General features: G+C 35.0%; 1 protein-coding gene across 2 annotated transcripts; it reads left to right on the forward strand.

The window, feature by feature from the left end:
• The first annotated feature begins 5,090 nt into the window (after positions 1 to 5,090).
• On the forward strand, positions 5,091 to 110,724 carry EPSTI1 (epithelial stromal interaction 1). Of its 2 annotated transcripts, none has more exons than XM_051983861.1 (12): positions 5,091 to 5,565; positions 35,034 to 35,092; positions 38,877 to 38,960; positions 42,242 to 42,315; positions 42,849 to 42,932; positions 55,173 to 55,246; positions 74,198 to 74,270; positions 76,858 to 76,890; positions 77,531 to 77,674; positions 96,661 to 96,734; positions 103,840 to 103,939; positions 110,177 to 110,724. In XM_051983861.1, exons 1-12 carry the CDS (start codon positions 5,390 to 5,392, stop codon positions 110,183 to 110,185), a joined length of 984 nt encoding a protein of 327 aa, XP_051839821.1. In that variant the 5' UTR covers positions 5,091 to 5,389; the 3' UTR covers positions 110,186 to 110,724. The 2 variants fall into 2 exon arrangements, with proteins under 2 accessions (XP_051839821.1, XP_051839822.1); XM_051983862.1 differs by lacking the exon at positions 5,091 to 5,565 and adding an exon at positions 29,597 to 29,906.
• Positions 110,725 to 144,179: the final 33,455 nt, after the last annotated feature.

The raw sequence follows: 144,179 nt of genomic DNA on the forward strand, positions 1-144,179 counted from the left end.
CTTTTGCAAGATTTTCCCAGTTCTCCTTAAAGCTATTGCTTTCCCTCTAATTTGTTGAATCATGTCTGACTCCTCATGACCCCATTTAGGGTTTTCTTGAAGAAGATACTGGAGTGGTTTGCCAATTCCTCGTCCAGCTTATTTGATAGTTGAGGGAACTGAGGCAAACAGGGTTAAGTGACACAGTAAGTAAAGTATTAGAAGCTAGCACTCTAGAACAAAATGAAATAACAGGTTGGGTTTTAAAAAAAGAAGAATACTTTTGATATTGATACAATCAATCAATCAACAAGCATTTAAGTGCTTATTGTGTTCCAGGGACTAATCTAAGTGCTAGAGATAAAATTAAAAGCCAAACCACTACAATGACAAGTTGCATAAGACATTTTTACAACAGAGACAATTGATCTTAGTGATATGTCACAATATCAAGTTAGTGTTTTCTCTTTTTGTCAAAACAGAAAAGACAATTTTAGAATCTTTTTCTTATTTCTTTTTTCCTGGACCCTTGATTTCATCTCTAAAGGGAATGTCAGGGAAGAAACTCCCTTTTCCCATGCAGAGATGCTCCTTTGCTCCATTTATAGGCTTAGAGAGGTTCCCCCCACTTTGCCCCAGGCTTAAGGGATTTAGCAAAGTCATTTGGCTGTTACATAGCCCAGCATACCCAATTCTGCCTTTCCAGCTGTTTACTGTGCCACACAAAATTTAGGTAGAGGAAGTAAGATTTAGCACTTTATTAGGAAATAGTGATATATTGAAAAATTCTAAATGCATCTCTTAAATATATTCTTGCCATCTTTCAAACAAAGAAGCTTGAACTATTTATAGAAAATGCTTAGGAAATTACAAAATGTTAACATGCTTATATTGGCAGCTTGGTGACTCAAATAGGCCTCAAGAAGACCTGAGTTCAAATCTAACCTCAGACACTTACTAGCTGTGTGATTCTGGGCAAGTCATTTCACTCTGTTTGCCTCAGTTTCCTCATGTATACTGGAGAATGAGCTGGAAAAGGAAATGGCAAACCACACCAGTATCTTTGCCAAGAAAACCCCAAATGGGCTTACAAAGAGGTAAAAATAACTGAACAACAGCAATCTTTTAATATATGAAACATCTAAAAACACAGCAAACACAAGAATGGGGCTTTACATAACTTTTAAAGATTAAAAAAATAGATTTCAAAAAAATTGTTATTTATTTTAATTAATTTCTATTATTCCTTTTTCTACTAGAGAATCAACTCATACAGGCATCTGATTAATCTAATAAAGTCAATTCACACTAAGATGTAGATAATAGTTTGCCCAAGTTATATGCCCTTTCTCCCCAAATCCATAATTAGTCTAATCTCAGGCAAAGGGAAATGAGGGTTGTTGATCTTTTAAATCAAATACTTAGCCTGCTGGCTGTAACACTCCTGAGTGTGTGTGTGTGTGTGTGTGTGTGTGTGTGTGTGTGTGTGTGTGTGTAATAAGGAGGGAGGAACCAGATTAAAATGTATTTGGGAAATGTTTACTATATATTTATCTCTATCTATGTATATACATATATATTATACATATAAATGAAAAAGAACACAAATAATGCATGTTTTTTTTCTAAGCAGCTTTTAAGGATTTTTATATATAGTTCAGATTCTTATATGTAATTCATTTTCTATTTGAGTTTGACACATTAAGATAGTAGTGTCAAACTATCTTAAATCTCTAATGACCCGATTATAAATTGGATCATATATGTGTATATCCATACAAACATTTGAGACATTTATTGTTTATTGGGGCTGATTCTACTTTTGACAAATTGAAAATCTATTTGGTATTATAAAGAAGAGTGAAATAGGTGATAGCCCTTGTCATTTGAATAGAATTTTTATCTTGGAAGCTCTGGAAATGAGCATTCAAATGGAGGTTGGATGAGCCCTTGACTAAGCATATTGTTGAGGGGTTTCTGCATTGGCTGCAATTTTGTGAACTCAAAGGTCTCTTCTCCCTCTTAAGATTCCACAATGTGAGTTGATTGCAATCATCCTCTATAGTAAGTCAAATTTATTAAATGTCAACCATGTGCCAAACAATGGACCAAGCACTGAGGGGATAAACAAAGGCCAAAGATAGTACCTGTTCTCAAGGAGATCATAGTCCAATGGAGTTCAGAGGCTAATGATGCATTTGTAGCCAAATCAGAATAGATGGATCCAGATCAATCATGAGAACTACAGATTTTTTTTTTGAATTGCTGATTTAGTTCCTTTTATTTATTTTATAGGATGAAGTGCTACTAAAACTAAATTCAGGAACATTTATGGAATATTTACTATATTCAAGACATTATTTACATTGTAAACTGTTTGTTCCTGAAAAATGCTTTTAGACTTTTAACTACCTGAAGTGAAGTGGTTTTTCCCTAACTTTCTCTGAGAATCTTAGGCTGTGACTCATCACTAAAATCAATGTTTTCCCCTTGGAAACAAAAATCCCATTTATATATTTTTGGGGCTTTTCCAAATAAAGAAGGTATTGAATAGGTTGGTCCCAGAGAAAGATTTGTGATACCATGTATAGTTAACTAATTGAGAAGGACTGCTTTCTTCCTCTTAGAATAAGCTTAAAAATAAATCAAAGTTATTGAAAGGCCATGTGATAGGATTGAAATAGAACATAATGCAACTTCTCCAGTTCTGTAAAAGGATTGTCCCAAACAGGAGAGAGATTGCATGCTTAGATGAACTCCAAATCCACCTTCCTTAAGGCTTTATTTTCCAATAAACTGAAAGTGTGGTCTGGCTCTGAGACTTAACTCCATCTGCCAATAACCCTTACACAGATCGAAGGTTAAAATAACCTCGAGGACTTGGATGGATTTGTCTGGTCTTTCAAAATACTGTCACTAAGCCTGTCCAGTGTCTCCAATAGACAAACTCAGAGAGAGAGGATCTCAGTATTACAGATTGTTAGATTTGGTAGGGATCTTGGAAGTCAGCTAATTCAGCTGGACTTCTAAAGGTCACCCCTGCACACACAAGAAGTCATGCAGCCTTTGTTTCAAGACCTTCAGTGAAAAGAAATTTAGTAATTCCCAAAGAAGCCCACTTTAGGGTAGTGATAATTGTTCATTCATTTTACTTAATCCGTGTGCTAAAGAGTTATGCTAAAGCAAAAAGAAATGCAATCCCTGCCCACAAGGAGCTTACATTCTAATGGGGAGAAGACAACGTAGAAGATGTAAAACTGGATGAGTGAAAAAGATACCTGCATTCAGCTTTCAAGAAAACTTGGGTGAAATTAAAATACAAATGCTGTGGGTGAATCCAAAAGTGGACCCAAAATAAGACCTGGATGGGGTTCAGGTATGTGTCTCAGATATCCCCAGGTTTCTTAGAAGATCCTTAAGGTCCAAATGACCCATATCTCACAAGGTGGGTCAAACTATATACAAAACTAGGTCCAAATCCTTTCAACAAATAATAAAGTATTTTCCTCTAGTTCAGAGTCACACAGGAGGCTCTAAGTAAACGTCAAAGCCTGTATTCTAATCCAGGTCAGCTAATTTCAAATCTAGTTCTCCAATAACTTGAGAATGATATCCCTCAAGCTCTGCAGTGGCAAATGCCTCATGAAGATCTTTAGCTCTTAACTTATCCCTTATTTTTTTTCTAGCTTTACAGATTTAACAGACTTGAATTTACACACACACACACACACACACACACACACACTTACACACACACACACACACACACACACACACACATCCTAATCTTCAACTCAGATTTTTTTCATTATATTATTTAATTGACACTTATTAAACCCTACTTGGCTGAAATGGGACTAGTTTCTGCCTTCAAAACACTTATAGCATGTTAATCATTTCCAGTTCCATCTTCTAAATGGGTGAATTAGAGGAGATGACAGAGATTGCTTCTAGAAAAGTCTAAATCGTCAAAAAAAAGAGCACAGAATTATTAGTAGATAATAATAAACTAACATTTACAAAGCTCTTTAAACTCTACTAAACACTTTACATATTATCTTCCTTTATCCTTGTTATAATCTAGGAACTAGGGGCGTAGTTATCTCCATTTTTGAGTTGAGAAATTCAGATGAGATTGTGATTTTAGTTCTGAGACAAATCAGACTGATTTCCTTGACTTCAAGTCTAGGACTCTAGAGGGACTGAAACTCTCATAATGAAATTGAAAAAAAACAAAAACAAAGTATTTTAAGGATTGTGAGTCCTTAAGAATGAAGTGTTTTTTTTTTTTTTTTCCTTTCTCTTGGTTTTTCCCCTTTGTTCTGATTCTTTTTTTTTTACAATAAGACTAGGGTGAAAATATATTTAATATGATTGAACATACATAACTTATATCAGGTTGCCATTTTGGGAAGGGGTAAAGGGAAGGAGAGTGGGAGAAAAAAATGAAAGTCAAAATCTTATTAATGTTGAAACCTAATAAATAAATAAAGCTTAAAAAAAAGGAAAGAAACCCCCTCATTCCTAATCTTATTGGGGGAATTTCTTTGCCTGCTCTGTCTCTTCTTGATTTAAAAAAAAAATATAATTTCCTTCTGTTTTTGTCCAAAAAGAGAGCTCTATGAAATAAGCAGGCACTTAAAAAAATGCGGGATTTGAATGATTGTGATTGCGGGTCTAGAATCCTTTCTCTTAAAGGTTTATTTTATTTTATTTTATTTTTCTGTGCCCTATGGTTCAGTATGTTTCTAGGTAGCTTGGACTTCTAAAATTAGGGTTGAGTCGTCGAACTAATTACCTAACACCCGCCTTCTCTCTCTCTTCCCCTTCTAGCTTCCCATCCAAGAGGATTCTCTTCCTACCCTTCATAACTATGGTGTGCCCACATGGGGATGTAGGAAGGGGGTTGTCAACCAATGTGAATCCTGTAACTCCGACCTACTACAGGTGAATGGCTTTGACAATAACAACGACCCTTTGCGAAACTGATCTCTGTAGCGAGGCTCTTTTTAGAGAAGGCCTTAAGAGTCCGCGGCCACTTAAGGCAGGTGGAATTGATCTTGTCCGAGGTTAGTTAGGTTGTTGCCACAGGCAGCCCTCAAAAGAAGCTCGGGTAGGTTGGTTGACACCTGGAACGTCAGGGCCGGAGGAAGCTGTTGCCGGGAGAGGGTACAGAGTCGGGGGGTGGGGGACAGCGCCTCTGCTAAGGAGTGAGGAAGGAAATCAGGAAAGCAGAATAAGCCTTTCTGGGGTGTGGGGGAACAGTGGAGAAATCGAAACCTAAGAGCGGGCTTTCCCTGGCCGCTTTCGTTTTCCCCTCGAGACCAGAGTCCCTCGAGAGCCAGCCGCCAGCTGCCTTTGAACTTTGCTCCCAGAGCCTGGAGCATTGCTTCCCTGAGACCCACTGACCATGTACAGCCGAAGCAGGGTTTCGTTCTCGCAGCCTTCTTTCTCTTCTGCTGCTTGGCATACAGTTAAAAGGCGGCCTGAACAGGGCTTGCTCCAAGGCCGGAGAATGAGTGCTGGAGCTTCCTATGAAGACCAGTTGCTGGAGAGCTCCGGATCTGGACCCCAGAATCAAAAGCCGTAAGTCTAAAGTGAGCTGCATCCGCTGGAGGAGGCATCTCCTTTCATAGGTGGTTTGTCCACATCTGGGAAGTCTAATCTTTTAAAAACACCAGCGTGGATCCTAATGAGCTACAAATGCATTTCATTGGTGGTCAGTTTCTTCTTTTGTAAATTGAGAGAATTGGACTGGGTGGTCTCTGTGATTCCAAAAGCTCTTAATCTAGGGTGCTGCTGGATCATAAAACTTCACAGAATCCTCTTCCTTTACATCCTCTCCACCTTTTTTTTCTTTTTTTTTTTCTCCCACTTGAGGTAGTATTTTTTTTCTCCCTAACTCTGTTTTCTATAAAGTCATTGAACCTGATCTCAGGTGAAGTCAGTCGTCAACAATGAAAAAGGAGGAATGCAAATCCATAGCATCTTTAGAAGGGATTTTATGAATATATAGAGGCGATATGTCATAACCAAAGCTGAAACCTAAATTGACAGGTAAATACAGTGAAACTTTTTTTTTTAAAGCAACAACTCAAAGTACTTTATAGTATTTTAGTTGGGACTTCATAGTATTATAGTTGGGACTTCATAGTATTTTAGTTGAGGCTTTGTAGTATTATAGTTGGGACTTTATAATATTATAGTTGGGACTTTATAGTATTATAGTTGGGACTTTATAGTATTATAGTTGGGACTTTATGAGTTTGACTCTCAGGGACAGATTGGAGAATGGGGGTAAAGGAGAGAAGAAAGAAATAGCATTTGAGGGAATAAGACTACAAAGTTTGATGAGAGTAATTCCTCCCTCAAAAATTTTTTATAGCTCCTGCCCTTATCTTTCCTTCATATTTATGCAGCTGTCCTCCTTCTAAAAGTGGACTTTAGATAGTATTTACCTGCATCTACTTGAATTGAAAAACTGAATTGAAAGCTTTGCTCCAGAAATCTTTTACCACCCAGATAAACTTCTAAGAAATAGGCTAGAAGGGCCAGTGTAGAAGAGTTTACCTTCTTTTGGGTGGCCCTAGAGGGCGAAACCAGGACCAACCCTTGGACATTATTAAAAAATCATCCAGTCTTCATCAGAATACAAAGATCTGCCTACAATTAGAATGAGTTTTCTGAACTTAGAGGTGTTCAATGAGAGTTTCAGAACTAGCTAATTTCTTAGAAATAAAAGTAAGGTAACCAGGATAGAGAAAACTGGAAAATTATTTTTAAAATTTCAGATTCTGTTTGCTCAATCTTGTCCTTCCCCCTTCCTCCCCCTCCTCTCCTCCTCACTTCCCTCCCCTCCCCCCCATTTTAGAAACAGCAGTGTGAAGTATTGGGTAGAGAGTTAGCCTTGGAGCAGGAAGACCCGGATTTAAGTCCTTCCTGACACATATTAGCTATGTGATACTGGAGAAGTCACTTCCTTGTGCTATAGGCAATTCTCTCACTCTATAAAATGCAAGAAGGTGTTTACCTGTATGGGTACCAGGAATTTCCTCAGTGGGGAGTTCCCTATCCACTGAAATCACAATTCTGTCCCTATTTCTTTTAAGGGATAAATGGACTCATTTGAGTGAGGTGGTATGCAATTTAATCAAAAGCAGAAACCTGAGCAGAGTTAACTGCTAATGCTTATTAGGTGTTCTTGAATGAAAGGCTGTGAGCTTTTTTTAGAAAAAAAATTACATGTAATATGTGTGTATGTATAATGAATATTCAGCCATAGGGTCTGGTGACTTGTTAGGAATAAGTGCTCAGGATTCTAGATTTTTGGGTTACTGAAAATTAATGAGGTCTTACTGTTGCATGACTTCTATTATCCTGAGGACAAGAGAAATGTAGCAATCCTTATTTGAAATTACCCAGATCATCCTTCTTATTCAAAGGGAATCCTAAACTGAATATTTTTCAAAGTTCGGGTATGCGTGAATTCCCTCAAAAAGCACAGGATGAAATCAAACGGACTGTTTACTGGCCACCAGGTAATGTGTGTTTCTTAGCAACCTGTCTCCAGCTTTCAACTGTCTAGAAATTTCTGATGAGAGGGGAAAATGAAAGTGATACTATTTGTAAGGATCTTTAATTACAACCACCATTTGAAAAGCAAGGAGAGCTGTACATCCATACTATTGTCATTTAAAACCCATTCCAACTGGTGAGAGGGAAGGATTAATGTCATTTCCCCGTGGTGTAAGCTATACTACTGTGTAATATATGCCCAATATATCCAACCCTAAACAGCCAATGTTTGTGAACACTCCACCCTTTTAGCTTCCTCCCCTCTTCTGGTCCTGATCTTAAAGTACCAAAATGTGTGCATGTCATGTCAACATTAAGTCGTTCATTTGATTTCCACTAGTAAATACGGAGTAAGATTGGTTGATCAGAAGTTTCAGAGTCAATGATTTTTGTCATCACTTGCTTTATTGCATGATCTTCTGTGCCTCTATGAATCAGATCAAGTCTGACAATATTGTGGCACTAGCTTCATTGTTCACTTGGGATATCTAGAGAAGAAGTAGGACCCACCTGAAATCCTGCAGAGAAGGCTCCGACCATGCTTTATCAATGAAACCCTAGAATTGTATTTTGTACTGTGGAATTTGGCCTTTTTCTTTGTGGTTGCTCTAAAAATGCAAATTTTGACAAATTGTTAGTTAGTAGAGGAAACTATGCCCTTTGGTTCTTTTTCATACTCCCATCCATAGAATTTAATCAAAATTGAAGATTCAAGAGAGAGGACACTATATTTCCAGGCTTTCTGGAGGGGAAAGTTGACACCAGCATTTTCCTCATGGATTTATTATCAGTTTACCACACAAGATTTCAAGGAATTTCCCCTTGAGTAAGATTGGGGACTTACATTCTTCTGACTAAGCTGAGATATTTTCTTCCCTGTGGAAGATTGTATATTATCTGTTGTGTTCTAATTATATTTTTGATTTCTGTTTGCTGTCGGTTTGGATCATTTTTAAAAAAAGAATTCCAATAAATTGATCTCTGATGGGCTCATACTAAACAAGTAGAGGATGCTGTTTTTCTTTCATAGAATATATGCGTGTTCCAGCTACTATATGGTACCTGAATCAGGAAGATTCATTTCCCTGACTCTCAAACATATAACTGTGTGACCCTGTGTAAGTCACTTAACCCTATTTGCCTCAATTTTCCTCATCTGTAAAATAAACTTGATAAGGAAATGGCAAACCACTCCATTATTTTTGCCAAGAAAACCCCAAATGGTGTCTCAAAGATCCAGACATAAGTGAAAAATGACTTAATGACAACAATAAATGTATGCTACATGCCATCCCTGAAGGAAGATAAGTTTCTTTCACTTGTCTCTATATTCTAACATCTGGCACATAGTGCTTAATAATAAATGCTTGTTTATTAAAATCAATAATTTTAATTAATTGGATTTGGGTCAAGTGGAATCTCCATTCCTTTTAAAGATCTTTTTCTTATTAAGTTTGTTTGTTTATTTGTTTTTTACATGCTAGTTTTTTAACCTTTCAAGAATTGCCTCTTTTGGGCAAGATGGCAGAGAAAAGCCAAGAAGTTACCTGAGCTTTCCCCAATTTCCCTTAGAAACAACTTGAAATTAAGCCTCTGAACTGATTCTGAAGTGACAGAACTTACAAAGAGATAAAAAAGAAACAATTTTTCAGTTCAAGATAGCATGGAAGACCTTGAGAAAAGATCAGTCTCATTTGCGTGAAAGGAGAGTGCAATCCAGTGCAAAAGGTGTTTGCGCAAGCCATTGGGAGGATCTCGGCCACAGCACAGATCAACAATCTAGACTCCTCTGTCTTGTAACGACAATTGGCACAGCAGAGCACTGGTGGAGCCTCCAGTCCCAGTGCAGATGCAAATTGCCAATCTCAAAAACTAGGCAACAGTAGGTGAGATTAAGTCAGGCAAATCCAGTGCTGTGAGCAAGTTACTAAACACCAGAAACTCCAGCTCTGAAAGCCAAAGCTAAAAGCCATAAAGAAGCTTGAAACAGTCACCCTTGTGTTCCAGAAGCAGATCTCAACTTTAAAAGCCATAAAATTCGGGGGAGGGGAAGAAAGGGAAAAAAAAAAAGTAAAATGAGCAAGAAAAATAAAAAACTTTGACCACAGAAAATTACTATGGTGATAGGGAAGCTCAAAATACCAAATCCAGAAGTGGACAAAATGCCCACATTTGAAACCTCAAAGAGATATAAATTGGTCTCAAGCCCAAAGAGCCTTCTTGGAAGAACTCAAAAAGAATTTTTAAAGTTAAATAAGAGTCAGAAGAAAAATTGAGAAAAGAAATAAGAGGTATGGAAAAGACAATCAACAGCTTGGAAAAGGAAGGACAAAAACTGACCCAAGAAAATAATTCCTTAAAATTGACTACCCTTTAAACGATGATTCATTGAGTAATTGTTCTTATTCTGGAATTTGTGTCAGTTCCTTATATTCTTTAGATATCAACCTTTTATTTGATAAATAGAATCCACTTCAATTTTTTTTCTGATTCTGGATGCATTTTTTGTGTACTATATTTATCTCCTACAATTTCTTCTGGTCAAAAGATTAATTCTTAAAGCTATGATTTGGAGGAAATCCTTCCTCATTTCATTTTGTCATATATGCTTTTAGTAATCTAGATTGTTTATCTTTTGCAATTTATTTTGATTGGTTTTCATTATTTTGCCAAGGTGTTATGTAGCCTGTAAACAATAATTTTGGAATAATGAGTGTTTTATAATTCTAGATTTAGTAAACACCATATTACTATGCAGTGTTTCCCTTTCCATCTTTTTCTTAATTTCCTTTGATATTCTTGACCTTTTGTTGTTTTGTATGAATTTTATTTTTCTACTTCTGTAGAATAAATCATTGACTTATGATCTGTGTAAACAAACCCAGAATTATTTGGGAAGTATTATTATCTTTACTTGCTGCAGCTGGTGAGCCTCCATAACAGTTATCCTAAGTTCAAGATACTGAGTTAGCATCCATTCCCCCTTCCCCCCTTCCCCTCTTTACTTTTACCTGTCAGTCAGAGGAGCAATTAATTTACACACTAGACAGAATAGACAATAAAATGACAAAAGACTTAACACATATGTGGATTACTCACAGGTTACCCTACCATCACTGAGAAAGGTGCACCTCTGCACAGAGCACATGTAACCAGGAGACATTATAGGAAGAGGGGGCTTGTGTAATGAATAATGATGATAGCTAGCATTTAGAATGTGCTTTAAGATTTACACAATCCTTGAAATATCTCACTAAATTCTCACTGCAACCTTGGGAGATCAAACTGAGGCAGATAGAGGTTATATGATTTGCCCAGGGTTATACAGCAAGTATCTGATATTGGATTCAAATTTGGATTTATCTGACTCTGTCCAGCACTCCTTCCCCTGTGTTACCTGGTTACCTATATGAAAAGATTTACATCACAAGCCCATGTAGAAAGGATACAAATGTAGAAGGAAATATGGTCAGGACAAAGCTGAAATTCTAATCTTGCCCTTTGGTGACTTATCAGTTGGAGAATGACTCTGATGAATTCATATCAGTTCCTTTCATATTCTAGAAATCTAGTTTTATCCATGTTTAAAAACTGTTTAAGTGGGAAGGATCTCAGTGCTTTCATCATTCACAATGTTGGCTCTTCCATTTAAGTAAATTACTTTATATCATGTTAAAGAAAATTCTTTTCCATTCTTTGTTTTTTAATAACACATTTTTTAAAATGTGTTTTTACTATTTTAAATCATTCTTTTTTTTTTTTTTTTTGCATCTTTTATGCAAGATAAGTGACTTGCCCAGAATCACATAGCTAGTAAGTGTTTGAGGTCAGGTTTGTACTCTGTTCCTCCTGACTCCAGAGCTAGTATTCTATTTACTTTATCAACTAGTTCCTCCCTAACTTTCTTAAACTCAAATTTTGTTCCCCCTCCTATAGAAAGTCTATCTTGATTTACTGTCCTCTCCTCAAAAATACATTATTTAGATTTATTTTCTATTTTCTAGGTTTTTTTAAAATTTACTTTTCTAGGTTTTCTTTTTCTATTGGAATATTGAAATAGCAACTTTTGTTTTTGAATTTCTATTTCCAGCAGCCTAAAACAAGGTCTGGCATATAGTAGGTACTTAATAAATGCTTATTTTTTAAATTGAATTATCTCTCTTGGTAGTTTAGTCAAAGTTTACGTTGACATTAATCTTATCTAGTATCATGATTCTATCTCTTGTTTTTCTGGAGTCAGGCAAAGCATACTTTTCTTCTCTTAATTTCTGATTTTAACCCTATAAATCTTTCTTATTCTTATTTCCTTTAAGCAAAATATTACTGGGCCTAAATACTATGCATTTTGTAACATTTATATTTGAGGGTAAACTCAACCATTAATATTCAAAGTTGCTAGTTTTTAATTTCTTTTGTTGATCTTATTGGATGCTTTGTCAAATCTTTTGATCCAATTTTGCTACTGAAACTTCCCTTCCCATCTTTTATATCTGTAATATAAATTTATTACCATATATACTTATTGTTTGTATTTTAGGTTTTTTATTAACAACTACTTATTCCTTTTTCTGCATGTTTTTCTTGTGAATGTTTTGTTCTCGATTTTTAAATTTTTGACACACTTGCTGCAATTTTTGAAGGAATTTAGTAGTGCTTGGGTCATTCATTTCCATTCTAACATCTTCTAGAAAGTCCCACTTAGTCCTCCTTTCTCCAGCCAGGCTTATATTTGTGTGTGTTTTTTTTTTTTTTTTTTTTTTTTTTTTGGTATGTGTTCTCAATTCTTTTTTTTTTTTTAACTAGTAATTGGTAAAATACATCTTCATCCATTTTTAAATTTTAATCTTTGTTTTTTAAACATCACCCATTGGTTTTTTAAAAACATGACATAATTTCTATATTTAAATCAAAATGGAACTCATTGTAATAAGTGTAAGCAATGGGTCTAAAGCTATTTGCTACTTTCTAAGTTTCCTTATTGTCTTTGTTAAATAGCACTTCTCCAAATAGTTCTTGGGTATATTGAACACTAAAGCTACTTAGTTTGTTTCTGATTTTAGCTTATCTAGTTGGTTCCACTGTCATTTTTGTTTTTAACAAGTACTGAAAATTTTTCACCATTACTAATTCATAATTTGAGGTCTAACAATTTTATTTTATTTTTTTTCTATCTTTCCCATAATTTTCTTCAAAATTCTAGGCCATTAACTCTCCCAAACAAATTAGTTATTATTTTGGCTAGCTCTATAAAGCAGAAATAAAGCTGACCCCAGAGTTGGGATGGTTTGGATTCAAAGTTTACCTGTGACATAAATTGGTCATATGACTCTTAGCAAATCACAAAATCTTTGAGTGCATCAGACATTTCTCTAAGTATCAGAGAAGGTGACCTGCATTAGAGAGTTTTTTCATCTGGGAGTTCCCAATATTAATGAAGTCACAAAATCAGCCATCATCCTGACAAATAAATTCCTCCGTTGATAAATTTGGTTGGCATTAAATTCACAAAATAAATTAGGTAACTACTTTATTTTTGGGACCCAGCTAGAAACATCATGAACAATAATAATTCTCTATTTGTCTTGCTTTAATTACTTAAAGATTGTTTTTTTTAAATAGGATTTTATTTTTCTAAATACATACAAAGATTGTTTTCAACATTCAGTTTTTCAAAACCTTGTGTTCTAGATATTTTTCTCTATCTTCTCACCTATCTCCCCTGGATAATAATCAATCCAATATAGTTTAAACACATATAATTCTTCTAAACATATTTCCATGTTTGTCATGTTGCACAAGAAAAATCAGATCAAAAGGAGAAAAAACATGAGAGTGGGGAAAAACAAGGAAATGAATAACAACAAAGATGAAAAATTATGCTTTGATCCACATTCAGTCTCCATGGTTCTGTCTCTGATTTTGGATGGCACTTTCAAGTCTATTGGAATTTCCTTGAATCTCCTCTTTTTGAAAAGAACCAGATCCAGCATAATGAATACAGAGAGGCTTGGAGAGACTTATATGAACTGATGCTAAGTGAAATAAGCAGAACCAGGAGATCATTATACACTTCAACCACAATACTATATGAGGATCAGTTCTGATGGAAGTGGCTCTCTTAGGCAATGAGAAGATGCAATTCTGTTCTAATTATCAGTGATGAACAGAACCAGCTATTCCCAGAGAATGAACACTGGGAAATGAATGTGGACTTCTTGCATTTTTGTTTTTCTTCCCAATTTATTTTTACCTTTCTAAATCCGATTTTTCTTGTGCAACAAGAGAACTGTACAGATCTGTACACATATATTGTATCTAAGATATACTTTAATATGTTTAACATGTATAGTATTGCCTGCCATCTAGGGGAAGGAGTGGAGGGAAGGAAGGGAAAAGTTGGAACAGAAGTGATCACAAGGGACAATGTTGAAAAATTACCCATGCATATGTTTTGTCAATAAAAAACTATATATATATATCTATAAAAAGAACCAGGTCCATGACAGTTGACCATCACATAAACTTGTTGTTAATGTGTATAATTTTCTTGGTTCTTCTTAATTTCTATCAGTTCATGTAAGTCTTTCCAGGCTTTTCTGAAATAATTTCTTATAGAATAATAATATTCCATTATATTCCTATATCATAATTTATTCATCCATTCTCCAACTGATGGACTTCCATTCAGTTTTCAGTTCCTTGTTACTACAAAAAGGGCTGCCACAAACATTTTTGCACATGTGGGTCCTTTTCCCTTCTTACAATGCAATTGTAATTGTATTCCTCTAAGTTATAAGCTTGTCTTAGTGGGATGGTTTCAAAATGGTTTATGCGTTTTGTGGTCATCTTGAATGTGCTATTTTTTTGGATAATTTCTTTCTGATTTTTGATAATGTTATCTAGAAATGCTGATGGTTTGTATATTTTTATATCCTGCTACCTCTACTTTGTGTTGAGTCATTTTAGCTGTTCTATGACCCTAATTGGGATTTTTCTTGGTGAAGATACTGGAGTATTTTCTATTTCCTTCTCCAGCTCATTTTACAGATGAGGACACTGAGGCAAATAGGGTTAAATGACTTGTCCAGGGTCACACAGCTAATAAATGTCTGAATCTGGATTTAAACTCAGGAAGATGAGTCTTCCTGACTTTTAGGAATGTATTCTTTGTGCATGATCAGGGTTAAAAGTACTGACAAAGATAAGTGAATATGATTTGGAGTCAGCCAGGGTTTCCAGCAAAGCACGTGTGCCTATAACCTGAAGGACAAAATCCATCTTATCCTTCTTTTCCTTTCAATTTATTTCCAACCTAGGAGTACCCCAGACCTTAAATCTGAGGAAGATTCCTACACATAGGCAAAAATTGCTCAATATAATTTAACTACAATCTAATTTATGAATTTTAACCTTGAAATATATTTGTAGTTTTGGGATAGACATTACTGAATATGGGAAATCTTGTGGCAACATCTGAGAAATTAAGTCTATTTTTAAAACTGAAAATTCACTATCATTTTATATACACATATTTATAAATTTTGTACCAATAATTTTGCATTATATATCCAGAGGAGAAAATATAAGCATTAACATTTTCTCACCAAACTTCTGTTCAAATCCAATTAGTGTGCTAAATTTTTAGAGAGAGATTATTTTAGGTATTCCCAATCAAAATATAGAAGATTTTGCCTCTTGGCTTAAAAGATCCTAGCATTCCATGGCAACGTCTATTGGGTAGGGGGGAAGGTGACTATGACAACTTCTATACTGCCCCACCCCTTCTCCTGTGTCCTCACAGAAGTGAATAAATGAAGATGTGGTTCAACATTTACGAAAGATTACCAGTCCTTAATATGTGACAAAGGTACTTCAGGAAAAATTAATTCTGGGAAAACACTGTGCTCTGGGGGTAGAATTTAGTACCCCAAATGATAGACTGGTTATTAAGTTTTATAACTGATTTCCGGTTTAAATCTTAGAACTTCTTAAATGCAATTGAGGAGTAGTGAAATATCTTCTAATAGATAGAAGGAAAAGTAGGAAATTTAAAAAAAAATTATTCCTGACTTATCCTACAGGTACTGAATGGTGTGAAGGACTAGTTATATGTCTGCTGGTGGATGTGGGGGAATTGGGCTATTCTGAAGTCCTTGTCAATTATGTGAAATAGTATCTCAATGGCCTGAAAGAATCAAGATTTTTTTTTTCTTTTTGTGTGTGGAAAGAAGTGTTTCTAGAGTACATGATTTATTGTGAAAACCCTAATTCTTTTGCTGACTCTTATTCCATTTCATGGGGGAAAAATACCTTAGACTTCCTTTCTAAAGGATAGGTAAAAAGGTACTTTACATTTAACAACTAAATTGTGTGATTCAATGAATTAAAAGGACTCAGAGTATTGGCTAGGTGGCAGAGTTCATAGAGTTCTGGGATTGGAATCGGGAAGCCCTGAATATTGCCTTTGACACCTATTAGTTACATGAATGCTGAAGAAGTCACTTAACACTTCCCCACTTTTTTTATGGTCTTAAGTTTTTTTTAATATGTAAAATAGGGATTATAATAGGATCTACCTCCTAGAATTAGGATGAGGATCAAAGGAAATAACATGGGAAACATTTTGTAAACCTTAAAATGCCTTATAATTGCTAGCTGCTATTATTATTGTTATTATATTTTTTGTTGTTATATGAATGAAGGCTCTTTACCTTTTTATTCTCTACATGGGAACATTGATGAAATGAACTAATGAGATAAAGGCAAATGAGAGGGACTATATTTGGTTAAATAGATTACTTAATACGGTGGTTCTTAGGGGGCAGCAAGTAACTTGGAATGAGGAGTGGATTTGGACTCAGAGGATACCACTACCCAATCTTAGGTCTACCTTGTACAGTCACTTAACTTTATCTGAAAGAGATGGGACTGGACTAAGTGACCTTCGAGTTTCTTTCCAGCTTACATCTGTGATCCTAAGTCATATCCCTTAGAGACTAAAACTAGTGATTTGGCTGATTTTTGGATCACTTGAGAAAGTAGAAATACCTACAGTATAATGAAATGTGATACTGAAAAGAAAAATATTACTGGTATTGATGCATATAAAAATACCTATTCACATTATATGTGATACGTATTTATGTGACTTAATTTAGGAAAAAACACCTGGGGAATTATTACCCAAATTATTTTTCTACAACAATATGGCTAAGTTCTATTGTTGGAAATCCATTTATGAATATGGTATACATTCTTATTGTCATTAGTTCTGAATAGCCTTAATAGCCAAGGCTATGGACAGAATTGTTATATTTTATTAAATCAATAAGCTCTAAATTGGGTTAGGGTCAGATTTCATTCCTATTTGCACTAAAGTTTCAACATTTCCTGATATTTTCGTTCCTTAGTGGAGCTTACAATTGTACTCTGCCAAGACTCCAGGAGCAATCATTTCAATTCAAATACAATATTAAAGAAAATGAGTGGGCATTTTATTTTTGAGAAGTCAGTGACAGCTGAAACAGTAAAACAATAAATCAACGGGATGATGAAAGCTTGAAAAACACTTAATACCTATAATAATCATTTGAGACCTACCAGAACTGAGAGGGGGAAGAAACTTAGTTCAATTACACAGTGAGGTTACTTACAGCAAAGTCTGTAGAGTGCTGTAAGGTTATATGCATTGTTAAGGTTAATTACATCTATTCAGAATGTATTTGAATCTGAAACTAGCTTAAAGTAGGAAAAAAAAATCAAAGAGAGCAGGCTGAGAGTGGAGACACAGATGATCTGGGAATCAGGCCGATGGATGCTTTGTTCAGGCTGGGGCTCTTGTTTTTTATTTTAATTCGAGATGGATTAAAAGACTTTTTAATAGAAAGTCCTGTGATATGACTGTAGAAACTTATAATCATAAAAATTCAAGGGCAAACTTACTTTATACCATATTTCAGATGAACTTAAGTCCCAGGCTACTTAATTTAGAAAGGCAATGTCTCAGCAGGCTTCATTCAGAAGTCTTATTATTATTTTTGTTTGTACATCTTACTCTGTCTCTTCCGAAAAAATAAAAAAGCTTCAGAACCATAATAATCTTCAGTCTGTCCATAAAATGTTAGTTGTACAAATGAGTCACATTCTACTTCTAATCTTTGATTTTTAAAGGAAAAAGAAAGGATTAAATAAAGAAACCTTAACTGATTCCTGTGTAACCAAATTTGATTTGCGAAAAATAATAAATACATTGAGGGAGGTGATCATTGTTCCTCCAAAATGGATTTTAGAAAGTTGAGAGATTTTTTTTGAGTGGGGAGTGGGAAGTTGGTGGAAAAGGGGAGAGGGAAGGAAGAATTGGAGGACAATGTATCTTGTCTTTATGTTGCTTTAAAGTTTGCAAAGTATTTTTACATATGTTACATCATTTCATTTTCACAATGACCCTGCAATTTATTATTGTTCTCATTTAACAGATACAGGAAACTGTTACGGTAAGCCTCAATCATATCTGGGATTTTAACCTAAGTCCTCTGGCTCTAAACCCACATATTCTAACATAACTAGATAACCCTCAACATGATTCCCCCCACCTTAAATTTTTTGATGAGAGAATTTTTTAACAGATTTCAACTTCATTAAGCAACATTTTTATTCTGCATGTCTTTTTTCCCCTACTCATTCTCAAAATATATCTTTGTTTTGATGATGTGACCAACTGTATCCCCATTTAAAAAAAAATCTCACCTCTAAATATAATTGAATTCCTGTCCCCTTCATTTATTTTCTCCAAGTTCTTCTTCTCTCTGCTTCAATAATATGCCCTCTAATTCCAGATTCTGTCTGTGAGGTTGTGAGTTAACCAAGATTACATAGTTTGTAAGTGTGTATGTAACTGGATTTGAACTCTGTCTTTCTGACTGAAAATGTAGTCTTTTATCAAGTCACTATTCTAGTTAATTGCCTCTAAGAAGAATACACTCAAAAAAGCATTATTGTTTCTAGAGAGGAAAATGTAGGCTTGGTTTTTATTAGCAAAACCCCATAAGGGGTCTTATCACATATACATTAAGAGACAGAATCTGGAATTAGAGGGCATATTATTGTAGCAGAGAGAAGAAGAACTTGGAGAAAATAAATGAAGGGGACAGGAATTCAGTTATATTTAGAGGTGAGATTTTTTTTTTAAATGGGGATACAGTTGGTCACATCATCAAAACAAAGATGTATTTTGAGAATGAGTAGGGGAAAAAAGACATGCAGAATAAAAATGTTGCTTAATGAAGTTGAAATCTGTTAAAAAATTCTCTCGTCAAAAAATTTAAGGTGGGGGGAGTCATGTTGAGGGTTATCTAGTTATGTTAGAATATGTGGGTTTAGAGCCAGAGGACTTAGGTTAAAATCCCAGATATGATTGAGGCTTACCATCTCTGTATGATCTTGGGTAAATAAATGCCTTCTTTTCCCCCTCTATAAATGAGAGTGTTGGACTTGGAGGTACAATTCTGGATTTATATTCCGTCATCAGTTTTGCTGTAAGAAGTATATTAAGTGTCAGTTGCTTTCCCCCTCCCTCCCACCAAATCCTTCCCCCAAAAGTTGGTTGAGTGCTAGAATGGCTGCTTCTATCACAGCATTGAAAGTTTAGACCTGGGGTCTTCTAGTCCATTCATTAACCCCTACCAATGAAGAAATTGAAAGTTCAGAGTGCTAAAAGTGGCCCAAGGTCATACAGTAAGGAAAGGAGTCAGGGAATAAACCCATTGTCTCTGGACACCAAATCTAGTCCTGTTTACATTGCACCATATTATAAATGACACAGTGGAGGGTATTTAGGAGTATTTGTGTCTCAGTTTGTATATTCTTAAAGGTAGAAATTAAGGAATGATATGATATGGATTTACTTGAGGTCATTAAAATGTTCAGGTAAAAACTCATTTTTTAGTTTCATATGTATTATATTTACTGAGAGGCAGAATGACAATGATCAAGGAACTTAAATGTTTCAGCTGTGAATTTCTTTTATGGAAATGGAATTATTAATACTTTTTCAGAGTTGCTTCAAGGAAATTGTATATGAATTTTAAATGGTTCCATAAAGATGAAGATTATAATTATATTGTTTTCTTTTTAATTTAAAAACCATCCTTGAGAAGGATGTCAATTCGAATGTTGACCACATTCTAACTAAAAAAAAAAAAAATAGTTTACAAACTTCTTGAAATGGTTTATTGTAGTTGGATGACCTGCTTGTTCGAGATTTATACTTTCAAAAAAGATTTAAAGTAGCAAACAACCTGATAGTTTTAAACTTTTGCCAAGCCTTCACACATCCTTTTGTTATTGTTCAGTGGTTTCTAATTTTTCATGACCTCATTTGGGTTTTCTTGGCAAAGATACTAGGGTGGTCTGGCATTTTCTCCTCCAGATCATTTTACAGATGAGAAAACTGAGGCAAACAGGGTGCAATGATTTATTTAGAGTAATATAACTAGTGTCTGAGGCTGGATTTGAGTTCAGGGACATGAGTCTTCCTCACTAGAGACTTTATACTCTATATAGGGTGCTCCTTCACCCATTCTAATTCCTTGTAACTTAAGCCCACTTGTGATCTGCCTTCATTGTCTACCTCTGAAAATTGCTATAAATTTTACTTAATATGAATGTATACTGTGATAGGATGATTATTCTTTTTTTTTTCCCCCTTCGGCCAGTGAGTATTTTTATGGGCCAGTATATGAAAATAAGGAGTGAAATTAGTTATTATTCTTGGGGCATTTATAGTTTACTTATATATAGATGTACATTTAGAGGTACATACAAAATGATTTTTGAGGGAGGGATCAAGAAAGTCTTCATGTACCAAGAGACATAAATTGAGCCCTCAAGAAAAGCAAGTATTTTAAGATGAGGAGGGGGTATGTACCAAGCATGGGGAAGAACTGGTATGGAGAATCAGGAGTAGGGGAGGGAATAATGTACTATATTATAAATATATATTATATACACATATACACACATATATGTATATATATATAATATACACATATACACACACACAACATATATATATATAGACAAACAGACTGGAAAGCTAGTTTGGAGTCAGATTGTCAAGGGCTTTAAATGCCAAATAGAGGATTTTATTTTTTATCCTACAGGCACAGTAGGGAGTTACTGGAGTTTTGTTTTGTAGCAAAATGACCTAGTTAGATTTGTACTTTAGGAACATCAATCTGACAGTTGTATATGGAATCAGGATTGGAAAAGAGAGAAACCTGAGGTAGGGAGATCGTTTTGGGGGGAGGGCTAATTGAATAGTTAAAGTGAGAGGAGATGAAGGCCTGAACTGAGGTGATGGTTATGTACTTGGGGGGGGGTGGGAGGACATGTGAGAATGTTATTGCAGTTGAGTGACCATGTGGGGTGAGATTAAGGACTGGAGAATGATGCTGAAGATGAATCTTAAGTACTGGAATGACAAAACTAAAGAAATTCAGAAGAGGGTTTTGCTGTACAGTCAACAATGATTTATTGAGCATCTACTTTGTGCCAGGTACTGTGCTAATTGTGGATTCAAAGAAGGTCATGGGATCTGTCAGGAAAATCACTTTAGAAAATAATGATTCAAATTGGACAATGACTTGGTAGAGACTGAAATTCAACCTGGCATGTGGCATGATCAAGTAATATATAATGGGGCATTTCAAAGATCTACACATCTGTGAAAATTCATTACCTATTAGAATTCTTTCTTTGGGAAAAAAAGAAAAAATTGTACTCCTGACCTCCCTAAATAATCATTTAATTTTTTAGTGGGTAGAGAAGAGGAAAGCCAGTATCTTAGATGTGATTGAGAACAGTAAAGAGAACTAGTTGTTAAAGTAGAAATGATTAAAACTTGGGAGACAGTGAACATAGCATTTAAAATACCTTTTTATTTTCAAAATACATGCAAAAATTGTTTTTAACATTCACCCTTGAAAAACTTTATGTTCCATTTTTTCTCCCATCCTCCTCCTCCTCTCTCTCTCCCTAGACAGCAAGTAATCCAATATAAGATTAAATATGTGCAATTCTTCCAAACATATTTCTACATTTATCTTACTGTGCAAGAAAAATCAGATCAAAAGGGGAAAAATGAAAGAAGAAAAAACAAGCAAACAAATGAGAACAACAAAATGATGACAATGCTTTGATCCACATTCAATCTCCATAGATCTCTCTCTGGATGTGGATGGCATTTTCCAACACAAGTCTATTGGAATTGCCTTGAATCGCCTCATTGTTGGAAAGTGGGATTGATGGAAAGTGTCCATCATAGTTAGTCACATAATCTTTTTGTTGCTGTCTACATAACATTTTATTTTTATTTTTTATTAAAGCTTTTTATTTACAAAGCCTATACATGGGTAATTTTTCAATACTGACCCTTGCAAAACCTTCTGTTTCAAATTTTCTCTTCCTTCCCCTCTATTCCATCCCCTAGATGCCAGGCAGTCCAATATATGTTAAATATGTACATTACATTCTAGACAAATGATGGCGAGAACCTTACTCTTGGGGCAGATAAATGGTCAGAGATCAAAAAGAAAAGAAATCAGTAGAGATAAGGCAGAGTTACTTACCTCTTGTTTATTTCTGGACAAAGATCTTCACACTGGGAAGGAAAGGACAAAGATGGTTAATGGTGTCAGGGTTTGTTACAAGAGAGCAAACCTTGATAAGCCCAGTCACATGCTATCCTAGAGCAGTGGAAGGATTTAATTGTAGGTTTGCTATGTGATCAATGATTTTGATAAATTGTAGAAAATAGGAGAAACTCTATAGAAATGAAGACAAGCAAATGTACTGATTTTTAAATAAGAGGCAGATTCTATAAAACATAGACTTGTGGGCCTAATCTTGACCCTAAGAAAATACTAGGACATACTATTAAATGATGATTTGTCAGTCACCTTTTATGTATGCTTTTGGATTTGTGAAGCACTTTACTTACTATCCTCCATTGACAGTATGGAGTACATTTATGACCTCGATTCCACAGAAAACTATAAACTCAACTTGAAGCTCATTCATGAGAAATCCAAGTGGAAAAATCTTGCCTTTGCAAGTGCTAAGTATATAACTATGGGTCACTGAACTTCTAAGTCAGAAAGGTTTTTGCTATACCACACTATCTTACTAGGCTAAGAGCTGACTTGTTTCAAGAATTTCAAGTGAGAAGACCTCTATTTCCTCTCTTGTCAAGGTTAATGGATTGGTAATTCAATGGAATGCTCTAGTCAGAGGATGTCTGGACAGCAGAAGGCATTTGACAAAAAGACTCTCAAGATATTAGTTGGAGAGACATGGCCTAGATCAGGGCTTCTTAAACTTTTCCCACTTGTAACCTCTTTTCACCTGAGAAATTGTTATGTGGTAAATAGGTATATGAACTAGATATACAAATCAAGCCTTTTCTGATAATAAATCATAATTTTGCAATCCCTACATTCAGTGACAAGACCCTATGTGGGGTTACAAAACACAATTTGAGAAGTTGGGTTCTAGATTTAGTAGATTTACGTAGAATCAGAACTAGAAAAATGATCAGACACGATAGATATTCATAGATTACTCTCAGCCTAAAGGGAGGTTTCCCAGGAGCTTCCCTTTGGCCGTATTCTTTTTAATATTTTTATTAAGGGTCTAAGTGGTTGAAGGCATGCTTGTTAAATCGACAAATAAAACAAAGTTGGGAGAGCTAGTTAACCTGTTGAATGATTATAGAATTATGGTCTATTAAGATATCATCAGCTTGAATGATGAGACAAATTCATTATAGGGATAAGGCTTTAAACTTGCAGTTCAAAAATTCAAAAATTAAATACAAGATGGGGAAACTCTGGAAGGGATTTGGGTTGGGGAAAAGGGATAGTATTTGTGGACTGAATACTCATTAGGATGCAATAGTGTGGCTAACATGTGTGGTCATGGGCTTTATTAAGAATAGAAAAGGATCTAAAATACTCTGTCCTGGCCAAAGTATTTCTTCAAGGCTGTGTTCAGTTTTGGGTACGACATTTTACAAAAAAAAAAAAAAAAAAAAAAAAAGCCAGTTAGGTGGACAATATGCAAAAGAGAGGAGTATATATGATAAAGTACTTTAAGATTATGCTATGTGATCTTCTATAGGTTAAAAGTGCTAGAGGTATTTGGCCTGGAAGGACTTAGAAAGGAGATATAATAGCTATCTTCAAGCATTTGAAGTGCTTTTATGTATGAGAAAGGTTAGATTTTTCTTTTTCTTTTCTTTTCTTTTTTTAGTTTGGAGGCCAGAAGAACCAGGAGTAATGGCTACAAATTGTTGAGATAGGTTTTGATTTACCTAAGGAAAATGTTACAATAGAGCTTTCTAAAGAAAGAATGGCCCTTTCAAGGAGTAGTAAGTCATACATCAGTGGTTTTCAAGTGAAGTTTGGATGGACATATGTCAAGAATGTTTTGGGGATGATTACTATTTTAGAGCGGTTGGTTTAGATTGTATCTCATATACCTATCTGAAATACTGAAATTCTAGGAACTAAATTCTCACCCAAGTGGAGAATTTTTTTTAATTCAAAATTTAATGAATGTTAAAAAAGGAGAATTTCCATGTAGAAAGTAAAACAGAAAAGGAAGATTATGTGAACTGAATCTTTATGTACAGCTTGATTTTTAATAGCACATAATAAATTCAACATGTTATTTTCAAAGGTGTCCTGCTTGTCTTGTTTCCCTCTGAACTTTTTCCTGTTCCCTTCTGTGCATTTTTAAGATGCTTCAGTTATTTTTAGTCATGTCCAACTTTTTATGACCCAATTTGGGGTTTTCTTGGCAAAGATACTATAGTGATTTGCCATTTCCTTTTCCAGCTTGATTTACAGATGAGGAAAGTGAACCAATTAATTGACTTGCCCAGGGTAATACAACTAGTAACTGTAAGAGGCCACACTTGAATTCTGGAATTTAGCTATTCTAGTAACAAGATGCTCCAGTAATCCTCTTATTTATATTATTTTTGTAACATTGTAAATACTTCTCTCTCACCTTTTCCCCACAAAAGGGGAAGACACAATCTTCGTAACAAATAAGTAGTCAAGTAACACAAATTTATATGTTTGCTATGTCCAAAATGTATGTGTCTTTCTTCACCTAAGGTTCCTAAATATTTTAGATGAAATTTATTTTGAATGTATAATACCTATTCTTTTGAAATTTTTCTTTCCTACAGATGAATATTTAATCCTTCCTCTCTCTTATTTTGTTTGGATATTTGCTTTTTGATAGACCAGTGTTTTTTTCCTAATTAGGAGTTTAAATAGCATCTGGTACAGCATGTTCTCACAGGAGAATATGTTTATATAATGCTTGGAATCTATCAAGATATTTTTCACTACTGCCAGAGAAAATTTTTCCTATTGATGACAAGTTCTGAAAATCATACACAGATTTCTCTGAAGAAAACTAATCTCTATGGTCTTGGGGAGTCCTCAGAATAATATATTTAAAAAAAATCTTTATTTTGGGGTAGGGAAGGTGGTATTCTTTTGGGGGGAGAGAAACTTTGAACAACAGAAAACTTGTCTCCTTTCATAAACTCTCCCTTAGTCATCTCATTGATGTGTGCTATTGGGAAGTTAAAATAATCTTCCAAATTGGGATATTTCATTAAATTTCAATGAGGTAATTAAGGAAACTCATTTTCAAAGATACACATTTATTTCGGTAGCTTAGATTTTGCTTAATCAGGAAACTGACTGGAATGCTAAGTGTAGTCAGATCAGGCTTTTGGGGATCAGAAGCTTTGTGAGAGGCTGTTGAAATGGATGATATGTGGGTTAAAACAACAGAGGCCACTTAACTGTGGGTAAGAACTAATTGGCTGAAAAGCATGAATAAGTAACATTGGTATTCATGTCAAGAGAAAGCCAGGATAGAAGAGGTGGATATTCAAGTATATGGAGACATTATGCTGTACACTGCACGATATTGTTACAGTGGAAGGCAGCTCCTTAGATTTAAATTATTCTCTTAGAACAAGCTGGAAGAATAGAAACTGAATTACTTAGGAGCATGTTTTCTTCCAGATCATATGGAATATTTTAGATTTGGTTCTTAACGATGCTAAAATATCACTAATGATTGTTCCATGAATTTCCAATATGATATTGCTGATGATTGATCTTCCCCCACTTCCCCATTCCTGAATCTAGAGGTTAACAATGCTTGCAATTGAGCCTGCAGAGATGATTATTTCATTTTAAAAAGACCCTAGGACTGATTTGCCACCTCCTTTTCTTCTCTTCCATTTTATAGTATTTTCATACTATCTACCCCATCACATTGGTTATAAGTTTGAATCCAGTTTCTAAGATAAAAATATTTCTATTTTGATAGACTTCAAATTTTTATTAGATGAGTAATAACTTCTTAAATTTTTTTTTGGTTATATTTTAAATTTTGAGTTGTCTCTCTTTATCCCTTCCAACCCATGTTAGAGAAGGCTAACATTTGATATAGAGACAAGGAACCACACAATACACACTTCCCTATACCAGTTCTTTCCCTGGAGGTGGATGGCGTTTTCCTTCTTAAATCCTTTGTATTTGATTTGAATGATCATGTCACTTAAAATAGTTTGGCTCTTCACAATTGCTCTTCGAACAATATTGCTTTTTTTGTATGTAATGTTCTCTTAGTTCTCTTGATTTTTACTTGGTATTATTTCACAAAAGTCTTCCCATAGTTTTCTAAAACTAACCTGCTTGTCATTTCCCAAAAGAAAATGATAATTTTATTACAGTTAATTACTACAACTTATTCAGCCATTCCTCAATTGATGGACATTCTTTTTCTAGTTTTTTGCCCCCACAAAGAGAGCTGCTATAAATATTTTAAAACAAACATATAGGTTCTTTTCCTTTTTGCTGATTACCTTGAGAAACAGACTTAATACTGGTATTGTTGGGGCAAAGGGTATACACAGTTTTATAATTCTTTGGGCATAATTTAAGCAATAGCTTTCCAAAATATTAAATGTAATCATAGTTGTTTAAAAGTATCAATCATGAACTTGAGAGCTAGAAGAAACATTAGAAATCAATTAGAAATTAGAAATAGTCAATTTGCTCCTTTGACAGATGAAGAAATTGAGATCTGAAGTGGTTAAATGACTTACATAAGATCACAAAGGCAGTGAGGATTTAAGCCCAGATGCTGATTTCCAATCCAAGGATCTTTTCACTATACCAGGCTATCAAACTGCTGCTAAATCAGAGGCTCACAATGAAATTGAATTACAAGTGCATTCCTATCCTAGAATCTGAGTCCAAATGCATCTGTGCAGCTGAAAATTCATGAATAGCAACTCCACTGTATAGTTTTGGAGCATGGCTAATGTAGTACCACAAGAAAGACTTGTTTGGGTCATGCTTGTCTTGAATTGTGGACTATGCATGGCAAAGGAGTTCTGGCAGGGGTATTGTATTCATAATATCTCTTCCTGTTCGATTTAACAAATATATACTTTCAATTATAAGCAAGTCAATGAGCTAAGCACTATTCCTACTCTTAATGAGCATGCAGTGTAATAAAATAAAAAGATATAAATGCAAAAAAATTATACTATAGGTTAGGAGGTGATTAAGTACATATTACTTTCCATATGTTGAATAGCTGAGTGGGGAGCATTAAGGGAGGGAACACCTCTATCTGGGTGGGAGATATCAGGAGTGATTATAGAATGAGATAATTTGAGTTGGGTCTTGGAGAGGAAGGATCCTGAATAGAGAAGGGAAGATGATGAAATTAGTTCCAGACATGGGGGAAGGAGAGAGAGTAACACATATAAAGAAGGGTATGGAGTTAGGAAGGGTGAGATGGGATCTGAACACTGAATCTGAAGCTTAAATACTTTGACCATGTCATGAAAAGATAGGACTCATTGAAAAATACTCTGATGTTGGGAAAGTTGGAAAGTGAAAGGAAAATAGGATGACAGAGGATGAGATGGATAGAAAAGTATTATAGAAGCAAGGTACATGAATTTTGAATAGACTTTGGAAGCTAGAGGAGGACCAAAGGACCTGGCATACTGAGATCCATGGGGTCACAAAAAGTGAGACACAACTGAACACAATGAGATAAAATCTGGACATGTGACCCAGGTTAGCTCAGACAAGGAATGAGGGAAACATGGTAGAATAGGGCTGGAAGAGTGATTGTGGAGGACCTAAAATTTTAGTCTTGAGTTTTAATTTTGATAATGCAATGTTCCTGAAGAGTTTTCTTTTTTGATTGGGATACAAGCTGATGTACATGTGAATTACATTACTTTGGCCATATTATTAAAGATATTGGTGAAGAAGAGAGAAACTAGAGACATCTTTTGCTCTTTAAATGCCTGCTTCTAGTTTCCCTCTTTTCCATTTCCTCCTTTATAATGTTATGGTAGAGAGTAGATAAAGAAAGGAATGAATGAATATGAGATACTTCAGGAAAATATATATTAATTATCTCATTCATGAGCTCTTGGAGAGCAAAAACTTTGTCATAATTTATATTTCCTAGACACTTGCTAGCTGTGTCTTTGGACAAATTACTTAACCCTTTTTGCCTCAGTTTCCTCATCTACAAAATGGCCTGGAGAAGGAAATAGTAAAGTACTTCAGTGTCTTTGCCAAGAAATCCCCAAGTAAGGTCGCAAAGGGTTGGAAACGATTGACACAACTGAACATTTTCTAGAATAACTATCCAGCTTTGTGCTGATGTGATAATAAGCAAATGTGTTGGCTTGACTAGCATCCTTTCTCCTTGATGGAGTTGAAAGGCAAAAGCTATAGGGCAGGTTTTCCTATTTTAGTGAAATCTTTTCTGTCTCTTTCTCTGTTGTCTCTCTGTCTCTGTCATTTCTCTGTCTCTGTTTCTGTCATTTCTTCCCGTCATCTCTCTCTCTCTGTCTTCTCTCACTCCCTTTCTCTTTGTTGTCCCTCTCTTTTTCTCTCTCTCTCTCTCTTTGTTGTCTCTCTCTCTCTCTCTCTCTCTCTCTCTCTCTCTCTCTCTCTTGTGTGTGTCTGTCTGTCTCTCCTGTCTGTCTCTCCTGTCTGTCTCTCTCTCCTCCCTCCCTCTCTCTCCTCCCTCCCTCTCTCTCTCTCTCTCTCTCTCTCTCTCTCTCTCTCTCTCTCTCTTCTCCCTCCCTCTCTTTCCTTCCTCCCTCTCTCTCCTCCCTCCCTCTCTCTCTCTCCTTCCTCCCTCTCTTTCCTTCCTCCCTCTCTCTCCTCCCTCCTTCCCTCTCTTTCTCCTCTCTCTGTCTCTGTCTCTGTCTCTGTCTCTCTCTGTCTCCCCCTGTCCCCTTTTTGTTGTCTCCCCCTATATTTTAGGGAAATGAGTTGAGCTCCATTGTAATACCATAGCAGTACTTTAGAGCACTTGGCCACTAAACATGGCAGAAGACAAATTTCTTGCTTCTAGAAAGTATGAAGTATAGGGATAATTTTGCAGTAACCTCAAAGTGCATAAAATTTGTCTAAGATTCTTACGTCTAATAATCATATGCATACTGTGTCAAGGAGTAACACATATCTACCCAATCCCCAGGTTATAAAGAAAAAAGAAGGGAAATATGTTTTAATTGAGCACCTAGCGGATGCTAGATTTGATCCTCGTAATAACCTGGGAAGTTGATACTATTAGTATGCCCATTTTACACTGAGATAAAGATTCTCCAGAATCTCACAGCTACTAAGTATTTGAGGCCACATTTGAACTCTGGTCTCCTTGATTTCAGGCCTTGTGTTTTTATCTACTGCTTCACCTAGCTATTTCCCCTTCTTTCAGAGAGGAATATATTTTAAAATAAACATACAAAAAAATTCCAACCAAGAATAAGTCTGCACTGTCAAAACAAAAAAGAAAAATGACATGAAGAGGCAGAGGGGAATCCTATACTGTTTTTTAGGAGGTGGGAGAATTGTCACGTATAGGTGAAAAGGGAATAAGGATGATTGAATACTTAAACCTAAATAACAGAGCCTGTATGAATTTCTTTCTCAAGAGGTGAGAACTGGATCCTTTGAGAGAAAAACAGCTAAATATGTCCTTCAAAGAATGATGATAGGGATTCACAAGTGCCTTCAGATGACAGATCTCCTTGTTAGGGTCAGGGAAAGGAGAGAATGGTGGTTGGTAATTCCCTACTGATGGTAACAACTGAAGTTGAACAATTTGTGGACTTGGTTACAGAGAACTCTGTCTTCCCAGGGTGCATATATGCAGAACAGAGAATCTTCTCAAACTTGTCAGACAGAAGAAAATGAAAAACTCGTTAGAAGGTGAGTATCCGATAAGGGAATTTGGATTTCTTAGCCATAGCTCAGTGTATAAGAATGATAGACTCCTAGCCTGTAATGGAGTATACCTCACAAGGGCTGGCAAAAATGTATTTGCCATGTCTTGCAAATTTAATTCTAAGGCTTTTAAAGTGGAAAGGAAGGAGAAGGGAGAAAATTCTCTCTCTCTCTACATCTAGCTAGGATTTTATCTGCCACTATCTCTGATTGACATACACTCTGCTACTCATGTTGGGTATAAACTCAAAATACACACATACATATATATAATGTGTGGGTAATAGTCAAGATGAATTTAGACTTCTTAATGTAAGGAGGAAAATTGCTTTTTATAGCTTATATTAAAATGTAGTAGAATAGGGACTCATGGCTACAATGTTATTCTGAAAGGATATGCCTTTCCCCCTTGAAAGGTAGAAGCTGAGACAGAGTAGCATTGTATTCTAAGAAAAAACTTTTTAAGAAATCCAGGAATGGTGGATAGAAGTAGGAGAAGAGAAGCAATGGTAAAGAGCATTTGGATTAAGCAATGGAAGCTGATAAAGCAGCATTCCATTAGAGAATACCATAGATCACCCATGAGAGCAGCTTGATTGGACAATGGATAGAATGGTCCTGTGATCATATATATGAACTTTAAAAAATTGTACAGAAGGTAAAAATAAAGACAGGTCCCAGGAGACTGATTATAAAATTCCATAAAGGTTTTATGAGAATAATGACAGGAATGCTAAAGCTCAGAATGAGACAAGGCTGACAAATATGAAGCTGGTGAAGATTTCTTTCTTCCTTCCTTTTTCTTTTTTTCCCTTTTTTGCTTCCTCCCTCCCATTATCCTTTCTCTTTTTTCCTTTCTTTCCTTCCTTTGTTTTCCCCAATCTCCTTTCTTTACCTTTCTCATTCCTTCTTTCACACTCTCATTATCTCCTTTCTTCCCCCCTCCTTCTCTCTCTTTCCCTTTTTCTGTTGCCTCCACTGGAGAAAAGGAGATCAAAGAAAGGGAAAATTATTGCTTTGCTTAACACAGCAACTATGGATGAGGGAGAGAAGTCAGAACTATTCATGTCTGCTTTTGTTTTTTCTGCCAAGGAAAATATTTAGATCTGGAGGGACAGAACAAAAAATGATTAATAGGGAGTTTATTATTCCAAATAAATGCAAAGAAAGATGCTTTTCGTGAGCACCAGATCCAGATAGACCACATACTTGGATCCTGAAAGAGCTTATGGACGTTGATCACTAAACTTATGTTAATATTTTTTGGATAAGGAGAACAAGTGTTCCAGGACTTTTTGAAAAGGATCTCCCAACTTCCCCAAAAAAGAAGACAGCAGAGTCTGCAAAGGATAGGCCAGCAAATTTGGTTTTGATTCTGATAAATTTGAATCTCTTGATAAAAGAAATATTTAATAAATTTCAAGATAAAGAAGCTATTTTGGCTTCATCAAGGATATGTCATGAAGACTAACATCATGTCTTTTTTTTTTTTTTAAATAAGATTACTAGAGTAGTAGATCAGGGGAACATTTAATACAGTTGGCCTATTTTTAACAAAGCAGTGTTTCCCATGTTATATTAATGGAAAATTGTATTAGAAAATACTAGTTATATAGCTTCAGACTTAAGTGTCTGAACCCAAAGTATAGCCATTAGTCATTTAATTTAAATTTAGAAGTGGGGCTCCACTGAAGTATCTAGGGATTTGTGTGCCCATATGTTGCTGGATGGTTTGGATAAAAGCGGAGATGATGATATGGTTATCAGATATTGGATAATAGGAATTAAAATATCTTGCCAAACTAGTATATTGAGCTATATCTAATAAGATATAATTTAATAGGGCTAAATATAAAGTATTACATTTAGATTTTTTAAATATCAGGTATAAAATGGAGAAGGTATGGCCAAATTGCAATTAGTGTGAAAAAGTGTTAGTTGTGTAGTATGTGCATGCTGTGTAGTAGTGATGGTGGGACCCACAAAATGGATGATGGGCCAAAGTGAAGATGAGGATGTCTGGCCCTAGAAAGTATAGAGTTGAATGACTTGGCTTCTAGCAACATGGCCTCTTGTAGTAAGATTTGGGGAAAGGAGCTTAGTGTGTATTTCCTATGATAGTTTATAATTCCATTTTATGCTAATTTTATTTAGGTCACAATGCCCTTTTTAATGGACATCCTAAAAATATAATTCCCAGAATTTGAGGGCAAATAGACTGAAGGATCTTGAAATCATGGCCTTTGAGAATTGTTTAAAGGAATCTAAATGAGAAGAGAAAAGTCTTGGGGGAAAACAGGATAGCTCTTTTCAAGTGTTCAGGTTGTCATATGGGAAAAGAATTAAATATGCTCTGCTTGATCTTTGGGATCAATAACTTGATTGATCAATTAACTTGAATCAATAAGGTAGAAATGGCAAGCATACACATTGGGGCTCTATCAGGGAAATATTTCCTAAGGAGTGCTGTAATAATGAATAATAATAATATGATAAAAATGATATAGCATTTATATAGTGCTTTAAAGTTTGTAAAGTATTTTTACAAATAGGATCTCATTTGATCATCACAACTATTCTGGGAGGTAAGTGTTATCATCACCATTTTAAAATTGAGGAAAACTGAGGTAAGCAGAGGATAAGAGAAAACTCAGGATCATAGTAATTGTCCGAAGCTAGATTTTTCCACTGAGCTACCTTCCTACTATCTAAAAGTGGAATGGATTATTTTAGAGCAGGATTTCTTAAAAACTTTTTTCCATTCACGACTTTTTTTCCTCCAAGAAATTTTTATGTGCCCTAAGACATATAAATATATAAAATAGACATACAAACAAAGCATTTACTATAATAAATCATAATTTAATGATCTCCACATTCAGCTATGAGACCCCAAATGGAGTTGCATCCTCCTTCCCAGTTTAAGAAACTTTGCTTTAGAGTATTGTGACTCTCTAGAGATCTGCCAACAAAATTTGGATGACCACTTGCTAGTATATTGTTAAGACAGCTCAATGGACAGCTTGATAGTCCTGAAGCTAAAAATAAATAAATAAACAAAAAAATCTGAGTTCAAATATAGCCTGAGACACTATGTGACTGGACAAATCACTTAAACTTGTCTGTAAAATAAAAATTAATATCACCCACCTCCCAGGGTGGTCGTGAGCCTCAAATGAGATCATACTTGTGAATGGCTTAACAGTAGGCACTATATAAATGCTTATTTCCTTCTTTGCTCTCCTTCTCTTCCTCCATGTGATTATGTTGGAGTTTTTGTTTCTCTGAGGTTTCTTCTATCTCAAAGATTCTTTTAATTTGTGATATAGAAATGCTTGGTCATATAGCATCTCATAATAATTGCTTAAAAATCCTTTCTGACTTTACTAGATTTGGAGGGTCGAATAATATTTGGGGAAAGGAAAGGACCTGCCATTTCTTGATTCTTTACCTGAACCTGCACCTTTGTCTGCTTGGGTCCTATGGTGTTTGACCATATTCAGGACTATAAGCATTCTAGTCAGAGCTACAGCAACCAAGATCTTCTGAAGTCATGGCACTTGAGGAGTGAAAAATCTTCCTTCTGAGTGAACAAAGACTTTGTAATGGACAAGGGATTAATTTTCAGCAACAGTTTCTTAATTTTGTATTCATAACCCTGGGTGCACACTGGGCTTCATGTGCACCTTCTGCTGATATATGTTGGGTAATTGGGTCTCCAGCAGCCCAATTTGCATGCAGCTGTGGTTGTCTACCTAACACTCACGTGCCTAAAATTACAGGCTGGTTTGAAGTTGGCTGAAACCTTGCTGCTAGGTAAGTAATGAGATAAGGAAGAAATGGCTTCTGTTAATCAGCCCTTTTGGCCTCTGCTGTTCAACCTTTGCTAATTTGTTCTTTGAAGTTACACATTCCCTTGTTGAATAAAGAGTCTTCTAAAGAGTAATTAGTGGTTTAAAAATCTATATGTACAAACCTTGATTGTGTTTTCTTTTATATCCCACCTACTCATGAGCAGTAATCTGCTTTTGTGCTTTATCTTGACTCTGCTTGGTGTCAAATACCTAGATTTTTCCTGAGTGCTGCAAAAGTCTTCATAAACAAATTTGAAATTTTTATCCATTAACAAGCTTTTATTTCTCTCCCTCCATCTCCACTGAGAAAAGGAGAAAAAAAAAAAACAAAATCTTTGTGAGAAATGAGTATAGTTAAGTCAGATAAATTCCAACATTGGCCATGTCAAAGATTCAGGTCTCATTCTGTGTACTGAAATCATCTTCAATGTCAGATGGTAAATAGTATTCTTCATCAATCCTGTGTAATTGTAGATGCTTATTGTGTTGATCAGAATTTTAAAAATCTTTTTCAAAGTTGGTTGTTGCTATTTTTACAATATTCTTTTCTTTCTCTTCATTCTATTTCTTGTACCTATTTGGAAGTTAATCTTATCTCCCAACCCAAACTTTCTGATTTATTTAATTTTGGAAAATCTCAGTGAGGATTTTTTCTTCTTGTTGTGGGCACTTAGCAGTTAAGTGACTTGTTCATAGTTATACAGAAAGTTGAAAAAAATTCTAAAGTAGAATTTAGAATCTAGGTTTTATTAATTCCAAGTCCAGTTCTCTTTCTGTTACACTCACTAAATATTATAATTTGCCGTGCGTGTATAGTAACTGATAGTAAAACAACTCAAAGCGTATATTCTACCGATTGTTTTGATCAAGAGGCCCATTTTAAATCCTTCTTTTTAGGAAAGCCTACCCTATCTTTTCTGCCTTTGAGATGACATATCTTTCTTCAGGGACTCCTCCTTTAGCAGTTGTCATATATTGTCACCTTTTCATGTACATATGCCCAGTTTCTTTAGCCAACCAGTTTACACTTGTTTCTTTCCTTTAGGGATTCTAGTAGAATGTTTGTGAGTTTCTGAGCTGCCCAATAATGTTAATCATAAATATAGATAAGAGAAGGCAATTCCAAATAAAAATTTTTTTTAAATTTTAAATTAAAAATTTTAAAATAAAATTTTAAGATAAATGATTACTTTTGACAATGGAGTGGAGGCTATCCCAGGAAGCATGTTTTTAAATATTGTTTTCTCTGTTGTTTTAGCATGGCTGGGTTTACCGTGATAGCTCCAGATCAAATCCGAAGAGACAAGCTAATGAGGAGTATGTATATTCAGTGATTCTTTGCACTTTGCTTTACTTTGATTCCTGGGGTTTTCTGGTGTGTGTGTGTGTGTGTGTATTTTACAGACTAATGAGTATCACTAGCTTTTGATGCTTTTACTGTTTTTAATCATTTCTTTTAAATAATTGTTCTACTAAGAGTATTTGTGAATAATTGACATATATTAAAAGCTGTGCTACTGTTATGTGCTTACAACCTCATCATAGGCTGGAATTCCCATAAGACTGAAATGTTTTATGTATACCACCAGGCAAAATATTGGCCACTTCCCACCGCCTTGTCTAAAATCTTCATGGAGTTAAGGGTCTTTGCTGATACTTTTATATCAATGCAAATTTTATTTTGTTTTCTGCATTAAACTCTAGGTTCCTTGAAGGCAATTTTTGTTTTTCCCTTTATTTCCCACTGCTTATTATAGTTTCTATTTCATAGAAATGGCTTAATAAATAAATGCTTGTCGATAGATTCCCCCCTAACCCTCCTGCATGGTTAATTCAACTCTTTGGAATGATGACATATCGTTTAGGTAGCTCTACAGTGATCTAGGACTTAATGTATTCCACCAAGAGCATCTAAAATTTTCATCTTTTCACTGGACAGTCTCTGTCCATGGCCAACCTCAGCAGGCAGACTTGTCCCTGATTTATGCCTCTATCATAGTTGTAATGAGAAGGCTGTTAAAACCCTCTATTTCAGCCTTCAAGGAATTTTATGATTTTAACATTCATAACATAGGAATTTAACATGTTAAATTTTAATATTTAACATTTTAAAATGGAGACCCCTTATTGGAAAATAGTCTTTAAGGGAGCATTTGGCTCTAGCAAATTAACATATTTATAGTTAAAAAAATTAGCTGAATGGCATTTAATTTTCTCTGGACCTTTAGTAATTGTAGTAGCTAGAACTTATATGACAATTCAAGATTTGCAAAATGCTTTACATAAGTTATCTCATTTGATCCTCACAAAACTCTTAGGAGTAAATGTTGTCATTATCCCCATTTTGGAGATAAGGAAATTATAAAATTATGAAATTAAATGACTTATTCAGGGTCATATAGATAGTTTGTAAGTGTCAGAAGCATAATTTGAACTAGGGCCTTCCTGACTTCAAATCCAACATTCTATTCACTGTATCACTTAGATGTCTACTAAATTGGGTAACTATAAATATTGGAATTGCCATAAAATGCTATAAGTGAAAGTTTGTTTCTTTTTATAACTTTATTTAGGTATGCATATAAAGGTTATTCTCCTGCAGATTTTATAGAGATGGGGAAAAAAAAGGCATGGTCTGCTAATTACTGCTATTTCCTCAGACAACTTTTTTACTTTAATATTGTCTAAACGCTTTTCTAAACTCTGATATCCTTCCCTTTTGCAAGTATCTTGAGGATTCATTTCTTAAGGTGAGTTGCTTTTTTTTTGCATAGATCTATTCTGTGTATACATTGTCTTGTTTAACCCCCTCTTCCTAATTTTTCCCTTTTGGTATCAGTTCTACTCTCCCATACTGTCAATCATGGACTATAACATGAGAATAAAAGCTTGATTATTTCACTATCACTGATGGAGGAAGAATTCAAAATAAAAACCTTAACAGATCTTTTCCATTTTTGTTGTTTTCTCTTCTTCTAGATTTATTATTACATAGTCTTTGGGTGAGCTGACTTGAATCTCTTACCAAAGTTTCTTGTTTTTCCCCCTACATTTTGCTGGTTTTTTTTTTTTAAACATTTTAATCTTATAAATTCATTATAAATTATAATCTCATGCAATTTATCTCTCTAAGATTTTACAAATGACCTACTATCACACATCAGTATCTTTTTGTTTTTTCAATTTGCATACAGATCAAACTTTTCAATTTCTGTTATGGTAATTAATTTAGAATTTAGAAATTGTTAAATTTAGAAAATGGTGCTGATGTCTGAGCTTTTTAAATCCAATTCTCACTTTATTATTAATATTTTAGTTTTAATAGTTTATTTTCAATGGTCAGAATGGAATGACCTCAATTGTATATAAAATTGCAGGCAATTTTTATTCTTATTTTTATTCTTTTAAGTTGTTTTTAATTTTGATCTCTTCTGTTGTTTCCCTAATTCTATTCAGACAGCTGATTCACAAATGACTCTCACATTGGTAACCATTTTTTTCTTTAAAATAGAATAGATTTCTTTTTTGTATATTGTTATTAGATTTAATTAATGTCCTAGAACCTCTCAGTATTTTATTCAAAAATAAACTATGATATTTAAACGTGAGGCTTCTGTATAGTTTACAACAGTGATGTCAAACTCAAAAGAAACTGAAGAAATCACTAAACTATATATAAGGATTTCTTCATATTGACTTCATTGATTAAATTGACTTATTGACTTAAAACCTCACATATTTACATTATCTTCTATTCAATTTTATTTTATTTTACTATTTCCAATTACATTTTAATCTGGTTCCTACTATACTTGGGAATGTTGTAGCCTTAGAGGACTATCTTTTTGACACTTGGTTTACAAGCCTTTGGTTTCTCTCATTTCTTACTCTTGATTCATGTTATTCAACATCTTTTTTTTCCTCATTTCCCCCATACCTTCTTTTGTATTAAAGTCACAAAGTGTCATAGTGCATATGATTTAATTTGGAAAGCCTTAAATTCTTCTCAGATCTGCTCTACCTCTTTACTCCTACAACCAATTTTGGTACCTAGGCTACGATTATTTTATTATGGATCCTGTAACATAGAGTAACAAAGAGTTCCATGAAATGGCTTTTGTGTGCAAAATAAAGTCAACTTTAACTCCTTTACTTGCCTTTTCATGGAGAGCCTATATGTAATCCTTGCATTTAAATGTATCTTTCATTTATCTGCTTGACTTAATTTACAGCAAAAATATCAAATAAATATGATTCAATTTTTTCCAGTTGCATGCCCACTGGATGATTGTATGACAATGATCTCCTCTTTAGAATATTGGTAGCTAAGTTAATGTATGTAGATGAATAATTGATTCTTGGTGAACCAAAGAAGGATGATGGGATTTCACAAGACCAAGAGCCATTTTTATTTTATTTTTTTATTTATCTGTTGCTGAGGAGTTTGCCTGTTGCTGATCCATCTCTATACTTACTTAGACCTGCCCTTAGGATAAGCCCATAGTTGGTCTTTCTAGTGGGTTAGTACCTGACAGTTTGTGTTCCTGAGCCTTCAGGAACCCAGAGATATTTCTACATTATACTGAGATATCAGAACTTGGTGAACCATTATGAACTCCTGGGAAGAAATAATTTCAAAAGAAATTGGGCTTTAAAAAAAAGCATCTTAGTCTCTAGAAAGTTTAATTACCTCAAATATTTTAAAAACCATATTTTAAGTCTATTTGGAATGTATTTATTAAAATATGATTCTCCTAATTTTTTCTATTGATTCTGTAGTTGACTTTTAAGGGTTGATAAATTTAGAAAGAAAAAACTAAGTTGCTTCATTTTAGTTAATGAAGCAAAATGTGATTATTTAATTTGCTCCTCTCAGCGTGGGATTCATATTGAAAATATGATGCCAGGATGATTGTGAGTTTCAGATTCATTCCTGGGCATGAATAAGAATTTGATGTCACAGTCCTTCCCTTGTCATATTCTTTACTAACTCATATACTTAGAAGTCATTGCCTTTAATTTTTTTTCTTGGTGTTTATAAGTAACTTATTTTTACTCTTTTAACTTTCATGTATTTGTTTCATCTTTCCCATCTGGCTAGCTGCTAAAAAAGAATTGGAAGACTTGGAGAAATGGAAACAGCAAGAACGGTCTAGACCAATCCACACAAAGCCAAATAAGCTAGGTAAGGAAATAAAACAGTTGAAAGAAGGAAAATAGAATTCTTCTTCTAATGGTCCCAGCTCAATCCTCACCTAACAACAACAAAAACAACAATAAAAGACCAATAGGTTCCGCTTCCTTAATAACATCTCGTAACTCCCTGGATCTTGCCATTGGTTCTTCCATTGAGTTCTAAGGTCTTTCTATACCCTCCTCATCTCCACTTTCAAATATTTGTGATCTCCTACAATTAGAATATGAACTTTCTGAGAATAGACATATTCCTATTGCTTAGTACATCCTCATGTAGTAAGGACTCATAAATAAATATTTTTCCATTCCATTCTAGAGATAGTTTTAATATTGCTTTCACTTAATTCTTTAACTGCCTACTATGTATAGAGTATGATACTTGTCCTATTGTAAGGGATACAAACATGAAATAACACTATAATCCCTTGGAAGTCAGGGACTGTTTAGTATAGAAATCTTTTGAGCTTTTTTTTTTTTTTTTTTTTTTTTTTGCATATGTATCATGGACTCCTTTGTCAATTTTCTTAAAATAGGATTCTTTTAAAATATTGAAGGAAATGCTAAATTTCAATGAAAGTTTAGTGAAAATGAAGTTGCATTTTTCCCCATCATAGACTCCTTGAAATTTATTCACAGATTAATTTAGAGATCTCTGGTCTCTGGGTTTATTGGAAGATAAAATAGACATAAATACGTAGAATACAATAGAGAAGATAAGACTGTATAAAGAGGTGGGGGAAAATATATTAAAGATTCAAAGAGTAATGTTATTTTTTTCCTCAGGGAGTTGGGGAAAGCTTTGTGTACTGTACAGCATTTGAAGTGAGCCTTGAGTGCTCAGTGCAACTCTGAGCAATGGAAGTTTTCTTGGCAAAGTATAGTTTATTTGTCTCCTTTTGGAGTAGTCACTGAGGGTAGCTCATCATTGTAGAATGTGGGATGGAGTATGTTTTTAAGTAAGCACATTTCTAGTCTTTGTAGAAATCTCCCAGTTGTTTTACCCAAAGCATCAAATGGATGATGCACAACAAATGGTTGTCTAGTGAATGCCAGGGTACTTCTAACTTGCCAGAGAATGGAATAAAGGCTTAATCACCAAAGTATTTAGACTCTTCCATAAATGATTGCATTCTGAAGAAAGGAGCGTACCTGGGGAGAAGCAAGACTTCCTGGTAGCACTAGTCAAGTGTGAGTGGAAAGACTCTGAGCATTTTAATCACAAGAGGGAGATACTAATCTGTGTATAAATGAAGGCAGAGGAGATTCTGAATAGCAGGTGAAGGTTAACCTGGGACACAGTGATAGGTGTGAAGAGAAATGTCATCTATGTTTTCATTTCTAAGGAGAGAGATCTTTGAGCCTCAAGAGGGAATGCTGCCAGGGTGATGAATTGCCTGTCCCAACTCTTCTGAGTGTTTGAATCGTTCAAAAAGGAGGCTACTTCATGGGATTCATTTAAATCATTTTTACTTCGCATCTGATGTGAGAACATAAAGGAAGAGACATATATTGTTGTCTTAGCCTAATTAATACAGAGGAATCTGGAAGAAATAAATTTCCAATTAGACTGGCAATTTTTTTGGGAAAATATTCTATCCTCCAGAAGATGTTTGGGTTTTTTTTTTTGGGGGGGGGGAGGGGAAGAATTTTGTAAATAGAAGTATTGTGAAATAGTCAATAAATGGGAGAACTTTCCATTCAACTGTAAAAATTGTTAGGACAAGCAAAAGAAAGATAAATTATGATACATAAGATCAGACTTCAGTAGTTTTAGGAAAAAACTCATTAATATTGGACCTGGATCTATCTCTCTTCCTTCCCTTTTCTCACAGCCATATTAGAATAATTTTTTCCCCTTTCCACAAAGTAGTAGCAACTTTAGATCAAATTCTTAAAAATGCTTCTTCTATTATCTATCTTTTCCCACCTCCCTTCCCCAGATTTTCACAAAAAATAAAGGGAGAAGTCCAAGTGATATCTTTAGTGGTGAAGTTGTAAAAGCTGCCCAGAATACTAATTATTTTAATGTTATTTTTGGTGAGAATTTTAGAGAATTGACATTTAGTGACCAAGGGATTCTTTTAATAAAAGCATTTATAATATTCATAGGGCAACTAGGTGGCACAGTGGTTAGAGTGCTGGACCTGATGTCAGGAAGATTCATTTTTCTGAGTTCAAATTTGACGCCAGACAATTACTAACTGCCTGACTCTGGACAAGTCACTTAACCCTTTTTGCCTCATTTTGTTCTTCTGAAAATGAACTGGAAAAGGAAATGGTAAACTACTCCAGTATCTTTGCCAAGAAAATCCCAATTGGTATTGTGAAGAGCTGGGCAAGACTGAAATGACTGAACAGTAACAATATGATACGTAAACCAAGATTGAATAAATGTGAGGAAAATCTCCAATCACCAGTTCTTAGAGGATTATTGGGCAGTCTGAATTTTTGGTATTAATTTATTTTTGTGCACAGCTAAGAACTTATAAATGATACAAATTCCATGTTTCTTTCTTTTTTTTTTTCTTTTTTCCTGAAGCAATTGGGGTTAAGTGACTTGCCCAGGATCACACAGCTAGGAAGTGTTAAGTGTCTGAGGTAAAATTTTAACTCAGGTGCTCTTGACTTCAGGGCTGGTGCTCTATCCAATGTGCCACTTAACTGCCCCAAATTCCATGTTTCTTGAATAATGGAGAAAACAAATCAAATTGTGTGGGTTTATAGGGAATAAATCTCATTGGAAATTCATTTGCATTTATTTATATCCATATAATATAGACTGACTCTTGGAATTGAGTTTCCTATTTCAATACAGAGCAATAGGATACACACAAAAAAAAGAAAAAAAAGCAGTAGATATCCCCCAACAGAGATGTTAGATCTCAGAAAGTCTAGGAGGAAAAGATGTTTAAAAATACTTCTGGAAGAGAGGAATAGAATTTATTTATTATTGAATATGGGTTATCAAGTATTATTTGATAGTGGATAAAAGCTAGAAAATTTGAATAATTAAAATTAGAGGAAAATATTTAGAAATTTATTTAACTAGAATAGCTTAGTCAGGAATCTTTTAAAATACATAGAAACCCTTATTCTTTAATGTCTTATTAAGGAATTCCATTTTGTTTTAATGTCTATGAGCATTAAACCATTAACAAGTAAAACCCAGTTGCAGACTATGCATTAAGTCCTCTTTGATGGTTGACATTTCAGTTAAATATTCAAGTTTTATTTATTGGTTCTTTTTCTCTAACACTCATTTTTTTAAAGGTGGAAAACAGTCAGAGGCTGAAGTTAGGAAGAAACAACAACATCAACTCTTACAGTCTAAATATCAGCAAAAGGTCAGAAAGAATCCATCCTATCTAGTTAATTTTATCAAGGACTTTTGTTTTTGATTTTGAATATCAGTGCTTTTAATAAATGATGAAAAAAATCACACAATTGCTTGATCAATGTCATGAAGTTTCATACCAGTTACAAATCAAAATGAGAGAATTAAAAAATAGAATATCAGCAAATACTCCTACCCCAATTTGAATAGAAACTTATAAGATATTACTTTCTGGGTATATTGCCTTGGCCAGTCCCTTAAAAGGCAGTTCTGGTTCTACTGGTTCTACTTTAAAATGCTTCTGGTCCAGAAGCCCAGTTAAGCCTATTTCATCCTATAGTACTTTGAAGAAATAGGAAATAGTTTCTGTAAATAATGGTCAGTGTTTGAGGGAAAGTTTTGAAGCCAGTTCTTTGCTTTCTAAGGAACAACCTCTGATCATATGATATTGTAATTTGTCTTTCATTATAATTCTGAGTTTGAAAATGGCTTAAAAAAGCTAACTTTTCTTTTTTGGAACTGTGTCTTCTCAAAATGATTTAGTTGAAACGAGAAGAATGCGTACGAGTTCAAAAGGAAGTGGAAGAAGCTAAACTCCAAGCAATAAAGGCAATCCAACGAGAAAAGGTGAGGTGAAATTTTGACACTGAATGAAGCAGGACAGTGTGGTACAGTGCTAAGAGTAAAGCCCTGGATTTAAAGGACCCGAATTAGAGGAGTCCTCCTCTGAAACTTTCTGTTTATGTAAATGTGGCAAGTCCTTGAACCCACCTGCCCTTCTGTTTCTTCATCTATAAAATGAGGAGGTTCCTGCTGGCTTTAAATCAATAATTCTAGGACCAGAAAACATTCACTTAAATGTTGTAAGTTTTCAGATTAATGGTGATAGGTGCAAATCTTCATTATCTCCTACTTGGCTTATTGCAAGCTCCTTCTCTTTTGTCTTTGTTCCTCAGTTCTTTCTATTCCAGTCCATCCTTCACTCAGATGCCAAATGATTTTCTTAAGGTACAGATCTGAATGTGTCATCCCTCCTACTTAACAAATTCCAGAAGCTCCTTGTTACCTACAGAATCAAATATAAAATCCTTTGTTTGCCTTAAAAATCCCTTCACAATCTGATTCCTTCTTACTTTTTTCCAGCTTTGGACATACTCTATAACTCAGTATTCTTCCTACAGAATATTCCATCTCCTGACCTAGTACATTTGAATTGGCTTCTGCTATTCTTGAAATATTTTCCTTCTCACCTCTGCCTTTCAGAGTGTCCTGTTTCCTTTATGATTCTGCTCAAATTTCACCTTCTGCAAGATCCTTTTCCAAGTCCCCCAGCTGTTAGTGCTGTCCCCTCTGAGATTATTTCCCACTTATATTGCATCTATCTTGTAGGTACCAAGTTATTTACACATTTATTTGTATGTGAGACTTTTGAGAGCCAGGGACTTTCTGCCTTTCTTTTCTTCCCTAGTGCTTAGCACAGTGTCTGACACAATATAGCAGCACTTTATAAAAGCTCATTGTTATAGTCAAGCTTCTTGCTCCCATTACTCTATTTAAATTGCTCTATGATCAATGACTGTTTAATTAATCCAGTGTCCTTTTGTTTAGTCCTCTGAGTTTTTGACACTAGGGAATAGCATTTCCTATTGGAAAGAACATTTTGTTACATGTAACAATTCCACTGTAATGTGCCTCTCTGAATTTTTTTTACTTGTTTTAGTTTTCTGGTATATGATTTTTTTTTGTTATTGTTATATTGATGCTTTTTATGGCATCTTTATAATGTTCCAAAAATTCCTCCTTCCTCATAACAATTCCTTATATTCAAATAGATTAAACTATTTTGTGGATCACATCTGAGGTTGTACGATGTCTCATTCTGCATCTTAAGCCCTTATTTTCTGAAATCATAGTTGGTCTCTGTGTTAATGAAAATTCTGAAATTTTTCAAAAAGTTTTTTTCTTTTTTATAGTCATCATTCTATTGGTTCTTCTCATTTGTTTCCCAAGTTTAAGAATCTTCCCAAATTTCTCTGAGTTCTTCCTATTCATCATTATTTTTACTGTGCAATAACATTATATTACATTCATATGTCATAATCTGTTCAGCAATTTCCTCTATTAATGGACACCTACTTTATTTCCATTTTTTTTGCTAAAATAACAACATCATTAATAAAAAAGCCCACTGATAATTCTTATTCTTTAATATGAATTGTGCTGGTTGGCTCTGTAACTTTGGGGAAAGGATCTTGGAAGATCCTATCACGATGAAGGTAGAAGCCAGTTCTGTAGCAGGACTTCTAAAATTTTTTCAATTCATGACCCCTTTTTCACCAGAGAAGGTATATAAGAATATAAAACATGCATACCAATCAAACATTTACTAATAATAAACCATAATTTCATGAACTTCCCATTCAGTTATGTTTTTTCATATGGGGACACAACCAACAGTTTAAGAAGTTTTGTTTCTATGATATGTACTCTTCCTGAGCCATAGGACGTACATTCCAATTTGGCTTTCTGTTCTATTTTGCTGTCGCTGACTGCCAGAGCAGCTGTGTATGGCACCTGCTGGAGATTTATTTTGAGAAGAAAATTAGATTTTACTTTGTGAGGATGGACTTTCTTACCTTCTCCCCCACTTTTTTTATTTTTTAAATTTTAAGTAATTTATTTTTGGCTCAAATCTAGCCCTGACTACCAAGCAACAGATATGTTTTGAAATAGAAAAATGTTAAGTAGCCAAAATTTAGAGTAATTGCTTTTGGCACCTATAAAATATCCACAAGATATTTGTGCTTTCTTTTCTAAATATTTTTAGTTTCAATGAAGCAATTTCCATTTGATGTTGGTCACTGTACATTTAGTTAAATTATTTTAGTAAGAATTTCTAAAATTCTTTATTTCTTCATCATCACCTTTTTCCTTTATGAGGAGGAGGGCACATCTTCCTTGCTCTTATATTATTGGTAGGTAGACTCAGTGTCCTCAGGAAACTTGACCTCATAAGTGGCTTTTTGGACACAGCCTGTTAATTTTGTCAAAGAAAGTCAGCAAAACCCCTGCCTGAGCTCTATGTCTGTGTGGTCAGCTAGAGACCAGCTAAAGTCATCATCCCTTTTCCTTTAGAGTCAATTTAATTAGCATTGAACATCTATAATTAACCACACTGTTGTTCACTCTTAGACTGTTTCTTCAGGGACCATGTCACATAGCAATGTAAGCCTCTAAATCTTTTGTTTGTAGTAAATGCAAAATGGGAAGGGAATTTTCTTCCTTTCTCCCCCTTCATATACCACAGTCGTTATCATATAGTAATAGGTCTTTTAGTACATATTTATCAATTAATTTCTAAGGGAGACTTTAGACCTACAGGCTGGTGAAGAGTAGGGGTGGATAATCTGGCATCAGTTTTCCCTTCACTTAACCGGAAAGCTGTAGTTCTTCCTCCCTGGCAGATAAGTTTACAACCAGGAGTTATTTTTCTGTCTGTCTATCTTTCTATCTCTATAAATATCTGTCTATCTATTTATATATGTAAATAAAATGTCTGTCTATTTATATATATAAATGTCTTATCTATATATATATAAATGTGTATCTATCTATCTAAATGTCTATATATATAAATGTGTCTCTATCTATCTATCTGAATGTCTATCTATATTTATGTATATAAATGTTTATATATATAAATAAATATTTGTCTATTATATAAAAATAAATGTCTGTCTATTTATATACAAATAAATCTATTTATATATAAATGTCTCTATATATAAATGTCTATCTATTTATATATAAATATTTGTCTATTATATAAAAATAAATGTCTGTCTATTTATATACAAATAAATCTGTCTATTTATATATATAAATGTCTATCTATATATAGAAATATGTATCTATCTAAATGTCTATCTATAGTTATATATATATAAATGTCTGTCTGTGTGTCTATCTATCTATCTATATATAAATGTCTATTTATATATAAATAAATATCTATTTATATAAAAATAAATGGCTGTCTATATATAAATAAATCTACTTATATATAAATAAATGCCTATCTATATATAAATAAATGTCTGTCTCTATATATAATTAAATGTCTGCCTATTTATATATATGTCTATTTATATATCTGTCTAATTTATATTTATATATGTCTGTGTATCTTATATTTATATATGTTTATCTTATTTATATTTATATATATCTGTCTATCTTATTTATATGTCTATTATATAGACAATACATGCATGTACATGTATATATGTTTATGTACATGTCCATATATAGTATATAAACATATTTTATATCATTATATACAATATTATACATAATATATAATATAACACATAATTATATGCAATTATATACAATACAATATTATATATACATACACACATACATGTATATATGTGTATGTGTATATGTATGTATACTTGGACCCCAGGCATCATTAGGACTGTTCTATATCCATTCCTCTTTAGCTTAAAAAATCACACATAACAGAAAGGCTTAGAAAAATCACATAGTAAAATTGTGGGTAAGCTATGAGAGATTGGAGAAAATTGACATACCAAATCTTAAAATGACTCCTGTAATTGAGGGGCTTTGTTTTGCAATTTAAATATGTCTGCATCGGCTTCTGAGGGCTGTGCTTATGGAGCACTTTACCCTTTAAATGCATGATGGACATAGATGTGCCCAGCTGCCAGTGTGCAGAATCCACTAGAAGTTGACTATTTTTCTGTTTGGCCAGGAACCAAAAAAAAAAAAAAAAACAAAACCAAACCAAACAGGTCAGGCCCTTAGCTGCCATCCACGACTGCCTTAACAGAGCATTGGAAAGGATATTATTTCCTTTCTTCAGTGAACTAAGACTTCCTTAATCACATCCTCTCTTCCAGTTTCCTATGTCAGAAAGCTGTCACCAGAGGTCATCAATCCAATTTTATTAATTATTCTCTGATACTTGATGCAGAAACTGAGAAATTGACTTCTGGTGTCCATTTAATTATCAGGAAATTGTAGAGGTGTCTAGATCCTCTTCATGCTTAATATCCTTGTCTATACAGATGAAGGTTGAAGAAGGAAAATATACTGACCCTGCATATTCCTTGTTGGATCTAGAAGGAGACTGAGTTATGCCATGGAGAATTTTAGCCAAAAAACATAATCCGAGATTAGATGCCCGATTAAATCCAATTTGAATTGGAGCTGCAAGAACTAATGTAAGTAGTGGAGAGATGTAGGGGGCAGCTAGCTGGTACAATCCCTGTTTGCCTCAGTTTCCCCCTCTGTAAAATGAGCTGGAGATGGAAATGGCAAACCACTCCAGTGTCTTTGCCAAGAAAACCCCAAATGATATCACAGAGAGGCAGATGTGACTAAAACAAAGGAACAATAATGACAGAGAGGCGTAATCCAAAATCAGAATCAGAAGTAACTCCAAGGCATTTATGCCAAACTGTCCCCAACCTGTCTAATATATAACTCCAGATTAGTCATCAGACCTCTGCTTGGAGACCTCCAAGGAAGGGAGCTCACCTACCATCAAAAGCCCATTCGACTTTGGACAGCTCTAGCCATTAGTTTTTCCAATGCCAAACCCTAAGGGTGGACTGGAGGAAGATTCTCTTCCCCATTCCAAACCTCAGAAAGAATAGAGCTATTAAAGAACAAAACTCCGTGATCAATTTTGGGATATGTGTCTGTCTGCTCTGTCGTTAAAAGGAGATGATTACCCATTATGTAATGATGGGGAGTTAACATTTCCTACATGTGATGCTCTATAAATCTGAGAAAATTTGATGAAGGTATTAAAGCTTCAGATTGAAAGGAAAAAAGCAAAAAGGCATTGTGCAATATTAGCGGATACAAATAATCTTAATACTGTTCTCTTTTTTAGGATAATGAATCCCATTTTCAGAAATTCCCTTTAAACCTCAAGGTTTTCTTCTAAATTCAGTCTAAGAAAGAAATGCATTTCCATGCAAACAAGCTTTTTATATCTTCATTGGAGTTATAAGTTTCAATTGGACTCTGCTCAATTTTTATAATATACTATCCTTACACCTGAAATAGAGTAAAAACTTCCAGTTTTGTGAGTAAAGTTCAAGTATAGCCACATCAATGGAACACTGGGTCAAGTTATAATCACTTTTGTAAAAAAGTGATATGTGGAGACATTAAGGTTCTGGGTAGCCACAGGTATGGAAATGGAGCAGAATCCCTGCTGATGCTAATGTTGAGATCTATGAACAAATACCTCATTGTATCATGGGAAGTCTGTAACATGAGCAGCTGGTGCTCTTCTCTGGCACTAGTATTTTAATGGAGTCCTATTGTATTTGAATTGCTCCTTAGAGATTTATTGTAGGTTTGTGAGTAGAATTTTTTTAAGAACTAGGAATTTGAGTTAAAGTGGACGTCAATCTCTATCTAAACATGAGAATTATCCCCACTATAATGTATCCCCCCCAAAAAAAATCACCTAGCCATCGTTTGAAGACCTTCAAAGGATTCCCTTCCTCCCCCCTACTCCACATTTCTCAAAGCAGCCTATTCCGTTTCTGAATAGCCTTAAATTATGAAATTAGGAAACTAATTTTGTCTTTTTGTAAATTACACTCATTGCTCCTAGTTTTACCAGCATTCTCTCCACTGTGCTATTTCACTGTCCAATAATTGTTGTTCAGTCGTGTCTGACTCTTTGTGATCCCATTTAGGATTTTCTTGGCAAAGATACTAGAGTGGTTTGCCATTTCTTTCCCCAGCTCATTTCACAAATGAGGAAACAGAGGCAAACAGGGTAAAGTGACTTGTTTAGAGTCACACAGCCTATAAGTGGCTCAGGTTGGATTTGACTCCACAGATTTCTGACTTTAGTCCCAGCATTCCGTCTATGATGCTTAGGGACCTCTTTGATTACCATGTCATTTATCACTCCAAACTTTGCTGAACATGCCATTTATACTTTATAAAAATCTTTAATAAGCACAGGTCCAAATCCATTTTCCCCAGATTGTCTTGCACATCCTCCCTTCTCTCCTCTGACATTGCCATTACTCTGGTTTAGTTTTTCATCCACCTATTCAATAAATTTCAGTAGCTCCCTATTGCTTTCAAGAACAACTGTAAAATCCCCTTCTTGGCTTTTAAAGCCTTTCATATCTTAACTCTTTGCTACCTTTCTAGTATTCTTATACCCTCAGATCCCTTACAGTCCAGTGATATTAACCCCCTTGTTGTTCCTTACACGTGATACTCCATTTTTTTGACTAAACATTTTCACTGGGTAATCCTGATACTTGGAATGTTTTACTTTCTCTTCTTCATCTTCTGACCTCCTTGATTTTTTTCCTTCAAGTCTCAGCTAAAATACCATCTTCTGCAAGAAGTACATTTTAATGTACTTTTAATGCTAATGACTTTCCTTTGAGATTCCCTCTGGCTTACACTATGTATCTTGGATCTCCATAATTGTACACACCATTTTCCTTGTTGAATTGTTGAATTCCTAAAGAACAGAAACTGCCTTGATCCTTTAAAAAAAATTGCATTTTTAATGCTTAGTACAGTGTCTAGCATAGAGTAGACACATAAGTGCTTATTGACATGAATTGGCTTATTATACATCTTAAGCTTCTTCTCCATGAAAACTTTCCTGGTTTCTTCTCCCATCTCCTTATTTTTATACCTCTCTCTCAAGCTACCTAAACTTTGATTACTTTTTTCTTCACTTTATGTTTATTCCATGTATACTTATCTATTTACTTGTTGTCTTAGAATGCAGACTCTTTGTAAGTAAATTGTTTCTCTTATCTGTATGTTTAGCACCTACTATGGCCTGGCATGCAGTAGGTACTTTTTATTGATCATAAGCAACCATGTGCTTCTTTTATTATCTTCTTACTTTCCTGGGAAATAGATTTTGTTAGTTAATTTTTTTGGTCTTCTCCAGTGCAAAGGTCATTTTCTTTGGCATGGAAGTCAGAAATAAAATCAGAATTAAATAGCTGTTTTTTTCTCTGTCAGTTGCCCATCCATTCCAAACAAAGGTCTTGTCCTTTCATTGATCCTGTTCTTTCTCCCAAGTAAAAAAAGAGACCCTCCCTGCAAAAAACAAAACAAAACAAAACACCTCTTTGTTGCCTTTAGCTTCTTTGTCTGCCTCAGCTAATTCTAAATTTTAGCACTTCCAATACTATTTGAACAAGAGTAAGCCTTTAATTTATATTCATATCCTTTTTTGTTCATTTCTTCTCCAAAACCTCAATTTGTCATTGAGCTTCCTATGAATCCACATTGGTCTCTTTAAACGTACTCTATGTCCTTCTCTTCCCATTTGTTACTCTTGGAATCATATCTACCTTTGTTCTGAACCTTTTCTAAAATCTACTTTCCCATAATTCAGAGTGCATGTTATAACTATACTTTTCATTTCCCCTCCTCTATCAGAAATTCTAGGAGAGATTGGTCACTTTCTTATCATTATACCAGGTAGTTTCTCCTTGTTGGTGAAGATCAACTCTATATTAGAATGTCTCTTCCTTTGTTCCTCTACCCTATTAAAGATGAAATTATTGCCAAGGCAAGTCAGGAAGTTATTAGAGGCTCTCCTTTTGTCATTGAGAGAGAGATCTAACAGATACCTAGACAATTGAAGCTCCTTCACTCCTTTGCCAGGCATATGATACCAAAACTCCTTATTTTATCTTTTGATCCAAATACTCTACTAATTCAGTCATTTCTGTTTCTTCACAAAATATTCTATAATTCTTCATTTTGTGCTCAGTGCAGTGTTAGGTATTTAATAAATATTTCTTGACTGATTAAGTCTTTGCATTCTTCTTTCCTTGAATATATTTTATTAGTGCTATCTCACTCTTTCCCATCTTTTGTCTATCCTATTTTTTGATTAAGTTATGCATATCCAGTGTCACTATACAGACGTAAGTTTCATCCTTATCTATAAGATCAAATTTTATTCATTATTTTCATATTTCTGGTATCTCTTGTTTGTTACCTAATCTTTGGTCATTTGTATAGTGACTCTTGGTGCCATAGTTTTTTTTACTATTGGCTTCCCTTTGGATTTTGTCTACTGTGAATTTCTATATATGTCAATTGCTATACTCCCTTCATTGTATCTGTTTTTTATGATATTGGCCTTAATGGCTAAGTACACAGTAATCCCTCTTTGATTCTCTTTAGTTTGAAGTTCTTTTTATTAACTTCTTAAGATACCTGCTGAATACATTTTTCTATTGCATTTTTATGTATTTTATCAAATATTTCCCAATTACATTTTAATTTAGTTCAGTAGCACTTAGGAGCCATGGCTTTGACGTTTCTATCGTAGATGACTCCTTTCTTTTATATACTTTATTCTTTCCAGGTTTCCTTGGAAATTGTTTAGTCATTTGTTTTAATAATTCTTATCAGATGGATTCTTCTTGTTTTTTTCTTTATGACCATTATTCACATCCTGCTTGACAAATACATTCTTGCCAAGCTTGTTAGGGATAGTCCAGCTCTGACCAAGAACCTATCATCCCTATATTTTAAGCAATAGTCAAGAAGTCTAAACTCTATCTTTATATGTCAACTTCTTACCCAGATGTTCACTTATTACTTGATTTTTATCTTTTATATCTCTTATCTTCAATGGACAATAGTGAAGAAAACACTCTGTCTCTATGATCTACGATTTCTTGCTTATGAGTTGACAATTGCAAGCAATATTTTATAAGGTTTTTTGAGGAAATAATAGGATAATTGGCTTTTATGAGTAACATATCAGCTAATTAATGCTAGTATCATTCTGGTAAAGATGATTGAAGTTTTGTAGCACTACCAGAGTATTGCACTTTCTGAGCAGCCACTAAACAATCCAGTGAAGAATATACCATGTTTTTTTGTTTTGTTTTGTTTTGTTTTTACAGTTGATTGTGACAGTAATGGGTAGCTAGGTGGAACAGAAGATAAAATTCTGGGCCTGGAGATGGGAGAACATCAGTTCAAATTTGGTCTCAGACATTTGCCTAGTTGTGTGATCCTGAACAAGTCAATTAATCTTGTTTACCTCAGTTCTCTGATTTGTAAAATGATTTGGAGAAGGAAAATGGCAAGCTGCTCTAGTATCTTTGCCATTAAAATGGCAAATGGGATCATAATAAGTTAGATACCATTAATCAATTAAATAACAAAATCGTATGGGGGTAGCTAGTGAGATATTGGGCTGCTTAAACTTTTTCTACTCATTACCCCTTTTAGCCTGAGAAATTGTTATCCTATGTATATAAATATATAAAATAGGTAGTCAAATAAAACACTGATAATAAATTGTAATTTTGTGACTCCACATTCAGTTATAATACCCCCATATGGGGTCATGAATCACAGATTAAGAAGCTGAGGGATAGGGTCCTAGGTCTCTAGTTATCTGAATACAAATCCAGCTTCAGACACTAACTAGCTATGTGATTCACAGCAAATTACTTCTACTTGTTTCAGTTCCGTATCTGTAAAACGGGGACACACTGCAGAAGAAAATGGTAAACAATTGCAATATTACATTAACAAGGAGGGAGGTTGGTGGCTCACAATTCATAATACTTTACAACTTATAAAATTATTTCCTTACAACTTTGTAATATATGAAGGAGAAGCAGTAGTAGTTCATTGTGTAGATGAATAAGTTGACTTTAGAGAAAATGAGTGACTTTACCATATTTGCATTATTATTAAGTTATTCTTAGTTCATTGTTCTGGCTTCTTTAGTATCTATGAGTAGAAGTTTACTATTCAGTTTCTTATTGGATAACTGGAGCCATATTACTGTCTAAAATTAGAAATTTGATTATTCTCCTTTCACTGACTTCCCTGCTGAGCAAATCCAGGGCTTCATGTTATAGCAAATACTACTGCTTACTTTGTCATAGCCATTCAATTAAAATTTCATACCTTTCTTGTCTCAAGAGAATTTGTTTTAACCTATTCTTGTGTTTGTGGCCCAAACATTCTATTTGCCTTTTATAAGAAAATTGCTGAGCAGTGACTTAAGTGTAGTAATTGGGCAATATTATATATGTCTGTCTTAGGTTGAGTTTAGAATCTGCCAGATCTAGACTATATAATGGCAGGACTTGTGTAAATATGAGTTCTTTTATCTCTGGACTGTCCTTGTAAATAATTCTTCAAAAAACAAACGTCTTTGTATACAAGTTAATAATTTATTTTATAGCATGTTCTGTTGAGTCTCATTAACTGTAATAAGTGTTAGATCTTAAAAGTCAATTAAGTTTGTTTTTTTAGAAGTCACCCCTTTCTTTTTTTCCAAATTTATTTTATTTAAAAAACAGAATAAGAAAAAAACAAAAGGAGTACACCCCCTTTTTCATGATGTGATTTTCTTTTTGTGATCTTGAAATGAAAGGGCCAACATAACAAAATAATACTATGTTTGGGGATATATAATCTCAGTGTTGTGAGTTCTTCTCCCCAGTTCTATGGATCACAACCCATATATCATCCTATGTCACTTTCGTTCATATTCTCTTGTAAATCCACCATAAAGATTTGGTTGACTGTGCCTCAAGAAGTGAGGGGAGAGTGGTTCCTTTAGATTTTTTGACATTTTGTTGCTATAAATGGAGCTTACAGTGTGTCCATTGGTCAACCCTTGCTCTTGCTATGTAGGACACTAATTTTCCTTTTCCAATCATTTATCATCTTTTTCTAACTTTCTGTGAATAATTCCTTGCTTGTACTGTGCTTCAGCCTGCAAATACTTACCATGTACCTCTCTTTTACCCTTTAGATAATACTCAGCTTAATTTCTCAGAGACTGTTGTAGTATTTTATGAATTTCTATTACATAAAATTCTATCATACAAAGTCACCAAATATTGGTATTAAAGTCTTTTTTCTGGAAGGAATTTTGGGGACATTAAACATATATATATATATGTGTGTGTGTGTGTGTGTATATATATATATATATATATATATATACACACACACACACATATACAGAGAGAGAGAGAGAGAGAGAGAGAGAGAAAGAAAGGGGGAGAGGGAGGGCAAGAGGGGAAAGGGGAGGGGGAGGGAAAAGGGGAAAAGGGAGGGGAAGGGAGAGGGGGAAGGGAAAGGGAGAGGGGGAGGGAAAGAGGGAGAGAGAGAGCTCGTGCGACCAAAAATTCCCAATGGCAATATAGCCTATTCTCTTTCAATTCTGGGTCCAGTTTAATGTTCATTTGTAGGATCTATTATGTATGTGTCTACTTGGAGGGGTGTGTTTGTGTCTATACCAATGGACAAATTATATGACTGATTATTCAGTTATATATCATAAGCAAGACAAAAAAAGCTTTCTTCATTTCTATGGTTTTTCCTGTTAGGTTAAACTATTTTGATTTTACATGGAAGATTTTGTAGTACATTCAGTATAAGTTATTTGACTTGCCCTAAAAGAAACCTCATATTTCCATTTGAAAAAGTTTTAGAAATACTTCTTTGTAGGAAATAGCAGTATTAGCATTTTTATCATAAAGACAGAACAACTGAAATACTGATGGAGGTCGAGATTTACCCAAAGCAAGTTAAGAAAGCTGCAAAGTGACTATAGAATATTTTGCTTCACATTCCCAGCATGAGGCACAGTACTTTTGCTTAGCTCGGAATAGTATTCTGTATTAGGGCATGTTCTGAGACATTCTCTACAAAATAAATTAAGCTCCAAAGGTCCATTTCTATGTTGTGTTTTAGATAATTGTGCAATTATTCTTTTTTTTCTATTTAAAGTATGCCTAACAGATTGATTTTTGGGTATATTTGAAACTTCAGAGCAATAAATTGGAGGAAAAAACAAGACTTCAAGAGAAACAAAGGAGAGAAGCATTTAATATTCAAAATCCCTGGTAAGTTAAAGTTTAATATTTGTAAGAATTGACAAAAAATGAAATTGATTTTTCAATCAAGTGTTTGTCAAATGTCTACTATGTTGTAGGCACTGAGAATATATTGGTTTGAGGAGAGATGGACATTTCCCACATGATGTGAGGGGCGTCATTATTACCAAAGTAGAAGACTGTCATACAATTGTTCTGAAAAGGAACTTTGGTGGGGCCATTACTAGTGTAGGACTACTGGAGCTTTGATCCAGGGCCCCAAAGAAGGCTGTCTTCTCTTTCACTTGATTGAATTTATCCTCATTATATCTAAGATTATTTTCACATCATTATTTCTAAATTTGCAGTAAGGGTGCATTTTGAACAGACTTCTTTGGGTACCAAAATCGTGAGCTACTTTGGCATCCTAATCAAGTCTGACTGTTTGAAGTTATCTGTTCTTGTCCTCTAAGTGATGTCTTCAATATTGTACAATGCTTAGATTCTCTTTTCTTCCTCTGAATCAACTCTTGCAGAAGATCAGCGATCTTATAAGTTTCTAAAAAGTATGAAAAGGGGTGGAGGGAGGGAGGTCAGTAAATCAACTAGTATAAAATTAGGAAGTGGATAGATAGAGCACTGGGTCTGGAATTAAATCTGGACTCTGACATTTAATGGTTATATGACCCTGTGCAAATAACATCCTCTACTATTTCACTTTCCTCAGTTTAAAATAAGAATAGTAACAGCACCTACTCCACAGAATTGTGAAAATCAAATAAGATATTTGCAAAAAAAAAAGTACATAGTACATAGGTGTTTATATAATTTATTTCCTTTTCCTTATGGATAATCAGGATTTGCCATTGGAGAGGAATAGAGAAGTGATTCAACCTTCTGGAAAATGTTACTTGTTTTCCATAGTGATAAATATGAAAGCTATCTCTTAGAAAAAACAGTTCTTTGAATTCACTAATTATATTTTTCCTAGAATTAATTTTAAGATAGAATAATTTTTTTTTGGGGGGGGGAGAGAGTAAAAGGTTTTTAATAGCATCAAGAGTCTGCCGGACTAAGAACTTACAGAGATTACTCCATATGAAGAAAAACTTCCTAAAAATTAGAGATGTTTAAAAAGGGAAAGGTTTAGCTCTTTAATGACTGCTCCATTATTGGAGGTCTTTGGGCAGAGATTAGATGAACTTTATGTAAAAGCTTGACCAAGTGGGTCCACTGATAATATATATGGTAGCATGGTAGGGAGTAGACATGAAAACTTAGGTTTGAATCCTAACTTGAATAAACACAAGTTAGATAATGATGAGTCAGTCACTCTCTCTGAGCTTCAGATTTCCCATCTTTCAGATGTGGGGATATTAGTGACTTTATCATACACCTATTGCACAAGACATGGTGAAGCTAAATAGAGATAAGTAAAATTGTATCTAAAAATAACTATTGCTGAATAGGGTACTATATACACTCTTTCTTCCAATGCTCTTTGCCTGGCTCTGGACCCATGCATGTGGTCTAAAGAAAATATAGTCCTGGGGGAATTTAATCTCCAATAAGAATATGGTAGACTCCCTTTTCTTATCTTCTTTTATTTGTTACATTAGTCCTGACCCCCATATCTGAGTGTCTTGGGGGGAAATGGTTGGTTCTTCCTAAGAGCAAGCAGAGTAAAAGATGTACTTACACATGCTAGACTCCTTTTCTCATCTTCTTTTACTTGTTACATAAGTTCTTAGCCCTCATTTCTGAGTACCTTGAGGGGATATGGTTCTCCCTAAGAGCATGGAGAGTAAAAAAATGCACTAATATGTGCTGGACTCCCTTTTCTTTTACTTGTCACATCAGTTCTTTCTTCCTGTATCTGAATGACTCTCCCCTAAGAGCATGGAGAGTAAAAAATTCACTCACACATGCTGGACTCCCTTTTCTTATCTTTTACTTATTATATCAACCCTGACCCCCGTATCTGAGTACCTTGGGGGGAAATGGTTGGCTCTCTCTGAGAGCATAGAGAATAAAAAATGTACTCGATGTACCATTAGATATTGGACAACTATCATCTTTGCTACACCAAAAGAAATGCTAAAGGACCCAAGAGACTCACAGTGTGCATTGACAAAACAACTTGAAACAGAATTCAGTTACAATTTATAATTATTGTGACACTCTCTCAGGACACTGAAATTTAAACCTCATGAGAACACATACTAGTCTGTGGGTCTGTGGAATAGACATTCCACAATTGATTTCAACTTTCAACTTTGTACTGTCCAAACTATCCGTGGTCTGTGTCTTCTGGTAAAAAGGTCTACAGTTGGACCAGACTTCTTACCGTCATTCATCATCTCTGAGAGTTCTAGAGTAGTTGACAAGGACTCTTCGTCGGCTCATCCATCAGCTCTGGCCAAAGGACCGAGGACTTCTAGATCTCTCAAATATATGAAGTTGCCATGAAGTCTGGGGCTGTTCATACTTGTTTGCCTAAGATGAGCAGTAGCTTCAGCCTTTTCTAGGTTGTATATGTGCTTTATTCTTGACCACTTGGAGCTGGGAAGTGGACAAGTGACTTGAAATCTTTCTGACATAATACCCTGAAAGGGAAGAGAGTTCCTTTTAGGGATTTGTCCTTTTCACAAAAGACCAAGCTCCCTCAGCACTATGTTACTGTATGTGGTTGACTGGAAATGGGGATGGACAATTTTGCACAAACCCAGAGATGGTTCTGGTCATAAGTATATAAAGTCTATTATCAGGCAAATGGAAACTACTCTGGACTTTATTCTTATCTGTAAAACGAGGGCATTAGAGTAAATGTTCCTAAAGGTTCCTTCCATCAGAAACATACTAGAAATACAAATCCGATTACTCTTAGCTTGAGTACATTTTTCTGAAACTATCACATGGAGAAAAGCTAAGCAAATGTGAACCAAAATTTTTTTTTAGCCTAGTCGATGGCTCCTGTCTTGGCAGTGCTAATACTCAGCATGCCATGATGTGCAGCTTCACAGCAAGTCAGTAACACATTGTCGTTTCTTTATGGAAAAGCATCCCAACTCTTCGTTTGCTTAAGAAAATCCTCATGGATACCAAATGGGACCACAACCACGAATCCTCGTCTATACACTCTCGATACCTTATTTCTGACTTTGTTCATTTGCTTCTGATTATTTTTAGTGTTGTCAATTATTTAGCTAACAGGCAGAAAACTAGGCTTTTATTGACATCCAAAGGGACTCTCCTGAGTGTAATAACAGAGGCAGTTTATTGAATGCCTGTGAGGTTGCTTTCTAATTGTACACATTAATCTGCCCATGCAAGCTGGCTGAAAATACACAAGCAGATTGCACACGCAGATGGAGCACACAGGATGGTTTTTATGAAAAGACCTCTGGAATGCACTTCTGCAGTATGGCCGTTTCCTTTAAAAACAACAGAAAAGTGGATGGCAGAGATGGTTTCAATGGGAGGCTGGGAGCAAGCCAGGATTATGGTCTGTCAGGCTTAGAGACCTGTCTTGGTTGGGGACAGACCTTAAATCTCACAATGGAGAGTTACTTGGTTTTAGGATGCTGAGCAATGACATGAAGATCGAGAGTCATGGCAGGCAACAGATGTAAACCCGATCTCAGTACTTCTGAAGATTATATTTAGTCCCTAAATCATCCCAGCTCTTTTCAAGTCCAAATGTGATTATTTTCAGTATAGCTTTATGCATTTCACTGAGGGGATACTATTGTACAAAATAACAACACTGTCTTAATATCTCTGTTAAAGGAGAAGAAGGATTCTAGATCATTGAAACTAGTATGCATAACATTTTTTCAATCTAAATTGTATTGTGAAGTCAGGAAGACCCAAGTTCAGATCAGGTCTTAGACACTTAACACTTCCTAGATTGTGACTCTAGACAAGTCACTTAACCCCAATTGCCTCAGCAAAAATAAATAAATAAATCATATGGTGAATCTTTGAAAGGACATACACACACATACATTTAAGTGTCCACAGATGTATAGAGATTTAAGTGACTGGACATATATAGATGACATCCATATTTTTTAGATATAGTTGCACAGTCTAAATATGCATATATTCACACATTTGTATAGATATGACTATATATTGTCTATTTTAAATTTCACTTATATACATATATTTGCATATATAAAACACACATATGTGTATATGCACTTAAAATTTCTCTAGGCAAGTGTTTAAAACTAATTTGAAATTCCTAAAATGAGAACAGTGAAATAAGAAATACAGCAAGCTGTTTCACCCAGGAGGAGCCAACTGTGCATGCTCTTTGATCTAGCAATACCACTGCTAGGTCAATATCCCAAGGATATGTAAAAAAGTGGAAAAGGACCTAGCTGTTAAATATATACATACATACACACACATACACATATACATATGCATGTATATATACACACATACATACACACATACATGTATATACATGTACGAATACACATATACACTATATATGATATGTATAACACACACATGTATATACATGTAGGAATATACATATACATATATACTATATATGATATATTATACACATATACATGTATGAATATACACACATACACATATGACATGTAATATATGCACATATATGTATATACATGTAGGAATTCACATATACATATATACACTATATATAACACACACATATATGTATATACATGTAGGAATATACATATACATATATACACACTATATGATATATAATATATATACACATATATGTATGAACATACATATACATATATACTATATATGATATGTATAATATATATCATATATATGTATGTACATATATATAATATATATATTATATAGAGAGAGTGAGGGGGGGGAGAGGGGGCGGGGAGAGAGAGAGAGAGAGAGAGCGTGAACGAGCAACTTTTTGTGGTGTCAAAGAATTGGAAGAGAAAGGAATGCCCATCAATTGGGGAATGGCTAAACAAACTATAGTATAGAATTGTAATGGAATAATATTGTGCTGTAAGAAATGATGAGCAGGTAGATTTCAGAGAAAAAAAAGACTTACATGTACTGATGCAAAGTAAAGTGAACAGAACCAGGAGAATGTCACACAGCAATATTTTTCAATAAAGAATTGTGAATGACTTAGCTGTTCTCAGCATTATAATGATCCAAGACAATCCAAAGGACTAATGATGAAGCATGCTATCTGCCTTCAGAGAAAGAATATATTGTTTTAATACAGACTGAAGCATTGTTATTTTTTACTTTCTTTTGGTTCTTCTCTTATAAAATAACTAATATGGAAATGTTTTACATAATTGCACAAGAATAACCTATATCTGATTGCTTATCATCTCAGGAAGGGAGGAGGAGAGAGAAAAGGATAGAATTTGGAACTCAAAACTTATTTTTTAAAAAATTTTTATTTAATAATTACTTTATATTGACAGAATCCATGCCAGGGTAATTTTTTTTTACAACATTATCCCTTGCACTCGTTTCTGTTCCGATTTTTCCCCTCCCTCCCTCCACCCCCTCCTCTAGATGGCAAGCAGTTTTATATATGTTAGATATGTTGCAGTATATCCTAGATACAATATATGTTTGCAGAACCGAACAGTTCTCTTGTTGCATAGGGAGAATTGGATTCAGAAGGTAAAAATAACCCGGGAAGAAAAACAAAAATGCAGATAGTTCACATTCGTTTCCCAGTGTGAAATTCAAAACTTAGAATAAAAACAAATGTTAAATTATTTTAACATGTAATTGGGGGAATATATATGTGTGTTCATGTATGTGGGTATATATATACCCACATACATGTATATCCATAAATATATGGATTAAACCTCCCCCCCCCCCACACACACACAATTGACAATCTAAAGGAATAAAATGTATGCTGGTCTACAAGTCCTAAGACCCATGCCCATGTCACTGTGTAACTTCTCTGAGTCTTAATTTTCTCATCATATAATAATAATAATGATTATTTTTCCCACCTCAAGAAGCTTGATGGAAATATCAAATGAATCAGTAGAAGCAAAAATGCCCTAAATTCTAAAGCAAAATACAGATGCTCTCCCCACCCCAACTCCTAATCTAGATGTGATTTGATTGATGTGAAACTCCCTTTACTGATAAAGATCCACAATTCATATATAATTCATTCTTAGAGAATTTCCTAGAGGCAATAAGAAATTAAGTGACTTGTCCATGTTTATCTAATTAATATGTGTCACTCAGGACCCAAACTGAGGTTTTCCTGAGGTTGAGGTTATTAGCTCTCTTTATCTTCTCACCATATCACCTCTCCTATATAAGTGTATGGTTATTGTTATTGTTTTTGTTATTATTTTAAAATGATTGAATATTACTTGGTATCAGTAATCCTTATTTTGGAAGTGTGCTAAAGATTTGTTGGGTTTTTAGTACCCTTCAGAATGTTAAATGTTCTTTTGTCTAGATGATCTTTATTTTTGCAATCTTTCCCCTTGGATGATGTAGCAAATACAGTTACCTCTTAATAGTCTGTCTAGCTTATTTGCAGGCCAGTAGGGAGGTCCCACCTGGGAGCTAGAGTGCTGTGAAATCACAGATAATGGAAATTTGACAGCATATAAATAACCTAATCATCCTTCTGTGGATCTTTTTCAATCTCCTTTTAGAAAAAAAAATGACCATGGCTGAGTATAGGACTCCCAGCAAGGGTTGAAAATTTGTTCATCAATTTAGAATAGATTTGGTGGTCTCTTCTAACTTCTCCTGTAGACACTGAACAATATATCTATCTACTCTGGAGAAATCTTCTCATTGAGTAACAAATGATCTTTTGGTCAGGTAAGCCTGGACTTAATTCTTTTTTTCATTTGGATAATTTGTAGCTCAGTAGGTAAGAAAGCCACACAGGTAAGATCAAAATGATTTTTTTTTCTGATTTTCTCATTCTATCCTGGATAAAAATTACTGGTGTGGAATATTTGGAGAAAAAAATTCGTAGCAGACACTACAACATTGTGATTTTGTCACTGTCAGGAACCTAGAGAGAAGTGCTATAGTGGATATATGTAAATGGATCTCAGTAATTTGGGAGTCCTTTACAATAGTACATATCAATTGATAATCCATCTATGCTTGCTTTTCTTATATGACTATTGTCCAGATCTTTCTCCAACTTTGCAACAGGAGGTCCTTCCAATGTTCTAAAGAACTTGTTACTCTCTCTTGATATTTCAAGGGTATCAGTGTATTCTTTTGCTTGACATTGTTTATTCTTGGCATTTATGATCAATGCATCTTCCCTTCACTGTCCCTCATCGGTAAATTGCTCCAGCTTGCTCATATCTTCTATGTACTTATCTCTTGCCCTCTGAAAAGTTTTAATCATTTGGTGGCAGTTGTAAGTTGTCTTATTGTCTTAAAACCACAGTGGTAGAATGTTAGTTTTAAAAGGTGTCCTTTTGTTTTCATGAGAAGCTTCTTGTTGGTAAAGGAACTTCACAATTTCTCTAAAACAATCCCTCCTTCTCTTAAACCTCTGGACCCAACTCACTGCTATCCATACTGTTCGACATGAAATGCATGTAGAAAGAGCTGGAGCATGCATGAGAACAAGTCTGTAGGAACCATCCCAGGTAGCTTGTATCAAAGCTCTCTGGGAATTTCTAGAGACCCTAGGGACACAGGACTGAATGCTAAAAAGTTGCATGCTTTGCAGCCATGAAATAACCTTTGTATTGATCACTTGAGCAGGAAGAACAAATGTTACAGTAAAACTGCCCCCTGAATTGTGCTTTGAAGGAAGCTAGAAACTGAGTGAAACAGAGGTGAGGAAAAAGAGCATTTCAGACATGATGGGACCATCTGGGCAAAGACAGGAAATGGAATATTGTATTTTTCAGGCCAGTCTGACTAGAACAATGAGTTTGTGAAGGGGAGCATTGATTTTGCTGATTCATTTCATGTATCTCTTACATATAATCATGTTGTCTCTAAGAAGCCTTTTCATCTCTAAATAATAGAGCATGCTTGATAACGGTTAAGAGATTTTTTTAAAAAGAGGCTGATCTTTCCAGTGTGAATGGACAGGCAAAACTCGTTTGAATAATTTGAGATTCTTGTAGGAGGCTTTGTGACATTCTGGGGTTGATGCAATCAGTACAATGTCACCTGCAAACACAAGCATATGCTTCTCCATCCATCCACTTTGACTTCGATGCTGTGCTGGTTCTCTTCCATCACGCTAGCAAATACCTTTGGCAAGCATACATCTCTTTATTTTATGACTTGCTTGATGGCTGCTATCAGGGTCATTGAACAGGGTTATTTCCATCATATTTTCTAAGGAATATTGAATGATTTTATATATGGATGAGAAACATGGCATTTTCTTCTCCTGAAACAAATGCTTTTCTATAATCAACAGACATCTATTATAGTATTTTTATATTCTCTACATCTTCAGTTAATGATAAACTGATCCCATGGTATAGTGGATAGAATGAAATAAACATAAGTGGATATAAAAGAAATATTGCAGTATTTAATTTGCCATATTTAACATTTTTTTCTTATGGGAAAAAATGTATTGAGTCCCCAACAACTAATTTACAAATTAATTTTTGGAACACAATATTAGATTTAGGTGTGAGGCTGATCTGAATTTAAATACTACCTTAAATAACATCAGTCATGTCACCACTAACTGTATCATTTAACTGCTTGGAGTATGTTTCCTTATCTGTAAACTGGAGATAATAATATTTGAAACAAATTTTCATACCTCTACACACTAAAGGATGAGATATCTTGATTATTTGTTTAACTTGTGATAATCTGGACAATAGGCATTCTTTATTGACTTGGTTTTTATTGCATAGGTAGTTAGGGCAAACTCTATTGAGGAGTTATAAATCTTTTTCAGGAGGCTCTGTAGTGTTTGTGGGCTTGATCTAATTTTTATACTGTTGTCCCAAAATAAGAGCATCTGGAGGATATCAAGATATATAGATAATTCTTCTTCAATATGAACTTTTCCCAGGAGGCTCTATAGTCTGGGGACTTGATCTAATCAGCATGATGTTATCCAAACATGAGAGCATCTGGAAGACCTCAACATTGATAGATAATTCTTCTCCAACTTGAATCCTGCAATGGATTTCCCCCATTACTGTGGTGAACACTTTTGGGGGTCATAGCTCCCTGAGTTTTATTGCCCATCTGCTATTAATGATGACTGGAGGAAAAAAGGTTATCTCCATTATAACTTTCAAAGAATATTGAATAATTTTACTATATGTGTGGGAGAAACCTTGTTGGAAGAACAGTGCAATTTTTGTATCAAGTAAATACGTTTAGTGGGATCTTGATTTATGTCTTTTGGTTGATCGTGGGATAACAAAAATGTGGTCCTGTTACCACTAATACCCTTGTGAAAGATGCTTTCAGTACATATATGGAATTTATGGGCATAAACAATAGTTTCCTCAAAGTGTTTTATAAATAGAAAATAGGCTTCTTTTTCTAATATGTATGACTCAGAAGATGATTGGGAGTGGTATGGTGGCTGTGAGCAGACTGATGTTCATAACAGAGAGATAATTATTAAGAAAAATTAAAATAAAGAAAGAATGTTGTCCAAAAATGTACAAAAATAAGATAGGCTGCTTATGGGGTAAGAGCAGGGCTAGTGGGTTACTCATATGCTCCACTGGTATTTTCAAGATGACAAGGGAAATCACCTTGGATGGACTCATTATGGTGAACTAAAGGCATGGCCAGCACAGAAGGGACAGGAATGGTCCATGTGAATATTATTTTTTTTTTGTCTAGACCAGTGGTTTCATCATTTATCAGGAAACTCTCAGTGTGAAAACTACCTCCACCATTATAGAATGATAACTCATTTATAATTTGGGGTCTTGGAGAGTTTTCTATGTCTGTTATGTAGTTACACTACTTGTGCCTATCAGAAATAAGACTTGAATCTTGATCTTTCTAAGCCCAATGTTCGTGCCCATTGTTTTTTGCCATATCATGTATTGATGATGATGAAGAAGGTTATTGATATTGCAAGTAAAGAGTTGCTGGCATTTTCTTGTCATGGAGCTAGTTGTGTTAGGGGTATTGAATTGTCTAAACTCCCACAAAATGCTTCCTTTTCAATCCAGGAATTGCTCCTGTATGTTAACACTTGCTGAAACTTTCTTGATTTCAGCAGCCTTTATTGCATGAGTTCCCTTTATTTCTATTTGAATAATTAGATGATTAGCTCAGATCAGGTTCTCATCTATTTTGGTTTCCTTGAACTCCTGAGTCCAGCAAGTTCTGCTGAATATGCATGCTGGTTGCCAAATTTTGTCTTCAGATATGCTCACAAAACTTATATTACCCTTCATGGGAGCTTCCTGAAAGTACTTAAGGGCTAAATTGATCCCTTATCCATATGTTAAGCTTGAATCCTATCTCACATTTTATAATTCTCTGAAATAAGGTGAGTGGAAAGTCAGACTATTTATAACTTTCTCTACTCTGCTAATGAAACCACTGACCTCTTTTATGTTTCACTCAGAGTGTTTTATTGAGAACATCTTCTCTGTACCATCCATAAGAAATGTGGGGCTGGGGACTTAACTCTCAATCCTAGCAACCTGCATGTCGAAATGTTGATGTTCTTAGCCAAATTGTCCAACCTTGCCAATTGTGCTTTCTAAAGGTCTCTTGAATGCTTACATCCCCACTGCCCATCACCCTAGAATTGGTTCATACTACCTCCACCATGGATTAAAAAAATCATCTAATTCAATTTTTAATGTTTTAAGCCCAATCCATCTGCAGGATCTTATGTTACAAATATGAGTTAAAATATAGCTATTGTCTTTAAGCAGTTTATGATCTTAGTCTCCTTACCTGTGCTTTTGGTATGGCCTTCTTCCCGAGTTTATTGCCTCCAGAATCTTCCCCTCATGGCCAGATTCATCTTCCTAAAATGTCATTATTTCATTCTCTGCACAGAAAACTTCAATGACTTCTCAATGTTTATAAGTGACACTGTCCTAACTCTGCCATTCAAGGTCATTCATAATGAAGTTCAGAGTCCTCAAGGTGACTTCCAAGTTTTTTCCATATCAGCCCTCTCCTTACCTTTGTATTATAACCATAAATCTTCTGAATTAGCCAAAGAAGTCATCTCCTCTGAAACACAACTTTTACAACCTCATTCCTTTTGCTATTGCTAATTCTTTCTTCTTCCATAACTAAAATATATATGTGTATATATTATATATATTCATGCAAGTCTCTTCAGGCCTTTCTGAAACTATCCTGCTGATCATTTCTTATAGAACAATAATATTCCACAACACTCATATACCATAACTTATTCAGCCATTCTCTAACTGATGGGCATTCACTTACTTTCCAGTTTCTTGCCACTACAAAAAGGGCTGCCACAAACATTTTTTGCACATGTGGATCCCTTTCCCTCCTTTATGATCTCTTTGGGATATAAACCCAATAGAAACACTGTTGGATCAAAGGGTATGCACAATTTGGCAGCCCTTTGGACATAGTTCCAAATTGCTCTCCTGAATGGTTGAATCAGTTCACAATTCCTCCAACAATGTATCAGTGTCCCACTTTTCCCACATCCCTTCTGACATTAATCATTAACTTTTTGTGTCATCTTAGCCAATCTAAGAGGGATGTAGTGGTACCTCAGAGTTGTCTTAGTTTGCATTTCTCTAATCAATAATAATTTAGAGCGCTTTTTCATATGAATAGAAATGGCTAAAGCCATTTTTTCATCTGAAAATTGTCTGTTCATATCCTTTGACCATTTATCAATTGACGAATGGCTTAATTCTTATAAATTTGAGTTGATTATATATTTTAGAAATGATGGTTTCAGATATTTAATAGGTATATGACCCTGAGCAAGTCACTTAATTCTGTTTGCCTCAGTTTCTTCATCTGTAAAATGAGATGGAAATGGAAATAGCAAACTACTCCAATGTCTTTACCAAGAAAACCCAAATAGGGTCATGGAGAATTGGACCTGATTGAACAACCCCACTAAGTTTTTACTAACATTGTTCCCACTTTTCTAGAAAGCACATGTCTTTCCTTTCAAGGATATAGTGTACCTCCTTAAAGAGTGGACAGACAGACAAGTGACTTCCATTATACTAAATAATTTTTCCTCAGCAAAACCTGTCCATTCTTCAGGCCCCAACTCTTGGCTCTCCCCTCCTCCATGAAATCTTCCTTGACCACTTTACTCTTCAATGATCTCAATATTGTTTTAACACTTAGGATCAGTCCCACTTGATACTGTCTTTCTTGTACTTTTATTGCATGTGTTTTTCTTCTAGATAAGGAGAAAAGACAGTTCTAGAGAACAGGGGTCATTTTACAGAGCACTCTTAAGTTTTGCTTTTGGGGAACTTTCATTACTTTGATGGCAGTTGTATGTATGCCCTTTCTCATGATCTTAAAGATCTATTGCAAAAAGAAAAAGATAATAATATGACTCTTGTAAAGTATCATTTCCTCTGGAATAATTGAGTCATTGAGGTCCTTAGTCAGTAGCTAAGGAAGTAAATGGGAGTTTTACTTTAAACACAGCCATATTCATGTGCCAGGCTTTTTTGATGGATTATTTTTGTTGAATGATGTTTATGTTTGACTTGTAGAAGAGCTAAGCAATGTTGGATATTTAAAAAAAGTAAATTTTAAAATGACATCACAAGAATCTTTTTATGGCTCTAGAAATGACTATTGTGAATATTCAGATGGAGATAGCCTCCTTTCTAATGGACTGTCTTGGGTGGGGGTAGTGTGCAAAGAACAATGTTTTTGGAAATCAGAGGATTAAAATCTCATTGGATTCAAACCCTAGTACATTTATTACCTGACTGACTTTGGGTGAATCCCAAGTCTCTGGGTCTCAGTTTATCCCTCTGGAAAAATAAAAAGAACAAGGTTGGATTAGACAACCTGAGTCTCCTTTTGACTCAAAGAATCTATGATCTAGTTAGGATCCTATTACGTATTATACTTCTAAATAGTCTTTTCTATTTTATAATTCTTCCTTCAACACCTTAAACTCCAAGGTCTAATGTTCTGTCCTTTTTGTAAAAGTGCAAATATTAAGTGTCTTTCTAGAGTTCTGTGCTGCTTGATCAAGCAAGCATCTTGTCTTTGAGCTTCTTGTAGCTGAAATTTTTTTTCTGTTGATTTATCTCTATTAAGACATGATGACACTGTAAAAAGAGCTAGCCTATAAGGAAAAACTGGGTTCAAGTCAAGCCTTGGGCACACACACATGTGTATTCATGCTTCTATATAAACAAACATACATATGTATCAGCTCTGTGATTATGGGCAAGTCAAGCAACTCAAGTTGCTGATCTGAATTGATGAATGTATTTCTACATTGGGAAATGCATACTTTGCTGAAATCCTAGGTATAAATCAAAAAACAAACCAAAAAAAAAAAAAAACCCTGAAAAAGTAAAAAATCAAAACAAAACCACAAAGAAGCCCCAAACAAATTTCAAATGAAAGCCTTAATCTTAATATCAGAATAGAAATGATTTTTTATCCTCTGATTTCCCTCAGTGTCTCCAAGTTATTTCTACAAGGATTCTCAGGACATTTTGTTGTTGTTCATTCATTTCACTTATGTCCAACTCTTTGTGACCACATTTGGAGTTTTCTTGGCAAAGATATTGGAGTGGTGTGCCATTTCCTTCTTCTGCTCATTTTACAAATGAAGAAACTGAGTCAAACAGAGTTGACTTAACCAGGGTCACAGAGCTGTTATCTGAGGCTGGATTTGAATTTAGCAAGATGAATATTTCTGACTCTGCCTGATACTGTAACCATTACATTACCCAGCCACATTCTGAGAAGGACATATATGCTATAATGGGTACTCCCAAGTCACATGCTAATTTAGTAAAAACTCTAACTTTAGGAGGTGAGAGTATTATAAATACTGTTTCTGTTTGTGAAATGATCAGAATGTATGTGTTTCTTCAGGGCTCATGGTGTTGTTTCCTTGGGTAGCACCTGGGCCCTTAAAATAGCAACCTCGTTTTCAAGGTGTTTTTTCCCCATATACTCAAAACAATTGCTCACAGAACCCCATTGACTTGTTTATGCTTTTTTCCCTTATAGGGCAGAGACTTGATTTAATACAGACCTTTCTGATGGTACACAGCAAAGCTATTTGGTGAAATAGGAAATAGATTTGCTATAGAACATTCTCCCCATAAACCCTATGATACATTCATCCACAAATATTCTCATCATGAGAGAGGAGAGTTTTCCAGCATGGGAGTGGGGGTGAAGGTGGGCTCTCTTGGAGAACACATGTATAGGGTCAACTCATACCTCCCATGCTATAAGATGTAGGATGTCATCATGATCTGCTCTTCTTGGCATGGCTTCTCATTGGGAATATTTTTCCATTGGTCCATTGCTCCTCTGGTACTGATTTCATCTCTTATGTGCCATTTAAATCATCTTTGGTTCTAATCATGATATCCTAGTAAACTGAAGCTTTATCTGATACAAGTAGGTTCACGGCCATGAGGCAGAGTATTTTCAGACTAAAATTAGAACTTTCAGTTTGAATTTCTATTTCTGGGTTACTCAAAGCCTTCTATTCTAGAGTGACTGAGTGTTAGATGCTTTTTAGATATTCCCATGATCCTCTTTGGGATGGAGAACTGGATATGAATTTCAGCTAAAACAAAAGGTAGACTGGAGGATAGGGTAGGTTCTATCTACCAATTCAGTCTATATTCCTATAAAATCAATAGATATATAAGCTAAAAAGCCTGATTTCTCTCTTTAAGACTATCTTAATGGACACGCGTAGGTTGAGTTTCCCTAAATGGGCTATCTATACCTGTTTTAATTTTGTATCATTTAAAACTATCTGATATGTATAATATAGATGTCATGTGTCAGATCTTCAGTCTGGGAGGTACAGGCTTTGTTCCTCCCATTGTGCCTCTTGTACCTCCCATTTTTTCACCTTCCTAGTCCCAAAAGGAAAGAAGTACCAAAATCCATTAGATTCCAGAGTGGATTTGAAGTTGTAGGTAAAGAATAAAACTGAACCACAGGGAACTGTTTAGATTCATGGACAATTAAAGAGGAATCTCCAATTCTTTTAACAGTCAACTTTTAGATAAGAAGAACATCCTTCTAGTGTGATAACATAGTTTTAATTCTTCTATCTCCACTCTTCTTTCTCCAAGATTTATGATTTATTAAAGGTGGGGGAGGGGAAAGGGAGGGAAAATCATGGGAATTTCTGTCCTTGACTATATTTTCTTTTTCTTTTTTTTTTTAATTTAAAAAAGCCTCTAATTTGTTTGATTTTAGCATTAGTATTAAGAACAGCTTGGTGACACAGTGGAAAGAGTGTCAAGTCTGGAGTTAGGAAAACTCATCTTCCTGGATTCAAATTTAGTCTCAGACACTTAGCCCCATTTGCCTCAGTTTCTGAATATATAAAATGATCTGGAGAGAAAAATGACAAATCGCCCTATATCTCTATCAAGAAAACACCAAATGGGGCAATGAAAAGTCAGACAAGACTGAAAACAATGACAATAAGAAAAAGTATTCCCATTAAATTAGCAAGTATGTTTTTTCCCCTCCTACTCTGCTTCCCCTCCTTCATTGTACAATAAAAAAGGAAAAAGAAACTCTTCAAATAAATATATAGTTTGAAAAAATTCCATCTTGCCATGTGTCATTTTGTATGTTAAATCCATCATTTCTGGAAAGATGTGTTAATCCTATTCCACCTTTAGAACTCTGGAATCTTGGCTGTTAATGCTTTGATCAGAGTTCTAGTCTTTTAAAGATGTTTTTCTTTATAATGTTTTCATTTTTTGATTTGCTTTCCTCCTTAGTGTCACTTTACTGCATCAGCTCACAGAGGTCTTTTCATTTTCCTCTAGAACTGTCCTTTTTTGACATTTATTATTATGTGATAATATTCCACTCCATTCATACACCATCACTTGTTTAGCCATTCCCTGGTAGATGACCATTGCCTCCGCCTTTTTTTTCCCTACCAGAAGAGAGCTACTATGGAAATTTGCATTTTTCTTTTCCTTTGATGTCTTTAAGGATATATACAGGATCTACTAGTAATATCATTGGATCAAAGAGTAAGAAGAATGTGGTGGCTTTTGAAGCATAATTTCAAATCACTTTCCAAAATGACTGAACCAATTCACAGCCTCACTAATAATGTGCTAATGTGCCTGTTTTTCTACAACTCCTTTGACACTTGTCATTTTCTCCTTTTATTTTTGTCAGTCTGATTGCTGTGAGGTAGAACCTTAGCGTTGCTTTAATTTTCATTTCACTATTAGTGATTTGGAGCATTTTTCGTGTGGTTATTGATAATTTAAAGTTCCTCTGAAAACTGTTTCTTCATATGCTTTGGTCATTTGTCTATTTGTGATCCCACCCACCTTTTCTATGTCCTTATCTCCAGAGGAAAATGGAACCAGGTTCCATTTTCAAGTCCCTTTTATCCAACTCTCAGGTACTATGGAATCTGCCTTTGTGCCATCTTGTAGTAATTTCCCTTTAGCCTCACAGGTTCAAACATTTATCCATGTGACAATATTTATATCTGTTCATCAGTCTGACCCAGGGCAGTGTCATTAGAACAAACACTAAACATCTTCCACCCATTCAGTGGTTTCTCAGTAGCAATGAACCACTGGTCCCAGGAGACTGTTGGGATGTTTGACTTTGTCTGGGGTTCCTTCCTTGATTATCATTCAATTTCTTCCCTATTATTTTTTTTCTTGTTTTATCCAACTAAGGACAGTCAGTCAGCAATCTCATTGCAAATTTCTGGTAGCTAGTTCTTTGGGTGGAAAAAAAACCCAAAAACCTAAAAAAAGATTTTGACTGATGACTTCATAAAGCTACAGACAATGGGGCAGCTTCCTAACTTGGCAACTTCATTCATCTCCTTGTCTATCCTGGATGAGATAGGTAATCGTAGACAAATGGAAAGGCTGCTGGTCTCAGCTGACTTATCCTTGTATTCTTCAGAGTCATGTACTTCCTTTAACTTTCATTTCCCCTCATAATCCTTATGCCTCGTTTGAATTCCATCTTCCTGTTAAATAATTATTTGGAATGATGCTCTCATTTTATTTAATTTCTAATTTCTTATTTGTTTTTGACAAGATATTTTGTACTTATTTTTTGGATTTTTTTTCCATAGTGGAAGGGTTAGATCTGTATATTAGTAGGTCACATAAAAAGGAGGTTGGAACATATATATATATATGTATATATATATATAGACATAGAAAAGGTGGGTGGGATCACAGACAAATGACCAAAGCATATGAAGAAACAGTCTTCAAAGGAACTCTAAATTATCTATCTATCTATCTATCTATCTATATATGTGATTGAATTGAAGGATGGGGTGAATTCATAGATAAAAAATTCTACTGCTTCTGCTTTTTTTATTAGGGTAAAAAGAATGATAACAATAATGATAGTAATGATCATGTGATAACTGCCATTCATATAGTTCTTTAAGTGTTAGTTATAAAGTTTCCATGTGTTATTTAATTCTCATAGTAACCCTGTGAAGTACTGCTATTATTGCCATTTATGGATGAGAAAACTGAGACTGTCATAGTTTAAATAACTTGTGCAGAGCCACATAAATAATAAGTGTCTAAGGTGGTCTTCCAAATTCAAGCTCTGTCATCTATGGAAATGGAAATAGGAGCTTGAAGAGATAACCATTCTCTTATCGACTTGACAAAATAAGATAGAAGAGACAGTGAGTATGGAGAAAGACAGAAAGAAAGAGAGAAGACAGAGAAGAGAGATAAAAGAGAGAGGGAAGAGGGGAGAGACAAGGGAGAGAGAACTCTTGTCATCCAATCCAACAAACAGTAAATGCCTCCTCTGTTCAGAAGCCTTTTGGTATGGAGGAAAGAAAAGAAAGTGAGACTCAGAAAGATCTGAATTAAATTCTTTTTTCTGACATTCTGGCTCTATAACTGAGCAAATTGCTTCTCCATGCTCTTGGCAAGTCTGTAGGACTGTAAATTGAGAATGCACGGTTGTCTTGGAAGGTACAGTCCCTATTCCCTAGCCTGCCATGTCCAAAGCAGTGCTCAGTTCTAAGGATACAAAATAAAACAAATGTCCCTGCCCTCAAGGGGCTTATATTTTAGCGGGAAAAGGAAATTAGAGCAAGGAAATAGAATTTGTAAATAGGTAAGTGGGTATGCATAAATAATTTGAGGAATGAGAGAATAATGAAGAGCTATTTAAAACTGAGGATACATTAGGTAGATGTATGAAAGATTACAGTAGTAATAATAGGTAGATCTGAAGGACACTCATGGATGTCCAGACAACAAAGGTAGCCATTGCTGCTTTGGTTAGGGGTTGGAGTCTTACCTGTGAAGTCTTGAGCAACACCTAGAGGCACAGGAGGAAAAGTGGCCCCAGGTAAATAACATAATGCTTAATAGAAAACTTGAGCTGGAATTGTAGATTAATCTGTCTTCCAAATGTCATTGAAGTCCGTAAGTCAGGCTTCAAGTATCCATATAAGAAATTAGATACCAGTACGAGGAGGACCAGAAAGAACATTAATCTCCACATAGCAACACAAATTTGAAAAGCTCACACATCACTAAACAAACATGGAAAATTTCAAGTAAACAGTCCTCAAGAACAACTTATAATCACAACATCACTGTGTTTTGATTTTCTACTTTGCTCTGTTCTCAGCATAACCTTTTGTTCTATCTATGATTTTTTTTTTTTAGTCATTGCTCAATAAAAGTTCAGGCTGAGATCCAAAGGTGCAATAAAAATGTGGTGGTGTTTTCTATTTTTCCCTCTCCTTAAAAGAACTAACACATCTATTTATATTGTCAGCAAATCCTCTGAATGCTTGAATAGCCAGGAACCAAAGGTCTCTACAAGAAGCTCTCGTTCTGATGTGCTATGGGTAAGTGGATTATACTGTAACAGGTAGCATATTTCATGAGTCTTCAATTAATAACCCAAGTTCACTTTAATGATACAGGAGATGTCATAAGATAGAATAATCTTTTTCTGTCACTAGTAATCAATGTTTATAAAGGTCTCATTCAGATGTTGGCTGACTGAGGTCCACTTCTTCGCTCGAGGAAGTTAAAGTTACCCAAGTTTGAATTCTAATAGAACCAGAGCTTTCACTGTGAGGTAACTCCCAAGCTTTCAATCCTATCTATCCACTGGGAGCCACAATCTAGAGGCCATCACTATCTCCACCATCATCAAGTCTCTAATAACTAGCTCCTGCAAGCCACATGGGGGAAAATACAAATATTAGCTTGGAAACTGTAAATCTCAAAGGGGTATCTCATCTTCAGTCTCTCGGCCACTTGACAGACCTACTGCTAAAATCACGTTTCTATGGCTAGACCAGCCAATCTTATCCAAGGTCATGGATTTGACAATGTCACTAGAAAAATTTGTAAGAGAAAAGAATTTTAAGAGGTCTTTTTTGGGGAGGGGGAAACTAGGGGTAAAAAACTACATGGGTACATATTTGTATATTTACTAATTTTCAGGGGGATTATTTGTAGAGTTGGACCTTTCAAACATCAAGACATAGCACTGTTTGGTTCTTTTTTTGTTGCTATTGTTGTTTTGACTGACTAAACTCTTTTAGGAGCAAAGAAAAAACATATTCCCAAATATCCTCTATATATTAAATGGTTATGCTAAAAATTTAAGGGATAATAAAGTTGAACAGAAAAAGCCCAAAATTTTCTTTTTCTTTTCTTTTTTAAACTTTGGAGTGATCCTGTTTAAGGTAAGAAAGCAGCTTCTTATTCTGTGGGATGTTTTCACAGAGTGAAGATGAGCTCCTAGAAGTGTATCATCTTCAGATTATTATATCAAAAATATGAATTTTGTTTTTGAGTTAGTGGAGCTATTCTAGGTTGAGTTTGACTCCTCATATAATTAAATCATCTAAGATAAAGTGACAGGTCAAAATAGACCTGTCACTAATTCTTTTGTATCTGGGTGAAAAAAGGAAGTGATGTCAATAGCTATTAATCTCTTGAGTTAGTCAAATTCCTTTAAAGGAAAAACTAGCCTTACTTGCTTAGGGGTAAAGATTATAATGTTCATTGAATACCAAGCCAGTTGGAGTCTCCTGTTAGAAGATGGGGCATCTTTCATCTTCAGCATCCCCCAGGACAAGTATTTAGCTCCTAGGTGTATGAACTGTAGGTGTAAATGTCCCAAGTGATTCTCCAATTCAACTTTTTATCTTCCTTACCTACAGGTCTTTGGAAAAAAGGACTTGGTAAAGGGCAGGAGCAGCAGGAGGGCAGGAAAGGAGATTGATTGGGGGAGAGAAAATCAATAATGCAGACCTACTGAAATGTTTCTTAATGACCAATAGGTCTGACCATGAGAGTAAGAAAGCAAGAACTCAAGAGATTACCTTTTGGAATTTTGAGAAACTGTGAAGATGGCTGCATGGAGTAATAGTTTTCTTTTTGAGCCTCCTTTATTCCTTATCACTTGACATACCTATCCATTTTATGTGTTCAGCTCTATTCATTTTGGCTCATTTCTCCAATTTAATGAGATCATCCTGAATTTTAATCCCATCGTGTAAAGTATTAGCAATCCTTCCCTGAGTTGCATTTCCAATGGCAGTTGATCAGTAATGAACTACACAATCTTCCAAATTGTTAATGGAAACAATGGAGCTATATTGGGCACAGGCTGTTTTCTTATGAAATCCCATCTTTCCTCTAAACCATTAATAATTAGTTTGCATTCAATACTGTTAATTGACTGAATATCCATATTTTACTGCATTGGTTTTATCCAATCCATGTGCATGATACACCTTTGAAAATGCTTTCTGGCTTATTTTACATACTTTAGTATGCTTAGTAAATGTCTACTCTATTTCCTTGATGTCCTCTGTGTTTTACTGAAAGCAGAAATATTAACTTGTAGATAAAAGATGTAGAAGTTGAATATTAATGGTTAAGTGGTTGTACTGGGAACAGACTAGTTACTTCTAAGGCTTGGAAGCATTTAGGTTTGACTCCAACTATCCAGTACAATTTTCCCTAGAGAAAAGCTGTCTTTGCAATGTGTTTTTAATGCATCACCACTATATGTGTAGGGGATGAATATATCATTTATTAATGAGTTATATATGTTAATAGTGACAGTAATAGTGGGTGCTGTGCAAAAAGCTGGATTATAAGCAATGGCAATAAATGTGTGCTTGTCTTCATATGTTATTTCTTTGGACATGAAAAGAACAGTCATTTAAAACTCTCCTTTTGGGGGAGTGGGAGAGTAGGGGAGAGGCAAGGAGAAATAGGAAGTGGGTAGAAATTAAGGCATTCTGTTTGAATGGAAGATTTTCAGGATAATTTACCAGTTGGAATTGCCTTTGTTTTCCATGTTACTGTTTAATGGAGTGCAAGTGAGTAAAGGTGTTGGTAGCATGTTTCTAGAGCTTAGGATGAAATTTTAAAGGTTTCTTTTTCTTTCTTTTTTTTTTTTAATAGAAACTCCCCGCCCTGCATAAAGACCACAATTTGGTAAGCAAGCATTGGAATTACGTGTAGATTTCCATAAAGTTTTCTTTGGATTCTTCACAGCTAGGCAACATTTAAATTGCACAAATTGCTTGTGGAAATGGGCTTTGTTTATGGGTACCACCTTATTAAGGCACCAAAACTGTCCCTCTTGACTTATTTCACATGATTCCCCTACATCCCGACTAAATGGGCCTACATTATAGCATCACTAATGGATAAACAACTTAACGGGAAACGAATGACAGAATAATCAGTTCCTCAAGAAAATATCTACCATTATCACCATTGCCTGTCTGTAATATTGACTGATCCACAGACTAGGGGTTCATGAACAAAGTGCTTAATTTAACCTCTCTATGCCTCTGATTTTATGTGTTGAATGAATAAACATTGATTTATCTCTAGAGGGATATTTTTAAAGCTTAATAAATGAACTCTATCTCCCAATTAAGGCAAGACTGCATAGTTCACATATGATGTTGTCCTTTCTTAATGCTCTTAAAAGGAGCATTTTGTCCATTCATATACTGATCCAGTAATCAGGGTGTTTATTAAGAGCCCACTGTGTACCCAATATTCATAGCTCAATGCTTGCTGTCATATTTAGCACATTATACTAGTCCTGCTTTATGCATTGCAGGCGAAAAATGAAGTATTTAAGAACAACCTTAAAGAGCAAGAAGACCAGAAACTTCACAAGATGAAGGATGAACCATGCAAGAAGATATTTACAAGTAATGGCGAAAGACGTATGCCAGTAGATAAGCTTGATATTACAGAGCAGGTAAGAATTTGCAAATGGCTGAAGGACTAGATGATATTCTTTAAAAAAAAAAAAAAAAAAAAAAGATCAGCTTGATTACTTGTTGGTGAACTGGGATTAGGAACTCTCCAGTACAAACAGAACTCTGATTTGAATGAAAATGGTCAAAGTATTTTGCCCTCAAACACTGATATTTTCAGTCTTTCTGCAATATAGATATAATAGGGCTTAATATTTAGCAAGAATAAGGAATTAAGTTCTTTTCCTTCCAAAACAATGTCATTAATGGTGCTTCTGAAATATCTGACTCCAGGTAACAGTGTAATGTTCTAGTTCTACCCTCTTATTTTCACCAGTTGAGGGTGATTTTGTGCCATTTGTCTCAAACACAGTTTGTGATGTGTGCCTTAAGAATAAAAATTCCAAGCTATAATTAGGAATGTGCATGTAGAAAAGATAGTTAGCCAAAGTTTGATGACTGGCTAGCCATTCAGAACAGATTCTTCATAGATGTAAATGACTTGGCTTGACTAATCTTGCTGCGTGGAAAAATATTTGCTGTCTCCCAGATTATTTTACTCTATGTATTTCTCATGCTATCTTCATTGACAAATTATATTAAGAATTCCTCCATGACATCCTCCATAACATCTGAGTTCTTTCTTTAAATCTGGTATGTAGTAGTCCAAACCTGGTTTTTACAAAGTTTTATTATTGCTTGGTTTTCTTGGCTTCTCTGTTCTGCCATTATAATTAGGCATCTGAAAACTGTTATGTGGATGTTTCCACGGCATTTTGTCTTTCTTTTGTCTGTGCATATTATCCTCTTTTCACAGTCTTATACCATTTTCCCTTGCTTAGTCTTCCTATTTGTTATGTCTTCTTTCATAAAGAAGACTCAGTTGTTGAGTTCTCCCACTTATTTTTGCTTTAGTGGTACCTTTAATGGTTCTATATCCTAACTTCCAAATGAAATAAAAAAAAATCTCTCCAAAGTTATATTTACCAAGAGGTCCCTATATAGAAAATCAAATCCTTTAAGTCCCAATAAGAAAGTCAGCTTTTATTTCTATGTTTCTATATTTGCATAGTGTTTTATGAAGTTATTAAATATCTGTACCCCTTAATTTCAATTATTGGCTACTTTCTAAAAACTTGGTATTACAAAGTAGAAAGATTCCTAGTGTAGGATATAAGATATGAATTTCAAAAAAAGCAAGATTTCATAACTCCAAGCACTTTTCTCATGCAGATCAGAATTCGTCTACATTTTGGTAGATGGCTTAATGAGATATTAAGGCAAAAAAAATAATCAAACAAATAAACAAAGGAATTAATAAAATAAAATAATATAATTTGTTCACAGCTTGAGAATCTTCTCTCCTCTGCAGTTAACTAGGCTGTTCCTTGGCTAATAATCCTTCACTCAGCCCCTACTCAATCCTTTCCAGATTGGCAGGAAGTATCAGAAATTGTACTCTGTCAATATATTCTCTAAGTACTCAAGGCTAGCACTTCCCTACAGGGAGACTTGATAATAGAACTTTAAAGAATCCAGCATCTTATAGCCCATTTCCTAGTCATGACTGTACATCAGCAAGTCCCTGAACAAGGAGACAATAATCAGGACTCATTTCTTCTAATTTGACATTTCATCAGTGCTTATTTCCATGTTTACAGCTTTTAAGAACCCAGTTATTGCTATGATGTTATGAAAGGTTGAAGTAAAATTTTATTAGAACTTTATTTTCCCTTAAAAATTATTCTATCTTTATTGATACATTTAATTTTAATATGCTAATTGGTGATAAACAGGCACCTTGGTTCTCATAAGAAGATAACTAAAGAAAACCATCTAATATAAGAATTATGATTGAAAAGATTGAAAGACTGAACAAGTTTCACTCTTTATAGTTTACCATTTCTTAACAAAAAGGAAGAAAGTGTTTTAACTAGGATATTTGAAGCCAACATTGACCATTATTTATTGTTGTTCAGTTGTTTCAGTCATAAATAATGCTTCGTGACCTGTTTCGGGTGTTCTTGACAAAGGTATTGGAATGGTTTGCTATTTCCCTCTCCAGTTTATTTTACAGATGAGGAACTGAGGCTTACAGGGTTTAGTGACTTGCCCAAGGGTCATGCAGCTAATAAGTATCTGAGGTTTTATATGAATTCAGGTCTTTCTGATTCCAGGTGGTATCCACTGTACCTACCTAGTTGTCCATTGGTCACTGTATTGGACCTTAAATGTCTAGTATTTAAATGTTGTTTTCCTTTGTATTATTGTCATTGTATATGTTGTACTTTTGGTTCTCCTTTCTTTTCTCTGTTCTAGTTCATTTGTCTTACCATATTTCTCTGATTTCTTCATAGTTGCTCTTCCTTATACTTAAAACAGAAACATTCCATTTCATTTATATACCACAGTCATTCCTCAATTAATAGTCACATATTTTATTTCTAGCAAATAGTTCTGCTATGACCTGTAGTCAGGAAACCTGAATTCAAATCCTCCTGTTAAGACTTAACTTAGCACCTGTATGATATTGAAAATATAATTTAATCTTCCTGAGCTTCACTTTCCTGAATCAGAGAAAGTAAGACTATTTGACCTTTGAAACTTCTTCCTATTCTAATTCTACTGTTTTGAAGCATTCTTAATTATTTTTTTAAAGTTAGCCCTTCTCTTTTAAAATCCTTTTTACTTCTCTGAAAGCTCAAATTTCCAAAATTTCTTTATTTTTTTTAGTGATCTTTTGATCTACCCTAGAGGTTCTTGAAGTTGTTCATCTGTAATTTTTATAGTTGTGGTGTTTGCCCACCCATTTGGTTTTAACTTTAAATTTCTTTTAGTCCATAGTATTTGTTTAGTATATTGAATCCTATTATTATTATTATTATTATTATTTTACTTCTGTATTTTTTCTCTTGGTCCTTTTCTTTTCTTGCTTTCTTGATTGCTAACTTCCTTATTGCTGCATTTCTTGGTACTTCAAGAAAAGAGAGGAGAGGGCTATATTTAGTTCTCATCTCATCTCTACCATTTTGGCAGAAGCTCCCACATAATTGATTTTCATTGAATATTGATACCTTTAGTACTAGATGATTTCAGGATCTATACTGATTCTTTAGATGAATCCATTTAATAATGAGCTTCTTTAATGCCAATCAATGACAGTGAATTAATATTTGAGTACCTACTATATTGAGAGAAGAAGAACACATGGTACTTGATTACATGATATAAAACTAAGACAAACAAGAGAGTTAAAATTTGAGATTTGGATGCAATGGAACATAGAAGATCAAAAAATCACTTTGGGCTCTACTGTTCAGAAAGAACTTCATAGGAAAAAAATGTGTGAAGAAGTAGTGTAGTACAGCAGAAAGAGTACTGGTTCTTGAATTGAAATACCTGATTTCAAATTCTACTGTTTGTGTGACTTTGGACTAGTTATTTATGAAATGTGCAATCTAATCAGGATTTCTGATATATCTGGAGTTGATGAATAGTAAGAGTGAGATTAGTTTATGAAGGACTCTGCATTCTAGTAAGAGTAAGAAATTTTAGTTTATCTTCTGGGATGTGGAAAATCAGAAGTTACTTTTCCTTTTTTAATACTTCCATTCATATAACACATTGACCTTTATGTTTAATTTCATTCTGTTTTAGTGAAAATCTAGTAGTTATTGTATAGAACTTAAATCAAATATGTGGCATCTAATGGTGTACTTATACATTTTGTCAATTAAAACAATTAACTATCCTGAAAGAATTAATACACTTCCCTATGGGCCTAACTTAATAAGAGGCAGTGAGGTAAGTAATAACTTAGACGCTGAGAAAAAACAGAATCCATATTGAATAGTCTGTGATATGATTTTGATTTAAGCTTTTTTCCAGTGGATTTTAAGCACAGCGTTTTATACAGTTTGGTGTATATATTTAGAAGATCTAGTTATTGCTGAACTTTAATGAAAGCCATTAAAAGTAGAACATTTCACAAAGAGAAGGCTCAACAGATTAGAAAATCAGATACTGGGTTTTAATTTTCAGGTTGAGCAGTTATTTAAAACAGTGAAAATTAAGCTTTTTATTTCTTAATAAATCTTGTTTTTTTTCCCTTTCTGAGGCTAGACAAATATTGATACATACATATTTTCCAGTTATTGATTGAACATATTATTTATTACATAGTCATGCACATAAACTGCTTATTTTATTTCATTTTGTAGAGCCTTTAGTTACTGAAGCACTGCTTTTCAGGCAATTCATCTTCAATAGTCTTCAATTGACCTGGAAAATATGAAGGGATTACTTCTCATTCTTATTCTTCTTAGTATTTTTTGCTTCTGTTTTTAATATTTAGTACCCATCATTTTCAACACATGGAATATTAAAGACAATTGTACTTGAAAAGGGTGCAATTAAATCTGTCAAAACCTCCCTTAATAAGGGTCAAATTAATTGTCACTTGATGTTAACCCTAAAAAAACAAGTAGGGTCATACCAAACATAAAAGACAATGCAAAAATACATCCCTATCATTACAAGTACTCATTTTATATATGGGAAAGGTTGGCTGCAGAGCAGTTTGTATGGAAAAAGGCCTGGAGGGAGTTAATGAACTGCAAGGTCTGTATGACTCCTGAAGAAAGCTAATCAGATCTTAGGCTATAATATTAATATAACAATAACTGGGCAAAAAGAGATACTAGTCTTTCCTCCTTGTATTGTATCCAGTTAGACCAATGTGGGCTTGTATCTAGTACTTTCTCTCTACTCCTTCCTTATAGGCTCTTCTCACCTGGATTATTGCAATAAGCTCCTAATTTGTCTTTCTGCTTCTCTAATTAATCCTTCAGAAAGCTGCCAAAGTAATTATCCTAAAGCAGAGGTCTCATGGGTCAATCCCCTACTCATTAAGCTCCAGAGACTCTCCATTATTTCTGCAATCAAATACAAATTCCTCAGTTTGGCATTTAGAATCTTTCATAAATTAGCTTTAGTTTGTCCTTCCTGTCTTATTATAGTGTACATCCCTTCATATATTCTATGGTATTTTCAATCTACCCTTCCTTCTGTTCCTTACATATGATGCTTCATTTTGGGCTTCCTGCTTTTGTATCAATTCTTCTTTTTGCCTACAATGAACTCCCACTTTACACTGATCTTTCAGAATTCCTGATTTTCTTTAAAACTCAGTTTAGATGACACCTTCAATATTATTCCTTTCCTGTTCTCCCTATGTTACCCAGATGCTAGTGCTTCCTTCTTAAAAGAAAAGACTTTTTGTATCTACTGACTATTACAAAAGCATAAGGTTTTTGGGACACTGTTTTAAGTTCTTTAGACGTAGGCAACATGGCATCATGGCTACAGAAGGAGCCTCAGAAGCAGGAAGATCTTAAGAAGAAGATTCTTCCTCACTGAAGGTCTGATACTCTATCCTGTGCACCATCTAGCTACTCCAGTCTCTGATCTCTAACAAGACTAAATTGTCCTTTCAAAAATCACTCATTGCCTCCCAGTTGAAAAGTGAGGGACTTTTTTTTTAGTCCTCATGTTCCTTGATTCCCTAAAGCATTTGATACTAAGCATTCCCTCCTTTAAAACTCCCCTTCCTCTCTGTTTCTAGGATCTATATTGTTCTAGTTCTAATGATTTTTCTCTAATCTTCTTGCTGTCTCCCTTGCTGCCTTCTATTCTTTTTTGTGACATCAAAAATAGGCAATTTTCTTATGTTTGACAATTTCATTCTTTAAATATTTACTCCTTTAGGAGTCTCCTTCATCCTCATGGCTTCAACTTTTGTCTCCGTGCAAAGATGCAGATTAAGATGTCATTATCTTTTTTTAGTAGTCATATCATACCATCTGAGATTTCAATCAACTGAAATCCCCCAAGTCTTTTTTTAATCTCATTTTTTATTGATACATTTTGGTATTATATAACATTTGTTTTTGAATTTTCCTTGATTCCTCATGAAATGAGTCACCCTTTTTAAAATAATAGCTTTTTATTTTCAAAATATATGCAAAGATAATTTTCAACATTTACCCTTGCAAAACCTTGCATTACAAGTTTTTCTATCTCTTTTCCCCTCATCATTTCCTCTGAACAGTAAGTAATCCAATGTATTTTAAACTTGTGCAATTCTTCTATACATATTTCCACATTTATCATCTTTCTGCACAAGAAAAATCAGATCAAAAAGAAAAAATTACAAAGAAAACAAAATGCAAGCCAACAACAATGGAAAAGGTGAAAATACTATGTTGTGTTCCACAGGCAGCCCCCATAGTTCTCTCTCTTAGTGCAGATGACTCTCTCCATCATAAGTCTATTAGAATTGGCCTGGATCACCTACCTCATTATTGAAAAAAACCAAATCCATCAGAATTGATCATCTCAATCATCTTGTTGCTGTGTACAAAATTCTTTTGATTCTACTCACTTCACTTAGCATCAGTTCAAGTCATTCCTCTTTAAACAAAGAATTAAATAGAAAGGACAAGAGAAGTTTGGTAAAACCTAACAGCAAATTAACAGTGACAGTACAAGCAATTATCCACATCCCTTGTTCCCTGCTTCTGCAATGAAAGAAAAGGGGACATATTTTCTGAACACTTCTCTAGACCAATTGTGTGGTCATTACAATTGAACAATTTCAATGTATTTTTTGTTTCTTTGTTCATACCAATTACATTGTTGTCACTGTGTGTATATATACTTTTCCTGGTTATTATACTTTTCCTGGTTCTACTTACTTTGTATCTGTTTGTTTAAGCCTTCCCAGCTTCTCTGAATTCTTATTTATTTTTTTCTTATGATTCAGGGACTTCATTCATTTGCAACAATTTATTTAACTATTCCCTTATTGTCTGACACCTAATTTTTATTTTTTGTTCTTTGTTATCACAAAAGATGATGCTTGAATATTTTAGTGCATATCGGATTTTTCTGTTGTCATCCTCTCTTCAAGTATCTTTTCAAAGGAACTGCTCTCTAGATGTCCTTCTTTCCCATCCTTCTTATATTTTTATTTAACTTTTCTATCTTTTCTATCTGTACCTTCAATGATCCAAGTAAAATTCAAGTTCTTTAGTTTGAATTCAAGATCTTATGCATGATGGTCCCATCTACCTTATCTGGTTTGTTTTTCATAATAATAGTGATGGTGATGACAGAAAAACATAACATTTATATAGCCCTTACTAGGCACTGTGCTACACACTTTGTAATTATCTCATTTGATCTTCACAACAATCCTGTGAGAAGATTAAAACTGATCCTGTATCATTTATTTATTGATCCTATTTACTGCTTTTGTCCTATAACTGTTTGTCACAGCTCCTGAACTGGGTTCAGAGAGTCAGCAGGCTTGCAATGGGTTAAGTTTTAAAAATCCAATTCTTTCTTGCCTCAAGAAATTTAACTGACCTTGGGGAATGTGTGTGAACAGTCAAGCCTAATATCTTTGCTCCACCAAGCTATCCTTCAAGGATGTCTGCTTTGCTGTCCAAAAGTCAGGGATGCTTTCTCAAAAGTAGACTCAAACAATAAGTGTTTCTTAGTCTCATGGGAGAAGAAGGGGAGGGTTCTTTGCCAGCTGCCATAACCAAACTTTCAACCAATCATGTTATTCTCTTTGCCTCAGCTTTGTAACGAGTCACATTGTCCTTAATTCCATGATGTTATCTAACCTTTTCTTTGTTCTATATTCCCCAAAATCTATATAAGGGGAATTTCCCTTCTTACTGGGGGTCTTTGACATAAATGGAGACAATCCATTAACCAATTTATTGGCAGGCAGCGACCCTGTTAATAAATGTTATTCTGGAGATTTACCTTTTTGTCAAATTTTACTCAAGACACCTGGGAAGTACTGTTCCTATCCCCATTTTACAGATGAGAAAACTAACAAATGGATGTTCAAGGGACTTGTTCAGGAACACACAGTTAGTGTTTGGGACTGGATTTGAGCTTGTATCCTTTTTTTTTTTTTTAAATTTTATTTTATTTAATAATAACTTTGTATTGACAGAATCCATGCCAGGATAATTTTTACACGACATTATCCCTTGCAATCACTTATGTTTCGTTTTTTCCCCTCCCTCCCTCCTCCCCCCCCCCAGGATGGCAAGCAGTCCTATATATGTTATATATGTTGCAGTATATCCTAGATACAATACATATTTGTAGAACCGAACAGTTCTCTTGTTGCACAGGGAGAATTGGATTCAGAAGGTAAAAATAACTCGGGAAGAAAATCAAAAATGTAAATAGTTCACATTCATTTCCCAGTATTCCTTCTTTGGGTGTAGCTGTTTCTGTACATCATTTCTCCAATGAAACTCAGTTAAGTCTCTTTGTCAGAGAAATCCACTTCCATCAGAATACATCCTCATACAATATCGTTGTCGAAGTGTATAATGATCTCCTGGTTCTGCTCATCTCACTTAGCATCAGTCCATGTAGGTCTCTCCAAGCCTCTCTGTATTCATCTGCTGGTCATTCCTTACAGAGCAATAATATTCCATAACATTCATATACCACAATTTACCCAGCCATTCTCCAATTGATGGGCATCCATTCATTTTCCAGTTTCTAGCCACTACAAACAGGGCTGCTACAAACATTTTGGCACATACAGGTCCCCTTCCCTTTTTTAGTATCTCTTTGGGGTATAAGCCCAATAGAAACACTGCTGGATCAAAGGGTATGCACAGTTTGATAACTTTTTGGGCATAATTCCAGATTGCTCTCCAGAATGGCTGGATTCGTTCACAACTCCACCAACAATGCATCAGTGTCCCCGTTTTCCCGCATCCCCTCCAACATTCATCATTATTTTTTCCTGTCATCTTAGCCAATCTGACAGGTGTGTAGTGATATCGCAGAGTTGTCTTAATTTGCATTTCTCTGATCAATAGTGATTTGGAACACTCTTTCATGTGAGTGGTAATAGTTTCAATTTCTTCATCTGAAAATTGTCTGTTCATATCCTTTGACCATTTATCAATTGGAGAATGGCTTGATTTTTTATAAATTTGAGTCAGTTCTCTATATATTTTGGAAATGAGGCCTTTATCAGAACCTTTAATTGTAAAGATGTTTTCCCAGTTTGTTACTTCCCTACTAATCTTGTTTGCATTCGTTCTGTTTGTACAAAGGCTTTTTAATTTGATATAATCAAAATTTTCTATTTTGTGATTGGTAATGGTCTCTAGTTCATCTTTGGTGAGCTTGTATCCTTCTGACCTGGCATTCAATGCACTGAGCCACTAGAATGCCTTTTATGTACTTTGACCTCCTTTAAATTAGAGTTTAAAGTTTATAGTTTATAGCTTAAGGAATGGTTTATTATTTTCCCAATACAAAATTTTCCACCCTTTATTTTATGCTTTTATTCCTTTGGCTAAAATCTATCCTAGTTATCATCAGTAAATAATACACTTTGTATTTTTCATTGTTTCATAGGTTGCTAGGTTAAAATAATCATCTAGTGATATGTTTATTCTGATGACCTTGTTTTTCCTTTAGCTACATTAACCATTAAAGAGAAGACATATTCTGACTGCTTTCAATTTCCCTGAAGCTCTTGTAGCATAGCAGCCAATTTTCATAGCATTGGGTACGGGATTGTTCCTTTTCTTTTTAAGAAACTAGTAGAAAGAGTTTTAGTATTGATGTTCAATTATTTCAGTCATGTGACTCCTCATCACCCCATTTGGGGTTTCCATGGCAAAGACCCTGGAGTAGTCTGACATTTCCTTCTCCAGCTCGTTTTACAGATGAGGAAACTGAGGCAAATAAGATTAAGTAATTACTCAGTCACAGCAAATAAGTGTCTAAGGCTGCTTTTGAACTGAGGAAGACTCATCTTCCTGACTCCTGGCCCATCACGGTATCCACTGAGCCAATTTAAAAAATGAAGGCAATTTAGCATTAGTTTAACTCCTATGATTTGACTTAGGTTTTTTTTTTTTTTTTTTTTTTTTAATATTGAATCCAGAAAAGGAATAGTATTGTGCATGATGTTCAGCAGATTCTCTGACTCATTAGTTGTTAGACTGCTAGCCTGTAAATGTCATGGGGTTAGGGAGTGTGCTTTATTGACCCCCTTTATTTCTCATCTGCTTTTTCCAGAGCCCTTCCACAATACCTTTTCATAGAAAAGTCTTAATAACTGAGTGCGTGAAAGGTCATTCTTTAGACATGACACATAGGACTTATTATGCCCATCACGCTATTGCCAGTCACATCAAAACACTTAACAATAGCTTATTCTTATAAAAACTGGAACACTTTATATAATCCTTCTTTAATTTGACATGGATAATGCCTCGGGAAAGTGGAACACTGTCTAAATGGTGTTCAGACAGGATGCAAAACAAAGATATTTACAGAGAAAAATGGTTTCTGTGAAGACAAAATGAAAGTTTGCTTTTCATACTGAAAACCTGATAATATAAACTTGATAGAGATGATGCCTGGATAAAAGGAATACGTTTTTATTTTTTATGAAAAATGAATATTGTTTATTCAAGTCTATTACTTCTTATAATGGGATGGGAAAGAGAAAATTACTAAAGATATTAAAGAATTAGCTCAAAAGACCTGGATACAAATGCTAAAAGTGTTTTTGGTGCTTTGTCTTCTAAATTTTGATTTTTAATTTTTCTGGGTCTCAATTTCCTCATCTATAAAGTGGGGAAAAATGACCCTTGCACTAACTTATCCTTATATGGAGGACATTTGAGATAATATATGAAAAATATTTTTAAAAAACTCAAGTGCTATAGAAATGTTGGTTGTTATTAATAATAATTATCAAATAACTGACAATAAAAGTAAATTCCCTGAGTGTTTTTATGCCCTTTTCATAAATTATTTATTATCTCTTAAAATGGTTTTTGAGTTGGAACATTTTCTCTTTTCCTTGGTAATCAAGGGCTACTCTGGCCATCAGAGCATGGGAGTTAACAGTGGGGATTCATAGATGTCTGAGGAATTTCTCTGAAGCAATATCTAAGTACCCTCCCATGAAGAAATCTTCTTTAGGTAGCTTATTATTTTTTTAAAATCTTTTAAGTCCTAATTTAATGACATCCTAAGAATTGGACTTGTGATTTCATTACTGTAGAGAACTCTTGATGAGGGGACTATCCCAATACAAGTCAATCTTTCCTATAACTATACAGTTTTAGGAACTTGTGCTGAGATTCTAGGTAGATGTATCAAACATGAGATCTATTATTGACACGAGGCCCACAAAACTCTCAAGCAAGCCTGGATTAAAATACAATTGGGAAATATTGAAGAGAATAAATAAAAAAATACAACAAAACAGAAAATCTTTTAAAATCTATTTAAATTTAATTATTTTAATTTTATTTAAAATTTAGTCAATATTATGTGGCTTGCAGGGATTCTCATATACAATGAATAGTTCCCATTTCTATTTGACTTTGAAAACACTGGCCTAAAGATTTAGTGACTTTCTTTACTCACCCAGACAGTATGCATCAGAGACAAAATTTGAATCTAAGTTTTCTTGGCTTTGAGGGGAGCTCTATTCTGTGTCCTTTTCTCTTTGCAAGTAAATATACCTTACAAAACCCAATTATTTCCTTCTTTCCAAACTTGTTCTTTGTAAAATGGCTGTCTTCATTAAATCAATCAAGCTAAGTTACATATCATTGTGTATCCTGGGGATGGAAACATAATTTTTAAATGCTGCAAGCCAGTGTTTTTCCATTAAGAGTATTTAAAACTTTGCCCTTGTATCTTCAAATGTTCCTGCCTGGCGGATACATTAGCTTTCTAGTTGCTTTGTCTTCCCTCTGTAAGCTGACTTGTCAAACAAAAAGCAGAGGTAAAGACCCTCTCATGCTCAGAGGATAGCTCTGGAATGAACTCTTCAATCCTGTCAGATTGGAATTTCTTTGTCCTACTGTAGCCCAGGGAGCAGAGAGGACATTTCCCTGAACCGAACCATGCACTTTGGAGAGCAACAGCAAGGCAGATTACAGATAGTAATTTTTAGGGTTATGTGACCATACACATTGCAAGGACTATGGCCACTATTACTACTATGCTAACCTATAACTTTGTCCCAACATTGCTGAAAACTCTTGACCATTTCCAAAATCATACAAAAACATCAAACTGGGAAAATTCATCATGTGTATACTAGAACTGCCACTTGTGAGCTGGAGAGATAGTCAGTTAAAGTGAGATCTTATGAAAAGTAAAATGTCAAAGTTGTAGGTTTTGGATCACAACTTCAAGGGATGATATGAAGTGGTTTTTTTTTTTAATTATGGTAGCTTTCTTACCTCTGTATCCCACTGGTGTGCCAAAATATTATTTTTATGCAGACAAAATAAATAAATGATGCACTATATAGAGTGGTGCTATTTACCTAAAGCCTCTTGTAGAAACTCCTCTTTTGGAAATTTCTTCAGAGCCATTTCATCTGCCTTTATTATAGGAAAATCAGGTTCCTTAGGTTGATAGTCACATCTCATTTTTTTATGCCAAACAGTATTACCTAGCCTAATCATGCAGTGTTCTTCCTCTTCACCTATAGCTCTTGGAATCCCCACATCCTTTCATTCAAAGCTCAGCTCAAGTGGCAGCTCCTAATCAGTGTTTCCTGGTGCTAAGAAATTGTTGGTGGATCTCCAGTTCTCAGAATTCTTTTTGTGTTTACTGGCTAGAGAAAGAAACTCATTTGCCAGTATAGTGGCCACAGCCATAGTCCCACAGCCATAGTCCCTGCTGCTAGGGAGGATGAGGCTGATGGATTACATAGGTCCAGGAGTTCTGAGCTGCAGTGGAGTTGAAACCAAGCAGGTATCAGTACTGCTTGGAACAGATATAGTGAGCTTGCAAGATTGGAGGGTCATCAGGCAATCTAAAGAGCATTGAATTGGCTCAGATGGGAAAATTGCCACAGGTTAAATTTTCAGTGTTAATCAGATTTGGGCACATCAGTGGCTGCTGCACTTCTAGTCTGGAAGAGATAGGGAGAAACAGTCTCAAAAAAAGTATAAGGTTCTTGGGGGCTAATACTATTTTATTTTTGTTTTGTTTTTTCCTTTGATCCTCAACACATATGCCTAGTATATAGTAAGGACTTAATAAATGGTTGCTGAATTAAATTGAATTATTTAACAAACTTGGTTCTGAATAACTATTGACTATTTCAAGAATCAAATCTCTCCTCAAATGTTTATCACTGAGAATAATAAAAAGATTTTACTGGAAGCTCTGAAAGGAATTCCCTAAGAAGAGCTTCTAATATATTTTTAGCAATGGAAGGATCAATGGGAATGAACAAATAGTACAATTTAGGTAATTTCTTGGAAGAAGCTAAATCATTTGAACATATAATATTCTGAACTATTTGTCTAAAAGAAATCATTTGTGGATGTCTTGTGTCTTTGATCGTGCTTAGAATACCATTGCTCTCATGTTGCCGTCTTACCCATCACTATAGTCCCAAATCAAATGCCATTTCTTTTGGTTAAACTTCATCTTGATCTCACCAATTTAAAATTATCCCTACATAGAGTTTATGAATCATTTTGTCGTGGTTGTTTTGAGATTTACATGGTAGTCTGATTACTATCTCTGAAAGATGGGGTGATGTGTCATGCAAAAATACTGAATTTTGGAGATCTGGGTTCAAATAGGAGTTTTGATACTTTATGACTCTCTATGGGCAAGTTATTTAATGTCCCTGTCTTGAATTTCCTTATCTGTAAAATGGCAATAATACCTGGCTAGCTGAGGACTGAGGCTAAGCTGAAACCACAGGGGTTAACAACCTTTACAAATTCTAGCTTTTGTCTGTCCTTTTTATTTGCCCTAAGTTCATTGCTTAGAGTTACCTGCTTGTCAATAGGGGAACTAGACTTACTTAGTGATGCAATTTTATCTGTTTTTTAGTTTCCCGAGGGACAATTCTATTTTGGGCTATAGACTAAGAGATTCTCTTTTGAAAAGAAGAAGGAAGTAAAACATTAGCATACAAGCATGAATTAGGTAGGCAACAAACAGTTTTATTCCCAAAAAGAAAAGGAAAAACTAAATGATAAAGAATCATGGCATGACTAATCAGTTGAGGAACTTGTATGTAGGCATGTTGGGACATTTGCAATAGAACTGTCAATTGATTATTTTACAACATACTTATACTGAATAAGTCCCTGTAAGTGTCAAATGGACTCTTCCTTCTGGTGGTTTTTCTTTCTGTGAATAATTCTCTTTTTTTGACCACTTTGCTTATTCCCCTGATTTTGCTGTTGCTGCTTCAACAGCCAATAGCCAGCTGCTTAGGTAACATCAATGACCTGTCAAGATCTAACAAAAATTTGTACCCCGAAGGTAAGGAGATATAAAGATGAGATGACTCTATCCCAGATGTATGTCCATCATAGGCAAACTATGAGCTCAAAGCTCAAAGCTGGAGCAACTAGAGGAAGGAAGGATATTTTCCCCAACAATTCTAGTGGTCTTAAACTTCTAGACCATCAGAAAGAAGAAGCCTGGGGGTCAGAAACTGTCCCATCAGTATATTCAAGCCCTAGATAAGCTGCAGATTAAAGATGGACATGGCTACATGGCTGATCAGAAGCAGTCAGAGGATATCTCATCCGCACTAAAGTTGGAGAGGATGCCTTCCATTGGGCATCCCCAATGTGCTATACTTAAATTGCCCACTTCACTCTTATTATGATAAAAAGCTTTGTGAAAATGTACATTATAGTTTTAAAAAATAATTTATGCCTTTTCCTTTGTGGAAGGTGAGCTTGGTATGGATAAAGAGTATGTCTTTTTTACCTTAGTATTTCCACCACCCACCCATTACCTAACAAAACATTCTTGGACATAGTAGAACATAAATGAATATTTGAACGGAATTTAATGAGTACTGAAAATTACATTTCCCCCCAGTGTCTAGTCCTCCTTTGTGCTGAGTGTTATGGGTTACATAAAGTTTATCTTAGATTCAGAAATGTGTCCATAGAAACAAATAAACTTTTTTCCCCCTGAGGCAATTGGGGTTAAGTAACTTGGCCAGGGTCACACAGCTGGGAAATGTTAAATGTCTGAGACTAGATTTGAACTCAAGTCCTTCTAGCTTCAGGACTGGTGCTCTATCCACTGCACCACCTAGCTGCCCAATAATTTAAACTTTTAACAGTCAGAAAATTTTGCTGGTGCTTGAGGAAGAACATCTCACAGTCCTGCAGGAGCCTTGGATGCCTATGTCTACCATCCCACCCTGCTCAGAGGGTATTTACCTCCCTCATCACCTTAAAGCCTTTTGAACAAAGGGCCCCATTAGACATCTGGCCAAATCAATATTGCATGTCTGTGTGCCTTAGCAGCATGAGTCTAGTAGGTGCAGCTCTTCAGGAGGCGGGCGATGCTGCTGAAACAGCCATCAGTGCAGCAGGACAGATTAATTTGTTGCGGGCATGCTCTTGGGTACCACGGGGAAACCAGTCTCTTCCTAGTAAACACACTTTTCTGGTTATCGAATAATCATCTGGAGAGCATCCATGCACAAAGCCTTGCTTGCTGCCCCCTCTGCCCTATAGAGTCCTGCATTGAGATGCCTCATTAGTTCCTCTTCTCCATCCTCTCTCTGCACTTTATCTCTGCTCTCTGGTCTCCATAATAGGATGAATGTGCACGGTTCCTCCCTTCTTCTCTCTCTTCCTCTCTTGGTTCTCATATGATGCTTTATGTTTTTAAAAAAAAAAAAAAAGTGCTATCCTTGCAGTTTTATGCTTCAGGAATAAATAGAAGTGCTGAATTTGGACCTCAGTTCAAATCTTTCCTCTACTACTGACTCTTTATGTGACCTTGGGAAAGACAGTTTCCTCATATGTAAAATGGAGCTGGAATGGAATATACTTAGCCTCTGAAACCTCTTCTAGCTCCAAATCAATGATTTGCTGAAAACAGGATACATTTACTGTCTTAGTTCCTAGCTAGAACTCTGGGACACGTTAGTTTTTTGTTATACTATTATCATCAACATCGGTTTTATAGTTTTAGGGGGAAGGGTTTGGATTTGAAGTCTCTTATTATTAGGGAAGGGTCCAATGCTAATGGTCTCTTAGTTCAATATTGGGACAAAACCAAGCCCTTGCAAGTTATCAAACAGTTAACAAAAGGAGGTTTACTTTGCTCTAAAACAAGAAGGATGTACAACAATGATATGATGGCATCCCTAGACATAGCCCCCCAGTTCTCCACATAGAGTGCCTTTGGTTATCAGGATAGGAGATCGTAAGTGACTTTTATGGTCTTCAGGAATCTATCAAGTCAGAGGAGCCTGCGTGCAAATAAAGTAATACAATGAGAGGAAATTTTACTGCCTATTTTAGCATGGTATAACATGCTCAATTAAAAAAGTATTTAGTTTTGAGAATGCATCAGCTTTCCCTGGATGTGCTCAAGACTTGCTGACACAAGAGAAACTGTACTTGATGGTCCTACTGCAGCATTTTTGCTCCTTACCTAGGTTTTTCTGCTGTAAAATGAAATGTCAAAAGATCACCCTTAAGCTTAGATGGCACCATTTAGGATACAAACTACTAGATTGTGACTGAGAATCAGAAGACCTGGATCTTAGTCCTATAAAAGAAATTCATGATTCAAATGGCAAGTGGATTATAGAAAAGATCTGACATAGACCCATGGGACCATCTCCTCATTTTACAGAGGTGAATATTTTCCCGAAGGTCACACAGACCAAAAGTGACAGAGAAAGACTTAAATCTAAATCTTCTAGCCTTAAATCTAGCACTCTTGAACAAAGTGACCTCTCAGGCTTTCCATTAGATAATTTTGCCATATTACAGGATCTCAGAATTAGAACAAAGCGCAGGCACTTTATGGTCTATGGGCTTGTAGTCTGGAGTTCGTGAATTTATTTATTTTTCAAAGGCAATTGAGGTTAAGTGACTTGCCCAGGTCACACAGCTAGTGAGAATTAATTGTCTAAGGCCAGATTTGAACTCTGGTCCTCCTGACTTCACAGCCAGTGCTGTATCCACTTGGTCACCTACTTATCCTCATGAATGTATTTAAAAAAAAAAAATAGACATTTGCAAGGGTCAATGTTGAAAAATTATCTATGCATATATTTTGAAAATAAAAAGCTTTAATAAAAAATAGTTTGACAACTCTTTTAAATTTATTGGTTTCCTTTGTAATTTTTTGTGTTTTATTTTATGTATTTAGCAACATTTTGATAAGGAATCCATAGGCTTCATTGGACTACCAAATAGAGGTCCATAACATCAGAGTTAAAAATCTTCAAGTCTAGTCCATCTCATACTAACCCTGGAGAAATGATTCAACTCCCCCCTTATTTCCCTTTATATGGGGATGACAGGATTGGGCCCCTTCATCTTGTAGAGCTATCATTCAAATCAAGGATGTTGTGTTTGTAAAAGTACTTTGAAAACTATTTAATATAAATATACAATGATATTAGAATGCATTTTCCCAAATGGATATATTGCCTCTCTTCTCCTGGGACTCTGTCATTCCTAGTTCTAAGTAAATGATTAAATGCATTTTTGTTGGTGTAGAGATGGAACATACATAGTAGGAATAATAGGAATAAATAATATATCAATAATAAGAATATACAAATAATATAAATAATGGGAAGAGAATATTTTAATTTTTTGATTTACATACTTGATGAGCTTTTTGAGCAATGGATTTTAAATCCACTGGAATGTATGCACACATATATGCCAAATGGATCAAGGATCTTGTCAATTTGGAAGTTCCCTCAAAATAATTTGGACTTCATCTATATCTGCCTATTCCATGTGATTCTTGACCATGTCCTTTAGAATGCCATGGGATCACCCACCCACCATGCTAGAACTGTTCTCATTATTCCAGACATTGAGAGTTCACCAGTGGATTTCTCCTTCTCTTCCTCTCCTAGAATTTTTGGAAGAAATATATATCTTTCATCAAATAAGTCCTATATGCCTTTGGATTACAAGGTCAGGTTTATCATTTGACTCTAACATTCTTTCTAAAAAAGAAGTTACCTCACTCCACCACTGACTTAGCATTTAACTTTGTCCAAATCATTTTGGATTCTTCCCTCCTATGAAATGGGGATAATGCTCAATATCTTCTCACAAAATTGCTGTGAGAATTAATAAGATTTTAGAACTAGTTCTAGAGTGGAATAAGGTAAGTGAAATACTTCTCTTGGAAGTTAAATGCACACCTATGTAAGATAAATTACCACTTCCAAGAAGTCAACCAGCCTGCCTGGAGCAAGTAATTTAGTTCTAGTCAAGTTTTCCCATATTTGCAACAAATTACCTCTCCAGGGAGCCTAAAGGTCTGTCTGAAAGAGGTATCATACCTGAAATAGGTGAGCCTTTATTTTCAAAGACGAATATATTTTATTCACCTTGGTTCACTATGAAATCTGGCCTAACATTTGCAAACTGGTATGAGTTCATCAGGAAAAGGTGAAAGAAAAATGCAAAGTGAAGTTATTTAGGGGTCACACCTGGAGAGGTTAATTAGCCTTTGCAAGCCTGATGATATATGTCTCTTACACTTGTTTCTCATTTCAGAGAATGAATGTAGTTTACACTGCAGATGTTTCTTTCTCTGTTGATGTCACCTCGTGTTGGAGTGTCTAGACGCATTGTGCTTTATTGAACAGTACTCATTAGCTTTATATCTCACATTTTGGAAGTCACAGAGTGGTGCTATTTTTGACTGTACCATAATTATTTTGGCGGCTGCTTTATTATGTAAGAAATTAATTTCTCACAAAAACTGAAGTTAAGTAAAAGTTTCTGAAATGAAATATTGTACCAGTTAAGGTTAAATATGTAATTAATTTGGTTGTCTCCTGAACAACTATGTTAATTAAAAATCATTTGTTTGTTCTCTCCCCCCTCTCAAACTTTATTGTTCTCAGGGTGAATTACTAGAACTTAAACGACAGTGGCAAGAAGAGGAAAGAACAAAAGCTCACCAACGTGAACAGAGGAGGTATAATTGGCTAATAAAATAGCCCTTCTTGCTGAAATTAACTGACTATAAAGTTTCCTTAATGCTTTAGGGAAATATCACAATAGAATGAGCACATTTGGGGTTTTTGTCTTTGCTTTTTATATTCCATATTATTGATTTTTGTGTGTGGGGGGGTCATATTGTCTGGAGAGCTTTTGTGATGTAGGCCATAGTCAGTAGGTAGCCTGAGCTGACCCTTGAAGAGACTGTGTGTGTGTGTGTGTGTGTGTGTGTGTGTTTATCCAGGGAATATTTCACTAGAATGCCTTATCTCACAGGACACACTTTCTCTTCATAAGGTCTTTTGGGAAATAATAGTTCCCACTGTGTTACACATTCTCCTTCGGTTTAATTGATTAAACCCCAGAACAGGGGGCCTTCAAATTTCAATGATAAATAAAACCTACTCAATCCTACTTTGACAAAGATCAAGTAAAAAGACTTAAGTGGCTATCTTAAATTCCAACAAGTCGTTTATTTATTTATTTTTGAGGTAGGCAGGCCATAAGTTTTTAGAGCCAATTTTAGTGTATTGTAGTGGAGAGAGAAGTGATCTTGGGGTTAAAATTGCCTTGGTTACATTTTTGCCTAAGATATAACCTGGTTATATCTTGCCCAGGTTAGCTTGGACAAGAATTTAATTTTCCATTGCCTTGTGCAAGAAATTATTTATGTTTTAAAACTGTAATTTGAAGGGCAGGTAGATGAAGTTGGTCATCCCTGGTAGATGAAGTTGGTCATCCCTGGTAGATGAAGTTGGTCATCCCTGGTAGATGAAGTTGGTCATCCCTGGTAGATGAAGTTGGTCATCCCTGGTAGATGAAGTTGACTCAAAGCAATGAGTCTAAACAGTTGTCTAAAGCAATGAGATCACAGGTAAATATTTTTAAAAATATAATTTTTAAAAGAAAAAAAAAAGAAATGTGTACTTTATTTTAGATTTGTTAAACAAAATTTGGCTTGATTTAATTCTTCTACCATAACACTGATGCTCAGACAAGTGACCTCACTTGAAAGGGGACAGCATTATCTGGAAGAAGTCTTCTTAAACATGGGTCACTTTCTGGGTGGTTTTGGCACTTTTAGTTCATCAAAATCTACTTTATACGGTGGAAGGAAGAATGTGGCTTTCATGGTTGGAAATAGTAAATGTTTTCAGAAAGAGACTTGTGAATGGCAAGTCTGAGGACTCCTTATCTTATTAACCTTCTCACTAACACTGAAGTTAAAAAAAATTGGAAAAAGGGGAAGACTGAGGGGCTGGTCTTATTTTACAAACAAAAATTTCAAAAGCTTCTAAATGACTTATGTGGTGCATATTGACTGCTTTATGAGGCAACAAAATGTAAGGATTTGTTCACCAAACTTGAAGGCAGAGAAATGGGTTAAAATCCTACCTCTGTGGGATTTTAAGAACTCTGTAGGTTCTTACTAGCTGAGCAGACACTTAACTTTTCTTGGTCTTGTCATCTATAAACTAAAACAATGTATAATTTCAGAATTGTTCTGAAGATTGTGGGTATAAAATGCTTTGTAAACCTTAAAAAGATTACATCAGTTGTGCTTATCATTAAAACTAGATTCTTATATTCTTTCTATGAGACTAAAGATTTCTCAAATGTGAAAATTAATAAAGGTTTATTGTCTAATCTAAGGATAAATGAAGTCTGCCATATTGGCACCAAGGTCTTACTGCATGAGACAGACCAATACAATGAACTGTCTCCTATTTGTCCTTTTTCTTGAAGAAGGACATGACATTTGGAAGAAGTCACAAGATGACATGCAAGTGAATTGGATTTAAGTGAGGGAGAACTGTGCAAAGTCACCATCCTCACTTTCTACTCCAGTCATCTCAATCCAGTGGCAAGATTTAGATCGGGATGACTAGAGCCAAAAACCAAAAATATCTAATCAGTTCAATAAAATTTGTCTTAGCTATGTTTCATTTTCTTACAAAGGTACTTCCTAATGGGGAGAACCTATTATTGTATTTTTTACAAACCAGTTTCTGATAGTGTGTTGCTGCATTTCTCCTGGGTGCTCTGAGGATTAATTGGATTGTGTCTGAGGGGCCTTTAAGCTCCTTAGAGAAAATGGTCAAGTTTTTAGTAGACAGGCTCCATTTCTGTGGGCCAGATTTTCAAAGGGTCACTTTATTATTATTTTTTTAAAAAATGGGTCTTATCAGTAGTAGGAATGTATTTTGGTAACCCAGGCTTTGGTTCTTTTAATTCATTTTCTGTGCTGTTGAATACTCTGCCCATTGGGTCTGAGAGTGGATTTCTCTGCCCCCTTCATTCTTCTCTTTGCACTGGTTATAATTAAATCCTACATCCAAATTTAATCCATAAAGAAATCCCTTAGAATAACAAACCCAGCCATCGGTTTTCTAAACAGCTGATCCTGTCATTAAAGCATGTTTCATGCCACTGGGCCTCATTACTGGAGCTTAAGAAATTACCCCGTCTTCACTCCTTAATACAATAGTAAAAGCTGTCTGCAGTTTATCTGGGGAGAGCCCAAGGGAGGTTTTCTCCTGGGCCATAATTTTATTAAAGTCGAAAAGGACAGTTGCTGTCTCCCTGTTAAGAGTCTCACATGGAAGAAACCTTAGCCCTGAATTCCAAGATAGAGACCTCCAGGGGCTTCTACAAACCCTTTTAGATAGAATTCCATAATGAGCTCATCTGACACCTGAGCCTGACACTCTGTGACACTATGATTCAGAGGGAGTGGAATACAAGTTCCAGAGAGAAAAGACTGAACAAGGATTAGGAACTCAAGCGAGACCAATTAGGAACCAAGGTGAAATCTATTAATTTTCTGAATCTTCAAAAGTATCCAAAGTTATTTTTTTCATTTAACTATATATTAAAAATTAGGAAACCAATGTGAATTATGACTATGCTTATATATTTTTAACACTATTAAAATAAATCTCCATTGAGGTCTTTTTCTGATTTGTTATTTAAGTGAGCCTGAGTTCCCTTCTTTTTCCTTTTGACAAGCTTAACTTTCTAAGGGAGATATTGAAATTTTATAATTTTTAATTTTGTACTTTTTTCAATGAACAAAAATCTGTTTTCTATTTCGCCTAATTTCTTCTCCCTCCTAATGGAAGAGAAAAAAAGGAAAAATGAAGTCTTTACAACAAAAATATATAGTCAAGCAAAGCAAATTCTTGCATTGGCAATATTCAAAATATATCTATTTTTGCACCATGAGTCTATTACCTCTCTGTCAAGAGGAACATGCTTCATCATCAGCTCTCTGGAATCATGACTGGTCATTGTGTTGATCAGATTTCTTAAGCTAGTTTTTTTTATATAAGCCATCCTTGTGGTTTTTGTTACTTTAATCTATATCATGTTCATAGACATCAGCCTACATTTTTCTGAAATGGTCCTTTTCAGTATTTCTCAGATTAGATTAGCATTACATTACATTTATATCATAATTTGTTCAACCATTCCCCAATTGATGGGTGGTCTCTTAATTTCCAGTTCTTTGTCACTTAGAAAAAGATGTAATATAAATATTTTTGTATGTATCAATCCTTTTCTTCTTTCTTTGACCTCTCTGAGATAGAGACCTAGAAGTGTTATCCTTGGGTCAAAGAGTATGAACAGTTTTGTGGCTTTGAAAGACCCCAACAAGTTTTGGGAAGACTCATTAGTAGCATGTTAGCCATCTGGAGATGAATTTTTATATTTGCAAATGTGGATTGTCCATAATAACAAAACTATGGATCTTTTGTTCCACAACAATTTTATAACGATCTACTTTATATCCTAGGCATTGTGTGAGGCAATGTGAATGCAAAAAGAAATTTAAAAAAAGAAATAATCAAAGAGATTACATTCTAATGTATTGAGTATGTTAAAGAGAAATGTCTAGGTATTTCCTGAACCCAATGATTTATTCAGTTCAAGTCCCTGATGAAGTTTGAGATTCATTTTCTTCCATTTATGATTTATTTTCTATGTATTCCATATGTAATAATACATACTGTCTTGCCTGATGGAAAATAATAGCATGTCAGCTTCTTAAGGGCAGGGGCTATTTCATTTGTGTCTTTATAGCTCCTGTATCTAGTCCAGTCTTGTCAGTAGGTGCTTAATAGATATTTGTTGATTAATTCATTACCTTTATACTGAGCAGGAATACTACCTGCTTTTAACATTTAAAAGTTGTATAAGTACAAGGAGAATAAAGCCTCTTAAGTATATTAAGCTCTTATTAGACAATTTTTTTCTCTTAAAGATCATATTTTTAGTCTTTTTTTTAAACTTAATTCTCCAAGGTAATAATTATACATGGACTGCTGTCCCTAAGTGGTTAGTCAAATATGTTTTTCATAGTTTGAGAAGAATGCATTTAGAAAAGAGGAAACGTTTCATGTAAAGAATACTATAGTTGAAACCAGGGGACCTGCGTTTGAGAACCAACTCAGTTGCTTACTATTTCTGGATCTGAGTTTCCTTCTTTATAAAATCAAAGAAGTAGGACTAGGTGATCTCTAAAGTTTCTTAGAGGTCTATATCTATAATCCTGAGTCCTGCCGTATAGATAAAGCTTTACCACCACCCGATCAAGTAGATCTTGTGATGCATGTTGCTTTTTAGAGACCAGATTTGGAATAAAATGACAAAACAAAAAACAAAAAGCCAGCCCTAAGTATGAAATCTGCAGTATCATCATTATCTACAATAATATCAACTTTGGCTCCTAAAGAGAAATGTATGCCATTTGTAATCTATCCCATTTCTATTCTTATTTAATAATGTACGGCTTACCCTTCCTTGGGGAGGGGGGGAGAGGGAGGTAGAAAGGGACTAGGAAAAATGACTTAAATATTAACCATTTTAAACTACATTATAGTCATTAAAGTGATAATAGTTTTAGGAGGTCTTAAAATATAGTTTTCCAATACTAAGAATCCAAGTCACCATTGTATCATAGAACATTAGAAAACGATGAATGGACAGCTATAATCCAGAGGAAAAAATATGATTTGCCAACAAACTATGATCCAGGAATTGGTTAACACAGCTCTAACCAAAATCAGATCTTCAGTAAGGCCTTCAGAACTCTGAAAAGTGACTTGGATATTGATTTAGACACCATAATGTCCTTTGGCTCAAAGCTCCCAAATTCACCAAGGCATTGACATTTTGACAAGTGTCATCAAAGTGACAAGTCATCCCCTTTGACAAATATTTCACTTAAAAAACTGTCTATATATATGCATATGTTGATTCTTTTACATATTTATATATCGTTAGATCTCTATATTATATATTTTATGTATCTATATATTTTACATATTTTATTTATATATGTTTATATATTATATATAATATATATTTGAACCTTACAATCACCATGTGATTTTTAGGTACTATTATTTTTCCTAGGGTCACACAACTTAAATGTCTGAAGCTAGATTTGAATTCAGATCTTCCTGATTTTTAATCCTATACTCTAACTCCTAGCTGCCTGCCTTTCTTACATAATTTAAGAATGATGCTAGTAACTAGCTCCCTTAATTGACTTTCCCCCTAAGATTTTTATATTATCAAGTCCCCATTAAAAAAAAAAAAAACCTTTTAAAAATCAGTGTTTCCCTTCCCCTTTCTCTTTCTTTATCTTTATTTGGCTATAAAACTGTAATCCAGAAATAGCTCACATCATTTCCTTTTAGAAATTACTATGGTACTTTGAACAAATAGCAACATAAACTTCCTTCATAAGGACTCCAGTAATTTTGAGAAGTCAAAATGACTATTATTAAGTAGTTGTGATAAAAAAAAAAAAAAATTCAGTCCATACTAAGAGTTAAAGGTAGATCCTACTTTAGAAAATTTTTTCAAGATGAACTTTTTAAAAATAAAATTTCTATTATAAAAAAGGTAATAAAATTTAATAAAGACTTTTTGATAGAAAAAACTTTAAAAATGAACTAGTAACTTTTAAAAAGAAAACTACATATTAAATGAAATACTTCATATTTATGTATCTGAGATGACAAAGTCCTAATATCTTCATGGTTAAGTCATAAAATAGCATTATTCCATTTCCATTGTTTGACTTAAGAACAGCATTTATGTAATACTTTGAAGTTTGCAAAGGGCTTTATTATGTTATCTCACTTGTAGAGTTAGGTAAGTGTTATCATTATACCCATTTTTCAGATGTAGAAGTGTTCAAGGTCACACAGGTAGTATCTGAAACAAGATTCAAATTCAGGATGTTAAAAATAACATCCAGTTCAGAACTCTATGTACTTTGCCCTCTTATCAATTAAAAGCAATCTTTTACAGAAGATTGTGCTAAAGAATATTAAGATCCTGCATCCTGCTTTCATTCCCTTGGCCCCGTGTATTTCTTGATGTTGTAGTAAGTTTTTAAATGTCTCATGTGGTGTGGGAAGAAACAACTGGGAAAGTAGATTGCTTTTTGTTCTACAGCTATTCCTAGACCTTCTCTTCCTTCTTATTAATCCCCGTTCCTATATCTCATCAGAGCCCTTTTCCTGGCGACCACTCCTGAAGGCATTAAGGACTTGGGGCCAAAGGGGAGTGTCCCTTCTGTCACTATACTGAGATTCCCCCTGTATTTGTTCTGTTAAATACTCCTCAATTCAGTTTCCACTGTCTTTCTAACTTTGGTCTCTAGCAAAGCCAAGGATGGCCACATCTGTTGCCTCCTGTCCCCGGACAGCCCCTGGGCTTTCTAGTTGGTAAGGCAATGTCCCCTGAGGGGTGAGATATAGCTATCTCTGCAGTATTATTGCTGTGCTGGAGTTGGGGGTGGGAATGCCATAAGCTGGCTAGAGTGTAAAACTCAGCATTTATGCCCTGGTGCTCTGAGCTAAGGCTGGCACCAGTTCCAGTGTATGGGTCTGTTATCAGCATGTCAGGATGGTTTATGTGGAAAAAAGGTTGCCACAGATTTCTCCCAAGCTATGGGGGAAAAAAAGCAATCTGTACGGTTGGTTCACATAGCACATTAGGTTCTCAAAAATCTCCCAAGCCTGCAGCAAGCTTTCCACTAACTTGCATTTTTCATTGTTTTTAAGGGTAAATAATGCTTTTCTAGACCGGATACAAAGCAGAAGTCAACCCAGTGGCCTCCACCAATTTGGAAGTTTTGGAAATATGAATTGTGGTAGAGATTGGGTGAGTTTCTCCCCCCCATACGTCACCCTCCCAAAAAATCAGAATTGAGTTAAATGAGAATTTGTTTTTTAAAAAATGTAGTTTCTTCCTTAGATATTACTCACTTGGCATTCTGTGATGGGCAGTCAGCCAGTGTGAAGTTTTTTTCCCCCCATATCTCACCCCCCAAATCATCTTTCAGAATTGAGTTAAATGAGAATTTGTTAAAAAAAAAAATGTAGCCTTTTCCCTAGATATTACTCACTCGGCATTCTGTGATGGGCAGTCAGCCAGTATGAAGTGTGATTACTATAAATTTCACAATAGCTTCTGAGGGAAAAGAGGGGGATAAAAGGGCCTGATTTCAACACTGGCTTATCAAAATGAAAAATGACACCTGCCCTTCATTCTCGGCTTGATTGCCTCGAATATAGAATTCTTTTTTTTTTTCATCATCCAGTGTCCAGAACTAAAACAAAAATAAATAAACTTTTTAAAAGATGTTCTAGAAAACTTTCATCCACAAATAACTGGTCAAACAGAATGATCCCAGGAACAATCTTTCCGGGAAAATGAATATTTCAGGGAATAGTTTTGTCCTTCCCCTCCCCTCCCAACAACAAACTGCTATTGAGAAGCTCCCTATCATATTCAACTTAAAATAAATAAGTTTCTCAAATTGCTTAGGCAAGAAAATTCTGGAGTCTTTGTCACTATATTTCACATATAAGTGACATGAAGGGTGAAAGTTCTGAAGCCTCAGTCAGGCTAGAAAGTAGATATGAATCTGGTTAGTACCTTGTACATGAACCAAACATACTTGGATTGGCTCTGAAAATGTAAATGAACCCTAAGTTAACAAATGTATTTGCTTAAAGGATGATATTGAGAAAATAGAAATCTACAAAGAGGATAGGAGATTATAAAATTGTTGCATAGTTAGATGAACTGGAAAATGGAGAGAAAATCAAACTTAAATGAATATTTGAAGGAAAGACTGTCATTATTTTAAGACAGTTTCATCTATTAGAGGTGAATCTCACCTTAGATAGAGGAATTAGAATGAGGTTTATGGATTATGTTAAAAGTTATGCTAATTTAGAGAAAATTCGAGTAAGCAAAATAAGTTTCTCTGTTTATGCTATTTGTATGTTCTAGTACATAAAAACATAAGTATGTGGGGAGACTATCATGTTATAAATTCCTGTGGCATTTGGATTGCTCAAGAAAGAGAAGGCTGGTAGCAACTTCCTTAATTATATTTTCTATCTTTTCCCTAGGTTTGAGGGCTACATTTTTTTTCCCTTATTTATTGGATCATTGTGGTGTTTTTTTTTTTTTTCCTAAACTAGAACAATTAACTCTCTTGTCTCATGTAGTTTTTTTTTATGATTTCTTGAAATGTAGTTCTTAAACTGAAAATCCAAAGGAGCTACTTGACTATGCCTTTAAATCCAAATCACTCTAGCTCTCACTGATTGGCCAATAATAAGTCCCAAACCAAGCCTCACTTGCTCATTGTTTAGGTTTTAATGGGTTCCAATGAGTGTACCTAGCAATTATTTCTGTACTAGTTAGAAACCCTGAGGGGTCATCTCTTTCCAGATTGATTCTTTTATGTAAGCAAACTAGGCTATCTTTTGCCTTCAATTCTTAGCTAATCTTTAACTACTTCAATGGGTGTTGCCTCAAACAAATTTGGACCTTCGAAAGACCTTACTTTAAAAAAGCCAAGGTCTCCCACTGCTTTCAGGGCCATAGTTGATGACTTTTTCCACAGCTCTCTCTGCCTTTCTTAAAACCAACTTACTTGCAAGTTAAGACAACACCCTCCTGATGTCTTAAGTCTTCTTTAAAAATAACTAACAATAGCTCCAATTTCCAGGAGAGAAATCAGGAATATTTAGAGTTGTTTGGGATTGCTTGGGGTCAGGGGGAAGGCAATTCAAACAAATAAAATAAGACCAACATCATGAATAACCATGAATTTGAGGTCTTGATTTACCAGACTATTTTTGCCATGTTAGCCAACTGCCTTGCTTTCACCCATGTTAAAATAAGGCAAAATGTCTATCTCATCAGGGGTAGCCTGTGAGGAATGAGTAAACCCATCATTTGTAAGAATAGTACAATTTATTGACTGATTGATTTTTGGTTTAAATATTTTTATTTTTAATTTTAAAGGTCTATTTTAAATTTGCATTTTCAAAGTACACACAAAGATAGTTTTCAACATTCATCCTTCTAAAACCTTGTGTTCCAAATTTTTCTCCCTCCCTTCTCTCCATCCCTTCCCTAGATAACAAGTAATCTGTTATATATTATGAATATGCAATTATGCTATTCATATTTCTACATTTATCATGCTGTACAATACAAATCAGATCATAAAGGAAAAAATGAGAAAGAAAAAAGCAAGCAAGCAAACCACAACAACAACAACAAAAGTGAAAATACTATGATATGATCCACATTCAGTTTCTATAGTCTTTTTTTGGAAGCAGATGGCTCTTTCCATCATAAATCTATTGGAATTAGCCCGAATCATCTCATTGTTGAAAAAAGCCATGTTCATCAGAGTTGATCATCACATAATCTTGTTGTTGCCATGTACAATGTTCTCTTATTTCCACTCACTTAGCATTGGTTCATGTAAGTCTCTAGGTCTCTCTGAAATCATCCTGATGATCATTTCTTTTAGAACTATAATATTCTATAACATTCATATATATAACTTTATTTAGCCATTTCTCTACTGAGAGGCATCTACTCACTTTCCAGTTCCTTGCTACTATAGAAAGGGCTGCTACAAACATTTTTGTACATGTGGGTTGAAAGGTACAATTTAAATCTATTGAGACTACTTAGCCAAAAAAAAAAAAAAAAAAAGCTAAGAGAGAAGCAATAAAGTTATCATAAAAGATCCTCTCTGTCAAGGCTAGAATCATCACTGGATCATAGAAGTAAATTACTTGGTGTATCATTAAAATGCAGGTTTTTGATGTTGGTTTAGTTTTGAGTATTTTCTGTGAATGCAGAATTGAAATTGGGGACTATTTTTTGTCTCTGTTTCCCTAGCACTTGGCACAGTAAAAGCATATAATAAGTATTTTTATTAAATATCTGTTGATTTATTTTTTAAAAAAACTGTATTTCCTTATCTAATGCATCAGCTAGGGTGTTTCAGAGAAGTTAGAAGGCAGTATGATGTAATGTTAAAAGAACTGAATTGGAATCCAAGAGAACCTGGATTCAAATCCTGTTGCAGTCAATGTATAATCTTGAATAAATCATTTAATTCTCTGGGCCTCATTTTTACTACCTATAAAATGAAAAAGTTGGGCTTAGTGATTTTAAGATTTTTTCCCATCTTGAAATTGGTGTTCCTATGATTCTTTTGTAAGTTTCCCATTTGTCCAACTTGGTTCCTATTTTTCTTTTAGCACTTGGATAGCAAACTCCTCAAATGGCCAAAAAAAAAAAAAAAAAAAAAAAAAGCTAACTTAGTGTTTTTTTTTTTTTTTAATGCTATCTATCATAGTACTATTTTTAGGGGGAGTAATGAAGAGTAAATAAAAAGTGATACTATTTTGTACAGCATTTAGATCTATAACCCCAAGAATTCCAAATGAAGGTCACTCCTCCCTGTGGTGATGTCAGGAAAAAGATTGCTGTGATTTTCAATTCAGTGTTGCTGAATAACAATAATTTAAAACCCAAACCCAGCAGTTTTTAAGATACATTTTATTAGTTGTCTGACAGGGATCTTTCCCTGCCCCCAATCCCCATTTCCATGCCAATTAATTTATTTCACAATGCTTCATCTTCCTGGTATACTAATCTCCAGGTTAGTGGATTTAAAAAAAAAAAAAAAAAACTTTAAAAATAGCACAGAATCAGAAGCTAATTATTGAGTTCTGCTTTCCCCTATAACATGAGATATTTGAAAATTAGTATAATTAAATATGAAATTTCATCCATTCAACATAAATTCACTGAGCATGTTATATATAGGACGCTATTCTAGGCATTGGTAGAAAAAAAAAGCTTTGTTGTCATTCAGTCATGTCTGATTGTTTGTGATCCCATTTGAAGTTTTCTAGGCAGAGATACTGGAGTGGTATTCCTTCCAGTTCCTTCTGTAGTTCATTTTACAGATGAGGTAATTGAGGCAAATGGAGTAAAGTCTCACAGCTAATAAATGTCTGAGTCCAGATTTGAACTCGAGGAGATGAGTATTCATTTCAGAACCAGCACTGGGTGCACTATTGTGCCACTCAGTTGTCCTAGAAATAAGTAAAAATCGAATAAATATGAGTAACAGCTTAAGAAGCTTCCAATCTATTTGGAGGAAATAGGCTATAGGCAAAAGAGAGCAAGTGATTAAATATCACTTTGCCTTGGAATGCTTTTTTCCTATCCTTCCTCCCACTTCTGACCCTTGGAATTCTACCCATCCTCTAAGCCTAGCTGCATCCTTCCTCCAGGAAGCTCTCCTAGATTTCTTCAACCAGAAGCAATTTCTTCTTAATTTTAATAATCATAGCTTTTAATACTCTTCTTAACACACCACAATTTACATTGTTCTTTGCCTTTAAAATAAGAAATACTATGTAGCAAGCTGTTTGGAGATTGCTGGGCTTGAATCAGGAGATCTGAATTCATAGCCCTGCATTAGATACTCACTAGTTGTATGACTTTGGGGAAAGCACTCCCTTTCTCTGTGGCTGTTTTCTCAACTGTATAATGAGACCATTGACTAAATGGCCAGAAGGTCCCTTACAATTCTGGATCTAAGTGATGGTCCATCTATAAAAAGGCTGGTCTTGCAGTCAGGAAGAGGCAAATGGATTTAGTTCTTGCCTCTGACATAACAGTAATCAAAATCATGATGATAACAATAATAATAGCTAATATTTATGTAATTTATATAATGCTACATGCCAGGTACTGTACCAAGTATTTTGCAATTAGTAATTTGCAATAATTAATCCTCATAAGTGAGGACTCTTTATAATCCCCATTGTGCAGAGGAGGAAACTGAGGCACATAAGAGTTAAGTGACTTACTCAGAATCAAACAGCTAGTAGATATTTGAACTTTGGTCTTCTTGACACTAGTTAAATCAGCTGGGTGGGTGATTGAGAGCAAGTCATTTTCTCCATCCTTAACACTCTTAAGATTTTAAGATGAGAATAGCATAGGAAGTAGAAAACCAATTGTCAGAAAGATCTTAGTTAAATCTGACTTCAGATACTTCCTAGCTGTGTGATCCTGAACCAATTTCTGCCTCAGTTTCTTCAACTGCAAAATGAATATTATAATATCACCTACTTTTCTAAATTGTTGTAAGGATCAAATGAAATAATATTTATGAAGCCTTTAGCACATTCCTTGGTATACTATAGGTACTTAAGGAAATCCCCCCTCCCTCACTATAATTTGCTATCCAATTACCTGTGTGTACAGATACACAATTCTCTCCCACTAGAATTCCCTGCAAATTAAATGACAGGTCCAGACTCCTGAACAAATACTATTTACATATTTACCTTATTATCTCTACTATATTGGCTTATAATGCCCAAGGTCTGTGTTCTTCATATTTGTAACCCCATACCTTACGTGTAATAGAAACAAACCAAAATTTCAGTTGGGCTCTCTGCTTCCATTCCTATAGAAGATGAGGGGAGAAATATAGTGTTAAAAAATCATGTAAGGCCATTCCTCTATTTCTAGGTTCCCTACCTCATTCTCACCTAGTATGATTTTCAAAGAGGGAAACAAATATCTGTCCCAATAAATCTCAGAATGCTTCCTTCTTATTCTTTGAGCAAAACACCTAATTGTTATTATGTAATGTATAAAGCAGTATTTTCATTTAAATTGTGCTGCTCTTTGCTGAAGTCCTCACTGTAACTGTGCAGTTGGACAACAATATTTGTTTGGGCACGCTGTTATTTATGAACCAGGTTTGACTATCTCTGAGAACACAGCATGCTAGGTGTCAGTCAACAAGCTATTAATATGTCTGCAGATAGACCATTGGGTGAATCAAGTGCAAGTAGACTAGAAAATTAAATCCTTTCACTGGTGCTTTGCATAATTAAAAAATAATCATTTAAACCTGATGAATTAAAGGAGAAATTTCAAACCACCCCCTTTCTTTTGAGGGACTTCCTTCACCAGGGACCACAATGACTGTGACTTTGTTTTGCTGCTGGAGGTAATTTTCTTTCCTTTTCTTTTTTCTTTCAGGGTGTTTGAGACATTCTGCACTTTCATCCAGCCTTAGTCAACTGACCTTGAAAAAGCCCTGGGGATATATTTTTTTCCTTCTAATGCAGACTTGTTCAGCTCCATTGTGATTTTTTTTACCCTTCTTCTGCATCACCCCCACTTCAGTGAGCAATCTGCAATGACCAGTCTGTCCCTTGCATTATGTATGGGTATTTTCAGCAGTTGATTAGCGAGCTCATATTTAATCTTTAATGACAGTGAAATGTTTCATTATTTTTGTAATTTGTTTTGCCTCTTGTCAGAAGTATAATTATAGCAACCTTTAGTGATCTAGAGAAATGGAAGAAAATATTTGCTTTGTTGCTGGTACTTAAAGCCACTAGGGGAATAGGGATTTTTGTATATTCATCCAAATTGAGGATGAGTTTGTAGAAGTTCCTAGGACCATTTGGCTTTCCTAGGACCATTCATTCTTTCTTTAGCTAAAGGTCTCATGCAATAGAAAATTAAGCATATTAATATCCTTTTGTTGAAATTTACTAATAAAATTTTAACTATCTCAGAAAGTTTTTTTTTTAAATTTGTTGATGCCTTTTCTTTATATCAGCCATGAAAGAAAAAAAGTTTGGATGTGGGTTCTTTTTTTTTTTTGTATTCTCTTATGAATATTGTGTAGATTAGATGTAACATTTATTGCTCCACTCCCTCTCAAATTGACAATCTGTTTTGCCAAACCTTGGATGTTAAATTCTCTTAGGAATCTGGGTTAAAGGAATTGTATTTTTTAATTCTGCATATCTCATGAGCCCCTATCAGAATCCATTTTCTACAGATTGTCAGTTGAGGATCAGTTTAGTAAGACAGCCTGAAGTAGCTTTTAGAAAAAGGTACCTACTAACATAATATATTTGGTATAAAATATTCCCCCAAATAAATGTTTCCTACATTCTCTCTCATTGGGATATACAGAGTCCCGATGAAAATGGATTTAAGATTATAGAGAATATATGTGGTAAAGAAACAGTACTTGGTTCCTGGTTACTAGAAAGCTTTTTTTTTTTTTTTAACTCTTTATTGAGTACTCATGAAGTTCTTCCATAGGCATAGTGTACCTTTTTTTATTGGGCTTCTTGTGAAACCACGAGTCTACATCCAATCTTCCCTTTGTTCCCAATGTAGACATTGCCATCAGTTCATCTAGGGACTCCAGAAGGATACCAGTAGGAACTTGGGAAACTTCAAATCTCCAAAGCTGGAAAATCCATTCTTGAATGAAAAAGGTGAAGAGAAGTAGAGAAGACAGAAATGGAAGGAGTCTACTCTTTCTTCTCCTAAGTAACTTCTTAGGAAGTTTATGCTCACGTTATTCAAATCTTACAGAGATATGAATTCTAGGATAATTTCAGTTCTTAACTAGCTTGAAATTTTAGAGATGACCCTGGGGAGCAAAATGGCAATGACTCCAATCTCAACTCTAAAATTTGTACTCTTCCCTGAAGCCATGTAGAAAGCTGTATAGGGAAGGGGAAAAGATTGGATTTCCCTAGATTTCCCCAAGCCATGTGGAGAGAGATCACTCTCTCTTATTGAGTTCAGAATCCTCAGAGAAGAGTTTTAGGACTCTGGGGAGTGGGGGGACATAGGGACCCATCTAAAGAGAAACTTGAAAGTTTAAGAAAAATTCAGGTTAGTATGAATCAAGATGCCTGACAAACAGAAACTTAAAATATAGACACAAAACAAGCATTTTTAAATCTAAAAATGAATAGATCTCTTTCTTTGTAATTCAGCTGACAAGAGAGAAACATAGAAGACAAAACACTACACAAACATTCACACAAACTATTTTTATATTCCTTTTCTTTCTGTCTAATACAGAGTTGTTCTTTCTCTACTTCCTGAAGGAAGAGCTTCTTCTCTTCCAGAACTCACTTCTTTACTGGGTTTTTTATTTTAAATATCTCTTGTGCAGATCCTTTCTGCATTCCAGCATGGAAATTGCCACACTCCAGTGATCCCAATATTTACTCAACTCTAGATTTCCTGACATCCTTTCTTCTGGGACTATATGAGAAATATTTGTGGGAAAGGGTCTCATTATTCAACTTTGACTAAGACTTCCTAATAATTATTTTCTAAAACAATCCCTGCATCATTGTAGATGAAGTTGTATAATGATCCAGAAATTCTGAAGAGCAATTTGGAACTATGACCAAATGGCAATAAAATTGTGCATTCTCTTTGATCCACCAGTGTCACAACTGGGTCTGTATCCCAAAGAGATCTTAAAAGAGGGAAAAGGACCCACATGTGCAAAAAAGTCTGTAGCAGCCCTTTTTGTAGTGGTAACAAAATGAAAATTGAGTGGATGCCTATCATCCACTTGGGAGATTGGCTGAATAAGTTATGGTATATGGAATATTATTATTCTATAAGATGAGCTGGATGATTTCAGAAAAATCTGGAAAGACATAAACTACCTGATGCTGAATTAAGAGGGCAGAACCAAGAAAATATTGTATACAATAACAAAATTATGTAATGTTAAACTGTGATGGAATTGACTCTTCTCAATAATGCAGTGACAAGGCAATTCAAGCTTGGGATTGGAAATACCATCCACATTTAGTGAGAGACTATGGAGACTGAATATGGATTGAAGCATAGTATTTTTACTTTTTTATTTCTCTTTTTTTTCCTTTTGGTCTGATTTTTCTTGTATACCATGACAAATATGGAAATATGCTTAAAAGAATTGCATATATTTAACCCATATCAAATTACTTGCTGTCTTGGGGAAGGAGGAGGTAAGGGAAGAAGGAGAAAAAACTTGCAACAAAGTATTACAAAAACAAATATTGAAAACTATCTTTACATGTATTTGAAAAATAAAATGTTATTGAAAATTAAATAAAAAACAAACAAAAAAATGAAACAAAAAAGCCCAGTCCCTGTATATAAAGAAATATCACAAATTTTGTCAATTATGTGAGGATATAGGGATAAGAAAAGGACAAAGTGGAAAAGGCAATTCCAAAATAATCGCCAAGAACAACAGGAACAGAATGTATTTAGACAATTCTTTTGAAGCCAATAATGCAGTTGTTTTCTCTCTGCCTACTGTTTACCTATTGAGGCTTTCAGCATCAGTGTTGCTGAGTCTCATGCTAAATGTTGAGTCCACTTTGAATCCTTGTCATTTCTTTATTTGGTCAAAACCAGATCTCTCTGGCTGAGTTAGAAAAGCAACCAGACGGACTCTAAATGTGCCTCTGTATGCTGGCTTTTTATTTTAGTGGCAGGCAGCCACCTCAGCTTGACACCTGCCAAGCCCAGCCACCAATTTGCTTCTTGTTCCATTGCTTTGTCCTCTATGCTTGTTGATCCTTGACAATCCGTTTCCCCTATAATCATGGAGTTATGGTACGAGAGTTGGAAGAGAAAAGAAAGAGTATTTGTTTGCAGGCACACATGCTTGAATTCCATTACCTTTCACTGGATAACACCAGCAACAACTATATTTGTATTACATCTATTATGTGCCAGATAATATGATAAGTGTTTTTCAAATATTATTTCATTTGATCTTCATAAGCATAGTGGAAGAGAAATTATAGATTTAGAACTATCATGTGTCTATCTCAGCTACTATTTAGTAGAATCTTAGGCCTTTTTGGGGCTCAAGGATTTTAGAAAACTTGGTTTTCCTCCTGCTTTTGAACATCTTATAAATGTGAAAGCTTTCATTCAGACGTTTTATTTTATTACAAAGACTGTTTTGTTTCAGAAAAAAACAACACATTTTGACTTCAAGAGGTGCTAAACTCCTTTTTGCTGCTGTGTATTTACAAAAAAGCAGAGACTTGAAGAAGAAATAATAGGGATGTCTGTGATGGGATCCACCATTTTTCTTTCTAAGTTCTTTCTAATCTGTCCTACTGGAGTGTTTCAAATTGGATTTGATCTGCTATGAATTCTGGATGAGAAATCCCAAAGTGTGAGTCATGCTTCTAAAACTGCCATTTGGCCAGACTTGAGAATATGCAAAGTAAACTGATGTCACCTCAGTTTGGCAAAGTAGGGGAACATGTGCTCTGCACATTTGACATGTTACCTGACACTACTGTAGGAAGTGTTGGACAAGTTAACAGTGTGTCGAACTTCAAGGGATCTAGATTGGTACCTAGTTATGTATACATGAATACAATGTTGTTTACTTTTTCCCAATACATGTTGAAAATTAGTGCACAGTCTTTCCATCTTTTGGGAATAGAAATCACAGATGCTTTCTCTAAGGAAGTATCCCTGGTAGCATTATATGACTAGCTTTGTTCAAAAACAGTATAACTGCTGTTCAAATGGCATATTTAGGAACTAAGTTGAAATTATAGAAAATTGATACTTAATTTCCCTCCTCCTCCATCTGGTATTAATGAAAATGTCTATCAAAAAATGAGAAGTTTGAGTTAAAAATTAGGATCTTTGTGATTGACTCCATATCAAGAGTTTTAATTGATTTTAGAAAGCAAATTATCACATACAGATAGTGCCAAAATGGACCAGAAAGTCCTCTCTACAAGCTTAATATGAACTTCCAGGATATAAAACAGATGGGATCTGTGAACTAGTAGTACTTCTTGTTTGGGGATTTTCAGGGCTGGGGTATTGTCTATAGGAAAGAAGTGGGAATCTGTGTATTTGCTTTTAGTAGAGAGAGGGAGATGAAGAGGGATGTGTACATACCATGAACTATCACTGGATAATAAATTTTGAACTAGAAGGAACCTTAAAAATCACCTCACCCAAATCCTTAATTTTAAAGATGAAGAAATTGAACCTTAAAGATGTTGCAATTTGCTCATGGTCATAAAGTGAAGAAACAGGGGAGCTAAGATTTGAATCCAATTCTTGGAACTTGAAATCCAGCTTGAGATCCACACTGTTTCCTTAAGTGGATTTTCAATGCCTACAGTGTTATGCATTAAATACAGTTAGTAAGGTACTACAGGAAATTTACACAGGTAAGTGAAAGTGTCCTATTTTGTTTATAGAAGAGTAAAAGGGATAGATAAGACTAAACTGTTCTTATTTAAATGATTCTTTTCCATACAGCAAATTAGATATCACTGTATTTAATAGCTGAGTTTTAAAAAGAATCAGAAAAGAGAGGGGTTAAGAAGAGATGCTGCTTTGTTCTATGAATGAAATGGCAACAAATTGAGGATTTTCTAAAAGGCAACTAAAGGCAAATGGAGGGGAAAACTCAATTACATTTATAATATCGTTATGGTTGTTTCACCATCTGCTGTGGGCAGAGAAGCTGAGGAGACCTGTGCTGCAGTGTCCACACCTCTTTGCAACAAGCGTGTATGTCAATGAGTTAATATCCCTGGCTCTACCACTCAGATCTGCACTGCAGTATGGGCAATGTGCTCTCCCTCCTTTCTTCACTTCTTTCATTTGTCTTGAAGCTCTGATTACAGCTGAGCCATAGGGATTGTTCCCTTCCACCGTGGGTGGGCGTGAATTCCATGTTTGGCTTTTATCAGTGATAAGCATAGAGGCACTGAACTAGGTTCTAAGTTCACTTTGGGACTTCTGAAACTACTCACTAGTCAGAAATTATGATATTGAGGAAAAAAAATAAAATTTATTAAGGGAAGAGAAATTCCCAACCTAGGGACTCATTGGGAAAAAGTTATAGGACCAGCAATCAAATAACAATTGAAAATTTATTGTCTACCATGTGCAAGGTGCCATTCTAAAGATCATGTAGGAGAGCATATGTCCCTGCCTTCAGACTGTGTTTTCACTTCAGAACTGAGGATGCAGCAAAAAGAAAGAGACCAAGGCAAAATAATTTAGTACTTAAACCAAAGGAGTTTAGGGACAGAAACTATGAAAGCAGTATGAATCCAAATTTCTGAAAGTAAATTTTATAGAGGATGAAGAGGTATCAAAGCAATACCTTGACAAGCTGCCAGCGCCCTAATTCTGCCTCTGATGGGCAATAGCTGGGCTGTTGGACAATCTGACTAGTCTATCAAAAAGTCTAGTTGGAAAGATAAGTGAAAATTAAAATAATTGTAAATCTGATGGCTCAAAGAGATTGATTTCTCTTCCTAGTTTCTCTGTGATCTTGGACAGGCATCTCAGAGTCTCTAATTCCTCATCTGTAAAAGAATATTGGATTAGCTGACCACAAGGGTCCTTGAGCATTAGCAATGTGGTCCTAAATAAGCTCCAAACAAAAATGGAAGAGGTGTCCCAGAGCAGTATGTGATTACTTGGAAAAGCAATTACAAATAGTTTCCTAACTCCTTATAAGAACTGCGAGGAGGTACCATGGTACACAAAGTGCTAGATCTGGAATCAGACTCATTTTCCTGAGGCTAAATCTGGCCTTAACTACTTACTATCTGTGTGACTCTGGGAAAGTCATTTACTCCTTGTATTTTCACCAACAAATCCCCAAATGGATCACAAAGAGTCGTACACACTTGAATCAACTGAACAGTATCTCATAAACAGCAACTGATCAATTTTGGATGTAGTAATCATATAGGTTGACTCCTTTTGAGTAAATTTGGCAGCCTGAGTTAACTGGTGCTGACAGTAATGAGAATAGATGCTATTTATATGGAGCATTAAGGTTTACAGATCACTTTGCATACATTAAATCATTTGAGAGTTCTGATTACCAAGCTTTGCCAGGAACAGCTGCAGCTACAAACCAAAAGACAGGCTCTGTGGAAGAGGCTATTGGTGATGGATGTCATCTCTGCTCTGCAGTGGTTAATAATCCCATTAGCAGCAATGTCCTGAAAGAGGAAGAACAATGTGGAAAAAGCATCAGGGAGAAGGATTCTAATGAGACTGTGACTTGAGGGTAAGAGTGCTGGATCCAGGTTAAAATCTTGCCTCTGATATTTTCTACATGTGTGACTGAGCAAGTCTCCTTCTGGGTCTCATCTCTCCTCATTTGTAAAAGCAGAGTTAGACTAGATAACCTCTGAGATCCCTTTCAGTTTCAAAATTATGGTCTTATAGTTCCTATAGGACTTTGGGCAGGGTAATTCACCTCACATTTTCCTGATCTGTGAGTTGTAATATCTTTTGGTTGGCTGATTTCCAGAAACCAAGATGTCAGAATAAACAGTAAATTACCCTTAACTCTTCCCCCATTTATTTCCAAACAACCATTAAATAGTGCCCCAAACAAGTCCTTGAATAGCAGAAGCAGCAAAAAGATGAAATGAAAGCATCTCTTAGCCCCAAAAAGTCCAATTTAGCCCAATCTTTGGAAGATTGTTAAAGTCTGATTCAGGCAAAAGGAGAATGCTGTCCAGGAGAGAAAGCATCCCAATAAGCCAGCAGCAGCAAGCCCCACCTCAGCAAACAGTGGGAAATACTGAACCCCATTGTAGTGGGGTTATGCTTTAGCATAGAGGAATGGGCAAACTCTGGCTCCAATAATCTCCATATGATTCATTATAGCCCTAGACAAACGCTCAACCTCCAGTGGCCAAACGTCTATATGCTTCAGGATGTTCCTATGAAAACACAGAAACACCCTACTGGCCTTTACAAGTATCTAATATCACCAGTAGGACTCCAGCTCAGTGCCAGATAAACTGCCAGATCTCTAAAGCCTCAACAGCACTAGCCATAAGAGTTCCCCTTGGGCTTTAAGACATCAAGGTAGTGCTAGGTAAACATTCAGGGCCTGCAACTCTTGACACAAGAAGCCTGACACAGTGCTGCTTCCATGCTGAGAGGGCTCAAATTTAAAAGAAAGGAAAAAGACCAAAAAAGATGGGCAACAGACAACAACAAAAAGGAATCTTACTGCATAACATTATTATGACAAGGAAAACCAAGACAAACTCAGAGGACAGCAATGTCAAAACACCTGTGGGTAAAACTCCAAAGGTAAACAGGAAGTGATTTCAATCCCAGAAAAAAAAAAAAAAACTCATTGAAGAGTTTAAAAAGGAGCTTAAAATAATATATGTAGAAGAAAGAATGGGAAAATAAAGTGATGCAAGAGAATTATGTGTGTGGGGGCAGTCAACAGCTTGGAGAATTGTTTAAAAGGTAAAATTGGACAAATGGGAAAGAAAATACAAAAACCCACTGAAGAAAACAACTCTTTAAAAATACAATCAGCCAAATGGGGAAAAAAATGACAAAAGCTAAGTAAGGAGAATAACACTATAAAAGCTATAACTGGGCAAATGGAAGCTAATGACTCATAGCAAGAATCAGTCAATTTTCTTTTAAAATATGAAAAAAATAGAAGAAAATGTGAAATACCTCAATGGAAAAACAACTGACCTAGAAAATAGAATCAGGACAGACAATGTCAGAATCATTGGACTACTTAAAAGCCGTAATCAAAATGAGGACCTGGTCAGTATTTTACAAGAAATTCTCAAGGAAAATTTATATCCTGGAACCAGAGGGATAAGTGATTGTGGTTCACCAATATTTGAATTGTTTCTTTTTGGCCATTCACAATATCTCCTTGGATCTCAGAACGACAATCAAGATTAGCTCCCACATGAAAAGATTAGAAATCATGGAACACAGTATTCCAGAAGACAAAGGATCTAGGAAGGACTACAATCAAGAATCACTTATCTGGTAAAATTAAGCATAATACTTTAAGGGAAAAATGGTCACTTAATGAAATAGAAGGATTTCAAGTTTTCAAAAGGAAAAGACCAGAATTGAACAACAAAAAAAATTGATCTCCAATATTAAGACCCAAGAGAAGGCTAAAAAGAAAAAAGGGAAAAGAAAATATAAGGAATTCAATGGAGTTGAACTTTTTGTATCCCTGGATGGAAAGATAATACTTATAATTCTTAAAAATTATATCACTAATGATACAACTAGAAGGAATATACATAGAGGGTTTGGGTATAAGGTTAATGTGAGGGAATGACATAACCAAAGGATAAGAAAGAGAAATACATTGAGTGAGGAAAGAAGGGAGAGAGAGAGGTAGAATGGGGTAAATTATTTCACTTGAAGAAACACAAAAAATTGATTACAGTAGAGGAGAAGATGAGCATTTGGGTATCTTTTGAACCTTACTCTCATCAGGATTGGCTCAAAAAGGGAATAAAATACACAATCAGTTGAGTATAGAAATCTTTCTTACCTGACAGGAAAGTAGGAAGGAAAGATATTAAATAGTAAGGGGAGGAGGGACTGAGAGAAAGGAGAGCAGATTGGGAGGTGGTAGACAGAAATAAAACAATGATGATTAGGGAAAGGGTGAAAGAAAAAAAGAGGATAAGCAGGAGGAAGAATAGGATGAAGGAAAATATTTATAACTGTGAATATGAAGGGGATGGACTTTTCCATAAAATGGAAGTGGATAACAGAGTATATCAAAAGCTAGACTCCTGCGATATATGGTTTACAAGAAACAGACTTGAATCCTAGAAATACACACAGAATAAAAGTAAGGGACTGGACCAGATCTATCATGCTTCAGCTAAAGTTAAAAAAGCAGAGATAGTAATCCTGATCTCGGACAAAGCAAAAGCAAAAATAGACCTAATTAAAAGAGACAAGGAAAGAAAGATAAAAAGTACCATAGACAATGAAGTCATATCAATACTGAACATACATGTGTCAAATGATATATCATTCATATTCTTAAGGTATTACAAGTTCATGAATAAATGTAAGATAGCATTAAGAAATGAAAAAATGAATAATTTTTATTATGTTAAATTAAAAAGGTTTTAGACCTTAGACAAAGCTATGCAACTAAGATTAAAAGGAAAACAGAAAGTTGGAAAAAATACAGTGTCTCTGCTAAAGGCCCCCTTTCTCAAATATATATAGAAAAACCTGGAAATACTTCTACAAATTGGTACAAAGTAAAATGTGCCGAACCAGGAAAACATTGTACACAGTGTCAGCAATATTGTGTAGTGATCAACTATGAATGACTCAGCAACACAATGGTCTAAGACAAGTACAAAGGACTCGGGAGGGAAAATGCTATCCACATTCAGATAAAGAACTGATGAACTCTGAATACAGTTGAAGCCACCTTTTTTATTTATTTTTTTCCTTTTTACTCTGTTCTTTTACAACTGTGAGTAATGTGGAAATATGTTCTATATGATAGCATGTATATAACCTCTATCAAATTGCCTATCATTTTCAGGAATAGGAGAGGAAGGGAGGGAGTAAAATTTGGTACTCAAATTCTTGTAAAAAAAATGAATGCTAAAAATTTGTCTTAAAGTGTAATTGGGTAAAAATTATTTTTAAAAAATGACTTTTGGTACCTCATAAGATATTTAAGAGGATCAGTTTCTCTTTTGTATATGAAAATACTTTGAAAAGCTTAAAGCAGTATGCAAATATAGGATAATATCATTATTCTATATAATGTCAGGCTAAAACCCCCAGCTGTTTATAATGTACACAGAAAGGAAGAAGTAATAGTGAAGCCATAAATTCTAGTTCTATTTACATTTTCATTGTTTGAATATTTTTTCCTAAGAGATTATGACCTTGATAAGGGTCAGTGCCTATGAGCAAAGGAACATTATTAAAATTTCCCTGGCTCTGTGTTTTATACTAGGGATTTATACTAAAGCAACATTTTCTAGTACTGACTCCTCCAAGCAAGTCAAAAGAAAATGACAAATATCCTTCACAATCAATACATTTAAGAAGAAACAAGGAATATATGTGAAATGATAAAACAAAGTTATTCCTTTGTGCTGAATGAGGAATCCAGATAATAAATGTTTTTAAACTTAACACAGGATTCATCCTTTATAAGAAGCCTCTCCTGATCTCCGTAAATGCTAATGACTTCCTTTTAAAAGATTAACCCTGATTCATGTTTCTGTGTAACTATTATCTGTCTATATGGTGTATTTGTGTGTGTGTGTGTGTGTGTGTAAGGGACAGAGAGATTTTGCTTACTATATTCCAATTAGATTGTAAGCTCATGGAGTGAAGGAATTGTTTTCATCTTTTTATCCCTAGTCCTTAGTACAATACTTGGCACATTGAGCTTAACAAATGCTTGTTGGTTTGACTTGACTAGGATTCTTTTATTGATCCTTTTTTTCTATTGATTATTAGCTGTGTAATCTTGAAGAAGTCTTTGTCATTTAGGCTACCCAAGGCAGGGTTAGATCAGGTCAAATTTTAGCAGATACTATCTGGCTACATGTGGCTTTTTAATTATATAGTGTTATTTTTTTAGTTCTTTTAGACAAGAATGAACCCATTTTGTGATTTGATTCATCATCCTGGAGACTATCTGTTGGCCATACATAGAAAATTCCTGTAAGCCAAAATGTCTAGATCATAGATAATAAGTAATACTTTGCAAAATAAAGTTTATAGACAGAGTATTTATTTTTGCTTCCTATGTAGGTAATATACCCCCTTTCATTAATCCTAAGATGTCTGTCAGTCTGGTCCATGCCCCCTGGCATTCCTATGGCATCTTATTTTTCCATTTTATATTCTTCATACCCTTATTCCCTTTCGCCTGTTATCTGAAGCCTGAGTGTGAGAATGGGTCAGAATGATGATTGCTTTCTATACCTCCTAATGAGATACATTCTGTAAGTGTCATCTATTCCCTTGGAACCTCCATAATTGAAGAAAGGAGCAGCATCTGAATTCATCCCTCCACATCTATGGGCCAGCATCCCTTAGGCCTGGGTAGTCTTGGAAGACTTCTTTTAGTCTCAAGAGGATACAAAAAGGCAGTTTCTTTGTTGTCTAAATTTCCATGGATCACTCTTTGTAACAGAGTGTCACTATTCATGAAGCCCACTATCAAATTTACATTTCTCCTTTCACCAGTGAATTGTATCAATTCCTTCATAGTCAACAGATGTTTCAGCACATCATTTTCTATGTCTCCAGCAATTCTACATTGCTAATTTATAGATTGGCAAATGCTTCATTTTTTTCCATTGTTTTGTATGGAATAACTGTGTACTGGTATGTTGTCTTGTGTTTTCCCTGAATGTCACACATTCTGACCAAGACTCTATCCCATGGGTGGTGTTCTTGAAAGTGATCTTGAATATCTTTCTATTGTTTTTTGAGGAGTATTTGTCAACTTAGGTAGTTGCCCTTTTTTAATTTCTTTCCCACGTCATCCCTACCATGCTGCAGTCTTGGGCTATTGGGCGACACTCTCCTTTCCTTGATGAACCCATTCAGTCCTCTATTTCTTTTTGCCCTTTTATCATATTGATGATCATATTTTACCCATTCCCCAATCTTAATTACTTCTACCATTTACTGCCTTTGTGTGCCCAGCTCTCCCCTGTGGCATGTAGAGCAGTCACACCCCAGTAAACCATTTTGGCAGATCAGCTAAATCAAATTGAAGGTAACCAAGGAGTCTCAAATCCTTTGGTGAGTTGGAGGGTGGGGTAGTGTATCCAAAGCATGTGAAGACTTCCCCTGGGGAATGGGCAGATGAGAACAATTTGTTCCAAAGGCTATGAAGTGGGTACTGTGCAACACTTAAAGCTTAATTAGACACTAAAGGCACTAAGGTCATCTAAAGCATCCTGAGTCATTATCAGTCATCTTGACTCTGTCCTGCCACCGGACTTTGTTTCTGCTGATGACTTTGTGCAACTCCGCCTCATTTAAATCCAGTTTATACACAAATCATAAGATAAAAAAAGACATGTCTATTCATATGATGCTAAATAGAATTAAAGAAAATCATAAAACTGCTGATGGGGTCTACCACACATTTATGTTGTGCAATCTCAACTGGGACTTCACTGAAACAAGACATCTCCCTAATTGATCTACCAGTTCACTTACCACAGTGACTCTTCCAAATATTTTCATCCTTCCTTAAGCTTCCCATGGCACCCCTAACCCACACTATTTCAACTGAGGATCTTATCTCTTGTTTCATTGAAAAATTTGAAGCTACTTAACATGATCTCCTCCCAGCTCTTTTCTTACATTTTACATTGCTTATCCCACTATTCCTTTTTTATCCATATTTCAAAGAGGTAGAGCCCAAAACATACATAAGCAATCTCATTGTATTCCATCTTCTCCAACAGACTGTGTTTTATCATCTCCACTCTCTCATTGACCAATCTAACAAATGCTTTCCTGCTGCTTATAAATATGCCCATGTCTCTTTCTGTTTAAGAAACAAAAACAAAATATTTGATCTATCTACCCTTGCTAATTCTTATTCTATAGCTCTCCCTTTAGTGACTAAATTCTATGAGAAGGTTGTCTATTATTAGTGCCTCCACTCTTTATACTTTTCATTCACTTTCAAATCTTTACAGCCTAGCTTTTGATCTCATCATTCAGCTTGAAACTGTTCTTTTTAAATGATCTCTTACTGACAGGCCTCAAACCCATCGGGTGAGTTAGGGGGATGTCTACCCTAAGCACACAAAGATTTCCCTCAATAGAATGGGCAGATAAGAATGATTTGTTTCAGAAACTGTGAAGGCAAGTTGTTTTGCGATTTGATTTTTATGATTCAGAAAGAATAAGGCTGACGACTTTGCCTCACTTAACTCTAATTCATTTTTGAAGGATTGTGGCAAGACAAAAACACTTATACACTGTAATACACTGTAAGAAGAATGAATTGGTTTACTCTTGCTAAAAAATTCTTTTTGGAATTCTAAGGATGTGACTAAACTGTCCATACTCTTTGATCCTGTGATTGTACTCGTAGGCAAATACTCCAAGGTCAATGATAAAACAAAAGGATCCACAAGCAACAAAATATTTATAGCAGGACTTTTTATACTAGCAAAGAACTGGAAATCAAGTAGCTGCCCATTGACTGAACAATGTTTAAGCAAAATGTGATAAATTTATGTAAATGTGATACATTTATTAGACTATATGAAACCATTTATTTGCTATTGGCAAAGAAGCATAGGAAGACTCATATGAACGGATACAAAGTGAAGTAAACAGAGCTAGGTTGAGGATATATACCATGATTACAATGATGTAAATGGAAATAAAACAAACAAAGGGATTAAAATTGAATATTGTGAAATATTAATGACTTTGCTTGGTCCCAAAGAAGAAATAGGTAGATTCATCTTTTATTTTCAGAGATGAGGCCTTATGGGTGAGTTTGTAGGTTGGGTTTGATTCAGGATGTTCTTGTGCTTCAGGTTCAGAATTTTGACATGCAGGCCATCTAAGAGTCTACAAAAGGATACTTAAGTCATAATACAGAAAGGATACTCAGCAAGTATTTGACATTGATTCAGTTCAGCATAATTTCACTGTTTCTGTGAAGCCTGAGGAAAAAACAGTTTCTCCTCACACTTAAGCTTTTGTATTTAAGGCCCCAAGAAACTAACACCCACTCCCTCTCCCTCTCCCTTTTCCCCCTCTCCCTTCTTCCCTTCTCTCCTCTTCCTTTTTTCCCCTCTCCTATACTTCTTCTCTCTCTCCCTCTCCCCCATCTCCTCCTCTCTCCCCTTCCCCATCTCCTCCTCTCTCCCTTCTTCCCTCCCCTCCTTTTCCTCTCTCTCTCTCTCTCTCTCTCTCTCTCTTTCTCTCTCTCTCTCTCTCTCTCTCTCTCTCTCTCTCTCTCTCTCTCTCTCTCACACACACACACACACACACATGCACATGCACATGCACATGCACGTCTGAATCTTAGTTTTCAGGCCAATTAAGTTTCAAGGATGTCTCAGTTCCTCTTAAGGAAAAATTAACTTAACCTTCATTGCAGATATTATTCTACTATACGCAGATGAATATAATTTAGTTGATGCGTTAATTTTATTTTTGTTCAAATATTTATCCATTCTTTTTTAATGAATAGCTTTCAGGGTGGGAGTGATAAAGAGAGAAAGAAAGAGAGACAGAGATACAGAAAGACAGAGAATATAAAAACAAAAAAAAAATTAGAAGGCTTTAAGATGGTACAAAACTAGTATTCTTTTGGCAACTTGATAGAAATATCACAAAATACATATATCAATTTAGGTAATATTTTTATTAGCATGGCCTTGATATTTTTATTAGTGTGGCTCAACTGTGTCTGTGACTGAATGTCTCTCCCATTACTTAAGAATTCCTTAATTTATGACATGTTTTGTAGTTGCATTTATATAAATCTAAAACATGTCTTTTGGGTGAAAGCTTTTAACAATCTCATTTTAAGGAGAAAAAAGTACTCTGACATTTAGGTCTCTTCTAGCTATAAACTATAAAAGTCTGATTCTATGATTCATTTATCAGCCCCCATAGCCACTTCTGCTGACTACTCTCATCTATTTAGACCTAAGATTCCCTATGAACATAAATTCACATGTTGATCCCCCAAAAAGTGGTATAGAGGAAGGAGCAAATATATTTAGTTTCTTTTAGGTGACACATCCATTACTCCAATGTAGGACTTCCCATAGTTCCCAGAGGCAGAGAGAACTAATGTTTAACAGCTGCAATAGCTTTTTTTTTTTTCAAAAGTCTTTTGAATCAACTTATTTGGATTTAAAATTATGTTTTTTTTATCAAAATATCAACGTGATTTGTGAGTCTGCTGAATAATTGATATTGAAGTGCCCCACATTTTGCTCCCTTTATTCCCTCACCTGCTTTTCTTTACTAGTCATGTAGCAGGTCTGGCTGCCATCTAGTAACGCATCATTTCCTTTTCTGGGTTTATAATTTGGCTATCTAATAGCTTGACTCTCATCCCATACCAACCTCATTCTTCCTAGGGCTATGAGCATAGTTTTTCAAAACAACCATAGAGAATAGAAACTCATCCCTACCAATCCCAGCAAAGAGCACACAGGAGCCAAAGCTGTTTCAAATGAGATGCTCATGCCAAAAAAGCATCATGGAGAAGTGCCCTGATTACCAGAGGGATGATGGGATATTCCTTTTCATTATTAACTAAAGCAAGAGGGTTGTATGTGCAAGGCGATGAATCTTACTTTATTTTTAATCACTGTCATGCTTGATGCATCCAGTCACTGAACAGGAAAAAAAGATAGGTAAAGTACAATGGAAGGAAAAAGCATTTACTAAATATCTACCATGTGCAGTGCAGTGTACTAGGTGTTAGAGATACAAATCAATTACCCTCTGTCCTTATGAAGCTTACAATATAATTAAGCTATGATTTTAGCTCTGATTAGTTTGCTGTGAAAGCTTGGGCATATCATAAACTTTACATTAATTTCCTCACCTGTCAAATGTATGCTTTGGATTAGTTTGGAAAGCTAAGGTTCCTTCTAGTGTTAACATTTTATGTTTCTATGAAGAACCTTTCTATTAACCTGCTACTTTTCCCCAAGCCAAAATGATAGGGATTATGTGTATAGTAGTGGGGGACAGCACTAGCTTGGGAATGAGAAGACCTATGTTTGAGCCCTGCCTCAGACCCTTACTTGCTGTGGAATTTGAGACAAGAACTTCAACTTTCTCTCCTATAAAATGAGGCAAACTAATGCCTTCCTTATCTGGCTCACAAGGTTATTATGGGAATTGAATTAGGCCATATACTCTATATATGGTTGTTTTGCATAACACTATTTCATGAGAGACTTATAAGTATATTATAGCCAAGTCTGATCATAATGCAGCAAAGTTGTGATATTATAGTGACTAATCCTTGCAATTACATGTTCCTTCTATCCTATGACTGGTGAGGATTCAAAATATCCTATTTAGGAATTGAAGGCTCATCAGAAAATGGTTACTAGGCTGTCTTGAGAACATTCCAAGAAATCACAAGGGGATCATGTCTCCCACCCTGTGTAATCCTATTTGAGATGAGGAAGGAATGGATCTGTGCCATTGGTCACTTTAAAAAATATATTTATTTTTTTAAAAATCCTTTAAAAATTTTTGAGTTCAAAACTCTTTCTTTACCTCCGCCCTACCTCTCCATGATCCACTGAGAAGACAAGCAGAACAATATAATTTGATTACATATGTGAAATCATGCAAAATCTATTTCCATATTAGCCATACCATACCAAAAAAAAAAAAAAAAGACAATTGTATTTCAATTTGAGCCCAAAGTTCCTTTCTCTTTCTGGAGATGAATAGTGTTTTTTTTCCATCATGAATTATTTGAAATTGACTTGAATCACTGTGTTCATTAGAGACAAGTCTTTCACAATTGATTGCTTTTACAATATTGTTATTGTGCACGATGATTTCCAAGTTCTCACTTTACTTTGCCTCAGTTCATATAGGTGTTACCATGTTCCCCCCTAAAAATCACCCCCTCATCATCTCTTATAGCACAATAGTATTGTAACACAATCATGTGTCACAATTTGTTCAACACTTCTCCAACTGAGAGGTGGAGTCAAGATGGCAGAGTAAAGGCAGGAACTTGTCCAACCTCTCACTCAAACTGCTCCAAATTCCTTTAAATAATGCCTTTAAACATACTTTAGAGCATTAGAACACCCCAAAAGATGGAGTAGAACATTTTTCAACAGAAAGCAATTTAAGTCAGCAGCAAAGACCTCTGAATCAGCAGCAGTAATGGGGGCTTCCAGACTTCTCAACCCAGAGACATCAAAGAGGAATCAGCAGCAGAAAAAGTCTGTGGAGCTAGGGTGTGAGCCCAGAGAGCAATGCCAGGGCAGGCCAAGCCAGGCTTAGCCCCAAAACCCAGTATCAGCAAGGCAGGACCTCTGAATCAATGCAGTACTGGAGGCTTCTGGACCTCTCATCTGGGACACCAGGGAGGACACAGAAAGTCAGCAGAGAGGATCTTTGGCAAAAATGGGTGTCCAGCATGTAGTCCCAGTACAGGCCATCCCCAGAGAGCCCTGGCCCCAGCCCCGTCTTAGGTCAGCAAAGCAGGACTCTGTTGTTTTTAGCACTGCATCTTACAGCTATAGTGAGGCAGGGACACTGCTAACAACTTCAGGGCAGAAAAGAGTGCTTGTGGTCAGATTTCTAGAAAGATTTCTGAAAACAGATGCACAAAACCCCTGAAGCCTGGGATAAGTGCAAACAGAGCCCTACTTTACAAAGAGCCAACTAATTGGCTAGGAAAATGAGCAGACAACAGAAAAAGTTTCTGACCATTGAAAGTTATAGTGGCAAGGAAAATCAAAACACACACTCAGAAGATTATAACAAAGCCAAAGTTCCTACATCCAAAGCCTCCAGCCATGGAAGAGCTCAAAAGTGATTTTGAAAAACAATTAAGATGGCCAATTGGAAAAAGAGGTTCAAAAGCTCACTGAGAAAAATAATCCCTTAAACAATAGAGTTGAGCAAATGGTAGTTAATGACTTTATGAGAAATCAAGATACAAAAAAGCAAAACAAAAAAGAAAAAATAAAAAAATTGAAATATATCATTGGAAAAACAACTAACCTGGAAAATAGATGCAGGAAAGATAATTTTAAAATTATTGGTCTACCTGAAAGTTATGATAAAGAAAATTCTGAACATCATCTTATAAGAAATTATTAAGGAAAATTGTCCTGATATTTTAGAACTAAAGAGCAAAATAGAAATTGAAAAAAATCCACTAATCACCTCCTGAAAGAGATGCCAGAACGAAAATTCCCAGAAATATTATATCCAAATCCCAAAACTGCCTGGTCAAGGAGAAAATATTGTAGGTATCCAGAAAGAAACAATTCAAATATCGTTTGAGCAGTCAGGGTAACACAATATTTTGCAACTTCTATATTAAAGGGCCACAGTGTTAGGAATATTATATTCCAGGGAGCAATGAAACTAGGATTTCAACCCAGAATAATCTACCCAGTAAAACTGACTATAATCCTTCAGAGGAAAAAGTGTCTATTCAATGAAATAGAGGATTTTCAAGCATTTTTGATGAAAAGACAAGAACTGAATGGAAAATTTGATTTTCAAATAGAGGACTCTGGAGAAGCATAAGGAAGAAATCAGGAAAGTAATGTCATAAAGTTTATCTGTTCACATTCCTACATGGGAGAATGATACTTGTAACTCATTAGAACTTTCTTATTATTATTAGGACAGAAAGAATATATATAGACAGAGAGCATAGATGCAAGTTGAATATGAAGGGATGATTTTTTTTTTAATGATGAAATTAAGGGATGGGAGGAAAAGAGGAAATACTAGGAGAAAGGGAAAGAGAGAAGTGTAATGGTACAAATTATCTGCCATTAAAAAAAAAAGGCAAGAAAAAGCTTTTACAGTGGAGGGGAAGAGGGAGAGTCAGTAAATCTTACTCTCATCAAAATTGATTCACATAGGAAATAACATACATATTTATAGGGGTATAGAAATCTATCTTACCCTGCAGGAAAATAGGAGGGGAATGGGAGATAGGAAGGGAGGGGAGAGTGATTAAAAAAAAAAAAAGAGGGCATATTGGAGGAGGGATTGTTCAGTAGCAAAAACACTTTTGAAGGGGGACAAGGTGATAGGAGAAAGAAAATAAATGTCAGTGGGAAATACAGTTAGCAATAGTTATTGTAAAAAGAATTGTGATGCAAGTTTCTTTGATTAGGCTTTATTTCTCAAAGAGGGAACTAAGTCAAATTATACAAGATAAGATACATGCTTCAATTAACAAATAATCAAAAGATATGATCTATACTCAAAGGGCAATAAATTCATGCATATCATTTGACCTAACCATACTGCTATTAGGCATGAATACCAAAAGAGATAGAAAACAAACAAAAATAAAAAATGACCTACATGTATAAAAAATATTCATTGCAGCTCTCTTCTTCGAGCAAAAAATATTGGAAATTGAGAGAATGCCCATCAATTGGGGAATAGCTCATAAACTGTGATATGTGTTTGTGATGGAATATTGTTGTTCTGTGGGAAATGATGAGTAGGATGCTCTCAGAAAAAAAGAAAATCCTGAAAGTCTTCCATGAACTAAAATAAACTGAAATGCACCAAATACAATGTAATAGCAATGTTCTGGGATGACCAGTAAATGACTTTGTTATTCTCAGTAGTCCAACCATCCATGACTACTCTGAAGGACTTATGATGAAAAATCCTGTCTATACCCAGAGAAAGAACTGATTGTGTCTGAATACAGATGGAAGCATTCTCTCTTTCTCCATCTCTTTTTCTTAACTTAATTTTTCTTGAGGGTTTTTATTTTCATTGAGGTGGAATACTTATATTTTCTTTTATAACTTAACTTTTATGAAAATGTTTTGCATAATTTCACATATACTTTCTTAATTGTATGTAAAGATAAAGGAGAGAACCTAGAACTCAAAAAATCTTCAAATAAATATTAAAAAAAACCTTTTGAATGTAACTGGGGAAGGTATTAAATAAATAAAAAAGACAATTCCCCAATTGATGAACATTCCCTCAATTTTCAATTCTTTGCCACCATAAAAAGATATGCTTTTGTATATATAGATCCTTCTCCTTTTTCTTTGATCTTTTAGGAGTACATATCTAGTATTAGTATTTGTGTGTTAAAGGGTATACACAATTTTTTTCCTCAGTGAGCTTTTGAACCTCTTTTTCCAGTTATTTTACAGATGAGGAACTGAGGCTTACAGGGTTTAGTGACTTGCCAAGGGTCATGCAGCTAATAAGTATCTGAGGTTTTATATGAATTCAGGTCTTTCTGATTCCAGTGGTATCTACCATACCTACCTAGTTGTCCATTGGTCACCGTATTGGACCTTAAATGTCTAGTATTTAAATGTTGTTTTCCTTTCTTTTCTCCTTTTTCCCCCTTTCTATTATTGTCATTCTATATGTTGTACTTTTGGTTTTCATACCCAATTGAGTGTGTGTGTGTGTGTGTGTGTGTGTGTGTGTGTGTGTGTGTATTCTTCCCTCTTTGTACCAATTCTGTTGAGAGTGAGGGTCAAGTATTTCTTACCATCACAACCCCATTTCCCCCTCCATTATAAAAACTCTTAATTGAAAGCCTCTTTTAAGCAAGAAAAATCTTGCATTTGACCTTTCCCTTTCCTGTGTTTTCCAATGCATTCCTCTGTTCTCTGAATATGTAGACTCTTTCTGTCAGAATAATCATAAAGTTCTTAGGTATTACATATATCATCTTCCCATGTAGGAATGTAAGCAGTTTTGTGATATTGAGTCTCTTATGGTTGATCCTTCATGTTTATCTTTTGATGCTTCTCTTGAGTCTTGTGTTTGAATGTCAAATTTTCTATTCAGCTCTGGTCTTTTCATCAGTAATACTTGAAAGCCTCTATCAAAAATACTCTTTTTTATACTCAGTTTTGCTGTATAAGTATTCTTAGCTCCTAGGATTATTGTGGGATAATCCTGTGCAGAGGTCTTCTGGAACATCATATTCCAAGCCCCTTTGTCCTTTGATGTAGAAGCTGCAAAATTTTGTGTAATCTTGACTATGACTCTAGGATATTTGAATTGTTTCTGGCTGCTTGCAATATTTTCTGAAATTTGGATATAATCTTCCTGGGAGTTTTCATTTTAGGATCTCTTTTAGGTAGGTCTGGCCTCTGATCAGTAGAATCTAGCCTCTGAAACTAAAATATTGGGGGCAGTTTTCCTTGATAATTGTCTGAAATGTGATGTCTAGGCTCTTTTTGGTCATAGATTTCAGTTAGTCCAATAATTAAAAAATTATTTTTTCCTTGATCTATTTTCCAAGACAGTTGTTTTTCCAATGAGCTATTTCATATTTTCTTCTATTTTCCCATTCTTCTTACTATCATTATTGTCTTCTTCTAAATTTGTCTTGCTCTTTCTTGCTATCATAGTAGTTTTGTTTTATTGTGTTGTTTTTGGCTAAGTTCTTTTTATTGTTTACTTATTTTTTTTTCCTAGCTTATTTCCTGTTAAAATTTTTCATGTTATGTTAAAATTGTATTTTATTTGCCTGGGATGGGAAGATACTCTCCCAACTTTCAGTCACTTTTGTACTGCAATTTTCAGAGCTAGTTCTGGGATTCTGAAAGTTTTCAGTGTTTCCAAGATAGTGTGATCCACACAGAGGTGTGGTCATTGATCTCCTGATCTTTACCCTGGAAGGACCCCTACTCCTTTTCAGTCACCTTGGCCTTGGAACTGTGACTAGGAATTCTGTTCCTTTGTGACAGACCATAAGCACTCCTCTCCTGCCTTTCTTTGACCCAGAAATACTTATGGGTAATAAAATACAAGTTCTAAAATAGTCAGTGTTAGCAGAAGGTCATCTTCTGTAAACTCTTTCTAACCAGTTATCTGACCCCCTTGCCAACTCTGAGCTCAGAGCTCCTGAAGCCACTGCTGTTGCTGTCACTTTGCAGCTGCCTCACAGACATACCACTGGGGCTCCTGCTGTGCTCCAGGCAGCTCCCACCCTAGTATCACAGACCTCTCCTGCCAAACTCCCAATCTTTCATAGAATGGAAAAATGTCTCACTCTGACCCTTTGTTGGCTCTGTTGCTTCAAAATTTGATTTAAGAAGTTATTTTAAAGTTGTTTGGAGGGGAACATTGGGAGAATTCAGCTGGGTTGTTGCCTGTGCTCTGTGATCTTGGTTCCATAGACCACTGTCTTTTCTTTTCTTTAAAAAATTTTTTTAAATTTAATTTTAAAATTAAAAAAAATTAAAAAATAACACCCCCCAATTACATTTAAAAACAATTTTCAACATTTTTTTTTAAATTTTGAGTTTCAAATTCTCCTCCTCCCTCACTGCCCTTCCTGTCTCTGAGACAATAAGCAATTTGACATGGATTATACATATGCAATCATATAAAACATATTTCCATATCAGTCTTTGTGGAAGACAACTCAAACAAAAGAATAAAATGAAAAATAATATACTTCAGTCTGCATTCAGACTCCATCAATTCTTTTTTTTTTTTGAAGGCAGATATCATTTTTCCTCATGATTTCTGTGGGACTATCTTTGGCCACTATCTTTTCCAAGAGGTTATAGCAAGCTTTAAGGAAGGAGGATTTACTGTGGATTCTGAAGTCTATATTGGGAATGTCTGTTTATCATCTTTTCTCAGGTTTCCTGCAGATATGGGATGGAAAGGACCATGTAGAATGGGTCTCATTTTCCTTGACTCTATAACTGAAAAAGTTGGCAGGGTGGGGATGGAAGGGGAGATAAGTGCAGAGAGCACTGTTGTGAGCATATTTACATTATAAAAATGATCTTAAAGACTGAACAGTTGGCTGATTTTTCTCTTTGTCAAGCCATACAAGGCAGAGCTCCAATTTATTTCTCATTTCCCGACTCCTTTGGATATTTTGACATCAGTCTATGACACCAAAGAGGAAAATGTACAAATTGATACTCCAGAAGCTAAGCCAGTGGCAGAAAAAAAAAGAGGAAAAAACACTATGATTTAGAGTCTTCTTCCTCACCTTGCTTCCTGGTTCTCAAACCACCTACTGTTTCCTAGGTATGATGAGATTTTAGGAAATAATATATCCAATTGCCAAAACTTGTGACTTAATTGTTGGTCACACGAGTGTTGTACTTAAGAAACATAAGTGAGTAAAAATTTAATAAAAACATGAAACTAAATAAATTACATGAAAATGACACAGAAAATCAGTATGTTGGGCACTCAGTACTCAGAGAGCTACTATCTCTTAGCCTCTAGGCAACTTGGTATAATCATAATCCCATACAAGTATAACCCCCAGCATTGTAACCCTTTTTGAGATTATCATAGTTCATCTAAACTCAGGACTGGATATTAAAGGGACAGAGAGTAGATTTTCTAAATAGATTTTGCTCCATGGTCTACCTTTCAATAGCAGCCAGCATGTATCACCCTCTCAGGGACTACAGCTCTTAAGTCAGGAAGACCATGTCAATCCCCCATAAAGAGGAGGAAAACAACAACAACAAAAAAAGATGCTGAAAAATAAATATCACAATAAGCCCAACAAAGAATATGAAGCATACAGCTTTGAGAGATTCCAAAAGGAAGGTATTTACAATAATGGTTCTCGTAACAAAAATTAAGAACAAAAACAAAGAGAAAGTTCATGACTCAACCGAATAGACATATACCTATAATACATAAACAGTAATTTTAAAATAAGTCATGTAATTTAAGTTATTACAAATTAAATAATTTGTAATTAAGTAATACAAAAAAGGTCTTTGTCAAGGCTTAAGGACTACCTAGTTTCCTTTTTCAAAGCACTTCTTAAAAAGCTTCTCTTTGCATGTTGACACTCCTATACCAAGTTCCTTCTCAAAAAATTTCTATTATCTTTTTAAAATTTAATATATTAGAAATTGTTGAGATCACATATACCTTCCTGGAGGAAGTATTTCCTCAAAGTAAATACCAGATTTGCTCTCATGACCAACTTGTTAGAGATGCAAACTCAGAAATGTAGCATCTTCTCTTATAGGTTTGGCAGGACTTTTAAGTAAATAAATATTCCTCAATGAACACAAGATTTGATTCCTGTAGAGAATGTGGATTCATTGAAATGTCTGACTGCTCCTCTCCTTTTCCTTTTAGAGGCACTATATTAGTAAGTCCACAAGCAATCATACTATATGTTTTAAGGAGAAGATGTGAAAAGTAACAATGAAGCAGTTATTAAATCCCTGATATTTCTGTGCTATAAGAAATAATGAGCAGACAGATTTCAGAAAAATCTGGAAAGACTTATATGAACTGATGCAAAGTAAACAGAACCAGAACATCATTCACAGTAATAGCAATGTTGTACAATTATTCACTGTGAATCACTTAATTATTTTCAGCAACAAAATGATCCAAGACAGTTGCAAGGGACTCATGATTAAAAATGTTATTCACCTCCAAAGAAAGAATTGATGGAGTCTGAATTCACATTGAAGCTATTTTTCACTTTCTGTATTTTTTCAAGTTCTTTTTGTCCTTTGATTCTGTGTCTTCTTTCACAACATGACTATTGGTAATATGTTTTGCATGATTAAACATGTATAACCTATAACAAGTTGCTTACTGTCTCAGGGAAGAGGGAAGTGAGTGAGAAAAGAGAAAATCAAAGATTTATAAAAAATGAATATTAAAAAACTATTTTATGTGTAACTGGGGAAAATTTTTTTTTAATTTCTGAAATAAAAATGACTACATTTCAAAAGTTCTGAAAACAAAAACAAAATTTGGCAATCAGAATTTTCTGAAGTCTAAATGAAAAGTTCATTTTTCACATCTAAATCCAAATTCAAGGAATGAGATGATAGAAAAAATGAAAAAATGAAGACGGGGGAAAATGATGCTGATCTCACAATAAACCCAACAAAGAACATGAAGAAAATAGCTTTGAGAGATTCCAAAAAGAAGGTATTTACAATGATGATTTTCATAATTAAAATTAAGAACAAAACAAAGAGAAAACTCATGACTCAACAGCATAGAAATATACCTATAATACACAGTGACTTTTAATAAATTGCATATTAAGTAAAACAAAAAAGGTCTTTGTTAAGCCTAATTTAAGCTTTATTTTCTGAATTTTGTTTGACTAGGAATGTACTTCATATTGATAATTTTGTTCCTATGGAACTAAGAACTGTTTTCTCACTTAGCATGTGTTTTCACTGTTACTATGAAATTAAGTGCTTTCTCTAAGGTAGCACCTAAAAATGTGTTTTCACTGATCCAATTTACTCATGGAGTTTTTTGGAGTCATTTGCTTCAAATCTTTTATTTTCTAGAGGAAGAGAAAGAGAGAAGAGGGAGAGGGGAAAAGGAGAAAAGGGAGAGAAGGGAAGAAAGGGAGGGAGGGAGAGGGAGAGAGGAGAGAGGAGAGATGGAGAGAAAAAGGAAGAGAGAAGGAAAAAAGGGAGAGAGGGTAAAGGAAGAAGGGAGAGAGAAGAAGAAAGGGAGAAAAGGAGGAAAGGAAGAAGGGAAGAAGTAAAGGAGAGAGGAAATAGAAAACTAAATGGAAGATGGAAAACTAAATGGAAAATTAAATGGAAAACTAAAATCACAGTATTAATAAATAGCAGAACAAAGATTTGAAATCATGTTATTTGATTCCAAATCCAGTATTCTATTCCCTGGACCATGCTATGTTGTCTATCAGTAAAACACTTTGGATCTATAAAGTATTGTGTTAATGTAAATTACTATTATATAATTTAGTGTCTGTCTTTGTATGGATCCCAGTAAAGGACAACAAGGAGACTATATATAAAATGAGGTTGTATGAAGACCACACAGTTATCTTTGGATGTTGCCCCTAAAGTGAGAAGTAATAGCTGCAGAATGTAAATTTTGGTTCTACTAGAGATTACTGTAGATTTTTCTGTGAGATGGTATTGAGTAATCCTACTAAATGCAGAAAGGCAAGGGGAAAAAAAAGGCAAACAATTATGCAATCTTATATGCTATGTAGACTTTGCAAATGCTGACTTCTATCTGCCTTGGGGATAGATATGGCTGTATGGAAGGTACATACATATCCTTGTATGAATAGAGCTGCTGACAATGTCTGAATGACTTTGTTTCCAATAACAATCTTAGAAGTTGTTGGCTATAGATTGAAAAGGAACAATTTCTCTAGTCCTGGTATTTGGAATTAAGAATAGAATTGGTCAGAATCTATAACTACTTTTAAGAAAGTATCATAGATAAGGAGTTGGAAGGGATCTAAAAAGTCATTTAGTCCAAGTAGCTCATACTACAGATGAGGAAACTGAGGCTCTGGAAAGTTAATGACTTGTTCAAGTTCATATCAAAACTGACATTTTCACCCAGGTTCTCTAATTCCAAGTCCATTTCTTTTCTCACTGTGCCATTCTTCCTCTAGACTGCAGGATAGCCGATAGATCATACACATTACAAAATTTCTTAGAACGATTCAGAGTAGAGCGGGAATTATGTGAAGATCTTTTGAGTTTAAGATTAGAAAATAATCACTAGGGGCAGCTAGGTGGTGCAATGGATAGAGCACCATCCCTGAAGTCAGGAGAACCTGAATTCAAATGTGACCTCAGACACTTAGCACTTCCTAGCTGTGTGACCCTCAGAAAGTCACTTAACCCCAATTGCCTTAGGGAAAAAAAAGGAAGAAAGAAAATAATCACTGATATTCTCAGTCACGAAAAGAATGGGCTCCTATGCCTAAGTTGATTTCCTTATTCTGCTGATCACTACTCAGCTTTTAAATCTAACTTCCCATTTTCATTGTCTTATAGACTTATTTAGGCTATAAAAGGTTTTCTGGGAGATATGTATTGTTTACACAGACTGTAAGACTGTAAGGCTACAAGAGTGCAATATATTCATGGCAACTTCCCTATTTTTGCTTTATTATTTCAGTCAAAACCAAATTAAAGACCCATAATCATGCTTATTCAGGGAGTAATGAGGAATGTTTTCAAGTCTGCATTTTCATTGATCTCTATTCAAGAGCAGGGCTGGAGTTTCCAATAAGCTGCATTTTATTTAATGCATGTGACATTTCATTCCCAAATAGCTGTTGTCTTTGTCACTCTGATTTGTTGTCCATGCAGGAAGAAATTAAACAATAAAGAATAAGTTGCTGTACATGACATTTCATTTTTGGGATAACCAGGGACCAGAATTCACAGGCACTAGGATTAGTACATTCATCTCCAAAGGTGTCCAGAAGTGGAATGAAATGTCACATCTAGCTAGGCACATACTTCATTGCCAGTGTCTCCAAACTTTTCTTCAGTAAAATATTTTATTAAAATTAAATGAAAAACTCATGCCTGGGATATAGTTGTTCAAGTGGCTTTAATAGGCTTTAGGATGGAGCATACCCAAGACAATTTTCTGAGGGTATTTTGTCTCACATAAGCAGTTTGGTTTTTTCCCTCATTCTTTTGACTGAATCAATTAGATTGCATGTATAAATTATTGCTTAAACTCTATCAAGAAATAAGCTTTTTCTATGTGCAAGTTGCAGCTTGTGCCTCCTGAAACAGCATGTTTCTCATTCTGTTGAATTTCCATCTTGGTAGTCTCATGATTGTTTTCCTTTTCCCTCAGCTCTGCAATAACTCAATTCCATTCAATTCAACAAACATTAAACAAACATCAACTATGTGTAAATCATCATGTTATATGCTGGGAGAAAAAAAAAAGATAAAATAAGACTGCTTCCCTCCCTTCAGAGAGCTTATAGCTTGTGAGATAAAATAAGAAAGGAATACAAATACTGTTAAATTGCTAATTAATTTATGGTCTTATTGCTGTTGTTAGAAGCTTATATGAGATTTACAAATCATGAGCACTTAGTAAGACCCAATGACCCCTTACTAAGGCCTAGTTAACTTCTCTGATTTAGCACAGTCTCAGGATGTGACATTAGCTAATTTAGGAGACAGTTTACAGGTAGCTGTTGAGCTCCTTTGATCTATAGGACAGTCTCTAAGTGACCTCTAGGTACCACTTGTAATCTCACTTCCTCCTATTATTACTTTGTCCTGGCTACTTACAAACTTACTATACTAACTAGAAGGGAAGTTAAGAGGACCAGAATCAGAGATAATTTCAATACTCATGTGATACAAATTAAAGTGGAGTAAAAAATTAAGGAGCATAAGACTTCATGGGAGAGACAGCCCATGAATTTGGTTTTGAGGATATCATTGGATAGATATAAATTACCAAAAATGGGGAAACAGGTCTGGAGAGTAGAAAATACAGTTTGGCCAGAAGGTACAGTAGTGCACATGGCCATTTCTGCTGATATTGTAAATGTCATATAACCAAATTAAGACAACTCTGAGATACCACTTCACACCTGGCTAAGATGACAGGAAAAGATAATGACAAATGTTGGAGGGGATGCAGGAAAACGGGGACACTGATGCATTGTTGGTGGAATTGTGAACGAATCCAACTATTCTGGAGAGCAATCTGGAATTATGCTCAAAAAGTTATCAAATTGTGCATACCCTTTGACCCAGCATTGTTTCTACTGGAATTATATCCCAAAGAGATCTTAAAGGAGGAAAAGGGACCCACATGTACAAAAATGTTTGTGGCAAAAAGCTGGAAACTGGAGTAGATGCCCGTCAGGTGGAGAATGGCTGAATAAATTATGGTATAGGAATGCTATGGAATATTATTGTTCTGTAGGAAATGACCAACAGGATGATTTCAGAAAGATCTCTCCAGGTCCAGCACATAATCTGATGCTAAGTGAAATGAGCAGAACCAGGAGATCATTGTACACAGCAACAGCAATATTATACGATGATCAATTCTGATGGACATGGCTCTTTTCAGCATGAGATGATTAAGGACAGTTCTAATGATCTTGTGATGAAGACAGCCATTTGCACCCAGACAGAAGTCTGTGGGAACTGAGTGGTTCTCAACATAACATTTTCACTCTTTTTGTATTGTTAGCTTGCATTTTATTTTCTTCATCATTTTCTTTTCTGGTTTGATTTGATTTTTCTTTTATAGTAAGATAATTGTATAAATATGTATGCATATGTTGCATTTAACATATATTTCTACCATGTTTAACATATATTGGACTACTTGCCATTTCGGGGAGGAGGGTAGGAGAAGGAGGAAGAAATTGGAATACAAGGTTTTGCAAGGGCTAATGTTGCAAAATTATCTATGGATATGTTTTGAAAAATAAAAAAGTTTTAATAAAAAAAGAAACTATGCCAAAAAAGTCATATAATGAGGAGAATTAAGTAGGTGGAGAATAGATGCTGAATTTTGTCTTCATAACTACATGACTGAATATCATGAGCTTCTTAATAATGCAGAGCTTTAATATCTCAGTCTGTAAAATATGAATAATATTACTGACTTACTATGAACTAATATACATATAGCATAACTTCTTATCTCTCTGTCTAGCTATCTATTTATTTCTATCTCTATATCTCTGTCTATTGTTGTGAAGTTATATCCAACTATTTGTGATCCCATGGACCATGTACCATAGAATACCAAGCCTTATTTCCCAAAGTCTGTCCAACTCATGTACATTGCTTCCATGATACTATCTATCCATGTCATCTTTTGCTGTTTTCTTCTCCTTTTGCCTTCAATCTTTAAAAAAAAAAAATAGTGTTCTTTTCAATGAATTCTGTCTTTTCATTTTGTAGTCTAAGTATTTAAGCTTTAACTTCAATATTTGGCTTCCAATAAATAGTCTGAATTAATTTCTTTGAGTATTGATTTCATCTCCTTGCTATGAAAGGTACTTTCTTTTTTTTTTAATTTAATTTTATTTAATAATAGCTTTATATTGACAGAATCCATGCCAGGGTAATTTTCAATTTTTCCCCTCCCTTCCTCCACCCCTCCCCTAGATGGCAAGCAGTTCAAAGGTACTTTCAAAAGTCTTCTCTAGCACCACAATTTGAAAGTATAAATTCTGTGATGCAGTTCATTTCTCAGTCATATATGGCTTCTGGAAAAACTATAGCTTAGACTAGTCAGACTCTTATTGGCAAGGTGATTTCTCTTCTTTTTAGCATGCTTTCCAAACTTGCCAAAGTTTTCCTTCCAAGGAGCAAGAGTCTTTTAATTTCATGCTACAGTTGCCATCTGCTGTGATCTTTGACTTCAAAAATATAAAATCTGACATTGCTTCCATTTCTTCTCCCTCTATGTGCCAGGGATTAATGGAAGAAGTTGCCAAGATCTTAGTTCCTTTGATGCTAAACTTCAGGCTGGCCTTTACACTCTCCTCTTTCAGCCTCATCAAGAGACTTCTTAATTCTTTTTCAATTTCTTCCATCAGGGTGATATCGTCATATCTGAGATCGTTAACATTCTCTTAGCAAACTTAATTCTAGCTTATTAGTTGTCCAGATTTGCATTTCTCATGATGTATTCTGCTCATGTTAAATAAATAAAATGATAACATATAGCTTTTGTTATACTCCTTTTCCAATCTTAACCCAATCAGTTGTTACTTCTTGACCTGCAAACAGATTCCTCTGGAAATAAGTAAGATGATCTGTTATTCCCTTTTCTTTGAGTACTTGACACATTTTGTTGTGACCCACAACATCACAGAGCAGCTAGGTAGGGCAGTGGATAGAGCACTGGGCTGGGAATCAGATTTATATTTATGAGTTCAAATCTGGTCACAGACACTAGCTGTGTGCCCTGTACAACTCACTTAAACTTTTTTGCCTGTTTCTTCATCTGTAAAATGTATTGGAGAAGGTACTGGGAAACTACTTCAGTATCTCTGTGAAGAAAATTCTTAAGGAGGTCATGAAGAATCAGATATTATTGAAATTGAATTGAATACATTGTCAAAGACTTTAGTGTAGTCAACGAAGCAGAAGTAGTCCTTTCTTTCTTCCTTCCTTTCTTCCTTCCTGTTTTCTTTCCTTCCTTTCTTATTTCCTTCCTTCCTTCCTTCCTTCCTTCCTTCCTTCCTTCCTTCCTTCCTTCCTTCCTTCCTTCCTACCTTTCTTCCTTTTTTCTTTCTTTTTGATATGTTTGCATGTGTGTGTTTCTTAACATAAAATGCTGGACATGTGTTAAATTATCTCTTGGATTACTTCCATCTCTGATGTTTTATGTTCACATGTATATATTTTGTTTAAAAAAGATACTAATGAACAAAATAAATATCCATTGATTGGAGAATAGCTAAACACAACATGGTATATGAATAACATAAAAATGTACTATACTGTAAGAAACAATAAATGTAAAAAAATAAAGGGATGCTTGAGAAGGCTTATATTAACTGATAGCAGGCTGCACAGTGAAAGAAGCAGAATTAGGGGGAAATGATACATAATATTTAAAACATTGTAGATAGAATGCACATAGGAAAAACAGTGAAAATGGAATGCTAGGAAATTATAGTGACCTAGGTTGAAATATGAAACTGATCCTTCCATATTTCTTTGAAGAAGTGGGGGATTAGGGATATGGATCACGTCATATGCATCCTACTTGATCTATATATTGATTATTTTGTGCCAAATTAATCCTTCCCCACTTTTTTCCTTTGTTATGATAAATGGCTATTTGGGAGGGAGGAAAGAAAAAAATATATTAGACCATGTAGGTGATGTGAAAACAATATAAATAACTTAAAATAACATTAATGTTAGATTATAAACTCAGTGAAGGCAGGGATTGTCTTTTACTTCTTTTTGTATTCTCAGTAATTAATAAATAGTATCTGGAACATAGTGGAAACTAAATAAATAATTATTGATTAATTGATGATGACAGTGATGGATATTTGAGTATACATATATGTAGTTAAAATGAATGAGACAGCTTGGGACAAAATTAGCATTTAATAAATGCTTGTTAACTAGTATGACTAGCAGTCTTTTCCTTTTTATAGTTACATAAAATCTGTCCTTGAGAATAAGGCAGAATAAGGCTGAATCTGGTATATGCAGAACTTTGTGCAAATACCAGATAGCTCTTTTTTCCCATTCTGTCTGATGCTGGTTTTGAGAGACTTTTCTATATTCCAGGCAGAATGCCTTTTCAGTTGTGGTATTTCCTTGTGCCCCATGACTGTGCTCCACTGGTAAGATGTTCTGGTATGTTCTTGAAGCATTCTCTTTTGGCCAGCCCATTCTTACCACCTTTTTTTTGTGACTCCTTACTCTTTCTATTGAACAGTTGCCTGATTATTTTATGGGTTATCCAATGAGTTATCATCTACTTTCCTTTTCCATCCACCCCAACAGAGTTTTATGGAAGAAAATGAAATTACAATGCTAACACAATAGTATTCCATCACATTCACATACCACTTAGTTGATGGGCATCCCTTTATTCACCTTTATCACAACTCTCTATTCCCTCATGGCCATCCATATTAGTTCTTATCTTTCCCTTGTACTGTGGGTTTTGGAACCATTATTTATTATTTACACTTTTTATTATGTCCAAGTCCTTTTCCTGGAAATCATTTTGTCTCTGTTTTGTGTTTAATTTTTCCCTGTGCATATTCCACTGAATAGAATATGAGTTGCTTGAGGGTAAGGAAAGCTTTGTTTTTGTCTTCGTATCAGTGTAGTGCCTAATAAATTATTGATGATCAATAAGGACTTGAATTGATTCTTGTCCCTAAGTCTTTCTTCCTTTCTTAACACTGGTGGGAGACAACATTAGAACAAGTGGCCTGAGGGAAGAGATGTTTGGCTCCTAATACCTAAGATCCTTTTGAATGGATAGAACTGTTATCAATCTTATCATTGCCATCATTATGGCTTATGTAGTAGTGTAATAGGCTGAGGCTTGAGTTGATGCACTGAGGTCCCAAGCACATGAGGCTAAATAGTAATTGGACCATACTCTATTAATATATATGCTTGGAGAAAGAATGGCCCCCACCCACTCTTTGTGCAAGTCCTGATGTGTTATATAGTAAATGACGTTTTTGGTGGGTGGAGGCAAGGGAGTGGGAAGGGAAACGGAAGGAGAGACTGCTGGCTGGCATCTTGACACAGCTGCTATCATTGCCATTGCGACGGCTCTTCATCATTTGGCGCTCAAGCATGGGAACCAAGGACCCTACTTTCACTGAAGAAGTCTCCAGTGACCAGGAACTTAGGTGAGTGTAATAGACTAGACTAGTAATCTTTTTTGGTTGAAATGGGACAGATCCTAGCTAAAGATACTCCATCCCCCACCCCAACCCCCTCACCCCCAACCCCACCCAGGAGTGGCGCTATAGAAAGCCTGCTTAAACTGATAAAAGAGCAAGGGCTACTTATAACTTGGGAACAGACAGCTAGACTTCTTGGTACATTAAAATGCACCTCCCCTTGGTTCTTAGAGGAAGAGCAAATCTCTCCAGATAATTGGGCATTGACTGGTCAACAGCTCTCCACATATTACAGTGAAAACGGTCCTCATTCAATTTCCATCGAGGCATTCTATTTATACAATATAATACAGTTGGCCTTAAGATACTGTATAAGTTATAGAAGAAAAGGAAAAGGCTCTAGGAATAGCCAAATGGGGAAGCCTGAAATAAAGAAGGAAGACAAAGAACAGATTAATGACCATATCCCCACAGGGCATGGAGACTTAAATGAAGCTCAAGGGTGTGGTGAATCTGAGG

Source organism: Antechinus flavipes, chromosome 3 (genome assembly GCF_016432865.1).
Source record: "Antechinus flavipes isolate AdamAnt ecotype Samford, QLD, Australia chromosome 3, AdamAnt_v2, whole genome shotgun sequence".
NCBI classification, from domain to species: Eukaryota; Metazoa; Chordata; class Mammalia; order Dasyuromorphia; family Dasyuridae; genus Antechinus; species Antechinus flavipes.

Coding starts and splice junctions, on each gene's coding strand:
- EPSTI1 (XM_051983861.1), top strand. CDS start 5,390: ATGTACAGCCGAAGCAGGGTTTCGTTCTCGCAGCCTTCTTTCTCTTCT. Junction 76,891..77,530: donor TGCATAAAGACCACAATTTG/GTAAGCAAGCAT, acceptor TATGCATTGCAG/GCGAAAAATGAAGTATTTAA. Junction 96,735..103,839: donor CACCAACGTGAACAGAGGAG/GTATAATTGGCT, acceptor ATTGTTTTTAAG/GGTAAATAATGCTTTTCTAG.